This window comes from Pleurodeles waltl, chromosome 6, assembly GCF_031143425.1.
Source record: "Pleurodeles waltl isolate 20211129_DDA chromosome 6, aPleWal1.hap1.20221129, whole genome shotgun sequence".
NCBI classification, from domain to species: Eukaryota; Metazoa; Chordata; class Amphibia; order Caudata; family Salamandridae; genus Pleurodeles; species Pleurodeles waltl.
The window spans coordinates 329898494-330042672 of NC_090445.1; the positions used below are offsets into that span (position 1 = coordinate 329898494).

Consider the following 144179-nt stretch of genomic DNA (forward strand, 5'->3'; position numbering starts at 1 on the left):
CTACCAGGGACTCCACTACAACGACAAAAAGCCAAGATAGCGAGCATCCCTGCTGAGTGCCCGGTCTATCGGAAATGGAGGGGAGAGAGATCTGTTAACCCTGACCTGTGCCCATAAGTCTTTGTAAATGGTTTCTACCCAGCCAATGAAATGGGCCCCAGGTGCATTTTATAAAGGACCGCTAGCAAGAAGGGCCTGTGGACCGAGTCAAATGCTTGCTTCACATCAATTAAAAACAAAGCACTGTTCTCATGTAGTTCGCCACCCCACACCAGTGCCCTGTGAAGGCAGCAAAGGCTGTGTCTACTACTCCTACCAGGCATGAAGCCGTACTGATCTGGGTGGAACAACAAGTGGATAACAGTTGTCAGTCTTGTCGCTAATATTTTGGTAAGTATTTTCACTTCAACGTTACTGCTGTACTGATATGGGACGATACTAGGTGCACTCCTTGGGGGTTTTCAGGCTTGTGGATGACCGTTATGGTGGCCCCACTTAGATCAGAAAGGAGTCTGTGACCCGCCAGTGCTTTTTCAAATAAGGCCAGTAGATGTGTGGCAAGAACGGAGGACTACCTCTTTAAAAATTCTGGGGAGAAGCTATTAGGTCCCCATGTCTTGCCTGCAGCATTAAGGCAATAGCCTGTTGCACCTCCTCCACAGTGATAGGAAGGTCTACGTCAGCCCTCTCCTCCCCAGAGAGGGTTCTTACCAGGTTGTCCACCGCAATGGGGTCATCCCTGTCAGCAGGAGGTGCTCAGATTAAGCATCTAACGCACCAAAACGGAAGGCAAATGCTGCAGCAATATGCATCTTCCCTTCAGGCATGCAAATCTCTGACAATTCTGCAGCCCCTTCAGAGGCCCGTCAGCCAGTGGAGTAACTTCCCGGCCTTGTCTCCAGGTTCATATACCCTTCCTTAAGAAAGAAACCAACCCAAACGAGCCAAGTCCATGGGTGCCTTTTGGAAGGTCAATCTGGCCTGGTTCAGCTCTTCTCACATTGAGGGGCTAGAGAGGGTTAACCCTAAATGCTCAAGATGAACTCCGTCTTGTTCGAGAGCCGGCAAGGGTGCTTCACGTGCCCTGGTCCCACTTCTAATTCATGCCAGGGCTTCCCCCTAAACAGTGGCCTTGCAGGTTTCCCATAATGTGACTGGTAAAGGAACAGTACCGTTACTGTGGTCAAAGTCTGATCTGTGTTAAGTGTGATGGTTGATAGCCAGGTGCAGAATGCTCAGACCTCTTCGGGTTTCTCTTGTGAGTGCTCTAACCTGAAGATGAGCTTGCTGAGAGGAGCATCACTATGATCACAGGTTTAGTCTGGAAGATGGCCTGGAAAGGATACATGAAAGGACAACTGACCCAAAGTGCTCATGAAAATGCAGACAGAGAATACACATTCCCTGTATGCTTTATCTGTGTAAAATGTGGAGCTGCTGAACCACTTGTGGTTCTAATTCCATGTTCTCTTTGACCAAGAAAAAGAGTGCTCAGCAGAGTACCCAGAGGACACCTGTGCAACCAGAGCTCGTGTCTGCGAGACCACCAGCTTCCAAGAAGTGAGAGGACATCACCTGGAGTGTGACCTGGAAGGAAGAGCTGTCTCACTGCCCTGAAGCGCATAGAGGCAGACATGCCTGAGAAGAAGAGGGAGGGAGCAAGTCAACCCTGAATGAAGTGCTCACTGCCAGGGTGAGGAAGAAGCAGCTCACCCTGGAGGAGAGAGTCTATATGCAACAAAGAGACCCAGGAGAGAGTGACTAGTGAGCTCCTGAACGCTAATCATCTCTCATGCCTGCAGAGACCTGTGCAGTGTCCTGTAGTGTGCCTGAAGTGTGCCTGAAGTGGACTGCGCTGCTGTGACACAATGTGACCGATGCGGCCTGATGTTCGCCCAGAGCGAGCTGCACTGCTGTGATTCCACGCAGCAGAACCAAGACACTGCCAACAGCACTGCTGTGACCATGGACATTGTTCCTTAAAGTGGAACAGTTCTCTATGTAACCATGAAAAGTGGAGTTGGAGCAACCCTGTCTCTTGAGAGGTTTCTGACACCAGCCCTGTGAGCTCTGACCCTGCCCAACTCACCCCTTGCCCAGAAGACCTACAGACAGTCAGTGACTCCAGAGCCTGCTGACAGCCAGTGCCCAGGTAGTGGCTCTGCAGTCGATTCATGCAAGACTAGAACCAGAGTGCTGCCGCACTCGCAGTCAGCATATAGTTCGCCTGGAAGAGGGAGGAGAGACAGGGCATGTGATGCAAGCCCAGCCAGTGGAGGACCAAAAGACTCACATCGGTGAGAATGATACTGGGACTAAAAATCATAAACCTGAGCGCACACACTAAGGGGCATATTTAAGAGCCACCTTAGCACCACCATAACAACATTATTTTAACAATAAGGTGATGCTAAAGTGGCTTTTCTGTCACACCATATTTACAAAGTGGTGCGTTGCACCACTTTGTAACCCCTTGCGCCACATTATGCCTGCACCAGGCATAATGTATGCAAGGGGGGGCATTCTGGTGCTTGGAGACCCTCAAAAATGTTGCAGTGAAATTAAAAACTGTTGCCATAATGTTTTATGTTTGCTCAGAGCAGGCGTTAAAATGACCCTTCACTGGTAACCTACGGGCCTCCTTGCACTTTGCTGCACGTGCGTCAAAATCTTTGACGCTGTATTGTGGAACTTTGCTACATTAGCGTAATTTTTTTTTATGCTGGTGTAGCAAAGTGCCTCAATAGAGACACAAAAGTTGATGCTATTGTGCTAACAACCGCCATGGCGCACCGTATTATAAATGCGGCGCAACCATGGTGTTGTTAGGTGCCGGTAAGCGGGGGCACAAGAAAAGTGGCGCATCATAGCTGATGCACCACTTTTTCTTAAATATGGGCCAAAGTGTCAAAGGGGTAGCATTGCACTTGTGCCTGAATCCTGCAACACTATCCTTACACAAAGTTAAGAGAAAGGTTTTGGGAGAAAGGAGGCCTTAAATAGTGAGTGTAGTGGCCCTGCGCCAGTGGATTAGTGCCTGTATATTGTAGTGTGTAGTATCTCATATTCAAATATAATAAAGTACCTTGTTTTTTAAAAGGATAACCACTGTATTGGACAATCAGTTATTGCGCTGCTGATGCGACTCCACACTACCTCCTTGAGAAAGCTGTAATTGTGCGCAATCGCCACCACTGAGAGTCAAGTCCTGAAGGCATTGTGTGGAGAACCATAGCAGGATGGATCCCTGGATAGCAGAGGCAAATGACCCCAGCCTTGTCTGCTATGGCACAGTAGCCCATGCTTGCCCTATGACCCCGACCCACCGGTGTCTGACAGTCACCATTAATGTTATTTCTGTTGCCCTCTAGCTAATAATGCTTTATAGGGGGCCCCCCTCAATGTTCATTACACCACTGTTCACAGCACTTTACATAACACATCTGTCTATACAATAATTATTATCCAAGGTGAACTGGTACTCCATTGATATCAATCTCTTATGGGATGAGATGTTAATTTGACCGTACTGGGGATTGAACATCTGATCTGATGATCACATGGACATCTAAGCAGTACCTGCTACACCCACTGAGCTGTATTAATACATTCATATCGACTTCTTCACTAAGATCAGAAGATGTGGTAATGTGTGCACGTATTCCTACCAGAATGTAGATAGTGTTATAGTACTGACTAGGAGAAGGCATTGAAAATTAGATTAATATATAGTTACTATATCATTTTCACTTAAATCGTTTGTACCTTTTAAGGCAACACATGATGTGTTTTTACTGTTGCTTAACTACACAGTGTCTCCTAGTTAAAGCATTACTTAAGTATTTGACTGCTGCATCGTACGAGAGGCTGTTCCTTTCAATACTGAAAGTAGCAGACACCCCACAGTGTGAAAACAGAATACGCCCAACCCTGGACTCTAATCACAAGGTTGGAACATGGGTGGACTAAGCAAAATACAAGCAAAACATATTTCATTGAAAAATGCATATTATGGTACCAAACTGTGCACAACACACTTCTGTTTGTATGACTGAAAATGCCTTTTAAATACAAGGGCGGGGTGGGGGGGGCTTGCCTCAATCTTATACCCCTAAACTGCATTTAGCCTGCTTCGCTCTGTAAAGAACCTTCTTTATTTCGATCTGGTCATTTATAGGTGTTTTCTTCAACACTATATACAGAACACCACCACCCACTGGAAGCTTCAAAGCACCAGGAGCAAAGGCAGAGGTGGAGTCTATCCGGGATACATGATGGAGAGTCTGTAGTGGGGTGGGCAGGCCTTGGCTGACTTTGAAAAGCCATGTCACTGTGCATCCATACAATGTCATCATGGTGCAAGGACAGAGCTGGTGACTGTAATGAGATTGCAGGATAAAAGTTCGTATTGGTTGGCCTTGTGACCTCACACACACACACACACACACACACACACACACACACCCAAACAAATGCTCCCTCTCCATATAAAGTGTAACTGTAGCACAAAGATGGAGGTCGAGACTACGCACCGTCTATGAGATTACCGGGGGCAGGAAAATGGGCACTGAAAAGAAAAGCCCTCTTTACTGTCTCACAGGTTGCATCTTACAATGACTTTACACAGGGAAACAGCTCTTCTAATATTCCTCTCTAGAGTGCTTTCACCTTATTACAGAAAGTAAATCTCTTGAATCCTGGTTTTGATTAAATAATGTTTATAAAAGTAATACACATTAAAAATGCCACAGCACCAGCCATAAATGCAGATGCACAGAGTGTAATAGTATTTTATTGTAATAGTATTTATATAGCGCTTGCTACCCCTGACGAGGCGTCAAAGGGCTTTTCGGCGAATAGCACGCTACTTCGGAACCCGAAAGGAATTAGTGGTGGGTTAGTATAGGGAAATATGAGTACAGTTTTAGTATTATTATGAGTTAATATGCTGTTTATTACAATTGTTGCGGGAGGAGAGGAACGTAATTACCCATCGAAGCTTTGCAACTGGCCCTTCTGCAAACAATGATGGTAATAACATACATGCAATAAAGTCTACAGGGTTACAGGAGGAGGACACATCCATGAGTTTGGTATGTCTCTAACTCACATTCATAGAGTCATAATGTGAGCAGAAAAGAGCAGGAGTCTGACAGTATATGGAGTTAGGTGTATGTGTATGAATTAGATCTTATTAAACCAACAACAAACAATTTGCCCGGACACACAAAAAACATACACACTATTCACTATTGCCTGGTATGTGCACAACCGGACTGGAAACCAAAATCAGCCCTGGTAAAGATGTTCAAATCAGCCTCACACTGATGGAAGTTGTGACTGAAATGAAGCCATTGGGTCATGGCAGCCCATCCTGTTTTGAAACCATCCCCCTAGCATTAGCCCACTGAATGACTGCCATAGTGGCAGAACTGCCAGTCTGGCCCCAGTTATATGTGGCTGTACCAAAGTCATCTGTGGCCCTTTATCTGCTCCCTTCCAAAACCCATCTTTAGAGACACCACTGTCTGCAGATGTAAATGTCCGCAGGCCATGGTTCAAGGAATAAGGGTCTACTGTTTCTTTTCTTAGGTAACACTTTCTGTGCACTTACATGAGAAGTCGATAACCCACTAAGTTGTATGAATGGGACATAAGTCAGTTGTAATGAGTATGACCACAATAAATGGCCTTTGTCCAAAAACACACACCACCAGCCTGTTTCCGTTTACATTTGCTGGAAGAAGGGTGATTTGGGGAAATATTTACCCAATATTCATTGCAACATCGACCTATCAAATTATTTTCTCTTTGAAGGGATCACACGCCAGCACCCATAGCATCAGTACGCCAGTATTGTTTTTGCTAGTGTCCCTAAATTTAACTTTAAAACCTGTCACAATTGGCAATAGGTTCTGGATATCCTTTACATTAGTATGCTGCAGGATGGAGGTCATACTCATTAGTATCAATGCTACAGTGAAATGTTCTGCTGAAACTACCAAAACACGGGTATAGAAGAGAGATACAGAGGCAATTCAGCAGCTCTGGGTTATTCCTGGCTGGGAGAAAAAAATCATCTTTAAAGTGCAGTGGGCACAGATAATTTTCAATTAGAATAAGGCTACCTCATTACACGCTACAGTTTAAGAAGAGCTCCCTCCAGCGCTATTGCAGAGGCGTCTGTGCATTAGCCGCCTCATTACCTCCACGATGTCGCGACACTGTCTAGGAATATGACTGTCACCCTGAGGGCCGTCTCAGCAGATCAGTCAAAAGTGGAAGGCTTGAGTTATGTACACTGTTCTGCCTACTCCCAATAATAATTCAGCAATACATGACTCGTGCAAAGACAGAAGCATGTAATCAGAATACACTGTCCCTTGTAATTGTAAAATCACACTAGCTGCACATAAAATAAATAACCAAGAATCACAGTGCACAGCAAGATAAAACATGTTATATTTACTTAGTGTTTTAAAAAGAAAACCAAGAAGAAAATGTTACTGTGGAAGCAGTTGGAAGGACGACGTGGCGAGATACATTTCCACGTGGTAAACGATCAAGGCAATTCTAAACACCTGTGTGTTTACAGGTCCGTTCCTACGCCACTCTGGACGGCGCTCACCTATAGACCGTATAGCTGCATCACAGTACAGCAATCCTGACCACAGTGCAACTCCTTCTGTATATTGGTGCTTACCACAGGTAATGACTAAACCAGGAGCCTTCAACCTTTTCTGTAGTGAGAGCTACTTCAGAGAAAATCATCATGAGCTCCGAAAGGCTAAGCAGCTTGCGCAGTGTTACCAGACACCCCAACCCCAGATTCATTGACTTTAAGCCTAATGTCCATAGAGCCACATACTATGGTTTGAACAAAATACTTTGACTAGGGGCACTAAGACAGGGCTGCCATATGTGTCAGTGAGAGCATCGTCAGAGGGGATGTATGAACATGTGAGCGTATGAATGCCCCAGTTACCAACCGGTAATCTTCATTACTCCGCATCCTGGTCTTCCTTGGTAAAGTCCTTACACTTGAAAATACCTCTCCCCTCTGGCAGAACTAATTCCCTAGCTGAAGCTAAAAGTTCCTCCAAAATACCCCCCATTATCCAGGTTCCACCACAAAAGGGAGGAACTAATGATGTAACATCCTGTAATATACTACACAAATGAAACATGGAAAATACATACCAGAACTGGTAATAATAAACCACCATACCCAGGGTGTTTTTGGGGGTGTGGACAGGGGGGGGGTCTTTGGACTGCATCAAGGAAGACCAGGACTCTGAGTAATGTAGGTTACCAGTAAATGGCGGGGCATTGCCTCGTTGTCCATCTTCCTGGATGCAGTCCTTACCCTTGAGACAATACCCAAGCTACCCACTGATTATTTACAGGCATAATGTAAATAAAAAAAACACCACCCCAGAGTTGCAAAACAAACTGGATTTGTTATCTCAGGCACTTGATTTTAGGATCATACAACATTAGGAGAAGCATCTCCTACTGCCGAAAGAACATGATCCTCAAAAGAAGAAAAGTGCCCACCCAATGGCATACAATAATGGAAAAGAAAAGTGTGATGGGATTTCCAAGTAGCAGCAACACACACATCACTCATGGAGGGTCACCCAAACAGCTGCCTGAGAGGTAGAAACTCCTCTAGTTGAGCGACCTTGCACCTGCAGGGAGCAACAGACCCTATAGCCTGTTAAGCTCTCATGAGTGCAGACTTAATCCGCCTAGAACTCTTAGAAGTAGAGAGCCGCTACAAGAAAGGCCAAAAGTGACAAAAAGTGAGTCTATCCAGATAAACAGTCAAAGCCTTGCAAAGGTCAAGAGAATGCAAAGCCCCCTCTATAGCCGAAGAGGGGCTAGGAAAGAAAACCGGAAGCACAATGTCCTCTGAATAGTTCAACTGCAAAGGCACCTTAGGCAGGAAACTAGGGCCTGGTCGAAGCACCCCTTATCCAGAATAAAACGCATAAAAGGGGATACTGAAAGTAAAGCTCCATTTTACCCCACCTATCTACCTGCACACACAGCCACAGGAATACCACTTTCTCTATCAGACATTTCTCTGTCAGAATCAAGTGGCTCAAAGGGATGACAAGTCAAAGCATGGAGCACCAAAGGCAAATCTCAGAAAGGAACTGGAGAATGGCAAACCAGTCTCTTAAGGAAACTCCGAAGAGCAACTTCAGAGACATCATCACACCAGAAAGCATGAATAGCAGCCCACTGAGTCCAAAGGGTAGAAATTGCCAACCACAAAACGAAAACATCCTGTAAAAAATCCAAAATTCTCTTTGGAGCACAAGTTACTGAATCAAACGATCGACTCCACTTATCAAACATTCAAAAGACTTGCGAGTTGAGGGTTTACATTAAAATTGGATGGAATTAGCCACTGCCTCTGAACATCCCTGCACCAACAGTCACCCTTTCAGCTGCCAAACCCCCAGATTGAGCAGCTGCAGGGAGGCTGGCAATAGAATTGGCTGATTCAGGGGAGCAGGACAAAGAGGAAACACCCACGGACGACCCACAAACAACTGAAGGAGACGAGGGAACCATGGTCTCAGCAACCACCCAAGAAGCACCAGCCATCACCTTCTGTAAGAACCAGGGGATCATGGAATGGGAGGGAAACAATACAGAAGACCGCCTGGTCAGCGGATTAAAAGAGCATCCTTTGCCCATGCTTTCCGAGAGGTAACCAAGGAGCAGAAGTGGGGAAGCAGGGCATTGCTCTCTGTTGTGAAAAGATCTAGCCATGGGCTCCCGAACCTCCAAAATAACTCTCGAAACACCTGGGGAAAGAGGCACTGAGAAACTGAAGAACGAAACTTCTGACTGAGTTGGTCGGCAGGGTCATTCTCCTTCCCCAGGAGATAAACTGCTGTCAGATACAGAAGATTCTGCTCTGACCATAGCCCAATCTCTCAAGAAGGAGAAAGAGGGAGGGAATCATACCTCTTGACATAAGAACTTGTTACCTGGCTGTCCTTCTGGACACAGACTGACTTTTGATCAAAGGAAAGAAATGAAACAGGGCAGCCCATACTTCAGGTAACTTCTTCCAGTTGGAGTAATGAAGAGGCTCTCCCCTGTTTCAAACCCCCTGAGTGGTGAGATCCCCCGTGGCCACCCCCATCCCAAACCGCTGGCATTTGTTGAAATGACCATGGCGGACTGACTCACCTGATGGCCCCCTGTTGGGGTTTCTTGGGTTAAACAACCACTGCATATCCTGAACAATATGAGTGTTGGTGGGGCAGGGAGTGACAGGAACGTCTGCATCCAAATCCTGTGACACCAGATCCCAGTACCGTAGAATGTGATGAACAACTGGGTAAAAATGTAGGCAGTTCCAACGGACCAGAGCCAGCCACCTCCCCCTGACTCCTCAGCCACAATCTTCCTGGAGTGATTGAAAATGTCAAGAGAGCTGAAAGATCAATATCAGTTTGTATGCCTAAGCAGAAGCCATAAACACTGCTCCTAAAATCCATCCTAAACAGGGCTCCGATAAACTGGAGAGACAGGGAAGGCTGCAGGTGGAACTTGGCATAGTTGAGGAGAAAACCCTATTGAGCAATGGACAGAATCTCTTTGATGTCCTGGACAGCATTAGACAGAGAAGAAGAGGCAATTAACCAATTATCTCGGTAAGGAAATACTAGAGTACCTTGTGAATGAATGTAAAATATCCGTCAGTAATCAGATGTTTGGTGAAAATTCTGGGCGCCAATGCAAGGCCAAATGGGCGAGAGCAAAGCTGAAAATGCTGGTTGTCCACTGAAAACCTCAGGGATTGCTGTTGGAAAGAAACATTGTGATGGGTAAATATACGTCTAATATGTCCAAAGATGCCAGGAACTACCCCTTTGTCAACAGATGAAAGATACTTTGAAGTGTGACCATCTTGAATGTTCAGGGAATCAGGAATTGGATTAAATCCAATACTAGCCGAAAGTCTCCTGACACCTTCTGCACCAGGAAGGTAATGGAATAAAACCTGTGCCCCTGCTCTGACTGAGTGGCAGGAAGAATCACCTGGTTGTCTAGAAGCTGTTGAATGCCATTCAAAAGGGTCTGGTGGCGAATTGGATCCCTTGGAAGCAGAGTGTTCCTGAAAGACTGTCCTGGGGCTTCTGAAAACTTCAAACAATACCCCTCTGAAACTACTTGAATTGCCTAGGCATCTGAAACCTCTTGTTGCCATTGGATCCAGAACTCCAGAAGGTGAACCCCATTGGAGTCATGCCTTGAGGTTTGGTCATAGTGGAGGAGTGTTGGAACTGGGATTTTTCTAGACCCCTACCTCAAAAGAGCTGGAAAGAACCTTTTGCCGGAACTGAAGGGAAACATAAAGGGGGTCATTCTGACCTCGGCGGTAAAAGGCGCTTACCGCCGGTCAGAAGGCCGCCACAACACCGCCGCGGTCGCGGTAAACCGCCACGGTCATTCTGACCCTCAAGAGGCAAACCGCCAAAAACCCGACATCCACAAAAGTCCGCCACACCAACGGCCAGCGTTAAACTGGCGAAGACCAAACCTCCACCGTCACGCCAACAGAAATACGCCCATGCCATTATGACCCACGAATCCACGCGGCGGTCTTTCAACCGCGTTATTCCATTGGCGGTACACACCGCCGCGCTCAAAATACACATACAGCTCCAAAACACAGCCACATTGGACAATTTGAAATACACACACCTGAGACACATACACACAACACTCCCACACACCCAATTAACTATAAAACACACACCCACATCACCCACAGACCCCTATGACCACAAATCAGAGACAAAGCCCAGAGAGAGACAGCACAGAATAGAGAACACCATCACACAGAGGCACACTACACCATCACCCACACAACAACCACGCACAAAACACCACACACCACTACACTCACCACACTCATCACCGCAAACACCACCCCACACCTCATCCACACCACCCCATGGCACCCCAAAGACACCCCAGGTTCTCAGACGCAGAACTCAGGGTCATGGTGGAGGAAATAGTTCGGGTAGAGCCCCAGCTCTTCGGGACACAGGTGCAGCACACCACCATTGCCAGGAAGATGGAGCTATGGCAAAGAATAGTGGACAGGGTCAACGCTGTGGGACAGCATCCACGAAATCGGGATGACATCAGGAAGCGGTGGAACAACCTACAGGGGAAGGTGCGTTCCATGGTATCCAGGCACAACATCGCGGTGCAGCGGACTGGCGGCGGACCCCCACCTCAACCCCCAGAATTTACAACATGGGAGGAACAGGTCTTGAACATCCTGCATCCTGAGGGCCTCGCAGGAGTAGGCGGAGGAATGGACTCTGGTAAGTCTCATCTTCACTACTTCATCCCCCCCACCCCACCAGCATGCCAACTCATACCCCCACCCTCTCCCCCACCACCATCACACATCCTCATTGCTAATGTCTCACCATCACAACCCACCCATCCCAACACCAAACCCTGCATGCCACCACAAACCATCGACAGCCATCACCTAAGCATGCCCACTGCACATACCCATCTCCCCCACAAACCGCCGTCACAACAGCCCCCACAAAGGAATGCCAGCACTGGGGTACACGGGCACCCACCCATTGCACGCTATGGCACACACAGAAGCAATAACCATACTCTTATACCCCTGCAGGACCTGAACGCCACCACACCGCCCAGGAGGGTCCAGAAATGTCCATCCCACCCCCAGAAGAGGCCCCCAGTGATGACAGCAGCTCTGTCTCCCTGGACCCAGATGACCAGCCCGGCCCATCGGGGACCTCGGGACAGTCGGTTCCCCTCAGACAGCCACAGGCTACAGCAGACCTACCCCCCTCTGGGAACACCAGCACAGCACCCACCCAGCGGGCCTATGTCTCTGTCTCCAGGACACGTCAATCAGCGGTGTGTCCACCACTACAGGGCACCCAGGTTAACCCACCACCCCAACAACAACAGGGACCTGGGGGCAGTGGTAGTGGGCACACAGTCCAGGGAAACAGGGGAACTGGGAGGGCTGCTGTGCGACAGGGGGGGGACAGGCCCAGGGAACCCACTCTCCACGAGGCCCTCACCTCCATCATGGGGGCATACCACCACTCCCAGGAGACGATGGCGACGGTCCTGGCCAGGTTCCAGGAGATCCAGGTACTGCAGGAGGAACAGTTTATGGGGTTCAGGGAAGAACTGAGAAACATTAGTTCCGCAATGGGCACCATCGTTGTGGCTCTCAACCAGATTGTCACCACATTGCGGGACCATGTGGCACCACAAAGGGCCCCTGTCACTAGCATGGACCAGGAACAGGCTACCACCTCCGCCGGCGCTAGTGGACAGGAGGCCCCGACACAGGAACAACCGGCCACCAGAACCCCACCTCCTGCAGAAGAAGAACCACCCCGCAAGCGGGTCCTGAGATCTAGGAAGAAGACAGAGTAGGATGCCAAGACCCCCGCCAGGAAAGGATACCCCCTGATGTCATCCCACTGTCCCACATTGTCACCCTGTCCAACCTTAAACTGCCCCTGCTCCACCTTCCACAGGCATATGGACAATGCACCTGTGAGACTGAGAATCTGGACTCTGCCATGGACATTCCTCCACCATCACCCATCACAGATTTTCAACCATGTCCCAAAATTGAGCACTTTAATAAACACACTTATTGCACACAAATAATCTGGAGTCTGCCTGTATTTTTGAAAATATGTATTAGACATAAACGTGCCAAAATGACCAGTTACATTGTGATGACAACATACCACTGTCACACAGCTGTAGTCCATGGGCAAACAAAGCAGAGGTCACGCAGTGGGGCCCACATCTCTGAAATTGGAAGGGAAAGTCACAACTCTGTTAGCATACACTGGGTGAAAAGGACAGACAGTAGAGAGGCAGGAGACTGTAAGTAAATGTAAAATGCCGGTGTTGATTCTTACCTGTGTGTTATTGAAAATACTGCTGTATCACTGTGTCCCTGTTGTCTGTGTCGTCCTCTTCGTCTTCCTCCTCTTCACTCTCCGCAGGCTCCACAGCTGCTACAACACCACCATCTGGACTATCCTCCTGCAGAAAAGGCACCTGGCGTCGCAAAGCCAGGCTGTGAAGCATACAGCAGGCCACGATGATCTGGCACACCTTCTTTGGTGAGTACATTAGGGATCCACCTGTCATATGCAGGCACCTAAACCTGGCCTTCAGGAGGCCGAAGGTTCTTTCTATAATCCTCCTAGTTCGCCCATGGGCCTCATTGTAGCGTTCCTCTGCCCTTGTCCTGGGATTCCTCACTGGGGTCAGTAACCACGACAGGTTGGGGTAACCTGAGTCACCAATTAGCCACACACGGGGGGTGATTCTAACCCTGGCGGTCGGTGTTAAAGCGGCGGCCAACCCGCCAACAGGCTGGCGGTAAAAAAAATGGGATTCTGAGCCTGGCGGGAACCGCCAACACAGACAGCCACCTTAACACTCCGACCGCCACGGCGGTACAAACAAACAGCGCGGCGGTCACCGCCAACAGACAGGCGGCAGACAATGTACCGCCCACACTATTCCAACTCACCAATACGCCACCTTTTCCGGGGCGGGAGCACCGCCGATAAAAACACGGCGGAAACAGACTACGGACGGGAAAACGCTCACCACTACGCACTCCAGGAGGAAGGAGGACAGCATGGAACCCGAATTAAACATCCTACCTGCTCTCGTCTACCTTCTCAAATACCACGAGTACGAAGTCCGGCGCAGACGACAACGGTGAGTACTGCACCTACGACACACGGGAGGGGGAGGACGAAAGGTTACGGGCACACACATATGCGACCCCCCCCCCCCAACTATGTACTCACCAATGCAGAGCACCAAGTCACAGTGACACCACCCAAACACCCCTGAAAAATGCTAGGACATAATCAAATTTGGAATAAATATTTATGTACCAAAAAGCTCCAGAAAGTTATCGTACAACCATGAAAGATATTCACAACAAAACTAATGACATAGTATTGAGAAATAAGGGCAAAGCCCACACAGGAGACCTGAGTCCTTTGGAGAGAACACTGCAGGGGCATCAGATGTAAAAACTACAGGCACCTCAGGGGGAAGGGAAGGGGGGGGCACCACAGCCACATGAGTCCACGACGCCAGATCCACGAGGAGCCACCATGCCCACTGGACCATCCTGGGGAGTGCAAAGCCACAGTCTCTCAATGTCTCTACAGTGGGTGGGCTGCCCACTGGACCATCCTGGGGAGTGCAAAGCCACAGTCTCTCAATGTCTCTACAGTGGGTGGGCTGCCCACTGGACCATCCTGGGGAGTGCAAAGCCACAGTCCATCAGGTGGATGATAGTCTCCACTGGTCAAGGAGGAGGCATGGTGGGCACAGTGAACCATAAACGGTGCTTGAGACGGCGGTGCCCAGCGGAGCGGTGCTAGAGATGGCGGTGCCCAGCGGAGCGGTGCTTGAGAGGAAGTGCCCAGCGGAGCGGTGCTTGAGAGGAAGGGCCCAGCGGAGCGGTGCTTGAGATGAAGGGCCCAGCGGAGCGGTGCTTGAGATGAAGGGCCCAGCGGAGCGGTGCTTGAGATGGCGGTGCCCAGCGGAGCGGTGCTTGAGATGAAGGGCCCAGCGGAGCGGTGCTTGAGACGGCGGTGCCCAGCGTAGCGGTGCTTCAGAGGAAGGGCCCAGCGGAGCGGTGCTTGAGAAGAAGGGCCCAGCGGAGCGGTGCTTGAGAGGAAGGGCCCAGCGGAGCGGTGCTTGAGAGGAAGGGCCCAGCGGAGCGGTGCTTGAGATGAAGGGCCCAGCGGAGCGGTGCTTGAGACGGCGGTGCCCAGCGTAGCGGTGCTTGAGAGGAAGGGCCCAGCGGAGCGGTGCTTGAGATGGCGGGGCCCAGCGGAGCGGTGCTTGAGAGGAAGGGCCCAGCGGAGCGGTGCTTGAGATGAAGGGCCCAGCGGAGCGGTGCTTGAGACGGCGGGGCCCAGTGGAGCGTTGCTTGAGAGGAAGGGCCCAGCGGAGCGGTGCTTGAGAGGAAGGGCCCAGCGGAGCGGTGCTTGAGAGGAAGGGCCCAGCGGAGCGGTGCTTGAGATGAAGGGCCCAGCGGAGCGGTGCTTGAGACGGCGGTGCCCAGCGGAGCGGTGCTTGAGAGGAAGGGCCCAGCGGAGCGGTGCTTGAGATGAAGGGCCCAGCGGAGCGGTGCTTGAGATGAAGGGCCCAGCGGAGCGATGCTTGAGACGGCGGTGCCCAGCGTAGCGGTGCTTGAGAGGAAGGGCCCAGCGGAGCGGTGCTTGAGATGCGGAGCAGTGCTTGAGATGAAGGGCCAGTGGAGCGGTGCTTGAGACGGCGGGGCCCTGTTCAGCGGTGCTCTTCTCCACGGCGGGCCCTGTTCAGCGGTGCTCTTCTGCACCGCGGGCCCTGTTCAGCGGTGCCTATCTCCACGGCGGGCCCTGTTCAGCGGTGCTCTTCTGCACCACGGGACCTGTTCAGCGGTGCCTATCTCCACGGCGGGGCCCTGTTCAGCGGTGCTCTTCTTCACCGCGGGCCCTGTTCAGCGGTGCTCTACTCCACGGCGGGGCCCTGTTCAGCGGTGCTCTTCTGCACCGCGGGCCCTGTTCAGCGGTGCTCTACTCCACGGCGGGCCCTGTTCAGCGGTGCTCTTCTGCACCGCGGGCCCTGTTCAGCGGTGCCTATCTCCACGGCGGGCCCTGTTCAGCGGTGCTCTTCTGCACCGCGGGCCCTGTTCAGCGGTGCCTATCTCAACGGCGGGCCCTGTTCAGCGGTGCTCTTCTGCACCGCGGGCCCTGTTCAGCGGTGCCTATCTCCACGGCGGGCCATGTTCAGCGGTGCTCTTCTGCACCGCGGGCCCTGTTCAGCGGTGCCTATCTCCACGGCGGGGCCCTGTTCAGCGGTGCTCTTCTTCACTGCGGGCCCTGTTCAGCGGTGCTCTACTCCACGGCGGGGCCCTGTTCAGCGGTGCTCTTCTGCACTGCGGGCCCTGTTCAGCGGTGCTCTACTCCACAGCGGGCCCTGTTCAGCGGTGCTCTTCTGCACCGCGGGCCCTGTTCAGCGGTGCCTATCTCCACGGCGGGCCCTGTTCAGCGGTGCTCTTCTGCACCGCGGGCCCTGTTCAGCGGTGCTCATCCAGCAGGTCAAGGGAGCCAGACCTGGCCTGGACTCCCTGCTCAGTCGCCCTCGGACCGTGACGTTTCTGGACCCTTCGGGGACGGACTCCTGGCCTCCTTAGTGTCCTCCTTCCCAGCTGGGATGTGGCATGTGGGGTCCACCTTCTCCGCGCTCCTGCTGCCCTTCCGCTCCTTTGATGGGGCTCTCGGGCCCTTGCCTCCCCTAGATGGTGTGGGTGGTGAAGTGGCCGCACATTGCTCCTTGGGGGCAGCCCTGTCGGTCCTCGCACGGCGGCCCTTGTTTTTGCGGGTCCTCTTGCCGGGGGGGGGGCTGGACGTATCCTTGCTGCTGATCGATGTGTCACTGCTGGCAAAGGGTGGGCTCCAGAACCCAGGCACAACAGTGACACCCGAAGCTGGGCTGGTGGTGGCTGCGGTGCTCTTGGGACTCTTTAAAGATGGATGGGGGAGCTCATCGGGGGGAAAGAGGTTAAGGTTAGCCAGGAAAAGTTTTTTAGGGCCAAGGTAAAGGGTAGGAGAAGTGGAGATGGAAGTGGAGGTAGAGGAGGTGGTTGTAGGAGAGTCAGGTGTGCTGTCATTGGGTGAAGGTGCTGGTGCTGCAGGCTGTCGTGAGGTGGATGGCTGTTGGGTGGGTGTCTGCCTGCGTTTGTGTGTCTTGGAAGAGGGGGTGACAGACACAGTGGGAGAGGACACAGGGGACGTGTAAATGGCAGTGGGGGTGGTGACTGCACGAGTGTGGACTGTACTGGAGGGTGAGGTGGTGATGGAAGCACTGGCTGATGTTGGGGTGCATGCAGGTGTGAGTGTAGACGTCACAGGGAGGGAGGAGGGAGACGAGGAGGAGGGGGACACAGGGGTGGCAGTGGCTGTTGGCATGTCTGCATCTGGGTGTTGCTTGGGTGAGTGTTTGTGGGATCTGTGGTGCTTGAGTTCGGATGAGCTGCTCTTGGGTGTTGAGGTGTGTGCAGGCTGGTCTGATGGTGTGGATGGGATAGGCTGAGGAACAGGAGACAGAGAAAGGCTGGAGGCAGTAAGAAGAGGGAGGCTGGAAACAGGGACAATGGCTGCCGTCAGTGCTGAGGCCAGAGCAGTGAACGCTCGTTGATGGGCAGCCTGACCCGAATGAATGCCCTCCAGGTACGCATTGCTCTGTTGCACCTCCCTTTGCACACCCTGGATGGCATTCAAAAGGGTCGTCTGCCCAACAATGAGCGTCCTTACCAGGTCAATGAGCTCCGCACTGAGGGCAGCAGGGGCAACAGGGGCAGGGGCTGAGGTGCCTGGGGCGAAGGAGACGCGCGCCTTCCTGGGCGAACCGGCACGGAGCGAAGACTGAGGGGCTGCTGGGAGGGCGGGGCTGGTGCGCTGGGTGGCGGCTGTACCTGTAGAGGCGGGGGCACGGATGTTGCCGCCACCCCTAGGGAGCTCCCATCCGAGGACGTGTCGCTTTCGCTGCTCTCACCAGCGGTCCCCGTCGTGGTGCTTCCCTCGCCCTCCGGATCACTGGTGCCCTCGGTGTCTGTTCCTGGGCCCACCGGGGCCTTGTGTCCTGCAGCTCCCTCGTGCTCCGATGCCAAATCTCCTCCGCCTGATGATGCTAATGCACACATGCACAAGAAGATGAAGAGAAAGGGTGGGGGGAGAAAAAAGAAGACCAGGTTGAGTGCATGCAATGTCAACACCGTTGGCGGAGACGACAGACACAGGTGCCTAATGCACTAAGCCGCGCATTCGGGGTACACTACTCAGTACTACTGACTAAGACAACAGGCCAAGAGACGTCAAACGCGCACATGGGAGATGCTGGACCTTCAATGGCTGTACTTGTCACCCTACCGAGGTGGGGGCCGGGGGCACAGGGCCATGCCTAAGGGAGAGGACTACACTACAGAAAGTGCCCTGGCCTAATGTCACCCACAGCCCTCCTCCCCCACCCAGACGCCTCCACTGCGCAGAAAGATAGGAGAATGTGCTGATACTCACCACCTTGTGTCTGCTGTGATGTCTTAAAGCGCCCATCCAATTCAGGGTAGGCCACCGCCAGGATCCGGGACATCAGCGGGGTCATGGTGCGACTGGCACCCCTCCTAGGTTGGGAGGCCATCCCCAGCAGTGTTTCTGCGGTCTTCCTTGTTCCGCGGCGGATGTCCTCCCACCTCTTGCGGCAGTGGGTGCCCCGTCTGTTGTGGACCCCCAAGTTCCGGACTTCCTTGGCGATGGCACGCCAAATCTCGATCTTCTGATGGGCGCTGACCTATTTGACATGTCGGGTTGGAAAGGAGGAAATCATGAATGACCTGCATGTTAGATGTGATTGCCCCCCCCCCCCAACTTTGCCATATGGCACATGCTCTCATCTGTCGGGCGTTGCACTCCTCATTCGCCCCCCACCCCACCAACTTACATCCACCCCAATCCACACAGGCATAGCCCATTCCATGTGCACCCGGTGTACTCACTTGTTGGTCTGGAGGACCGTAGAGTAGCGCATAGTGGGGGAGGACCCCAGCCACGAGCTTCTCCAACTCTTCAGATGTGAAGGCAGGGGCCCTTTCCCCAGTCGCAGCAGCCATTGTATCTTCCAGACCGAGGTCACAGCAGCACTTGCAGTATAGGTCCTCTCCTGTGGATGATCAGGTCTCGAGTGATTAAGCAGATAGAAAATGGCGGTCACGCCCGCGGCGGTGCGTACCGTGGCGGTGCGTACCGCGACCGCCGGCGCACTTCGTCATTGGCTCCTGAAACCCATAGGCTTCAATGTTAACCAATGAGGCTTTGCGCCGCGGTCTTCGACCGCCTACCGCCACGGTGTGCCCCGGCAGCGCATTTACCTCACATCCCATTGTCCCACTTCACAGGTCAGGCAGCCGCCATTTCAAGGGCCTACATGGCTTAATTTTGACTGCGACACACAGGCCTAGGCCTTGCATTGCCACACATACACGCCTTTCAACCCATTGCCATTCTTTAACTGTGCAAGCTGTCTGTACGTACCTGTGGTTTGGCTGACTCTGTGCTCCATGTTGTCCTTCCTAGGCACCGTCCGATGGGACTTGCGATGAGAAGGAGGAATCCTCGCGTGTACCGACCGCTGGTGGACCTATCGACAATGGAAGAACGCCATATATTACTTCGATACAGACTTGACCGTGCCACTATCCATGAACTGTGTGCCCAGCTGGAGCCAGCCCTGATGTCCCCCATCCGCCAACCCACAGGGATTCCCCCTCTGGTGCAGGTTTTGTCAGTCCTCCATTTTTTGGCCAGTGGGTCATTCCAGACCACAGTGGCCATGTCATCTGGAATGTCTCGGCCTATGTTTTCTAAGATTTTGAGCAGAGTGTTGTCTGCCCTGATGAAACTCATGCGGAGCTACATCATTTTCCCAGAGGAGGGTGACTTGCCTACAGTGAAGGGTGATTTCTATGCCCTTGGACATATCCCCAACATCATTGGTGCCATTGATGGGACCCATGTGGCTTTGGTACCCCCAAAAGACGATGAGCAGGTGTACCGAAACAGAAAAAGTTATCATTCGATGAATGTCCAGGTGGTCTGTTTGGCTGACCAGTACATCTCCCATGTAAATGCCATGTTCCCAGGGTCAGTGCATGACGAGTATGTGATGCGAAATAGCAGCATCCCCTATGTGATGGAGCAGCTACAGAGACAACGTGTGTGGCTAATAGGTGACTCTGGTTACCCCAACCTGCCGTGGCTACTGACCCCAGTGAGGAATCCCCGGACAAGGGCAGAGGAACGGTACAATGAGGCCCATGGGCGTACTAGGAGGGTGATTGAGCGAACCTTTGGCCTCCTGAAGGCCAGGTTTAGGTGCCTGCATATGACAGGTGGATCCCTAATGTACTCACCAAAGAAGGTGTGCCATATCATCGTGGCGTGCTGTATGCTTCACAACCTGGCTTTGCGACGCCAGGTGCCTTTCCTGCAGGAGGATGGTCCAGATGGTGGTGTTGTAGAAGCCGTGGAGCCTGTGGAGAGTGAAGAGGAGGAAGACTCAGAGGACGACACAGACAATAGGGACAGAGTGATACAACAGTATTTCCAGTAACACCCAGGTAAGAATCACCCACGCCATTTCACAATTGCTTCTAGCCTCCTGCATCTGTACTTTCTGTAGTTCCCACCAGATCTTTTTGGGTAATTTTTGTTTTTCCCTTCCCTTCTCAGTGCTGTATGACTCAGTGCCTGACTTCTGCTTGGTTTGCCCATGAACTACAGCGTATTGACATTGGTATGTTGTCATCACTAATTGACAGAACAGATATTGAACAGTAATATGTAATACATTTGCTAATAATACAGCATGACTCCAAACTGATTTGTGTGCAATATGTGATTTATTTACAGGGCTAGATATTGGTACATGTGATTATAAGGGTGATGGGTGGGGGTGGAGTAATGTCCATGGCAGAGTCCAGTTCTCAGTCTCACAGGTGCATTGTCCTTTTGCCTGTGGAAGGATGGAGCAGAGGCAGTTCATGGTTGGACAGGGTGGCAATGTGGGACAGTGGGAAGAGTTCAGGGGGTATGTCCTGCTGGCGGGGGTCTTGACATCCTACTCTGTCTTTTTTTTGGATCTCAGGCTCCTCTTACGGGGTGTTGTTCTTCAGCAGGAGGTGGGGTTCTGGTGGCCTGCCGTGGTGTTGGGGCCTCCTGTCCACTAGCGCCGGCGGAGGTGGTAGGCTGTTCCTGGTCCGGGCTAGTGACAGGGGCCCTGTGTGGTGCCACATGGTCCCGCAACACGTCTTCTATCCTGTTGAGGGCCAGGACGATGGTCCCCATTGCGGTCCCGATGATTCTCAGCTCCTCCCTGAACCCCATGTAGCGTTCCTCCTGCTGTGCCTGGATCTCCGTGAACCTGGCCAGTACCGTCGCCATCGTCTCTTGGGAGTGGTGGTAGGCCCCCATGATGGTGGTGAGGGCCTCTTGGAGAGTGGGTTCCCTGGGCCTCTCCTCCCCCCCCTGTCGCACAGCAGCCCTCCGAGCTGCCCGGTTTCCCCCGGCCTCTGTCTCCTGGACGGTGTGCCCGCTCCCACTGCCCCCAGGTCCCTGTTGTTGTTGGGGTGTTGGGTTAGCCTGGGTGCCCTGTAGTGGCAGACACACCGCTGACTGACGTGTCCTAGAGACAGAGGCATGGGCCCGCTGGGTGGGAGCTGTGCTGGTGTTGGCAGAGGGGGTCGGGTCTGGTGTGGCCTGTGTCTGGGTGAGGGGAACCGACTGCCCAGAGGTCCCCGATGGTCCGGGCTGGTCATCAGGTTGAGTGTCGACAGAGCTGCTGTCCTCACTGTGGGCCTGTTCCGGGGGTGGGATGGACATTTCTGAACCCTCCTGGCTGGTGTTTTGGCGTTCGGGTCCTGCATGGGGTAAGAGAGTTTGGTTATTGTTTCTGTGTGTGCAATAGCGTGCTTGTTATGGGTGCCCTCGTCCCCCAGTGCAGGCATTCCCTTGAGGGAGGTGTTGTGAGGGTAGTTAGTGGGGGGGGGGGAGGTAAGTGCAGTGGTCATGCTTGGGTGATGGGTGTCCATGGATTGTGTTGGCATGCAGGAGTTGGTGTTGGGATGGGTGGGTTGTGCTGGTGAGACATTGTCAGGGAGGATGTGTGCTGGGGGTTTGGGGGTGAGGGTGGGGGTGTGGGTTGGCATGCTGGTGGGGTGGGGGGGATCTAGTAGTTGAGATTGGACTTACCAGAGTCCATTCCTCCGGCTACTCCTGCGAGGCCCTGAGGATGCAGGATGTTGAAGACCTCTTGCTCCCATGATGTAAATTCGGGAGGGGTGGGTGGGGGTCCGCCGCCAGTCTTCTGGACCGCGATGTTGTGCCTGGAGACCATCGATCGGACCTTCCCCCGTAGGTCGTTCCATTGTTTGCGGATGTCCTCCCTATTCCTGGGATGCTGTCCCACCACGTTGACCCTGTCCACGATCCGCTGCCATAGCTCCGCCTTCCTAGCTATACTGGTGTGCTGCACCTGTGAGCCGAAGAGCTGGGGTTCCACTCTTAGGATTTCCTCCACCATGACCCGGAGTTCTTGGTCCGAAAAGCGTGGGTGCCTTTGGGGTGCCATGGGGTGGTGTGGGTGAGGTGTGGGGTGGTGTATGTGATGATGAGTATGTTGGTGTGTGGTGCTTTGTGCTACTATGTGGTGTGTGTGATGGTGTAGTGTGCCTCAGTGTGTATTGCTATGGATTGTCTGCTGTGTCTCTCTCTCCTTCTCTCAGTAATTGTGGTCGTAGGGGTTTGTGGGTGATGTGGGGGTGTGTTTTATAGTTGATTGATTGTGTGGGAGTGGGTTGTGTATGTGTATCAGGTGTGTGTATTTGTAATTGTCCAATGTGCCTGTGTTTTGGTGCTGTGTGTGTATTTTGACCGCGGCGGTGTGTACCGCCAATGGAATACCGCGTTGGAAAGCCCGCCGCGTTGATTCGTGGGTCGTAATGGCATGGGCGTTTTTCTGTTGGCGTGACGGTGGAGGTTTGGTCATCTCCAGTTTATCGCTGCCCGCTGATGTGGCGGGCTGCAGTGGAGGTTGGATTTTTGGAGGTTTGGCCGTTGTGGGTCAGAATGACCGTGGCAGCTTTCCGCGGCCGTGTTATGGCGGTCTTCTGACCGGCGGTAAGCGCCCTTTACCGCCGAGGTCAGAATGACCCCCACGGTGTCTCCGTAGTTGTTCCATCACATAAGGGATGCTGCTATTTCGCATGATGTACGCATCATGCACTGACCCAGGGAACTTGGCATTTACATGGGAGATGTACTGGTCAGCCAAACAGACCACCTGGACATTCATGGAATGATAACTTTTTCTGTTCCTGTACACCTGTTCACTTTCACTGGGGTGTACCAAAGCCACATGTGTCCCATCAATGGCACCAATGATGTTGGGAATATGTCCAAGGGCATAGAAATCACCCTTCACTGTAGGCAAATTCCCCACCTCAGGGAAAACGATGTATCTCTGCATGTGTTTGAGCAGGGCAGACAACACTCTGGACAACACCTTGGAAAACATAGGCTGAGACATCCCTGATGAAATGGCCACTGTTGTTTGAAATGACCCACTTGCCAAAAAATGGAGTACTGACAGCACCTGCACTAGAGGGGGGATCCCTGTGGGTTGGCGGATGGGTGACATCAGGTCTGCCTCCAGCTGGGCACACAGTTCCTGTATAGTGGCTCGGTCAAGCCTGTATGTCAGAATGACATGTCAATCCTCCATTGTCGACAGGTCCACCAGCGGTCTGTACACGGGAACATTCCTCCATCTCCTCGCAAGTCCCAGCGGACGGTGCCTAGGAAGGACAACAGCGAGCACAGAGTCAATAAACCCACAGGTACATAACCACAGCTTGCACAGTACACGATTCTCTATGCATTGAATGGCTTGTATGAGTGTTGATGCAAGGCCTAGGCATGTGTGACGCAGTAGAAATTAAGCCATGTGGGCCCTTGAAATGGCGGCTGCCTGACCTGTGAAGTGCGACAATGGGATGTGAGGTCAATGCGCTGGCGTGGCACACCGTGGCGGTAGGCGGTCGAAGACCGCGGCGCAAAGCCGCATTGGTTAACATTGAACCCTATGCGTTTCAGGAGCCAATGACGAAGTGCGCCGGCGGTCGCGGGACGCACCGCCGCGGTACACACCGCCGCAGACGTGACCACCATTTTCAATCTGCTTAATCACTCGAGACCTGATCATCCACAGGAGAGGACCTATACTGCAAGTGCTGCTGTGACCTCGGTCTGGAAGATACAATGGCTGCTGTGACTGGGGAAAGGGCCCCTGCCTTCACTTCTGAAGAATTGGAGAAACTCGTGGATGGGGTCCTCCCCCAATATGCGCTACTCTACGGTCCTCCAGACCAACAGGTAAGTACACTGGGAGCATGCTTTGGGGGCAATGCCTGTGTTGAGTCGGGTGGATGAAAGATGGTGGGGAGGGGAGCGATTGAGGCATGCATCAAACGACAGATAAGAGCATGTGCCACATGGCAAGGGTGGGGATGGGGGGCCACTCACATCGAGCATGCAGAAAATTATAATAATGTTATTTCTCCCCCTGTACATGTCACATAGGTCAGCGCCCATCAGAAAATCGAAATTTGGCGTGCCATCGCCAAGGACGTCCGGACCCTGGGGGTCCACAACAGACGGGGCACCCACTGCCGCAAGAGTTGGGAGGACATCCGCCGCGGGAGCAGGAAGACTGCGGAGGCTCTGCTGGGGATGGCCTCCCAACGTAGGAGGGGTGCCACTCGTCAATTGACCCCCCTGATGTCTCGGATCCTGGCAGTGGCCTACCCAGATTTGGATGGGCGCGTGAGGACATCACAGCAGACACAAGGGGGTGAGTACCAGCACATTCTGCTATCTTAGCGCGCAGTGGAGGTGTCTGGGTGGGGGAGGAGGGCTGTGGGTATCCCTAGGCCAGGGCGATTTCTGTAGGCTAGGCCCCTCCGTAAGGCATGGCCCTGTGCCCCCGCCCCCCACCTCTGTAGGGTGCCAAGTACAGCTATCCATGGCCCTGTGTCACCTACGTGTGCAGTTGTCGTCCATAGGCTTGTAGGCCAAGTCCCAATGATTGAGTAGTGTACCCCAAGTGCGCGGCATAGTGCAGGGGGCTTCTGTGTCTGTCCTCTCCGCCAACTGTGTTGCCAATGCATGCACTCAACATGTCTTTATTCCCCCCCCCCCTTTTTTGCTGCTCTTCCTGTTCATGTGTGCATTAGCATCATCAGGCGGAGGAGAAGTGGCATCGGAGCACGAGGGAGCTGCATCTCACATGGCCCTGGAGGGCCATGCAACCGACTCGGAGTTCACCAGTGAGACGGAGGGCGAGGGGAGCTCCACAACGGGGACACGTGGAGACATCAGCGACACAGACACGTCCTCGGAAGGGAGCTCCCTTGTGGTGGCGGCAACATCCGTGCCCACCGCAACAACAGGTACAGCCGCCACCCAGCGCACCAGCTCCGCCCTCCAAGCAGCCCCTCAGCGTTCGCCTGTGCCCGCTCGCACACGAAGGCGGGCATCTCCTTCGCCCCAGGCACCTCAGGCCCTGCCTCAGTTACCCCTGCTGCCCTCAGTGAGGAGGTCATTGACCTCCTCAGGACGCTCATTGTTGGGCAGTCTACCCTTTTGAATGCCATCCAGGGGGTAGAAAGGGAGGTGCACCGGAGCAATGCATACCTGGAGGGCATTCATTTGGGTCAGGCTGCCCATCAGCGATCGTTCAACGCTCTGGCCTCAGCACTGACGGCAGCCATTGTCCCTGTCTCCTGCCTCCCTCCACCCAGTCCCACTCCCCTGTTCCTCTGCCTATCCCAGACACACCTACAGACCAGCCTGCACACACCTCAACACCCAAGGGCAGCTCATCCAGACATAAGCACCACACATCACACAAGCATTCACACAAGCAACAGCCACATGCAGAAATACCAACAGTCACTGCCTCCTCTGTGTCCCCCTCCTCCTCGTCTCCCTCCTCCCTCCCTGTGACGTCTCCACTCACACTTGCATGCACAACATCATCAGCCACTACGTCCATCACCAGCACACCCACCAGAACAATCCGCACACGTGCAGTCACCACCCCCACTGCCATTTACACGTCCCCTGTGTCCTCTCCCAGTGTGTCTGTCACCCCCTCTTCCAAACCACACAAACGCAGGCAGCCACCCACCCAACAGCCATCCACCTCACGACAGCCTCCGTCACAAGCACCTGCACCCAGACACCACACTTGACTCTCCTACATCCACATCCTCTTCCTCCACTCCCATACCCACTGCACCTACCCTTCCCACTGCTCCTAAAAAGTTTTTACTGTCAAAAATTAACCTCTTTCCATCACCTGACCCACCCCCTCCATCTTGTAAGAGTCCAATCAGCACCTCAGCCACCACAACCCATGGACCTACAAGGACCATAGTACACGGATATTGGAGTCCACCACCTTCAAGGGCAGCTACATCGGCCAGCAGTAAAGGGACAGCCAGCCCACCCCCTGGGAAGAAAACCAAGAAAGGCAAGGCCTGGTGCGAGAGGGCAGAGACGGCAGCCTCCAAAGGCACTACCCTGGCACCGTCAGGAAGTGGGGTGCCACCTGGCACATCTACAAAGGGAGGCAAGGGCCACAGAGAATCACGGAAGGATGGCAAGAGCAGCATGGCCGACAAGTCCGGCAGCAGGCGAGCTGCCCAGGAGGGCCCCACCAGCCCAATTCCGGGTGTGAAGGAGCACACCCACGGGCCCGGGACTCCAGCACAGGAGGGCCCCGCAAGCGAGAAGTCGGATGGCGAGTGAACTCCATATATTGGCCGGATATGGTGCCCTGGAGACACATGTCAAGAACCGCTGAACAGGGCCCTTCAAGACAGGCACCGCTGAACAGGGCCCTTCAAGACAAGCACCGCTGAACAGGGCACCGCCGTCTCAAGAACCGCTGAACAGAGCCCTTCAAGACAGGCACCGCTGAACAGGGCACCGCCGTGTCAAGAACCGCTGAACAGGGCCCTTCAAGACAGGCACCGCTGAACAGGGCCCTTCAAGACAGGCACCGCTGAACAGGGCCCTTCAAGACAAGCACCGCTGAACAGGGCACCGCCATCTCAAGAACCGCTGAACAGGGCCCTTCAAGACAGGCACCGCTGAATAGGGCCCTTCAAGACAAGCACCGCTGAACAGGGCCCTTCAAGACAGGCACCGCTGAACAGGGCCCTTCAAGACAACCACTGCTGAACAGGGCACCGCCATCTCAAGAACCGCTGAACAGGGCCCTTCAAGACAAGCACCGCCATCTCAAGAACCGCTGAACAGGGCCCTTCAAGACAGGCACCGCTGAACAGGGCACCGCCGTGTCAAGAACCGCTGAACAGGGCCCTTCAAGACAGGCACCGCTGAACAGGGCCCTTCAAGACAGGTACCGCTGAACAGGGCCCTTCAAGACAGGCACCGCTGAACAGGGCCCTTCAAGACAAGCACCGCTGAACAGGGCACCGCCGTCTCAAGAACCGCTGAACAGGGCCCTTCAAGACAGGCACCGCTGAACAGGGCCCTTCAAGACAAGCACCGCTGAACAGGGCCCTTCAAGACAAGCATCGCTGAACAGGGCACCGCCGTGTCAAGAACCGCTGAACAGGGCCCTTCAAGACAAGCACCGCTGAACAGGGCACCGCCGTCTCAAGAACCGCTGAACAGGGCCCTTCAAGACAGGCACCGCTGAACAGGGCCCTTCAAGACAGGCACCGCTGAACAGGGCACCGCCGTCTCAAGAACCGCTGAACAGGGCCCTTCAAGACAGGCACCGCTGAACAGGGCCCTTCAAGACAAGCACCGCTGAACAGGGCACCGCCGTCTTAAGAACCACTGAACAGGGCCCTTCAAGACAGGCACTGCTGAACAGGGCCCTTCAAGACAAGCACCGCTGAACAGGGCACCGCCGTCTCAAGAACCGCTGAACAGGGCCCTTCAAGACAAGCACCGCTGAACAGGGCACCGCCGTGTCAAGAACCGCTGAACAGGGCCCTTCAAGACAAGCACCGCTGAACAGGGCACCGCCGTCTCAAGAACCGCTGAACAGGGCCCTTCAAGACAGGCACCGCTGAACAGGGCCCTTCAAGACAAGCACCGCTGAACAGGGCCCTTCAAGACAAGCACCGCTGAACAGGGTACCACCGTCTCAAGAACCGCTGAACAGGGCCCTTAATCTCAAGCACCGCTCCGCTGGGCACCGCCGTCTCTGCACTGCTCCGCTGGGCCCTTCATCTCTGCACCGCTCTGCTGGGCCCTTCATCTCAAGCACCGCTCCGCTGGGCCCTTCATCTCAAGCACCGCTCTGCTGGGCCCTTCATCTTAAGCACCGCTCCGCTGGGCCCTTCATCTCAAGCACCGCTCCGCTGGGCCCTTCACCTCAAGCACCGCTCCGCTGGGCACCGCCGTCTCTGCACCGCTCCGCTGGGCCCTTCAACTCAAGCACCGCTCCGCTGGGCACCGCCGTCACAAGCACCGCTGGCCCATTGGCAGAAGGGGCAGGCCCGCATCTGTGTCGGGCAGGGCTGCACGAAGCACTCTGGGCACCATGCCTCCTCCAGAACCAGTGGAGTCTGTAATCCACTTGTGAGACTGTGACTTTGCACTCCCCAGGATGTAACAGTGGGCAAGCCACCCATTGTAGAGACTTGTGAGACTGTGGCTTTGCACTCCCCAGGATGGCACAGTGGGCAAGCCACCCACTGTAGAGACTTGTGAGACTGTGGCTTTGCACTCCCCAGGATGTAACAGTGGGCAAGCCACCCACTGTAGAGACTTGTAAGACTGTGGCTTTGCACTCCCCAGGATGGGACAGTGGGCAAGCCACCCACTGTAGAGACTTGTGAGACTGTGGCTTTGCACTCCCCAGGATGTAACAGTGGGCAAGCCACCCACTGTAGAGACTTGTGAGACTGTGGCTTTGCACTCCCCAGGATGGGACAGTGGGCATGGAAGCCCCTCGTGGATCTGGCGTTGTGGACTCATGTGGCTGAGGTGCCTCCCCTTCCCTTCCCCCTGAGGTGCCTGTAGTTTTTCTATCTGATGCCCCTGCAGTGTTCTCTCCAATGGATTCGGGTCTCCTGTGTGGGCTTTGCCCATGTGTTGAGGCCCATTGGCCCACGTACAATGACTGGAACCCAATTTGGACAGGACAATTTACATATGTGTATATAGTTATAGATTTTTTACTTAGCCTTACAATATATTTGAATTTCATGATCATTTTATTTTGTCTTTGCATTCTTCCGGGGCTCTGGGGGGTGTCACTCTGAGTTGTTGCTCTGCATTGATGTGTAGGTAGTTGTGGGTGAGGGTGGGTGTGTCGCGTATGTGTGTGCCCGTAATCTTTTCTCCTTCCCCCTCCCCTGTGTCGTAGGTGCAGTACTCACCGTTGTCTTCTGCGCCGGCGTTCGTGCTCCTGGTAGAGGAGCAGGTAGACAATAGCTGGTAGGATGTGTAGTTCTGGTTCCATGCTGTCCAGATTCCTCGTGGAGTGTGTAGAGGTGAGCGTTTTCCCGTTCGTAGTCTGTTTCCGCCGTGTTTTTATCGGCAGGGCTCCCGCCCCGGAAAAGGTGGCAGATTGGTGAGTTGTGATAGGGTGGGCGTTACATTATCTCCCGCCTATCTGTTGGCGGTGACCGCTGCGCTGTTTGTTTGTCCCGCCGTGGCGGTCGGAGTGTTAAAGTGGCGGTCTGTGTTGGCGGTTTCCACCAGGGTCAGAATTCCATTTTTTTGACCGCCTGCCTGTTGGCGGGTTGGCCGCCGCTTTAACACCGACCGCCAGGGTTGGAATGACCCCCAAAGTTTCTTACCTGTTGGTGTAGTTTTGCAGTTTGAAGAATTTTCTGGATTCACATTCTGTGCATCATTCCGCCATCTAGTGGTTGGGTCTGGAATTGTCTCCAAAAACATTTTTGTACTTTCTGTGTTTTTAGGTTGAGCATAGCAGCGCGCAAGCTTTTCCTATGTGTTGGTATGTATCTGGGCTTTTAACCATGCCCACTGCACGCCCATCACTATCACTCGTTCATGGGCTTGCAATTAGCCTGTTACATGGCTAATTGCACTTTTGCAGATACGTTTCACTGCCAGCAAACTACTTTTTCCTTTTGTGTGCTGCTTCACGCTGATGCCGTGGCTCACTTATGTGAAACTGTATTACTTTTCATTTTCAATTTATGTGGCAAGAAAAGTCCTGTTAGGAGTTTACAATGATAATAGCTCCAACTCGAGCAAATGCGAGTTCCATTGGATTGCAAATGCTTGTTGTGTTTTCTTGTTGGGCGTTAACGTACCTCCATTTGGTGTCACCTGTGATGTTGTTGCAATTCCTCCAGAAGTTCCCACCTTTGGTTGCCATCTTCAGATTTTTTTCCCTTCATCTTCATGGCGGAGGTGGGTGGGTCGCTTGTGAATGAAGAAACTACACCAACAGGTAAGAAACTTTAAGTTTTGTAGCATGAATCTTTTCTAATTCACATGCTGTGCATTGACTCTATAGTGGTTTGTTCTTGATGCGATGATTGAGTTGAAGATGAAAACTGATTACTAAACAGATGTTGTAAAACTTTTTGTCCTACTTGTGCTTCTTTGTTCATTTGTACATCTATGCAGTGGTGTCTAGTGAAAGTGAGAACTGATGGCCATGTTGCAGCCATACAAATGTCTTGTAAAGGCGTATTCGCTAAAAAGGCAATAGTTGGCTCTTTTTTCCTTGTTAAGTGAGCTCTTGGAGCTGATTGCAATGGTTCCCTGCATTCTTGTGACATAATTGAATTGCACATGCTATCCCTCTTGCAACTAAAATATTGGTTACAGGTTAGGAAAACTGTTTGCAAAGGAAACAAAGAGTTGTTTTGTTTTCCTAAAAGTCTTAATTTTTTCAATATAAAACATTACTGCCCGTCTTGCATCTAAAGTGTGCAATGATCTTTCTGCCTTATTCTTTAGATTTTGAAAGAAACTTGGATACTCTGGTTTATGTGGAATGGTGACATCACTTTAAGTAAGAACTGAGGATATGTTCTCAGCACAATCCTGTCTTTGAGTATTTGAAAATATGGTTCTAGTAAAGTGAGCGCATGCAATTCGCTTACCCTGCATAGGGAAGTTATAGCCACTAGAAAGGCAGTCTTTAGAGTGAGCATCTGAAGATCTGCTTTATGTAACTGTTCAAAAGGACTTGTCATTAACTGTGCAAGAACCACATTTAAGTTCCAAGCAGGATCTGGTAATTTCTTTGGTGGTGCAATTTCCTTTGCTCCTCCCAAAAACCTTTTCACTACTGGTGTTGTGAAAAAAAACTTCTCCCTCTGTGTCCTCTTGGGGAAGCCATTATAGCAGCTAAATGTACCTTGGAAGAAGCATAGTTTAAATTGCATTCAAGAAGATGTGTTAAATATTTTAACAATGTATCCTCATTTATATTATTTTAAAAGTCCTTGTTTATGACACCATAGTGTGTATCTCTCACATTTAGCAGTGTAGAATTTTCTAGTTGTAGGTTTCATTGCTTCTCTAAGGATAGTAATTGTTTTTTCTGCCAGCTTTAGATGTCCGAATTCTAAGTCATCAGGAGCCATACTGCCAGGTTCAAAGATTCTGGCTCTGGGTGTAGAACTATTTCATTTTTCATTGACAATAGGTCTTGCCTTTTTGGTAGTTTTATTATTTTCCCCTGTGCCAATTCAATCAGTTCTGGAAACCATGTTTATCTTGCTTAATGTGGTGCGATCAGACTTTTTTGTATTTTTATTGCATTTATTAGTAAATACAACCAAACAGAATTCTCACCGTAATGACAGTTGCAAGACATAATTGGCACAATATAATTGACAAGCCTCGTATCAATGTAGTACAAGCAGCTTTTAGACAAGGAACCCCCCCTCTGTTCCAAACAGTCTACCCCCACAAGGTGGGGACATTTGATCAGCAATTCAAACAATGGGGTGAAATGGCTCAGTCTTGTGCGATGCCGTCTATGGCAGCGAACGACTAAAGATTAAGAGCAAAAGAAAAGGAGGGGGAAATAGAGGGGAGAGAGGGAAAAGGGGGAGGCACACGCAGCAACCACATCTCCCTTACAGAGGGGAAGCAGCATCTCATCGCCCCAGGAGGGGGCTTCATCTGTTTCAAAGCAAGTGCTATGCGTTAGCAGCCCTGTACCACGTTACGGCCTGACATAAGGAAAGATGGCGGGGGGCCCATATGTCTCGTGGCCGGCAATTTACCGGCATCAATTCCCAATAAACCATTAATTGTTCCTGACAGTGCGCAGCATCACTTAGCCATTCTCTGCATCGGGTATCTGTTTCTTCCCCCAGCACATCGCCACCCTGCACTTAGCCAGCAGAAATAGCAACCCCACCAGTTTCCTGTAATAAGGGGTACCTCCTTGACATATATCAAGAGGGCAATCTTGGGGGAACGCGGTACTATGAGCCCAACCATTTCCCCAATCACCCCCAGCACCTCTGTCCAGTAGCCCTGCAGTGCCCCGCAGTTCCATGCTAGGTGCAGAAAGTCTGCCTCAGGGGCCAAGCATCTTTCGCATCTAGCATCCGATCGAACGTCCATTCTCCTAAGTTTACTCGGCGTATAGTACAGTCGATGCAAGAAGTTAAAATGGATGAGGCGCAATCTGTAATTAGGGGAGAGTTCTCACATTTGCGCGCAGCAATACTGTCACACCTTGTCCGAAAGGGTCTCACTCACGTCCACCTTCCAATGAGCTCTGGCCTTGGAACTGACAGGGGCTACAGTCGTCTGCATGCAAACATATAGGCCTGTGATGAGTCTGCGTGGAGACGGCACGCTTTACATGATGTGATCAGAATTAATATCATCTTGCTGATCTTGCATTTTCCGATCACACTATGTATCAGCAGTATTGGGTAGGGGGGAAGCATATGCAAATCTCCCTAACCAGTTTGTCGAAAATGCATTCCCAAGGGATTGGTGGTATGGCTGTCTGGAGGCAAAGCTTTGGCATTTTGCGTTCAAAGGTGTTGCAAATAGATCTACTTCTAGAATTCCCCATTCCTGAAAGATCCTCAGAAGAACTGACTGGTTGAGTTCCCATTCGTGACAGCATGAAGCTTCTCTGCTCAATCTGTCTGCCTCAAGATTGTTCTTCCCTGTTAGGTGTACTGCTACTAGGTCCATCTTTATTTGGATTGCCCATCTTCAAATTGCTTGTGCTAAGTTGGATAGCCGTAGGGATTGTGTTCACCCCTGTTTGTTGATATAGAACATGGTTGTTGTATAGTCTGTTTGGATCAATATTGTTCTTCCCCAAAGCTCTTTCTGAAATGCTAGGAACAGTTTTTAGTTCCAAAATGTTGATATGTTGAACTGCTTCCTGATCCTTTCACACTTGTCCATGTGTGCCCCCCATCCCATATGAACAGCATCTGTTGTGATGGTCACTGTAGGAGTTGCCTGTAGAAATGTTTTCCCTTCAGTTATATGTGCTCTGTTCCACCACGCTATCTCTTCCTCCACATTCTAAATGACAACCACTAGGTCTTCCCAACCCCCTGTTGCCTGTGACCATTGATTTTGCAACTATTCCTGCAATGGTCTCATGTGAAGTTTTGCATATGGGATCAAAGGGATACAGGAAGCTATAATTCCCACTTCCCCACTGTCCTCACTGTCAGAGCTTGCCCGTCTGGTAGTGTTGAATTTCGTTCAATAAGGTCTTGATTATCTTCTTGCTGGGGAACACTTTGCCTTGGATAGAGTTGATTCTTGCACCTAGAAACATCTTTTCTTGCTCTGTTTCTGCAGCTTACTTCCCATATTCAATGAGAATCCCAAGGTGACTAGTGTTTTCATCATTCGTTGTATGTGTTCCTTGCATTTTGTATAAGACTTTGCTCTTATTAGCCAGTTGTCCAGATAAGGGTAGACGTAAATGCCTTGTCTTCTCAGATGCGCTGCCACCACTGCAAGGCACTTTGTGAGGCTGATTTTATTCCAAAGACTAGATCTTTGAATCTGTATTGTTTTTGTCTACCACAAATCTGAGATATTACTTGTGTTTTGCATTCATTGCGATGTGCAAATAGGCGTCCTTTAAGTCTATTGTTGCCATAAGATCTCAGGTTTGTAGTTGTGGTATAACTTCTTGTAATGTTGTCGTTTTGAATTTTTGTGTTTTTATGAATTTGTTTATAAATCTCAGGCCGAGAATTGGTTGTAGAGATCTATCTACTTTTGGAATAAGAAAATACATTGAATTGTTTCCTTTGTTGCTTGCTAATCTTGAAACCTGCTCAATAACCTATTTCTCCAGCAGCTCCTCCACTTCCTTGAGTAGCCTGGCTGTTTTCTCCTTTAAAAGAGCTCGTCTTTGGTCTTTTTGGAAGTGTTTTTTTAACAGTTCCATGCAATATCCGTATTGGATTATGGTTATAATCCACTTGTCTGATGTGATCTTTCTCCACTCCAGAAGAAATTTTCTTTATTCTTCTTCCTACTGGTATTTTGTGCAGGGGGGGATGTTCTTTACTTTCCTTCCTCAGTGATGTCATCTGAGGGAGTGTTTGACCTGCCGGTAAGTCACTTATTTGAGAGTATTGCCCCTCCACTCTGTGGAAACCCTCTTCCCAAGTGTTCTGCCTCAAAAGGGCTACCTGTCCTGACTTTACTGCAAACTTTGTTGCCGTTTTGTGGATTGACTGCCTCATTGGAATGATTAGTGTGAAGTGCTTGATTGGAAGTTACTCCCTACTGTTGGAGCTCTACCTCTTCAAATGCTCCCTCTGAACGGGAGAGCTCCCATGGATCTCATTATTCTTTTTCAGTTGGTTTAGAGTCTCAAGAAAGGCATTTCCAAATAGTTGTTTACCATTGAATGGGGCATTCAGAATGATCGCTTGTACCTCTGGTTTGAACCACAATATTCTAAGCTACAAGTGGGTCATAGTGCACTAGCCATCCTCATCTGGCTGCTGGGTGTGTCTGCTGCATCCAGTGCAGACTTTAGGCAAGTGTTGGCAATATTTTTGCCCTCTTCTGTCAAGTGTGCTAGCCTGTTTCAGTATTGTTCCAGTATATGTTTCATTAACTCCGCCATCTCATCTCAGTTTTAGTATGCATAACGGTTTAGCAGAGCTTTAGAATTTGCAATGCGCTATTGATTCATGGCGATTCTTTCTAATTTCTGGCCCATGAAATCCAACTGTTTGCTCTCCTTACATGGAGAGGACCTGAGGTTGATGGGATGTTGGCCCTTTTCCTGGCTGTAGCTCCAATAATAGAATCAGCTGCCACCGAACCCTTTATATACGTAGGATCTTTAGATGAAGACATATTTCTTTTCTGCCCTCACAGTGATTGCTCTGCATGAAGCTCATTCTTTGAAGGCCTCCCTTCCATGGTCTAACATACTTGGTAGCATGGACAGATAATTGATTCCTGGAATGAATGGGTAAAAGTCTCTAATAAGGAACATGCCTATGGTTTCTCCTCTAATTGTACGCCATATTTATCAGCTGCTACATTTATCAACTGGTTGTACATGCTTAAGTCATCTGTTGGGGGTGATGGTTTGCGAGAGTAACTCTCCACTTCTTTCTTGGGTAATTCCATTTCAAAATCCTCGCAGTGGGCTTCTGAGTAGTCAGAACCCTCAGAACCTTGATGCATAATAGGAAGATGCTTCTCTTCCTCTTCATAATAGAGTTCCTCTTTTTCCTCTGGTTGTGACTCTGGTGTTAAAGGTGGCGTGAATTCTTTGACACTTAACTATCCCTGCTTCTCTGTCATCCAGGGTACTTTTAGTATTCTAAATTCCTTCAGACTTTCGTTGAATTCTTTGCGTTTCTGTAAAAGAACCGCCATTTCTGCCTCAAGCTCCCTCTTCTTTTTCACTAACTTGTTTGGTGTCGAGATTGTCAGCTGACATCCTTTTCAAATTCGAAGAGTGTTTTTCCAATGGATTGGTCATCAAGCTTCGCTGCTTCGGACGTGATCCTTCATGTTTAGGCATCAAGGCTTTTTTCCCCTTGTCCATTTTTCAATGACTCTGATTTTTCTGGGATTTCCCTCCCCCTGCAATCTCCCAATCATGGCTTACAAGGGGATTCCTATTTCGGGTTGCGACTGTGGTTTTCTTTGACACTGAGATTCCCTTTAAAGCTCTTGAGTCGGTTTACGCGACTTGGGCCTGTGTTTTGAGGTGGCTGGTTCTCTTACCTCATGTTTACACAAATCTCTGACCCTCTGTGGTTCTACATTGACGATTTCCATGTCGACCTCTGCTTCTTCTTCCTCTTCTCCTTCAGCAGCGTCTTCCTTCTCATCACTTTTCAGTCCCAAATCTCGAAGAGAAGGCGGTGTATGTTGACTTTGCATGGTGTTATGCGCCAGCCTCTGCCTCTCTCTTGCTATTAGTGCATTCTGTGCAAATGCAGAGCAGGCGTTGCAGTCCTCGATTTGATGGTCCACCAGCAAGCACAGATTACATACCGGTTGACTATCTTTTTGAGAGTACTTGTGGTGGCAATTCTTGCAAGATTGGAAAGCATGTTCTCAAGTAAGTAGTCCTGTGAGTCCCCTGCATGGGCATTCTCAAAAAATCTCGAAACAACGTCTCTGCCTTTTTCTTTGATCTTCCATGCAAGTGCCTGTTGATCCGCTGTATCTTCTTTCAAGTTTTCGGTGATGTTCTTTGGGGTTTTTGTGTTATTTTCATTGCAGTGCTGGAGAACCTTTGGCAAGCGTCCAGACCCAACAGCAGAGAAAAAGAATCTGAAGATGGTGACTAACGGAGGGAACATCCAGAGGAAGTGCTACAACATCGGAAGGAACACCCAATGGAGGTACATCAACGCCCAACAACAACAAAAAAACACACAAAGAAAGGACACAAATGTTTCTGAAGATAATTCCGGACCCAACCACTAGATGGCGGAATAATTCACAGCATGTGAAACCAGAAAAGATTCACACTGCAAAAGCCATCTAATAGGCAAAACTCCTGCCTTTAGGAAATGGATTGACTGCAGCCAGCAATTTCTTATTGTCCACTGACTTTGTAATCATCTCTTCTAACTGCTGTCCAAAGAGTTTGGAACCTTCAAAGGGCAGCTTCATCAGTATAGCCTTTTGAGTAGCGTCCGCCTTCCCTTCCATTTGCACATTCACAAATGCTAGCGGACAGCAATAACGGCTCCAGAAGTAGCTGCTGATGCACATAAATTGTCAAATGACAGGTCAGACAGAAAACAGACTTGGTGCTCTATGAGGGATAAAACAGCTGAACAATCCATCCCCTCAGTCATGTGATATCCAAAGCCTGAAAGTCTTAAAGAAGGGACTGAATGGTATATGTGGTGTAAGTGTTGACACGGATGTAGAAGTTAGCTGCTGCATAACAATGCTTCACTGCCCCATCTACTTCCTTATCTACTGAGTCTGGTGGGGAAGCGTCCTCTGACATCACATTACCCTCATTGGACACTGCACCCATCAGATTGTTCAACTTTACTACAGATGGTAACTCCTCTGCAAATGTGTCCACAGGATAATGACATGAAAGGATTCTAGGGAAAAAAAATTTGTCCACTTCCTTCAACTCCTGGGACGGGACCTGTCAGGCCCAGTCCGTGGTTCCACCTGCTGGTAATTGGCCCAAAAAATCATCTTCATTAGCTGATGTGCTAGTTGAAGGGAGGCCCAGGTCCTCTATCAGGTGTCGTAGAAGATCTGCCAGGTCAGACCCCTAAACATATCGACCCCTTTGGTGCTCATCCTCAGGATCCATTCCAGGCTGATCCAGATCTTACCTAGGGATTTTAGGCAGTGGTTGCCCCTCTGGGCTTTCGAAGCTGCCTCTACTGCAGTTTCAATCATGGCCTGTAAAGATTGCAAAGAGGGTTGAGATGAGGGCCCAGCTTCCTCTTCCAAAAGCACAACAACCAATAGCCAGTAGCAGCAAGAAAGGAATGCAAATTCAAAGCTACAACTTCTCTGAAAGCCAAAAACACAATGCAAGAAACAGACCAACTCTCTATTTTATGGTCGGTTTTGAAGGAAACCAAACCTTGTGAGAGCGTCCTGAGAAGTCAGGACGGGAAGAGCACGTAGTGGGCCAATGAACTGCACACTGCTTTGGGGAAGAGCTGACAAGCGCACAGCAGCAAATAAGCACCACCCACTGTGGCAGGATGACATGGGCTGAATTTAAGGACACTGCTGCCATGATGCGCTGCAAGCGCGCTGCTAACCATAAGCCCTGCCCACTATGGCAGAGTGAAAGAGGCTAAAAATAGAAATGCAAAGTTGCTGATAAGTGACAAAACCAATAATAACAGTATTTACTTTACCTGAATTCATGGAACACGCTGCAGCATAGGGAGGAATCCAGAAAGAAAAGAACAGGAGGTTATCTCATTAGTTCCTCCATTGGTGGTGGCTCCTGGGTAATGGAAGCCATCTTGGAAATGAATCCTGCCAGAGGGGAAGCATAAGGACTGCTTCCAGTGATGAGGAGGTAATGGGATATATGTGTATAGGTGGCAGAGAGCCTGTGTTGAATGTACTTGTGGCACAGGACATACCTTTGGCACTGTTACATGCATAACACTAACCATATAGCATTTATTTTAATGGGAAACATTTTAAATGCAGAAAAATGTTCTGTAAAAAGGTTCATAGTATGGAACACTTTTCTGCACTTTAAATTTCTCCCACTTAAAATAATTGCTGCATTTTTCAGTTATAAATATGGCACTATGTCTACCAGCCACTGGGAACAAGATGCCTGCTGCATGTAAATGCAACACTTTGAAATGGGAAACAATTAAACCGAAGAGTTAACTTTATGTTTATATGGATTCCATTAAGCTCATCATTTACATTTTCTCCCATTTTCAAATTTAACTGGGAGGAATATAAAGCGAAGAAACATGCTTCTTAAACATTAAGATGGAATTGGTTTAACTGAAAGTTGAGAAAAATATTAAGGCTTAATATTTTATAGAAATATCTAAATTTCACCCATTGGAAAAAAAATGACTGTATTCTTCAGTTATAAATATGTCATAGTGTCTACTAGCCACTGCAAGCAAGATGCCTGTTATTTGTAAATGCAACACTTTGAAATGGAAGAAAATTAAAATGAAGAATTAACTTAATCATCAAGGTAATTTTTAATTTTAATTTTCTCCCATTTGAAAGCATTCAGAATCAACATTTTGCTGTCACGCTCCAATACGGAGTTTACAAGGACTTTTATTAAAGAGATAAATACATCAGTGCTTCAGTTCTCCACATCTGTGCCCCAGCCTGGGTCATAAACCTGACTGAACACCAATCATTATCACGCCCTGCTATCTGCAGCCTGATGATAATAATGTAAAATAAAGCCAGCCTTCCCTTAACTTTAAAAGGAAAATGTTACCCTGTGCTTATTTAAGAAGAAACTCAACGCTGTGAGCTACTCTGAAGGTGTCTGCGAGCTACTGGTAGGAGACACCTGGACTAAACCCTTCATTTTCATACCCAGAGCCCTGTGCATAGATGTTCTACCGTGCAGAGCAGACATGTCAGCGTACGTGGAGCTACAAACACCCCCTGACCCCTGTTGCCTTAAGACGCGATGAGCAGATTCTGCATGAGTTCCCATGGTGCTGAAACCACTAGGTCCAGATAATGCACACGTGCATGGTCTAGAACCTGGTTTTGAGTCGTATTAGCTGTGCATTTTGGGCCCAATTCATGAAGCCGTTTGCACTCCTAGGTTGCACTTATGTGCTCAAATGGATTGTGTTACAGTGATAACATCATGTTTTGTATTAACACCTATATTGTTGTAACACAACATTTGAGTAAATCTGCTCACATGGTGGGAGGGTGTATTTACATTCTAAGTTTTAATTGCTCCTTTTGCCCCCGTTCTGGTGACACAGTGACAGATCCAGACAGGTCTATTCACATCAGTTGACCACCCCACCTCTACTGTTCAAAACGTGAACATACCATAATGTTTATTTGTAAAGTGCATGTTCACCCTTGGGTCTAGCAAACGTTACGAGAAAGCTGCCCAGATATACATCAGCTCAGCACTTAAGGGTAGGTGGTAGTAGTCAGATGTGCTTCTCTCAATAAACACAGCACCTGTTTTCTGTAGGAGCCCCCCTAACCTACTAACCAGAGGGCACGGTTCTGCAGCACCAACTGTTCTAGGAGTCAAAGCCAAAGAACCCCAATCATGCAGAGCTGTTCAGCAATATTCACAAGGTCTGATTTGCAAAGTTTTTTTCTGTGAGTAGGTGTGTTTAAGTCCAGACTTAGCTGTGATTTAGGAACTTCTTAGAGTAAGACATACTTGGTTGCAGAAGAAACTTTTAAGAATCAGAGGTGAGACCCAGATACTCATGGAAATATCTTTGTGACTCGCCGCAATGTCCACAGGTACAGGCAGACCTCAGGCGGTGTTGAAGAACAGCCGGGAGAGTTCTACATATAGAAAAGGAGAAGCCTTGCTAAAATGGAAGCATTGTTTTACTGAAAATATGTCCAAATATCAGAGTTACAAATCCATATCTTCTTCTTCAGAAGTTTCTGTCACAATCCAGTGTTAGAGGCAGTTGCTTAGATGGGTGGTCTTTTCGCAGTGTGCCAGAGAGACTGTTCGCTGGTGGACATGCTTTTTGCGCTAAGGCAAAACAGTGGTCCTCATGCGGAGCAGGATGAAGCTGAGCAGCAGGATACCATACACTCTGTTAGCATATTCACAGTTAGTACACATGGGGGGGCCACAATGTCACTCTGATCCTTCAACCAGTTACATTCTGGTGCTGGGACTCAATGGGAAGCATTGTGAGCAGGGTGGGGGCGATCCCAGCCAGGGCTGGATGAATATGGAAACTGCATTCTCTTCCTCCCCAGGAGAAGGAAGTTCCTCCAGGAAGGGCTTGGGTCTCATGATGGGAGAAGTGTGTATCTTTATACAGTAGCAATCTGGAAGCATCTGTAACACTGATACCTCTAGTGCACGTGTAGGGTGTGCAGCATGGAAGTGTGGTTGCAGATCCAATTTCTGTCCTGGTCAATCCAGCCCGTTCGAGTGCATCTTACCCCTTCACATCATACGTAATCAGTGTGGTGGCCAGACAGAGGTAGCTGGTCAGATGCCAGAGAGCCCCGTGTTGACGTTTCGAACTGGTCTTCTTCAAAGGTCGCTCCTTGGCAGCAATGCAGGATGGAGGGTTCTTTATCAGCTCGGAGGACCTACTCTGGTCCGTCGAATGAGCCTAAAAAAGATCCGAGACATGCATTGATGGGATGAATATTCCAAACACTGCTGGACCTCCAGCGATCAGGCACACATTTGAAAGAGAGCAATTTTCAGCAGCCTCTGGTGCAGCTGGCCACAGAGCTTGATGTTACTTAGGACAGTGAATGCAGCTGGGAACAGGATTAAGCAGAAACTTGGAGCAGGAGTTGGTTAGCGAGGCAGCTATGGGCTTTATGTTGGTAGAACAGCCTCTATGTAGGAAGGGGAGGAACACAGGCTGCATGTAGCGATGAGAGAATCAGGCCCTGTGTGTAACTGGGGGAACGCAGAATGTCTGTAGGAATAGCAGAAACAGGCAGGCTGTGGGGTGATGTTTATATGACTAGGATGTAAGAAAAACAGTAACAGGCTAGCTGTGAAGGTGCTTATAAGACTAGTTTGTAGAAATGCAGAAACAGGCTCGCTGTGGGGGGGTTTATAAGACTGGTTAGTAGGAACAGCTGACAGGCTTGTCGTAGGGGTATTTATAAGACTGTAGGAATAGCAGAAGCAGGCTCGCTGTGGCGGTGTTTATAAGACTGTTTGTTGGAATAGCAGAAACAGGCTCGCTGTTGAGGTGATATTCATATGACTGGTTTGTAGGAACAGCAGGAACAGGCTCTCTGTTGGGAGTTGGGGGTGTTCTGAGACAGGCACAACAGGACACGTGTGCAGTGCACCTAGGGCTGGGCTGCCTGGTGAAGCTGCTGTGTGCATTAGTGGGGGGGTCAGAAGGTCTTGGTGAAAGGCAGGAGGCTGTGTGTAGGACTAGAACAAACAGGCGGTGTTGTAGGTCTGAGAGGAGCAGAATGTGAACTGGGTAAACACAGCCTATTGCTAGGACTGGTGGTAAGAAGGCTGTTTGTGGGAGCTGGGGGGACATAAACTGTCCGGGGGAAACAGACTGCTCAGGGACTAAAGCAACAGAATGTGTAGCCGAATTGTGGACAGGCTATTTGTGATGCTGGAAGGCCGTGGTTTGTATAGGACTGGGGAGACAGGCTCCGGGTGAATGGAAAGACCTGGCTGTCTGTGGTCTATGTACGTGGTACTCACCCCTCCTTGTGGTGGCTTCAGCGGACTCCTGTTGACTCAGTTCTGCGCGATAGATCATGTAGGCATCGTAGGAGAACACCGCCACCAATGCAAACCCGAAGAGCTGTGGGAGAGAGATTCTGTGGGTCAGTGACAGGGGGATTGTAAAAGGGTATCATACCCAGCCTTAAACAGGAGCAATCAGCTCCGCTAATCACTCAGAGCACAGATAAAACCCAGCCTTCTGGGACCCCAAAGCTTTGCTCACTTGTCACGGGTCCAGTCAAGGGCAGGAACAGCCTTGACTGACTACCAGAAAGGTTTCACCTCATAGATACGCTCCTAGAATTCCCAGTGCAGTGCGGTAATCTGACTGGACTTCAGTGCGGGGAGCCTGACTGGCAGGCCATGGATAGACCACGGTTCTAATGTGAACTGTGAGACAAACCCAACGCTACCAAAGCCGAGGAACCAACAAGCACAGGCCCCTTCCTCGAGGGGGTATTCTTGGCACACATCTGGTAACCTGGCCTGAGCAGCAGGACAAAACGTAACCCCTTCACTGCGGGCGTCGGCCACTGCAGGTCACGACCAGTGGCCGACACCAGGGAGGGGGTTAATAAATCCTCGGGTGCGTCGCACCCGAGGATTTATTTTTATTTTTTTTATAACCCAGGGAGACACGGAAGCTTCCGTGTCTCCCCCCCCACCCCCCTGCCCCTTTGTGACGTAACAAAGTTGATTTCCCCATCGGAGCAGGAGATGGGGAAAACGGCCTTCCCCGCGTTCGGGAAGGACTCGTAAGAAAGGGGAGAGTCTCCCCTTTCTTACGAGGCCTTCCTGAAAGTGTTTCCTGGCCCCCGATCACAGCACATCGGAGGGAGGATCACTGTTCGAAAAGCCAGGTTTTGAGGCCCTTCCTGAAAAGAAGTAGGTTTTGGGTCTTGCGAAGGTGGGTTGGGAGGGCGTTCCAGGTTTTGGGTGCAAGGTAGGAGAAGGATCTGCCCCTGGTGGTGGTGTATTTGATGCGGGGGACAGAGGCGAGAGAGAGGTCAGCTGAGCGGAGGTTTCGTGTGGGGGTGTGGAAGGTGACTCTCGTTGAGGTAGGCAGGGCCTGTGTTGTGGAGTGATTTGTGTGCGAGGATGAGGATCTTGGGTGCAGGGCCTAGCGTGGTGGGCCACCATGAGGGGTTCCAGGTGTTTTTGTGTGGGCCAAAGAGGATTATTTTGGTTTTGCTTGAGTTGAGTTTCAGGTGGTTGGCTGTCATATATATATATCACTTTTGTCAATATGTGTGTGGTTTCCCTGGGGGCTGCGATCGGCCCCCAGGAAAACCAGACCCACATATAAAAGTGATATATAGATTTGCCGCCAGTTGTCTTGCAGTTGCAGCTTTCGTCTTCAAAGCAATGCACATACTTCAACTGACGCTTTTCAACTGTAGCTTTTAGGCAGCAATAAAAAAGTCAAGTAAGTATTGTGACTGTGTTTCTGCTACAAAATGGTCAGACTTGTCTAGTGGCAGATTTAGTGCCATAAAGAAGCGCAGAAGGTTTATATGCCTACCTACTGCAAAGAGCAAATCTGTATTTTATGTAAATAGCTGAGTACATTAGTAAAGTCAGCCATTACCTGCGCTATAATACCAATGAAATGTATGTGCGGGGTGGAGGGCGGCTATGGAGAGATGAAGGGCACTTTTGCTAGGTTGGTAATGAGGGAATCCGAGGAGGAGGGAGTGGGAACACCAATAATGATTGTTGGACTGGGCGCAGGAGGTGCTAAAGACTGTGACGAATGGTATGTGACAAGGTGTTTTTTGAGTGTCTTGAAAGAACGTGCAGATTGAGGGAAGAAGCGCAGGTAAGGTGGCCTCTACTGTTGCACGTATCTCACACACACCATCGATTTTGTGACTGTCTACGTAGGCTAGTGTTTTAAAGCAACAGTTTAGCCAATAGCAGAGATGGCATCTTGATGGATGACTGCTGCCGGCACTCGGGTTATAGAGGACAGCTCTGACATAGGATCAGAGACTGAGACATCAGATACTGAGACAGCATCTGAGGAATAGGACAATGGCGCAGACTCTGGGAGTGATTTTTCAGTTGGAGGAGTCCCATTCGATAACTCCTCTTCCAGTACATTATGAGGGAGGTGATGAGGACAGTCCTGCTGTCCCTTCGCAAGCTGTTTGTGCAACTGGGTAATAGTGGGTTAGCCCAACCCAGAGAGCAGGTGAAGGCGGTGGCAAGCAGAGAGAGAGAGATAGTGCTCTATTGGGAGCTCGCCAATTTAGTTCAGCCCCAAATTCCATCACCCAAATCGTATTGTGGAGACATCAAAATTATCTATGGCAAAACAAACTGGTTTTGTAAGGCAGGCACCTGTGTTTTTGGTCCTGGGTTCGGCGGCCATATAGAGAAACACACTAAACCCAAACATTTCTGGAAACTAGACATTCAGGGGAGTCCACAGAGGTGTGACTTCTGTGGATTCCCCAAAGTTTTCTTACCCAGAATACCCTGCAAAGCTGAAATGTTGAATAAAAACTATATTTTTCTCGCATTTCTGTCACACAAACTACAGGAATATGCTGGGATCCACAAAATTCCTACCACCCAGTGACTCCTCACCTGTCCTGATAAAAACACTACCCCACTTGAGTGCCTACACCTAGTGCCTGCGTCAGGAATGGATCACCCCAGGGTCAACAGCTGCCTCATGTAAGGACCAACATTGACCGTTGTGTGATCTATCCCTGTCGCGGACACCAGGCCTACCCACACAAGTGAGGTATCATTTTTATCGGGAGACTTGGGGGAACGCTGGGTGGAAGGAAATTTGTGGCTCCTCTCAGATTCCAGAACTTTCTGTCACCGAAATGCTATGAAAAAATGTGATGTGTCCACGTTGTGTTTTGGGGCATTTTCTGTCGCGGGCGCTAGGCCTACCCACACAAGTGAGGTATCATTTTTATCGGGAGACTTGGGGGAACGCTGGGTGGAAGGAAATTTGTGTCTCCTCTCAGATTCCAGAACTTTCTGTCACCAAAATGTGAGGAAAACGTGTTTTTTAGCCACATTTTGAGGTTTGCAAAGGATTCTGGGTAACAGAACCGGGTCAGAGCCCCACAAGTCACCCCATCTTGGATTCCCCTAGGTCTCTAGTTTTCAAAAATGCACAGGTTTGGTAGGCTTCCCTAGGTGCCGGCTGAGCTAGAGGCCAAAATCTACAGGTAGGCACTTTGCAAAAAACAGCTCTGTATTCTGTCAAAAAATGTGATGTGTCCACGTTGTGTTTTGGGGCATTTCCTGTCGCGGGCGCTCGGCCTACCCACACAAGTGAGGTATCATTTTTATCGGGAGACTTGGGGGAACGCTGGGTGGAAGGAAATTTGTGGCTCCTCTCAGATTCCAGAACTTTCTGTCACTGAAATGTGAGGAAAACATGTTTTTTTAGCCACGTTTTGAGGTTTGCAAAGGATTCTGGGTAACAGAACCTGGTCAGAGCCCCACAAGTCAACCCATCTTGGATTCCTCTACGTCTCTAGTTTTCAAAAATGCACAGGTTTGGTAGGTTTCCCTATGTGCCGGCTGAACTAGAGGCCAAAATCTACAGGTAGGCACTTTGCAAAAAACAGCTCTGTTTTCTGTCAAAAAATGGGATGTGTCCACGTTGTGTTTTGGGGCACCTCCTGTCGCGGGCGCTAGGCCTACCCACACAAGTGAGGTATCATTTTTATCGGGAGACTTGGGGGAACGCTGGATGGAAGGACATTTGTGGCTCCTCTCAGATTCCAGAACTTTCTGTCACTGAAATGTGAGGAAAACGTGTTTTTTAGCCACGTTTTGAGGTTTGCAAAGGATTCTGGGTAACAGAACCTGGTCAGAGCCCCACAAGTCACACCATCTTGGATTCCCCTAGGTCTCTAGTTTTAAAAAATTCACAGGTTTGGTAGGTTTCCCTATGTTCCGGCTGAGCTAGAGGCCAAAATCTACAGGTAGGCACTTTGAAAAAAACAGCTCTGTTTTCTGTCAAAAAATGGGATGTGTCCATGTAGTGTTTCGGGGCATTTCCTGTCGCAGGCGCTAGGCCTACCCACACAAGTGAGGTATCATTTTTATCGGGAGACTTGGGGGAACGCTGGGTGGAAGGAAATTTGTGGCTCCTCTCAGAGTTCAGAACTTTCTGTCACTGAAATGTGAGGAAAATGTGTTCTTTTAGCCACGTTTTGAGGTTTGCAAAGGATTCTGGGTAACAGAACCTGGTCAGAACCCCACAAGTCACCTCATTTTGGATTCCCCAGGTCTCTAGTTTTCAAAAATGCACAGGTGTGGTAGGTTTCCCTATGTGCCGGCTGAGCTAGAGGCCAAAATCTACAGGTAGGCACTTTGAAAAAAACAGCTCTGTTTTCTGTAAAAAAATGGGATGTGTCCACGTTGTATTTTGGGGCATTTCCAGTTGCGGGCGCTAGGCCTACCCACACAAGTGAGGTATCATTTTTATCAGGAGACTTGGGGGAACGCTGGGTGGAAGGAAATTTGTGGCTCCTCTCAGAGTTCAGAACTTTCTGTCACTGAAATGTGAGGAAAACGTGTTTTTTTAGCCACATTTTGAGGTTTGCAAAGGATTCTGGGTAACAGAACCTGGTCAGAGCCCCAAAAGTCACCCCATCTTGGATACCCCTAGGTCTCTAGTTTTCAAAAATGCACAGGGTTGGTAGGTTTCCCTAGGTGCCAGCAGAGCTAGAGGCCAAAATCCACAGCTAGGCACTTTGCAAAAAACAGCTCTGTTTTCTGTCAAAAAAATGGGATGTGTCCACGTTGTGTTTTGGGGTATTTCCTGTTGCAGACGATAGGCCTACCCACACAAGTGAGGTATCATTTTTATCGGGAGACTTGGGGGGACATAGAATAGCAAAACAAGTGTTATTGCCCCTTATCTTTCTCTTCATTTTTTCCTTCCAAATATAAGAGAGTGTGTAAAAAAGACGTCTATTTGAGAAATGCCCTGCAATTCACATGCTAGTATGGGCACCCCGGAATTCAGAGATGTGCAAATAACCACTGCTACTCAAAACCTTATCTTGAGCCCATTTTGGAAATGCAAAGGTTTTCTTGATACCTATTTTTCACTCTTCATATTTCAGCAAATGAATCGCTGTATACCCAGTATAGAATGAAAACCAACTGCAGGGTGCAGCTCATTTATTGGCTCTGGGTACCTAGGGTTCTTGATGAACCTACAAGCCCTTTATATACCCGCAACCAGAAGAGTCCAGCAGACAAAACGGTATATTGCTTTCAGAAATCTGACATCGCAGGAAAAAGTTACAGAGTAAAACATAAAGAAAAATGGCTGTTGTTTTCAGCTCAATTTCAATATTTTTTTATTTCAGCGGTTATTTTCTGTAGGAAAACCTTGTAGGATCTACACAAATGACCCCTTGCTGAATTCAGAATTGTGTCTAGTTTTCAGAAATGTTTAGCTGTCCGGGATCCAGCATTGGTTTCACACCCATTCCTGTCACTAACTGGAAGGAGGCTGAAAGCACCAAAAATAGTAAAAATGGGGTATGTCCCAGTAAAATGCCAAATTTGTGTTGAAAAATGTGTTTTTCTGATTCAAGTCTGCCCGTTCCTGAAAGATGGGAAGATTGTGATTTCAGCACCAGAAACCCTTTGTTGATGGCATTTTCAGGGAAAAAACCACAAGCCTTCTTCGGCAGCCCTTTTTTTCCATTTGTTTTGAAAAAACTAAATTTTCACTGTATTTTGGCTATTTTCTTGGTCTCCTCCGGGGAAACCACAAACTCTGGGTACCATTAGAATCCCTAGGATGTTGGAAAAAAAGGACGCAAATTTGGCGTGGATAGCTTATGTGGACAAAAAGTTATGAAGGCCTAAGCGCGAAATACCCCAAATAGCCAAAAAAGGGCTCAGCACTGGGGGGGGGGAAAGGCCCAGCAGCTAAGGCGTTAGGAGATCTGTGCGCAGGGGAGTGTGATGTAAGGCGCAACAAACAACAATACAGATAAAAAACTAAAAAGTGTAAAAGCCCAAAGTAAATTGAACTAAAAAGATGAAAATCTAAATGCAATGCCACAAATACGAAGAAATGGACAAAAGGAAGACAGGACAGGGAAAATACTCACTGATCGGATAATACAAACCTGTATAAAAGAAACCGTCAAAAGAGCGGGTTGTCAACAGTGTCTATAAGGGTGTGACAGTGCGCCAAGAACCCTCACTTGGGAGCACAAGGCCCTAAACTGGCTGGTGGGAGTGGAGTTTAGTCAGTTAGCTACCTTTACAATGGTGGGGAGATCCTCGCGGATATTAACACCTACCCCAAGCCCTCCCAGTAATACTTCAGTCAAGATTCAGTCTGGTGAGGAGGCCTTCCAGCCCCAGGCAACTTGCACTACAGGTACCAGGTTACCCAGCAGACGGGAGGCTCGGTCCTGGGACAAGACCTTGGAAATAGAGATTCATGTTTTGGTTTGGAACAGCTCTCTCAGCTTTTTAAACTAAGCAGTGAAACCCTTTTCTTCTGTTAAATTGGTTAAACTACTTAGACATTGGCAGATACCTGTGTACCAATCCCTGACTCCCGAAAGAGTGCCCCACACCAATTTTCTCAGTAGCATGATGTGCTTCCCCTTCTCATATAGGTGCCTTATATTATAGCATTGTAAATCTTTCCTAATCCTTATCAACAAAATCCAATACGGTGGGCAGATCATTTGGCTGGAAAGGTGTCTCCCAAAAAATCTTAGATCCACCTTTTGGTTGTCATGGGAACCCCTCTCAATGCAAAGAAACCCCTCCACTTTCAACCACAGAAATCCCTCTCATCTCCTGGGTTTCTCCAGAAAACCGATGAAGTTTGGCATGGCTCAGATGGCCACTTCAGGACATATGCATACAATAATTTAATTATTTTCATACCGAGAGGAGTAATTAACCATCATTTCACTTTGGCTGGATAAAGTATACCACCATATTTTTTTCTTTTTCATTAAATTCTATCTCTTGCCTAGTCTAGCGGCTGTGACCAGTCATGGGAAGAAGTGTTTGTGTGTCTTGTGGGGAAAATTATCTTATTGAACAGACACATAACTCAGTAGGTGGACAATGTTAAACCTACACTTATTGAGTTCACTTATCCTCAACAGTTATCAACACTTAATAGGCCACTGGGTTAGCCTAGTTACCTGTCCATTCTCTGTCTAACTGGGGCACTGTGGAAACTGGAGGTAATACTAATTTAAACAGCACACTTGGGACTGGGTTTGGTCCACAGGACTCAGACAAGCAGACACAGGGAAAGAAAGCAAAGATCCCAAGAGTATACTGGGGAAACTGGGAAATCATCTTAAAGATAGAATTGCTCACACTTATTCTGTTGTTCAATAAACAGCAGAAACCTTTGTCAAGGGAACCAAGCACCCCATGAACACATTACTGGGTTCAGGCCCATTTATGTTGTCATGTGTGCCATAGACTCATTTCCCAAAGTTAATATTTATCACACACCCACATACCTGCCCCCTGCCCCTATTATGAGCAAGACCATAAGTTGCAGCTGCTAAGTCACACTGTGATAGTGTGGGCCTGATTCACAAAGGGCCTCTGCACTTGTGGCGGAGGCCCCGCAGTCGTGGCATAGGGCCCGCACTTGTGACAGGAGTCTCACACTCGTGGCAGGACCTCTGTACTGCATTTTCCACTGCAGAGGTCTCGCCACGCGTGCGGGCCCACCGCCATGACTGCAAGGCCTCGGCCACGAGTAGTGAGAAGGCTCTTTGTGAATCAGGCCCTGTATGTTACACAATATCGGTTCCCATCATATGGTCACCCAGTGAAGCGATACATCATATGATGTGCACACAATGACCTGGAAACCCCTGTACAGATCTGTACTTTGCCATCCATAGCACCTAAGAGCCTCCACTGAGTAACGTGCCATCACCCGTCTACCAAAGCACTTCAGCAGCTTTTTTGGTGTAAATAACTTTTCTGGTGTACATAAATGCAACAGTATTGTTCAATACTTACAGCAGCTGCTACTGCCCCACCTTCACCGCCACTCCTCGCCGCTGCAGCAATGGATACCACCACCATGACGATCACCGCGCTAACGCACCGCAGGAAGTCCTGTAAAATGGAGAAAAAAAGAAGAGCAGCCATCAGAGGGAGGTGGGAGCATGGGGAGCCACGAGGCTACAGGGCAGCTTTAATTTCCCACCTCCTCCTACAGTTCAACTTGCTTATTGGGATAAAATACACCCTTCTCCCACCTGGTGCACACTTCTGCCACATGGTTCGAGGCTACTTGGAGGAGGACATCTGGGAATGGGGAGGGATGGTGGGAAGACAGAATGGAAGGGCGGAGAGGATGAGGGAAGTAGGTCTGCCAACTTACAAAAAAGTCACACTCTAATGAGGGGGTGGGTCCTTGGAGGGGCGGGATTTGATGCCAAAAACTTCTTGAGAGCAATTCTGCATCCCCCACAAACAACTTCCCTTCCGCCCCCCAAAAAAGTCCTGGCGTATTTTCAAAACACTTATTTGGCATAGGCTGCTCCAAGCCTCCATGACGAGCTGGAAACCCACGCAAAGCAGGTGTTTCACACCTGCTTTCCGTCCACACAGATGACTGTGTGAAGGGACAACATTATGTCACACACTGTGGTACCATGTGAGTTGGCGGGTCTGCGAATGTTGAAGGGGGGTTAGAGTTGAAAGATGGAGAGGCATGATAGAAGTATGGACGAGAGGAATAGCGGAAGGAAATAATAAAGTGAGGATGGTTGGTGGGAGAATGTAACATGAAAAGATAAAGAAGACGAGGGAGGAAGGCGTGAGGGAAGGTGGGTGGCGAGGGAGTGGGAGCACGGGTCATTGGAGGACATGATGGTTGAAAGGATACAAGGGTGACTGAAGTAACGGAGGGACGGTGAAAGGACGAGATGGAGGGAAAAGGGAGAATGGAGTAGAGAAAATAAAGGATGACAAAAGAAGATGAATGGGGCGGATTGAGATGATGGAGTAAAGAATGGTTGTAGAAATGGAGGGTCGGGTGATCGAGAAAAAGAGTTTGGAAAGACGGTGACTCTATAAGGCTGGAGAAGAGGAGCTAAAGACGGGTGACGGAGACAGAGGGTGGAGGGATGAAGGTGGGAACCTATGGAAGCACTGAGAAAGGATGGAGGAGATGGGACGTGGAAGAATGAAGGAGGGATATATGGAGGATGTGAGAAAGATTCTGTTACAGATCGAATGATAAAGATGGTGGAAGGATGAAGGAGGAGGGTGGAAAGATGGTGGCGAAAAAGGGTAGAAAGAATAGATGGTGGGAGGCTAGAGAGGGAGTAACGAAGGCTGGAGGAGTGAATGCTGGGGGAGGGATGGAGCGGCAGCCTAAAAGCATGAAAGGGTAGGATGGAGGAGAGGGGGCTTTAAGGGTAATGAGGGGTGGAAGGATGGAGGAGAGTGTTGTGTGGAGCAGCCCTTGCTGGGCCAGTTGGATGTACAAACACAAACTAGATGAGGACATGTTCATCCAAACTCCCTTTTATCAAACCGGTCCCCCCACTTGGTAAGGAGGAGCAGGTGAGGAACAGGCCTGCATGAAAGGAGTGTCCTAACAACACGTCCTCTTGGACATTACAGACAGGGTTAAACGAAGAAGGGAAGGGGAGTATGGAAGGGTGGACAAGAGGGAGTAAGGAATAATGATGTAGAGGGAGCAAAGGCAGAAGGAAGATATGGTGGGATGGCGGGTGAAGATGCCCATGTGGGAGGATCGCAGTGGTGTGGACCGGCAATATACACACCACACATGGCCAGTTGAAGCTCGGGAACCGCTCGTGGTACTTGGTAGCAAACAGGAAGTAGAACACCAAGGTAAAGATGAACTCCAGCAGGGGGGCCACAAGGTAAGAGGAGATGGAAGCGACAAAGCAGATGAAGATGATGAGGCACAGAACCTGTAGGGAACAAAAGGTGGTGACGGTGAGTACACTCAGGGTTGTCACATCCTAAAACCTGCACACAGCGCGTGACCGGGGTCAGAACAGAAAATCTTACCTTCCGCTGCATTCTGGGACCCAAGGGGTGCTGCCCTACAGGAAGACTGGGCGAAACCCCGACAGGTCAGTACCTCTGATGAGGGTCAGTCACGTGTTAAAAGCTGTTGTCATGAGAGAAACCTAGCCCTGGCAACCTTTTTGCTAGACCTGAGATATGACAGACTCGAGTCTAAAATGTAACTACATGAACAGCTCTGTTCCTGCCTTACTAGATTTTTTAGGGCACTGTCCTACTTAAACACAGGTGGATGTAATCAACAATCTGCCTGCTGCGGTATTACCATATATTAGAATCTTTCTTCCTGCATCCTTGTGTTTTCGTGAGATGTGCATCCCCTGAAACACCAGGAAAACAGTTCAACTCCATTTGGGAGATGTCCATTGCTCAGTTGAAGAACTAGGCCACTCTATCTGTTCTTTGACTATTTAATAAACACAATTTCTACCATACCTCGCGTACAGGTCACGTGTGTGGGTGCGGGACATGTGTTCTACTGTTAAGACATTTTGTGGCAGAGTCAATTCTCGGTGCTGGAATTTCACAGGTTCTGTACTAGTTCTCAACAAGGTCATGAATCTACGGAGGCCACGCCTTGAGAATCTGGAAATGTTAGTATTCAGCTGATTGGAGATGAACTTGTAGTGCATTTTTATAGTACACAGACCAGGCGGGTCTTCAGGGAGGTAACACTTCTAGTTTAGAACAGACTGCAGACACTGGTAAGACCGCAGAATACCCCAAAGAACCTTTGGGAGAATTGTGTCTCAAAAAATAAAAAATACCTGTATAAATGAAAAATCGAACGATTAGTTTAGTCGTGGCATAAACATCAATCACAGAATCTGTCTGTGGGATGCGCTGTAATGCAGTTAATGACAGATTGTCCATTCCTAAGGTCCGGATGGAAGCTAGAGCAGGAATGGCCCGTATTCTCTTTCTGGGTCCTCACCTGCTGCTCAGACCTGGAACGCGGGTTCAGGACCTTTAACAACCATTATAGCCCTTGGCAGAAAGCCGTAATGGTATTTATAGCCAGGTATCATACTAGGCCTATCAGGTGCTTTAAATGGGCAGGTACTGTCTGGCACTGAGTACGGCACTTTTTTATTTTGAGAGGGAGAGTACCTGCACTTGTCAGGAAAAAACGTAATACTTTTAATGATAGAGTACCGACACTTCTCGGAAGCAAGCAGGTACTCTGGCACAGGGTACCTGCACTGCTATTTTTCCAGTTCAAGCACTGGGCCTATCCCACAATAACAGAATGGAGCTAGAGCAATGATTACGAAATATAGTAAATAATGATGTACGTGTGGCGAAGTAAGGCTCTGAGGTTGCGGGATGAAGCCATCAGAGTGCTTTAAATAGGAAACTGGAAATTGGGTTATGTCTGGAACAGTGATGAGTAGCAGCCGATTGAAGGGTGAAATTGGAAGTCTTTCAGCATCAAAGATGAACTGAAACACGGAGCCATTAGTTTTAGGATCAAAGTGAGTGATATGTGAGACTTAGACGTAACACAACGCTGCCTTGCAAAACGCGTGTTTCGAATGTCAAAAACTAAGAGGCCGACATCGAGACAGAAAAGGTATTTGGTCTGCAAAAACGTGGAGCTCTTCGGTCATGTGATCTTGTAGAAGGGTATTTTACCTAAACACAGTTAAGTCATTAAAGCAGAACAAACGCCTAGGTACAAAGAATAATTTATATACTTTGGGTATATTTTGGGCATGTGTGAACATTACTCATTTTTTCTATAAAGAAAACTGAACCTTTAAAAAAAAAGATGCAAAGTTTGAATTAAAAGAAAGTAGACAACTACATGTTGAAAGGAGAAAATCTATGGTAGAAAGAATGTAGTTGCAAGATAGCGCATCCTTCATCGGTGTGCACAGTGACAAATGGCGCGTCTGTTGTCGCTCGTGTGCTATTCCTTCGCCATGTTTGGGCCGTGGAGAGGCTCACGCTGCTTTTACAAGTTCATTTCTCAGGACAGATCACACAATTTTCCTTTAATTGCCTCATGTGTGGCGTGTGAAGAGTACACCCTTTTCAACAAGTCTGCTGCTGGCACCCGTGAATGCCACGTCAGGTTAGAGAGTCAATGTGAGATCTGACTGCTTATCTAGGGAACAGATGAAAGTCAGCTTACACACACGAACAGTGTCTGTGGGCTGTAACGCGTGGCGCAAGGTCTGCACACGAATGAGGAGAAGCACTGAAGTCACTCCACTGAGGATTGTTTAATATGCAGGAAGTGGGTAAAGGGGCTGTGTGGCTGCGAAATGGTGATATCTGAAGTACGTGGTAAAAGTACCACAGAGTAGGCAGAGAATATAAGCAGGAGTGTGTCTGAGAAAGTTTCTTGGGTTTTAGAAGGCTGGCTGCACAGGTGGACCTCGGGAGGAGGATGCGTTTTCCCAGCACACTGTGGGCACGAGGTCAAGGCATGGTGCAGGTACCAAAGTAAGCTCTGGTTACGCCCACACGGATTTATAAAAGATTACGGTTTGATTTTCTTCCCGGAGGTCTGGATGGTAGCCAGAAAGATTATTTTGTTTTTTGTTCCGAATGATAAGGAGCAAGCTGATGCAGAGGTTCAGCCGGAAACCGGAAATGTCAGACTTCCGGCACTGCTTGCTGACTACATGTGAAATGTATCTTTTGCTCATGTTTCGATTTAGGAAAGTGTAGAATCTGCATGCACTGGAATCTTTCCTTTCAGGCTCTAGAAAAAGGAAGGAGGAAAGGTGCATGCATGTGTCTGTTCGTTTGACGAAAGATGAGAGCCATCGCAGCTTTACTAGTTCCTTGGCTCCAGGGAAGTAGTTTCAGTGGGAGTTTTAGAGTTGTTACATCCCCCAATATATGTATTCTGTGATAAATAGTTGGGTGCTGGTGCTTTCAGTCGGGTATTGTGAGATGCTAGTCGGATTTCAGCAAGAATTTTTTACATATCCACAGACAAAAACAAACACACTCAGGGGCAGTTTTATACTTTTTGACGCACACCTGCGTTAGCGCAGGTTTGTGTCAAAAAGCATAGCACCAGCTAGCGCCATTCCATGACGCCGGCCACGCACCATATTTATGGAATGGCGCTAAGGCCCTGTTAGCGTCCTTGGAAAGGACGCTAACAGGGCCAGAAGAATGACAGGAGGACCTGCGGCTTGTGTGCCAAATTATAACGCTACACTGTTTAGAGGCAAAAAAACTTGCCTCTAGGCAGTGTAGCGCCATTTTCTGGCGCACAAGCCCCATGGACATGGCTCCTGTCTTAGTAAAGACAGGAGCCTTGCCCACCACCCCAATGGCCATGCCCAGGGGATGAATGGGCATGGTCGTTGGGGCCAGCGCCGTGCAGGGTGCCCCAAGTCAGGGCCCCGAGCGGTGTTAGGCCAAAAAAATAAAAATACTCACCCGGATTTACCTTGGATGGGTCCCCCATCCGTAGGTGACCTCCTGGGGTGGGTAGGGGTGTCCCTGGGGACAGGGAATGGCACCCGTGGGCAATTTCCATGGTCTCTGACCATGGAAATCTGCCTACAGGTCCCCTTACGCCAGCTAAGACCCAGGCGTTAAATAATGGCGCTAAGCAAGCTTAGCACCATTATTTAAGGCCCCCATCCCTGTGCTGGATTTTAGGACGGGGGATAAATATGGCGCAAAGACCATATCCTTTTCTGGACGGGAACGCCTACCTTGCATCTCATTGACGCAAGATAGGTTTTCCCCTCCAGAAAATGACGTAAACTCCACAACTTTGGCGCTAGACGCGTCTAGCGCCAAAGTATAAATATGGAGTTAGGTTTGCGCTGAATTAGCGTAAAAAAAATTACGCTAATTCAGTGCAAACCAAGTATAAATATGGGCCTCACTCTGCTTTGAAAGTCTTCAAGAATGTTGGTTATTTTACAAAATGCTGTTTAGTCTCTCTTAGTACTCCTACAGATCCACGTTCTCCACTCATTCCACTGCCTCTTAGGCCCCGCTCATGCACTCTGCTTGTTGTATAATGTATTTAAACATTAGATTCTAGTCTGATTGTCGGAAAATCTGAAGCTCTTCCCAAAAAAAACAAAAATCTTACTGACTAAGCTACGGCACTACTTGGCTCTCGGGAAGAAAAAAGGATGAGCTGACCTTGACAGGAATCAAACTCAGTACTTTCTGGTCAACAAAAACTTTAATAGTGACTCCAAAGAATACTGAGATGTCTCACCAACCTTACTGAAGGAAATCAAACACACGAGAATCTGAGGGCTATCCACGACCCTCTGGTATTAGCTAATTACAACAAACATTCCAAATTCCCAATAAAAAAAGTCTGCCCCGCTAAAAAGGGTTTGTACTTTTAGATCACCAAGCTGAGATGTTTTGGCACAGTCTGAAAAATATAGCAACTCTGCAGAAAGGTGTTGCGCTGCCAGTGTAGGTGTAACAGCCCCGCTGTATTAAACATATAGCAGAGAAGCTGAGAGGTTCTGGTTGTAAAAGCATGGTGTCACTTCCGAGTGTGAGTGCTGTCCAACAAAAGCATGAGAGTCCTGCTGACAAGCACTGATACTGTCCCTTTAAAAGCATGGCAGCCCTGCAGAGAGGTGTTCGCGCCCTTGAAAATTATAGCAGCCCTACTGTGCAGCGTAACCTGTCTCACATTAAAGCGCAGCACTACTCAGGAGCAGTGGTCCCATCAATGAGAAGTATACAGGCCTCTTTAGAAATACTACTGCCAAAGGATGGGTCCACGTTGAATTTCTTATCAGTCTGTTGATGCCAAACAAACACTTCACCCTTAGTAGACCAGGCTCTTTTCCCATAAGCTTGAGCTCCCCTAGTAAATATTTGTAATTTCCCTAACTAGTAGAAGGTCTTAACTTCTTGCAGCCATAGTGTAGGCTCATAGTGGGCGTGGCTATTCAAAGAAGGATTAACAGCTGCCCAATGGGCACCACTGCGGTGGGAGTCATTCTGTGGGCCTACTGCGTGAAGGGCAAAGATGATTTGCCGCTGGATTGTCACCGCATGGTACCTTAGCAGTCACAGGATAAACACCATGGACTCATCCAGGGAGGCCCAGTGCTCAGGACTTCAACCGTGCTGTACAACCAGAGCTTATGGCCTGTCTCTCAGGATCGAGGGGTGCTCGGCAGGCTACTGATGGGAAACACAGGTAGTGTTCACGATGCCTTCTGAGAGCCCTTCCACAAGCCCCCAAAATGAGTACAGCTGCGCTCACTGTCAACACTCTTTAAATTCCTAACAAAATTTGTGCATTTTCAAACAATTCTGAGACGAGGGTGATTTCCCTTTCTACCAAACCACTCTTTTATGTTGCTGCGTTGAAGGGGGCCTTGCCACCAAAACATTGTATTCCTGGATATGAGTCTGCTGATAATTGGTTCAGTGTGAACCGGGGCATACAGCAGGGGGGACCCCCAACACTTCTTGGAGCCCTCGAACTTTCAGGTGGCCCCCATTCAGCTAAATGCCAATGAATATCTGTAAGACATGGGAGAATTTAGGTTCCTTATCCTGTTCTGCATGAGGGTGGGGGGGGGGGGGCACTATTTTGCGTTACGCAACTGGTGTGAACTACCACATTCCAGTTTGGCCTGGCTGTGCTATTCTGACATGTTATGGTATCTGTTCTGACTGCACAGTGCTGTTTCACAGCTCTCAAGAGAGAAATAACAAGAGCACATGCTATAAGCCACTCTTCATTCCTTACTGCGCATTTATGACACATAAGCAGAGGAATCTGTTTTTCAAGACAAAGAGAAATGAAGTAACCTCTGACGTGGTTGCTAAAGACATTGTACATGGCCCTGTTATGCCACCTTGTGGCCACTTCACAGATAACATTTTTTGGGTCTAGCCTGCGAGTGCATGCGCTAGCGCATGCGTGTCACTTGCAAGACTGTGGTGTTCAGTAAGGGGCTTGGAGCCCGCATGTGTAAAGTATTTGTAATACAGTGAAAACACTACAAAATGGACACCACATCAGTTAGAAAAATACGCAATATTTATCTAAATCAAACAAGACCAAAATGACAAAAATCCAACATACACAAGTTAAAATACGAATTTTCAAAAGAATAAGAGTCCTACTACATTGAAAACAATGGAAACGATGATTTTGCACAAAGTACCTGGTTAGAGTAAAAAACTAAAGCCGCATGCGTGAGCGCGCGTTGGAAAAGACAGCGATGCGTCGATTCCTTCCGGTTGGGTCGATGATGCGTTGTTTTTCTCCCTCGCAAGAGAGCTATGCGTTGATTTACAGATTGGTACCTCGGATTCGGACAGAGTTGGGTTGACTTTGATGCCCAGGGACGATGCGTGGAAAATCCAGTCACACTGTGTTAGAAAACTGTGCTATGTGGGGTTTGCGCCGTTATCAGCAGCCACATGTGGGTGTTGAGCGTCAATTCTCCAGCCACACTGCGTCGATCTTCAAACTGCGATGCAGGTGGAGCATCGGTTTTAGCCGCAAGGCTGGTGGTGCGTCGTTTATCAGCTGCGTTACAGATGGTGCGTTGAAAATTGCCACACACGGCGTTCTGTACATAGATTTTCAGCTCTTGTTCTGCCAACTTCACCTTTCCAAGGACTGGATAGGACACCACTTGGCAGGACAGGAGTCTCAGCAGAAAGTCCAGGTGTTAGCAGAGGAAGTCTTTAATGGCCCTGAGACTTCAAAACAGGAGGCAAGCTTAGTTCAAGCCCTTGGAGATTCTTCACAAGCAGGAATATACCACAAAGTCCAGTGTTTGTCCCCTTTCACGGGCAGAAGCAGCAACTGCAGGATAGCCCAACAAAGCATAGTCACAGGGAGGAGCAGCACTCCTCCTTAACTCTTCAGCACTTCTCCTTGGCAGAGGTTCCTCTTGATTCAAGAAGTGATCTATTTATCAGGGGTTTTGGGTCAAATATGTACATTCCTTTCTGCCTTTGAAGTAGGCATATTTCAAAGGTAAGTCTCTGTTGTTCACGAGATCCTGCCGTGCCCAGTCCAGGACCCTGACACACACCAGGGGGTTGGAGACTGCATTGTGAGAGGGCAAACGCAGCTCATTTAGGTGTAAGTGACCACTCCTCGCTCCACTGCAGCACAGATGGCTTATCGGGATATGCAGGCTACACCCCAGCTTCATTTGTCTCACTGTCTAGAGGGGATTCACAAACAGCCCAACTGTCAAACTGACCCAGACAGGCAAGAAAAAGCCTACTTTCTAAAAGTGGCATTTTCAAACTAACAATCTAAAACCCAACTTCACTAAAACATGTATTTTTTAAATTGTGAGTTAAGAGACCCCAAACTCCAAATGTCTGTATGCTCTCAAAGGGAATCTACATTTTAAAGTTCTTTAACGGCAGCCCCCATGTTATCCCATGAGAGAGATAGGCCTTGCAACAGTGAGGACTGAATTTAGCAGTATTTCACTGTTAGGACATGTAACACACATCAGTACATGTCCAATCTTTAACATACACTGCACCCTACCCATGGGGCTACCTAGGGATTACCTTAGGGGTGCCTTACATGTAGAAAAAGGGAAGGTTTAGGCCTGGCAAGTGGGTACACTTGCCAAGTCGAATTGGCAGTTTAAAACTGAACATACAGACACTGCAGTGGCAGGTCTGATCCATGTTTACAGGGTTACTAATGTGGGTGGCACAACCAGTGCTGCAGGCCCACTAGTAGCATTTGATTTACAGGCCCTGGGCACCTCTAGTGCACTTTACTAGCGGCTTACTAGTAAATCAAATATGCCAATCATGGATAAGCCAATTACACATACATTTTGCATAGGAGCACTTGCACTTTAGCACTGGTTAGCAGTGATAAAGTGCACAGAGTACCAAAAACAGCAAAAACAGAGTCCAGCACACATCAACAACCTGGGAAGCAGAGGCAAAACGTTAGGGGAGACCACGCCAAGGATGCAAAGTCTAACATTCACCGTTTGTTGGTTTCGGTGGTATTCTTCTTTACAGCCTCGTAATTTGTCAAGGCACGCCTGGCATCACTTCCGTTTCTCTGTGTGGAGCAGGGATCAAGCACTAATTGATACAACCTAATTAGTTCCCGTCCGCTGCTCCTGACGTGATTGAGGTACTATTTGTTGTTTTTAACTTTAAGTGCCCTGCAAACATAAGGTTTGTGACTGGTAAAAAGGTGCCCAGAAGGCAAAAAAACCACAAAGTTTTATTTTTTAATGCTATCTTTATCTTATTTTGCCAAATCGTCTTTTCTCAGTGTTTTATCATTTTTTCTTTTGTTTTTGTGCGTGGGCAATGATGTCAAAAGATAATTAACTTGTTCAAAATATGCGAGACCTATTGTATTGCAAATGCTTTTTTAACAATAGTATGGCTTTGTTAAAGCATTCCCCAGACACAATACATGATAAAATGTAAGACCACACTGTCACTACTGTTTCTAATTAGTTTTGAAGATAGCCTTAAATATATCAGAATTTTTACATCACCTTCAATCAGGCTTACATACACTTGTGGGCTGGAGTTAAATGTGGCACTCACCAGCCAAAAGACGGTATTGAACATGAATATGCAACTGGATTCGTGCGTATTACACAAATTAGGCCTGGGCAAAATTTAAATTAGTCTGGCGTAAATTGTGTAATTTTGGGGATACAACACTCAGGGGGTCATTCCGACCCTGGCGGTAAAACCCGCCAGGGCCGTGAATGACGGAAAGCACCGCCAACAGGCTGGCGGTGCTTTCCTGCCCATTCTGACCGCTGCGGTAAAGCCGCGGTCAGAAAAGGGGATCCGGCGGTTTCCCGACGGATTTCCCCTGGCTGGGCTGAACCTCCATGGCGGCGCTGCAAGCAGCGCCGCCATGGGGATTCCAACCCCCTTCCCGCCAGCCTGTTTCTGGCGGTTTTTACCGCCAGGAACAGGATGGCGTGAACGGGTATCGTGGGGCCCCTGGGGGCCCCTGCACTGCCCATGCCACTGGCATGGGCAGTGCAGGGGCCCCCTAACAGGGCCCCAGCATGATTTTCACTGTCTGCATAGCAGACAGTGAAAATCGCGACGGGTGCAAGTGCACCCGTCGCACCCCTGCAACACCGCCGGCTCCATTCGGAGCCGGCTTCTGTGTTGCAGGGCCTTTCCCGCTGGGCCGGCGGGTGCTCCCTTGGCGGGCGCCCGCCGGCCCAGCAGGAAAGTCAGAATGGCCTCTGCGGTCTTTTGACCGCGGAGCGGCCAAGTGGCGACTCCCGCTAGGCGGGCGGCGCCCGCCGCCCACCGGGGTCGGAATGACCCCCTTAATTTCCGAAATAACGTCATTAAGCCACGTTGCGTATTTACTTCTCCGTTCGTGGCAAAATGATAGTGCAGGAACAACAAAAACAGCAGTAGTAACCTTGTTTTTCACCCATTTTTTGTGGTGCGAAATGCATCCTCGCCTCAAAAATTAGTATGCTGATGCATTTTGCACTACTATATAACGCTAAATAAGTAATTACGCAAGATTTTTGCACAATTTCCCCAAAATGTACATAATGACGAAGAAAACAAATATGCACATTTCACGTAACCATAAAGTAAACAAAGTCTGCTGTGGGCAAGACCAAAAACCATAAAACTGACCGAGGGTGGAGCTAAAAACCTATAGTTGGGGACAAAAATGAAAATACATGACTGATTAAAAATGAACACCCAATAAGGACCGCAGAGGAGGATTAAACTCCCAATAACCTATAGGTGCTTGGACAAACGTCCTACAAGAATAGGCAACCACTGGTGGCTGGGGACATTTAAAAGCGGTGGGGCATAAAAGTTTGGTATGACTTTTATGAAGCGAGTGAAGTGCGAAAGCTAAATGGACACACATGGGGTCCAAGGTGAGCTCTCATCCCAAGAAAAAACTGAAAAAAGATTGAGGAATGGTGTGTTTGAAAGCCAATGAATTTAATGAGAAAGCAAGGTTTATAAAGCAGTGAGAACATATTGGCCCTCATTACAACCCTGGCAGTCAGTGATAAACTGGCAGTAATACCGCCAACAGGCTGGCGTTAACTACCGCCAAATTATGACCATGGCGGAAAGATCTCAGATACACAGCCACTTTACCACACCGACTACCGGTAGCTGCCTACAGCCAGGCGGAAGTTAATGTTTCTCCCTCCATATTTTGACCCCTGAAACCGCCACCTTTTCCAGGGTGGTACCAACAACAGCAAAAGCCTGGTGGAAACAGACCTCAGAAGGGAAAGGACTCACCTTTGGAGATACAGCGAACAACCACAACGCCATGGAGCCCGAGCTGCAAATCTACCCCATGATATTTTACGTCCTGCTCCACCACGAACACCAACGACGGCGAAGATGACCACAGTGATTACAGCCGCCTACCACACAGGGGAGGGGGGGAGGAAAAAGAGAGTGACACACACACGCACAACACACATCCTCACCCTCACCCCCAACACCATACACACAATCAGATGCAGTAAGAAAACATATTTACACCGTACCCCTCAGGAGTAAAGCAAGGACAACATGGATAGATGATAATGAGTGTAATAATATAAATACAGTAAAAATATGAACATTCAATCCAAAAGTATATACATATGTACAGTTCAAGGGACACTGCCCAGTCCTCAATGTGCATGGGCCACAGGGCCACATGACACAGTCCAAGGCCCCACCTGTCTCCTGCACCAACACGGAGAGAACACTGCAGGGGCATCAGTTGGAAAATAGGCAGGCACCTCGGGGGGACGGGGATCTGGGGGCACCTCAGCTGGCAGATGTAACAACACCACTGGTCTGGAGGGGGCATCGTGCCCTGTGCTTCAGATCCTGGGGAGGATGGGGTGAGTGGGAGTCATACCCACTGGTTCTGGAGGGGGCAACAATCCCTGGGCTTCTGATCCTGGGGAGTGCAAGGTCACAGTCTCTTAGCTGGGTGTCATACCCACAGGATTTGCAGAGGCCAGGCCGCACAACAGCCCATGGAGGCAGGTCTACAGACCATCTGTCGGCGGTGACGGCTGCTCAGTGGTGGTAGTGGTGCTGCTGCTGGTGGCAGTTGTGGGGGAAGTTCCTGCCCATCCCCTGCAGCCTCGAACGGCTGCCCACCTCTGGTGGTGGTGGTGCTGCTGCTGCTGGTGGCGGTTGTGGGGGGAAGCTCCTGCCCATCCCCTGCAGCCTCGGACGGCTGCCCACTGCTGGTGGTGGTGCTGGTGGCGGTTGTGGAGGGGAAGCTCCTGCCCATCCCGAGCAGCCTTGGGTGGCTGCACAACCATGGTTGGTGGTGGGGGCTCCGACTGAGTCCCAGCACCAGCCCCCTATCCTTCCTGCCTGCTGGTGCAGGCCCCTTGCCCTTCCTGGCAGCAGCTGGGGATTGCTCCTTGCTCTTCTTTGCAGCACTTGGGGCAGGCTCCTTGCCCTTCCTGGCAGCAGCTGGGGATGGCACCTTGCTCTTCTTTGCAGCACATGGGGCAGGCTCCTTGCCCTTCCTGGCAGCAGCTGGGGGTGGCACCTTGCTCTTCTTTGCAGCACTTGTGGCAGGCTCCTTGCCCTGCCGGGCTGCACTTGGGGATGGACCACTTCCTTGAGGCTGCCTGGTGCCCTGGATCCTTTACCACCATGAGTGGGAGTGGACACTACTGTGCCCGTGGACTAGGTGGCTGAGGTGCTTGCCTGGGGTTTTGCCACCATGGCCAGACGTGAAGGACGGGGGGAGGGGGAGGGGTAGGAAAGAGGTCAATGGCGGAGAGGAAAAGCTTCTTAGGGACACTGGGGGGGAAGAGGGAGAAGGTTTGAGAGTGGTGGAAGAGGGAGTGGTTGTAGGAGTTGTCTCTCTGCTGTGTTAGGTGCAGGTGCATGGGCTGGATGGTGTTGTGAGGTGGATGGCTGTTGGGTGTCGGAGTGCTTGCGTTTGTGTACCTTGGGGGGGGTGACAGACACAGTGGGAGAGGACACCTGGGACGTGTGCATGGCTGTTGTGGAGGTGTCTGCCAGTGAGGTGTGTGTTCTGCTAGGTGTGGTGGTGATGCTGGTAGTGGATGAGGATGTAGTGCATGAAGGTGTGAGTGTAGATGCAACTGGGAGGGAGGTGGAGGAGGAAAGGGACAAAGTGGAGGCAGTGGATGTTGGCATGTCTGCATCTAGATGGTGTTTGTGTGAGTGCCTGTGGGATGATGTGTGGTGCCTGTGTTTGCCAGTGCCACTCTTGTGTGTTGTCTTGTGTGCATGCTCGTCTGCCTGTGTGCTTGGGATAGGTTGGGGTTGAGGGAAATGGGATTGGGTAGAAGAAGCTGGAGGAGGGAGGGTGGAAACAGGGACAATGGCTGCCATCAGAGAGGAGGCCAGAGCCTGGATTGATCTTTGTTGTGCTGCCAAGCCAGTGTGAACGCCCTCCAGAAATGCATTAGTCTGTTGCACTTGGGCTGCCAGCCCCTGGATGGCATTCATAGTGGTTGACTGCCCAACAGAGATGGATCTCAGGAGGTCAACAGCCTCCTCACCCAGGGCAGCAGGGCTCAGTGGGGCAGGGCCTAAGGTGCCTGGGGCAAAGGAGATGCCCACCCTCCTGGGTGAGCGGGCACGGGCAACTCGATGAGGGGCTGCTGGGAGCCCAGTGCTGGAACGGGGTTGGCAGATGTACCTGTAGCTGGTGTGGCCACAGAAGTGTCTGCCACCACCAGGGAGCTTCCATCGGAGGAGGTATCTGTGTCCGAACTGTCCCCTCCTGTCCCCGCCGTGGTGCTCCCCTCGCCCTCTGTTCCACTGGTGCCCTCAGCATCGGTGGACTCTGCCTCCTGGGTCCTGCGGGATGCAGCTCCCTCCGTCACCGGTGCCTCTGCTCAGATGATGCTAATGCACATAAGGACAGGATGACAAAACAAAAAGGGGGGGGAGACAAAGGATACACCTGGTCAATGTCTGCATCAACACCACCGTTGGCATACATACCACCCTCACACATAGGGAACAGGTCTACGCACTATGCAATTCACTACCAGTACCAATGCTAGCCACCAGGGCATGGGGAGGGACACATACCACCAATTGCAGCATACCTGGGACCCACACAGCCCTGCCCAGTAGAGGATGCCTACAAGCTAGTTAGGAGGAACTTCACATCAGAACCCTGCCCAACATGGGACCTACTCTGTAATGTCAGGCCTGGCCTAGGGGCACCCACAAACACACATCCACCACCCGGATACCACCCTACCATGCGTAAGTTGTAATGATGGGGACTGTACTCAACCCCTTGTGGTTGCTGTGATGCCCTCAAGCGCCCATCCAGCTCAGGACATGCCATCGCCAGTATGCAGGCCATCAGGGGGGTCAGGGTTCGACAGGCACCCCTTCCTCATTGGGAGGCCATCCCTAGCTGGGCCTCCACCATCTTCCGAACCCAGCATCCCAGTTCCTCCCACCGTTTCCGACAGTGGGTGCTCTGCCTGGCGTAGACCCCCAGGGTCCGCACATCCTTCACAATGGGACGCCATATACCCTTCTTTTGATGGGCACTGACCTGCAGAAAAATACACACAGGGAAAGCTATTAGGCAGACCGTCCTGCCTGTTACACTTATGGCTCACCATACCCCTTCACATTGTCATTTGCACACACAGTGCCCAGCACACAAGCTGTACACCTCCCAGGGGACATCCACCAAACCCCCCCTACACGAGGCCTTCACACACACCACTCCAGTGCATTCATGCCCCATGCATTGTGCTCACAGTGTACTCACCTGTTGGTCTGGGGGCCCATACAGCAGTCCGTACTGGTGTAGGACCCCATCCACTAGTCGCTCCAACTCCTGCGAGGTGAAGGCAGGAGCCCTTTCCCCAGTCACACTCACCATGGTAGGTCCCAGACACAGGTCACAGCAACACATGCAGTGTAGGTCCTCTCCTGTTGAAGGTCAGGTAGCAAGTGAGAGAACAGATAGAAAATGGCGGTGACATCTGCGGCGGTGCATACCGTCACCACCGGCGTACATCACCATTGGCCACTGTACCCCATAGGGGCCAATATTATTCAAGAAGGAGTTGCACAGTGGTTCCCGACCGCCTCCCGCAACGGCGCACAACCTCACTTACCTCACTTCCACCTGCCCCTCCACACAGGACAGGAGGAAGTCATTTTGGGGTGGGGGGCAGGCACTGGATTATAACTGCGTCACAGTTCACAATTGGACATACAGGACAAATGCCACTTATAAATTTCAAATTAACATCATGCATTGCACTGTTGTGGCTAATATTTTCAGTTTGTGACCGGCTCTTCACTCTTTTGTCCCTTAGACTGCAACCGCTGTGGATGAATAGGAGGTGGAGAAATGCATATGCTACTCACCCAAGAAGGTCTGCTAGATCATTGTGGCATGCTGTATGTTGAACAACCTTGCCTTGAGACGCCGTGTGCCTTTTCTGCAGGAGAGGAGGCTGAAGATGGCCGTGTGGCAGCAGTGGACCCTTTGGACAGTGAGGATGAGGAGGCAGAGGATGAAGATGAGGACAACAGAACTGCAGTGATCAGACAATACTTCCAATGATGCACAGGTAGGACAGTGTTACTTCATCTTTCATTGAGATTTTCTTGTTTATCTTTGTCACTGGCATGCTGTTGTTCCCACTTCTATGCCCACTCACTGCACACTTTGGTAACTCATTTTGCAGATGTTGATGCCCCACTATCGCTCCTGGTGTGATCACTGCAGCCAACTACAGGTCTTTCCAATGTGAACAATTTCTGTACATTTGAAATGCAATGTTTGAACCTGGTTAAACAAATACATACTTAAATCATTTGACATACTCCATACTTGTATTTTTTCAAAGGGTGTTTATTTAAGTGCTAAGGAGTAGAGGGGCAAGTTCATTGGGCTGGGGTGATGATGGAGGAAAGTCTAGGGTAGAGTTCCAGTCTGTTTGTAGCACAGGTGCATTGTCCAAGGGGACATAGGAAGGGGAGCAATGGCAGTTCAAGATGGACAGGGTGACTGTGTGGGACACAAGGGTGACAATCAGAAGAGTCTCATTTTCTGGTGCGGGTCTTGGCAATAGTCTCTGGCTTCTGTCTGGATCGCAGGGAATGTTTGCAGGGTGGTTCTCCCTCTGCAGGGTGAGGGGTGCTGGTGGCCTGTTGGTCCTGTGACGGGGCCTCCTGTCCACTAGCGGTAGCGGAGGTGGAAGGCAGTTCAGATGTCTGACTAGAGGCAGGGCCTGATGTTGTGAGGCTGCCTCTCTCATAATGTTAGCCATGTCTGCCAGGACCCCTGCAATGGAGACCAGGGTGGTGGTGATGGCCTGCAAGTCCTCCCTGATCCCCTGGTTCTGTCCCTCCTGCAGCCGCCTGTTCTCCTGCACATTGGCCAGGATCTGGCCCAGTGTATCCTAGGAAGGTTGGTATGCTCCCAGGATCTCGGTGAGTGCCTCCTGGAGAGTCGGTTCCCTGGGCCTGTAAACTGTAAACTTCGTACTTGTATAGCGCACTAGGGGTCTCAAGGCGCTGTACGCATACCGCTGTGGAACCCCTCCTGGCTTTTCCCTGTGAGGTGCCCACTCCTGGGCAACCTCCAAGGTGAAGCCAGGCATCCCAGCACTGTTGGGGCCGTTGAGGAGATTAAGCAAGCCCAGAGTTACAGAGTGGGACCCATGAATTAGATTAGGCACCAATGCGAGAATGATCAGGTCTGAGGAAATTGAGCCCAAGACCCACCGAGGCAGGAATTGAACCCTGGTCCTGGGCCAGATTTCTGCATCAGGGTCTGCCGCTCTAACCATTGAGCCTCACTTCTCCACTGTCCTGCCCCTGGCGCATAGCAGTCCTCCCAGTTTCCCTGTTGTCCTGTGCCTCTGTCCCCTGAACCGTGTGCCCATTGCCACTGACCCCAGGTCCCTGATTGTCTTGTGGGCGAGGTGTGCCCTGGGGTCCCTGTAGTGGTGGACACACTGCTGATTGACGTGTCCTGGGGACAGAGGTATGGGTACGCTGGGTGGGTGCTGTGGTGGTGTTTTCTCAGGGGGAAGGCTCTGTGGTGTTGTGTGACTGTGGCTGGGTTACCGACTGTCCAGAAGTCCCTGATGGGACAGGTTTGTCATCCTGATCCAGGCGTCCAGAGTCACTGTCATCACTGTGGTCCTCTTCTGTGGGAGGACTGGATATTGCTGGCACCTCTTCTCCTGTAACATTGGCTGGGGTACCTGTGGGGATGTGAATGCATTGTTATTGTTTCTGTGTGTGACATATTGCGCATATGGTTGTATTCACCTTGGCAGCTTTCACTTTCACTTGTGTACGTTGGTTTATGGTGGGATAATTAGTTCTCTCTAGTGTGCATGCTTTAGTGATAGGTGTCCATGCAGGGCTGTGAGTGGTGTCCATACATTGGGATGAGTGAGATGTGATGGTGGGAGGTGTGGGAGGTGGTGAAGTGATGGGACTGAGGTTGAGGGTGGGGGTATGTGATGGCATGCAGGTAGGGGGGTGATAGTAGTATAGAGTTGGATGCATGATTGCCAAGACTTGTTCCTCCCATGTTGTTAGTTGTGGGGGAGGAGGTGTGGGTCTACCACCAGTCCTCTGTACAGCGAGTTGGTGTCTTGCTGCAATGGAATGTACCTTCCCCCGTGGGTCATTCCACCTCTTCCTGATGTCATCCCTGGTTCTTGGGTGCTGTCCCACGGCGTTGACCCTGTCCACGATCCTCCGCCATAGCTCCATCTTCCTAGCAATTGATATCTGCTGCACCTGTGCTCCAAATAGCTGGGGCTCTACCCGGAGGATTTCCTCCACAATGGCCCTTAGCTCCTCCTCTGAGAATCGGGGGTGTCTTTGTGGTGCTATGGGTGTTCTGTGAGTAGTGTGGGTGAGGGTGTGTAGGGTGATGTGTTGGGGTGTGTGATGTAAGGTGAGTGGGTGGTGTATAGGTGATGGTGGTGTGTGGGTCTGGTCATGTCTGTAGTCGTGATATCAGTCTGTTGGCAATGATTTGTATTGGAAAGGGATTGAGGGTACTGTGGGTGTGTGTTTTATAGTGATGTGGGCGTGTGGGTGTGGTGTGTGTATGGGTGTCAGGTGTGTGTTGTTTGAATTGTCGAATGTGGTGTTGTTTTGTATGTGTGTGTGTATTTTGAACGTGGCGGTGTGTACCCCCAATGGTTTACCGCTATTGAATGTCCGACGTGGTGATTTGTGGGTCATAATGTGGTGGGCGTAATACTGTTGGCATAACGGTGTGGGTTTGGATACCGCCAGTTTATCACTGACCTTTGGTGTGGCGGACTTGTGTCTGTGGATGAATAGTGACAGATTGGTGTATGGGTGTCATAAAATGGTGAGCGGATGTCTGCGGCAGCGGTAGGTTGGCGGAAGTTAAGGTGGCGGTAAGCGGGATTTTCCGCCAATGTCATAATGAGGGCCATAGTCTTGAAACACATTATAAACTGCCCCATATCCTACTGCATTAATATGTTCAACAGTTACTTTAATGTGCAAATTGTACAGTGAGACAACTTCAGGACCTTTAAAGTGTGTGCTTGCCCAGTGTCTTTCACTGCATGCAGCACCAACTTTGGAAGAAAATGCTCTAAGCAGGTATCAGGAAGCACCCACAGCTGCTAGCTACAATCAATCATACAGAAATATGTTCAGACAGGTCTTTAAGTGGGATGGAAAAGTGGGGGCTCTCTAAAAGGGAACATGTAAAATACATTTCTGTTATTCCTATAGTGTGGCACCCAGCCTGTATTTTGGTTTCTCTCTGCGATGTTAGTGCATCCGTGAATATAACACAACTGACACACACCTAAAACCTGTCAGTACTATTGGCATTGTCAATGGCTGTTAGCTGTTTAGGATAAATAAGTAACAACAATAATTAGTTATAAATAATTAACTTTGGAAATGTTTCAATTCTGAAATTATGAGTCTATGAATTAAATATTATTGACACCTATGGAAGGAGTATGGCCTTGAGATATGTGTCCTTTACGTTAGATATGTATTGCCTTTTTCTCTTCACATCTCATTCATCTGCATATTTTCAAAATCCTCTCTTTCCTCTTCAGCACCCTCTTTTCACTCTCGCCTGAATGCACTCCCTCTCATCTCCCTCATTTTACCACCCCAAACATACACGCACTTATTCACATTTAAGCATTTTATTTCATTTAGCTTTTGCCTTCCAAATATTTTGGCCTCTACGCACCCCTCCTTTCACACACATTTACACTGCATTTTCATCTGCAACTGGAATACTGGAATGACCATTTTTCTGTGTGCTCTGCAGAGAGACCAACCCACTTCCAGGCACTTTGCTTTGCCTTCAGCCTCAGTACCAGCGCTCTCAATCGAAGCCCCTCATAAACACCTGTCACAAGTCAAAGTATGCACTATGCAGGAGTAATACAATGCACAGAAACACAGCATGATGAAACAGCTAACTCTCTTAAGGAATGCAACATTAAGTAAAACATTAAATAAGAGGAACTAAATGGCTGATACACATTACACGCATTTTAACATCCATTGTTCGCATACCAGGCCATGTTTGTGGCATTAATGTTAAGGACATGAAGATAGGGCCAGCTTTAATGCCATACAGCTGATAAGTGACTTTACTGTAAGCACGTATTTCTCCCCTTGAGCTTGACTCAGATATTTGGATCCATTTTGCAAGGGAGCAAGAACCGTGCTCGTCGTTCGGAATAGTTTCACGAGGAACAAATACAGCAGCTCCACTTCTAAAGGAGCCAGTGATTTGCAGCCAGCACCTGGGGTGTCATATGGGGGAGGTTAGCGTGACAAGGGGTCTCAGTACAATAAAAATAGCACAAGATTAGCATTATAATGTGCCATTACCGAAGACAAGGCACTAAATCACACATACTTGCATCCACTCCTACTGCGTGACGAGTGGGAAAAGGGTGGGATCTATGCCTGTTAATGACAGATGGCTGCCTTCACACGGGGATGAAGATTTCGATGCACAAAATCATGACACTAAAAGCATCACTGGCCAATAGTGGATACTGCCATAGACCACAATGGAAATGAAGGGCTTTAAGGCAGTCAGCCCTTGTCGTGCGTCACAATGTAAAAGGATTTATTTATTGCCTGGGTTCCATCTCATGCTTAAAATTGCGGCAGCGTGGGTCAGACAGCCCAGACTTAAATGCATCGATGTGTTTAGAGATACGATCGTGTCTCTAAACAAATCAAACTATTATGTATTTTTTATGTGAATGTGTAGGCATTTAAAAGGGGTGTAGCCCCTCAGCCCTAGCAGAGAAACTGCCCCTGTAGGCAACCCTGATTTCCTGCCTCCATCTTGTGTGTTGTAGTCTGCTTCCACTGTCCTCACATCTCAAGGATACTGAGGGATGCGTCACAATGACTTTGGTGCTTCCCAAGCAGAGTGCTCGACTCTGCTGGAATGGAGGTACACCGAGAGTGCACCTTCACCCACAGGGGTAGTTCACTACTCTGGGCTCAAAAAATCCACTCGAACACTCCCATTGGTGAGACTTATTTGATCAGGTCGACTATTTTTAATACTTACTCCTCCCTTCTGGCCAATTCACACTTCACAGGTGTTCTGTTCAGTTGAAACTTGGAGGGGCAATAAAAGATGCCTTTAAATCTTGTTCTCATTTCACATTAGCTCTGCTCTGTGTTCACAGACAGAGGTGAAAAGTCAGTTTTCCTACAATTAATTTTCCTTCTGACTGCAGAGTTCCAGGACTTTGTAAGGTGAACTGTGTGACCTCCTAAAAGGATATAGGGTGTCAGGTTTTTCCTAACACCCAATATTTAAATGACCAAGTCAACTGTGCAAACATTTCAAAATATATTTCAGAAGTTGTGAAAGCTCTTTTTTATATTTCTGTGTGATGTAAAAATATTTTAATAGTATGAAAACAAATTAGAATACTTTACATGTTGATGTGCAAAGGATATGTTTTCTGAAACCCAATTTTCACAGATTGTTAATACACTATATAGTTTTATCAGTAAAGCTGCCAGTTAGTGGAGACGGTTTTGGACATTTCTTGGAAAGTTACTGTGTGTAGATAACAATATGTTACCACATCATTGTTTAGTAATATATTTATTGAAATTGAGCGCTTATACAAACTGAGAAACACTTCGGCCCTGATGGCAATGTTGTTCGTAAACTAAAAGAAGTCCTAGGTTATGTGGGCTAGACCTCATGGGTATGTGGGCTAGATTCTTGTGATGCATGCAGCAAACTTTAGTCTACTTTATCACACAAAAGAGTTTTTTTTGTACTGCAGAAATGCTGAGCTCACATATTTGATAGTGCAGTCATAAGTGAGAATTAAGAAAAAAGTGACTCTGTAAACCATTTCCCTAGGATCACACAATTTGAGACCCATTTACAGGTCAAGCACATTACAGTTAGGTCGAGTAGATTATTTAAGTTACTCGACCTGCAGTCTAGTAACATTTTTATGATTTTTCGAGACCTGCTATTGTCTCAGTAGCAGGTTATGGAGAGGCTGATGGTTGGCTGCAGCTGTTTCCTCGTGCAGGGATACATGGTACTTGCCCCGCCAAAGGAGGTGCCCTTTGCCCCACTTTAAAATAAAATGCAGTTTCCATACAGTTTGCTGTGGGTCATAACGCCCCAATGAGCGTTTTGTGTGTGTGGCTGTGCATACATGTAATATGCATGGAAAATGTGTGTAGCAAGAATGGTTTCCTCAGTGAGTATATATTGCATGCAGCAAAACTGGTGCTTCCCTGCAAAAGGCTTTAGGGCATTCTGGGGGTTATTACAACTTTGGAGGAGGTGTTAATCTGTCCCAAAAGTGGCGGTAAAGTGACGGATATACCACCAGCCGTATTATGAGTCCATTATATCCTATGGAACTCGTAATACGGCTGGTGGTATATCCGTCACATTTGGGACGGATTAACACCTCCTCCAAAGTTGTAATAACCCCCTCTGTCTTCTCTGTCTCCGGAGTAACCTACGGGTGTCCACACTGGGGACTCCATAGAGATGTCCCCCTTGTCTAACTTCTGAGCTGAAATCTATGATGGTCAAAACCAGTTTGGCAACCCTTTCAGCCCTGTCCTAGATCGGCTCAGGTATAAACCTATTCCAGCTCACGATTTACGAACTATGTGAGGGAAAATACACAAGCCAGAGGCCGTCTGTGACCTCTGCAGTTATGCTGATTTGCGGACATTTGTGAAAGAGGGAATGTCCTGCTCAACTCTGTTTCCATCATCTGAGCCATGTGTACAGTCAGTTTACGAAGGAGGCCTGGGGGTAGTGGGCTTTCATCGTTATTATTGGGTGTCCCAGCTGGTTCCCTTCAATGACTGTTTTTCAGTGATAAAAATGATGCTACTCAGAGACTGGAGATTGCCACGCTAAATGGTTTTAAGGGGCTGTACTGGCTTCAGGATTTGGCCATTCCCTACTTACTTCTTCCAGCCAGCAGAGTGACCCTGGGCTTTTGGAGTAATGCACTGAAATGGATAAAGTGGGAGTGCAAGCTTATACGTATGACCCCTCTTTGGCAGGGTAGGTAGTTCAATAACACAACCAAATTAGAGGGTTTTCAATCCTAGGATTTATTAGGAATCCCAAACCCAAAGAAATATGGACGTGAAGCTCCATAAAATAACTTGTAGAGTTAAAGGAGAAGCATACATTGCATCCCTGGTTAACCTCTATCTTCACTCTATTCTTCAGGTACAACAAGCGCTGTACCTGAGGCTGGCCTCGATTATTTGCCTGACTTCAAATCACTTAAGGCTAAGTTGGCCATCAAATCCCTTGGAAGGGATCTCCCTGATATAAGGATCTTCTGTAACTAATACCCCTGATCCACTCCAGACTCTCAGAGAGAAATGGAAAAGAGACTCAGGGCCAAGGGATGAGGCGGAGTGGACTGAAGCAAATAGGCACCTCGGGCCTTGGGGATCCCATCTCTCCTCCATCAGATACAAGGTAAATACTTTCAGAGAATGTACTACACTCAAGAAAGGGCATGGAGAATAGGTGGAAGTCAAGATTTGAATGGAGTTAGGTGTGAGGAGCCAGCAGATACCTCTTTACACATGACATAGGACTGTTATAGCTGAGAAATACTGAGCACGAATCCATGAATTCCTTGGGAGTTTGATAATGAGGTCAGTTGCCATCGACCTCAAATTGGTACTATTGGAAGAAGTGGGTGATTAGGGTGCCGCAAGGAGTATGAGGGTACTTGTTGGCTGTTGGAATCCTGGAATCCTCCTTCCCCTGTCAAAATTGGATATTGCTCATCATCAGAGGTTCAAAACTTCACCCCTTATTCTTGGGTGACTCTTCAGTATGGACTATTGTGCCAAGGCAGTGGAAGTGGTCTATAATCATAGAAGGTGCCCACAGAGGCATAGGAAGATCTGGGGTCGCTGGGGGAAACACTTAACTAGAGGCACATCATCATATGGACAAATAAAGATATCTTTTGTAGAAATGGTAAATGCTTATGTGGCATGTGTCTGGAGTCACTTGGCTGTACATGATAGTGTCTGCAATTGCAAATGTAAGGTTTCTAATGGGTAAAACATCAAAAAAAGACTTGACAAAAAGAATGCTGAAGAATGTGTCCAGCACTGGTCGGTTGGAATCATGGTTTTGATAGGTGATTCACCTTCCAATTGTCCTTATTTGGACTTTTGATTTGAAAGGCAATTTGCAGATTTGTTCAAAGACCTGTTCCTACCGATTAAGCCAGGCACAAGTCTAGAACATGGTGACCCTGAAGCCTTGCCCCCCTGGAATATTGGAGCTGTACTCCATTGGAGACAAAGAAGCAAACAGGTGCAGATTAAGGCCCAACTGACAAGAACAACTCAAATGGAAGTACCTGGTGGCTACTAGGTCTTCACAGTCCATCTGGCATAATATGAGATGTATCTTTGACTGTCTACACTACACTAGAGATAGTCAAGGGCAAGCAACAATAATTGAACTGTGGTATCTGATGGTGGACACGTACAACCCCTTAATCCACCCTGCTTTTATTGATTCCCATAACACCCATTCCACCTCTCGAGAGGGGTGCAAGGGAGGTTTCCTTCCACCACAGGTTCTTAGGGTTTGTATTGTTGGTGGAGGCAGGCCACCATGATTCTGGAACTCATTTTCCATCCAATGGTTCTGCAGATATTGTGGTTCAAAGGTGATGTAAGACTCTAAATCCTAAATGCCAGTTCCTCAAGTGGGCATTGGGGACCAAGTAGGTGTCCTGTCCTGAGTCTTTGGGACCAATTTCGCTTTTCCATCATTTTGTGCTTTGGGAATGCCAGTGCACTTTGGGTGGTGAATTTTAGGCTTTCAGGCTTTCTTTCAACAGTATTCAGCAACGGGACTCAAAGCCACTGAGCTGTCTCTTTGGCACGATGTAAAAATCTGAACCCTGTAACTAAGGAAATGGGCTTGTGGTAATAGTTTTCTTGGTAATGGGTTATCTTTTTCTCACATAGATCCGCCACTCCGTACAACCATGCATACTGAGAAGGCGGATATATTTTAAGACACTAAGGGGGTCATTCCAACCCTGGCGGTCATCGACCGCCAGGGTGGATGACCACGGAAGCACTGCCAACAGGCTGGCGGTGCTTCATTTGGGATTCCGACCGCGGCTGTAAAGCCGCGGTTACCCAGCCGGGTCGGCGGTTTCCCGCCGGATTTCCCCTGGCTGGGAGAATCCTCCATGGCGGTGCTGCAAGCAGCGCCGCCATGGGGATTCCGACCCCCTTCCCGCCAGCCTGTTTCTGGCGGTTTTTACCGCCAGGAACAGGATGGCGGGAACGGGTGTTGTGGGGCCCCTGGGGGCCCCTGCACTGCCCATGCCACTGGCATGGGCAGTGCAGGGGCCCCCTAACAGGGCCCCAGCATGATTTTCACTGTCTGCCTAGCAGACAGTGAAAATCGCGACGGGTGCAACTGCACCCGTCGCACCCCTGCAACACCGCCGGCTCCGTTCGGAGCCGGCTTCTGTGTCGCAGGGCCTTTCCCGCTGGGCCGGCGGACGCTCACTTGGCGGGCGCCCGCCAGCCCAGCGGGAAAGTCTGAATGGCCCCCGCGGTTTTCTGACCGCGGAGCGGTCATTTGACGGGGTAAGTTTGGCGGGCGGCAATCGCCGCCCGCCAAACTTGGAATGACCCCCTAAATGCATTTTCAGCACTCTCGCACCTTTAGCCACTGAGAAATGTTCGCCAGAGTAAAAGACTGAAGCATGAAACTAACTACAGATTGGTGACGAATAGCAACACCCAGCTCGTAGTCTTACAATGTCCATTGAACATCATGCTATTTGTGTTGTAGCGCCTAATTGCATGTGTTCCCATCTCTGACCCTGAAGGCATGAGGTCCTATTATTTTTGTTGCTATGTTGATTTATATCGTTCTATAGTTTGCTTATGTAAACAAAGATCAATAATCATAAATAGCATAGAATTCATGGGGCAAACAAATAAATATCATTGTGTAGGCACAAATGAACAGTAAAGGGTCTGCAGCTCCAGCATCTCTACCTGGCAGAAAACGGAAATGTTGTCACTTGGAAAATGTGCCAAAAATAACTATGACACCTATTCCCCGTTACTCCACAAGTATTACACATATCTCTTCAACTATCGACACATGACCCTACACACCGATCTCGCCTTCTTCCTTCCATATCCTACAACAGCCACCCCATCTACTGCATGCACTCCGACATGTATTTCAAACATCCTCCCCACTGATAGTCCACAATCCATTTCTGTTCCACACACCATCCTCATGTATTCCACACATTCACACACTCCTATCCCACGAGCCAATTCTTCTTTCTCACGTGCTCAAACATCTATTGCTCATGCCAATCTATCCTATTACACAAATCACTCTCTATTCCTCCACATCTGTCCACACACTTAGGTTACAGGTCATGACACTCTCATAGGATGTGCCACCACACATGCTTCATGTAACCTCCAAACAACTATACTACACAGGCTGACACAAACTCCACATCTACACATTTGTCCCACGCATCCACGCATCTATACCACCGGCTGTGTCCCATTTCACACGTTTCTTCATCTCCTCCTCCACATGTCAACATCTATCCCACAAGCCAATTTCTTCAATTCTATATGTTCCCCACACTGACCCCCACATCTATCGATATGTATTTACTATACCCTGTACACATACCATACGTCTTCGCACACACCTCTCCCACACATCTCGATGCACTATTGCACGCAGGCTTCTGTGAAATCTGCACTTTCAGAGCACAGTTCCAGACTCCCAGACCTATGGCACACGCTCTCCGTATTAATTTTGCACGCCTCCAGTTTTTCATACACCCCTAACCCTATCCTACATGCTCAATCACTGCTCCATGTAGCCCCTCACACCTGCCACATCTCAGATCCCTATTTGTGCACGCCTCCAGCCCCTGTGAGGCAGGAGGTCCTGCACTGAACAGCAGCCAGTGCCCTGGAATATTTAGCTTTTCATGTATTATCTGCTGACCGCTAATTGCACCCTCTGGAAAAAGAGCAGACATACATTATCCGAACTCTGATGTGCAGCCACAGGATTCCTTTTAAAGGCTGTGAAAGCTTTCTTGGCGGGGTGTCAACTGTCTAATTACTATGTTTCATGTTTGGGGTAGCAGATTTTAAAATTGTACCTCTGGTGACTGCTTCCCTGGAGCGTAAGGGTTTTTCCTAACAAGAAATCTATAGCTCTGCTGCAACAGATGTTCCTTTGCACGGCGGGTGAATGGAAAGCTATCTGAGATACACCTGAATCTCTGCCAGAGTGAGAGCACGGCAGGACCGACCTTTTTGGGGGGTTAGGAAAATGGTTTGAGTGGATCCCCTTAGATGCTCCTCGCATTCAAGGGTGAACGCAGCAAAAGGCGAGTTTGGAAGGGGGCAAAGTGTATAAAAGGTCCAAGTGCTCCACGGGGCGAGGGAGGATTGGACATCTGATAGGATTTCAATATTCACCCCACCCTCCTGGATATCAGGATGTTATTGGAAATTTAGAGTTTTACTGCACATTTATGTATGAGCAAACCTAAGTGGTTTGAAAAATAGGGTTTTAAATTGCAACACAATTGATAAATATGGTGAGGCAGAATTCCCAGCAGAACACAGTTGTGGCACGCAAGCTATCACGCATGTATGTCACAGAGGAGCTATCACTAAAGAGAATGCATAAACTATGGCATAAGTTTTAGACTGCAAACAGATCCTTAACATTATACAATTATTACAATAACGTTTAGATTTTTTGCCACTATGTAGTTATAATTAGGTCAGACTTTCCTTAGAAAGAGCCTTTTTTGTTTTTCTAATAACTTTGGTGCCCTTTGAAGAATCTTCACGAATCTTTCAAAAAAAAAAAGTTAATCAGCTCCTTCCCGGAAAGTTTCAGGTTGATTCATTACACCGGGGCCAAGAAAAAGGGAGTCCAAAATGGAATTTTCCCGATTCAATTTTCATAGCAAATTTTACACAATGGTACTGCCAAAATGGCTGAACGGAATTACACCAAATGTGGCAGAAAGGAAGATCTTTACTTAGAAAGCATGCTTTTTGTGGTTTAGTGCAAATTTGTTCAGTTGTTTTGGCGAAATTGAGGTTCAAAATGTATAGATTTATCGACAGTTGAGTTGAAATTCAAAAACTCAAGCCTTCTGATTGGCTGAGGCAACTTTTTTTTGGAGTGAGCACTCTGGTTGGCTGGCTGCAACATGAACAGAAATGTTGTAGAAGCCTTAACAAAACTCTGAAACCGTGTCCCCAGTCCTGAGAATGTTTTTAAAAAAAAACATATAAAGCTGCAGGGTAAGGGTGCCCTGATCCCATGTGCGCCCTGCCCATCCAGGCCCAAAATGTACAAATAAGTAAAGAATGGGGGTAGCAGCGATCCCGCAGGATTCCCATAGGACTCCTGAGGGACAAGTCCTGAAGGAATCCTGAGCCCCATGCCACACACGGCCGCAAGGCTGTGCACAGTGGAGGGAGGGGTCAACCGCAGAGTTCAGGGGGTTAGCACAAGCCCCCACCTCCACACCCTGCATATTCAGAGGCTCTGCACGGTGGGGGGGTTGGCTGCTCGTAGGGGGTTGGCAATAAGACCTTACCTTACATTAAATTATCCTAAGAAATTTATTGGGAAAAAACAATGGTTAAAGGGATATTATATTTAGGAATGGTAATAATTTCTTATAAATATAACACTACAAGACAATGCAATCCTGAAAACAATAAATTAATGCATTTGTTACTAAACACAACCTTTTCTGGTAGAAATGCTTAACCTCAATAGATTCAGTTCAGTTCCCCCACACCTACTTCACACGTCTTATACCTGTTTCACATTAGACACTCAAATTTAACCTACAATTATATCACACATTCTTCCACATCTCCCACAGACCTGATTCACACCCTCCCACACCTTTTCCAAATATCTATCACACATATACTGCACATTACCCACAACTGTTCAGTAACCCATCTACACCAGTGGTTCCCCACCTGTGGTCCGGGGACCCCTGGGGGTCCGTGACTGCTTAGAAAATTAAATAATATTAACAGATTAGGTCCCCAGCTTTCAGTAATGACTTAGTGGGGGGTCCCTGGATTCCAATAATGATTTAGTAGGGTCCCCGGTGTTACTGAAAATATGGGAAAAGGTGAAGGCCCACTTTTGCTAATGCATGAATTAGGAGGAAGATGTGCAGAGTCGTACATGATCAGAGAAGAATACAGGCCCAGAATGCTCATAGCATCCAAATAGAGAGCTCAGGACAGGAAGCATGGAGGCAAGACAAGGACAAGCAGAAACATTTATTCATAATGCAGCTGCAAGTAGAAGGCCATAGAAAACTTGAGTCATAACTTGATAACATACACACGGGGAGGGCGCACATTCCAATCCATGTTCACAAAAGAAGGACACACCATGGTGGTTTTAGAAAGGAAACACAATAAGCCTTGATGCTTGAAGGCCAGCAGCTATGCAAGGGAGGCCAGACAGACATAGTTCCAAGTCTGGAGTTAGTCAAAGGAGAAAAGTACTGATAGGCTTCAGAACGTGAGATAAGACATTGCGGTCTATTAACAAATGTGCTCATGACAGATGTGTAACCTTTGCTTTTCTGTAAATGCGTAATTAGATGCTTTCTCAAGGAGAAATGTGACTTTATGCTAACGTAGGTAGAGATACAATGTACCAAGCAGGTGCTTAAATCAAAATGCATGACAAGTGATAAGACTCATTCAAGGTGTCGTGAACATATAAAAAGGGCTGTTTGAACTGACAGAGTTGAGTGCGGTATCAGTCACAGAGCTGTGCTGCCCTCCCGGCCGTTATTCATAAATGCTCATATTATTTGCCAAACAGAGTCGTGTCGTTCTTTTATTCCTGACCCTGTAACATCTGGTGAGCCAGCCAGGAGCCATCTTCTCTTCCCCGGACCGCAACTGAAGGAGGCACTGCCTGCACTGCTTGAATAGAACACTGCGCACAACAAAAACAGGTGAGCTTACACCTGCCTATTCAAACAGGCAGTCGGGAATTCCTGATGTTGCTGTCCTAAAGGGTGGAGAGAGGTTGGGCTTCGTACCTTATTTTTAATTGCATGATTCTTTTTGGCAACTGTAATATAACAAAATGCATGCAGGATTTATGTGGGATTTAAATGCAATGTTATGTTGTTATGCTAAAAATGAACTGTGATTTCCTGGTCAGACCGGAAGACTAGTTATGGGGTTCAATGCAATGTTTTGATGGTATGGTATAAATGAATTGTGATTTCCCGGTTAGACCGGAAGACTAGCTAGTGCGACAAGCAGCAGTGCATTACCGAGGGGGCAGCCCCTGGAAGAGACATTCATTTAGGAATACCTACCAGGTATGCCGGTTAGATCCGGAGGATCAGAGTAGAAATAGTGAGGTGGACTGAGTAACAAGTGTGAAGTGTGACATGATAAAAGACGGTTGCAAACTTTGCCCTGAGTGAGTCAGATGCCCGGTTCACCAAATTCCCACATTTAGTAACATCTGGAAGGCGTCTTTGAGGGAGAGCGACCAAGGCTGAGATATCAGTGGGAGTCTGAGCACAGTCAGACCCTTGGTTGCAAACCTAAAAAGCGCAACAGGGACAAGTAGATGTATTTCATGAATAATGAGTAAAACACAGGACAAACATAGTACAGTGTTTTACAATCATAAGGGTCAGGTTATAGAGAAATGGCAGGTGTCCCCACCAGTTGTCACTCAGTCAGATATAAGTGAGGAGGAGAGGGTGCGAGATCTCTGCCATATTTTTGACATCCCAATAGACACCCTTAAAGCTTCCTGTAAGTGGGAAATAATTAGTGTAAATAAAAACACTGGGGGCCTGAATAAACAATCCCAAAGTAAGTAAAGGTTGATAATAAATCCCTATGAGTGAGGTTTATGATTCTCTGTGGCAGGAGACAGATACCATTGAGTTAAAATTAGTGTTTAAATGGGCTCACGGGCAACCCCCATGACCATGCAACACCCCGCAGTTTGAAATAATAACACAATCACCCCTTATATTGGAGGCTCTCCTTGATGCATTTCTCACAGATATTCATAATTTCACAACCTTAAACAATGAATGCCTCAACACATCCCCGAGCACCACAAGTAGTTATCTACATACATGACAACGTTATAACCTGCATTGCGTCAGGTACTAATCCACTCAGACCCCCCATACATTCCCCGCACCAGACATCACAATAGAAGAGGTGTTACACAGATTGGCAATAAGTATGGCTGATGTTCACCAATATGGTCTCACAACCATATATGTAAAGTCAGGTAATACCGAGTAGGACTGTCCCCACACAACACTGCTATAGGTCAGTAACAGTGGTAAAGCTAAATACACACTAAGACGGGAGACAAGAAGCTGAAAAGAGATACATAGTGCAGCGGTCATACTGCAAGAGGTACGCATAGGAAACACCCATCCTGTGGGGATCATGGACACCCCTCTGGACCATATGATAAAAGCGTTCCCTTCAGATAAAAAAAGAATACTGAAATATTGTAAGCAGTGGCATAAAGGTACAGAGTGTCACGCTCAACCATGGACAAAAGAAGGGACATTTGATAATGACATAGCTGAACACACATTGACTTATATTCGCTCAATGTATAAGAAAAAGAAAAGACAGAAGAGGGAAGCTATTCTATCACTATGGCGAGTATTCTGTCATGAAAAACCAAAGGTAAAGTCGACTTTGCCCGAAGAGGTAGTAACACAAACACAAACAGAATCTCCGGGAGAGTCACTAGGGGAGCCCCCACCTTAAGGTCTTTACTCTATCCTGCCAGCTGCAGGGTACCAAGATCCTGTTCGGGTGGAGCCTAAGGAGGAGAGGTTAGAGGCACAGGGAGCCGAGGCGACCCCCGCTCCCGTCCCATCAGCTCCTCGAGCTGACCCAGAACAGAGCGGGAGAGACAGGCTAGTAAGTGAGTTGCAACACACGGTGAGACAGGCAGAGCAATCTAGGAGCCTTGCCCCCCTCCAGGGACAATGGACTACAGGGCACGTTATTCTTAGGCTTGGAGGCACATCTGCAGACACACTGAGAGAGGCAGCAGAGGAATGGATAGAAGAGGAAGAAGAATGGGAGGGAGGTGTAGAGACGCCACAATACGAGGAGCCCTCGGATGGCTCACAGGTCGTAACAGGGGCAGAAGATGATGAGGACTGGGACAATGGATTTAATAGAAGTGCGCATGAACAAGGGGTTAACAGAAGGCTATACAATTTTCATCCACGCCCTACATGAGAACTAGTAATGACAGCCAGAGATGGCACAGATACAAAAAGATGGTCAATCCTAAAAACAAGGTCAGAATTGACACCTATAGAGATAATAGAGCAAGAGGAGGGTAGCTATTATTGTCACCCTTTCTCAGATGAATTGGCAAAGTAGACTAAAAGAGACAGAAGGAAGCCGTGGCCTTGACAAGGGCCTTTTCAACCCTTTGATTTAGCGACTGCCGAAGATTGCACACAGCAGGGGCAACCAAGGTTGGAATTACCCTTACATGCAAGTTTGCGAAAAGTATGCCATAGACAAACCAACTAAAGTGGCACGCAGTACTAGACCAGATCCAAGGTTAAGTCTCAGGTCAGGAAGCCCTGGACCAATAACTCAATTGCCCCTTATTTTTAAGGGAGGGGAAGTGCCAACATACGTACCATGGCCACAAATGAACAAAGAGAATTTAAAAAGAGCACTACCCCCGCTGTCTGAAGGTGCAGGAAAATAGATAGGATGTTTTGAAAAACACACTGCCGGGGTCACCCTTGCCTTAGGTGATGTCAAAAGCCTGCTCAGCTCATTAGTGGGAGATGAAGTAAACACAATGTTTGTTAGGGCATGGTTCCCTCAAGTAACATTGATAAATACACAGTTTGACGGGTCATCTTTTAACAATGTCCGCTAACATGTTTGGGATTCGCTCCGACTGACGTATCCAGATAGACCAGACATTGGAGCCCTTATGGCAGAAAGTATAAAGCCAACTGAGGATATTGCAGAATTCATTACTAGAATGAAAGAACGATGGGTGCAGGAGGTAGGATGTAACTGGGAAAACACAGGAGGAAATGCAATTTTGTTTTATAATGTATTAAAGCGAGTCCTTCCCACTGATATACAAGAAAATGTAGATGGAGTGGTGGGAATAGAGGCTAAATTATGGCCCGAAATACAGTCCCACATAATACATTATTTTAAGCGAAAACAAGAAAAAGACAAGGAGAGGGCAGAAAGGGCCGCAGCAAAGTTGGTGCAACAAAAACTTAAAAATCCGAGTACAGAAGGGGCACTTGTGACTGCACCATCAATGTCTGTCACAATGCCAGTCCAGGTACAGGCCCCAGGAGGACAACCAGCAAGTGATACAAGGAAGGGACAGGGGAGTTTTACAGGAGAGCAAGGGACAACACAAGGGAAAAGACAAGGAAGCTATAGGGCAGGACAACAATGTTATTATTGTGGTAAGATGGGCCATTTTGCAATAGCCAGGAAAAATGATGAGAGAGTGCTAGGTTGGAATACCCCGCAGGGGCAGATGAGACCTCAACAAATTCAATGGGTGCCCCACCAGCAAGCAATGCAGGGACCTCCGCAGGTCCCCCAAGCCCAGTGGGTTGCACCCCAGGGGCCAATGTCACAAGGCTGGCCCCAAGGTGTCAACAACACTACGGGAGGACAGGCACGGGTCCAGGTGGGAGGGGTAACCCTTCCATGCATCACCCCAAATGTTCGGGGGAACACCAACTCAAAACTATACCCAATGACAGAGCCCGCAGATGGCCACTGTGTGTCCAATACTATCAGTAACCCGCAGGTCAGATGAGGAACCCACTGTGACGGTAGCCATAGAAGGTCGCCCCTACAGGTTGTTAATCGACACTGGGGCCACCAAATCATGTATAAAGGAAGGAACACTACCACTTTCTTGCAACTCAATAGAAACACAAGGGTTTTCTGGGGCTGTGAGCAGGGTTCCATTCACCAAATCAGTAAACATGATTGTGGGAGATAAACAAATTGAAGGACCACTACTGTACTCCCCAGAGTCACCAGTTAATCTTCTGGGGAGCGATTTAAAGAGTAAACTGAACATGACCATCTCCTTCTTAGGATGGATCAATGGTATGTTACACACCAGGTGTCACACCACGCAGAATATTGTCCCTCATAGCTCATGAGGAGCTAGGACAACAGGTCAGAGCAGTTCCTGTCGATACAGAGGCTTTTTTGCGTGGTGTATATGCCTTGATAGCACACACACACACCAGCACTACAAGGGAAAACAGTGCAGTTACCAAAGGAACTGCTGTTCAGCCCTTTCGAGCCTGTGGATGCCATAAAAGAACCTGAAATGATATTGGAAATATCCGCCCTTGAAATAAGATCAACATATGCCGTGCTGCTGAAAACTGACAGAAGACAGGAGATGTGGGCATCAATAATATTCACAGATCCTGGGGTTAAATTAAGAGATATATCAGATGAAGAAATATTTGATGATTGCTCACTAATTGAGGCAGTTGTGTTTGAGATGGGCATTGCCATTAGAGTGCAGCTACAATACAGAACAGTGTCCAGACATGCACAAGACCAAACAATAATTGAGAGAGATTTGGCAAAAGTCCCAGAGGTGTTGTGGACAAAGGGTCCATATGATGTGGGACTGATCAAAGGCGCTGAGCCTGTGAAAATTACTTTGAAACCTGGAGAAATCCTGCCAGGATACGCCAGTACCCCTTGTCCAAGGGGGCAGAAGAGGGCATTCTCCCCGCAATAGAAGCATTACTTGAGCAGGGAGTAATATATGAGAGATCAACACCGTGCAACACTCCGATTTTCCCGATACGCAAGGCAAAGGGGGGTACTTGGAGAATGATTCAGGATTTTCACTCCCTTAACGATGTAGTGATACCAGAATTTCCAGTGGTACCTGACCCATCAGTCATACTAACAAACATACCCAAAAAGGCCACTTATTTCTCAGTGGTCGATCTCAAGAATGCGTTTTTCAGCATTCCACTGCATTCTGACAGCCAATATTTGACTGCATTCACATTTAGACAGACCCAATACTGCTATCAGCGTCTTCCTCAAGGCTTCTGTGAGTCCCCAAGCATTTTTAACAGAGCAGTGAAGAAGGATTTAGCAAACAGAAACTGCAAGAGTGCTTTGTTACAATACGTAGATGATATCATGGTTTGCAGTGCCACTGAAGACATATGTAGAGATTACACAATTGGTCTCCTCTGCATGCTTCCAGAAAAAGGTTACAAAAGTGGACAAAAATAAATTGCTGTACATGCAGACAGAGGTCCACTACTTGGGACAGATGATATCTAAAGATGGGAGGAGGGTGACACCGGACAGAGTAGAGAGTATTAGGAACATGTCTAAGCCCACAACCACAAAACAAATGCAGAAGTTTTTAGGACTCTGCAATTATGTGAGGCAGTGGGTATTTGACTACACCACTCTGACCGCACCACTTCTAACTGCTTTAAAAGAGTCCCACACAAACGCAAACAAAGTAGACTGGACCGATGAAAGGGAGACAGCCTTTCTGGAGCTAAAGAGAGCAACAACAAATGTCCCAGTGTTAGGTACACCTGATTATAATAAAACATTCTACCTCTTCTGTCATTGTAATGGAACGACGATGACAGCAGAACTAACTCAAAAGACATCTATGGGACACAAACCAATTGCCTATTACAGTGGGCTGCTAGATCCCGTCATGAAAGGGCATTATCCATGTGAGCAAGCTCTGGCTACAGCAGCTTTTGCAGTTCAAAAGAGCACCACTATAGTGATGGGATCACCTTTAACACTGTATGTAGAGCATGCAGTATTCGCTAACTTGAAAAAGAGCAAGAGCACCCTTACAACTCAGAGGGTATCTGGATATGAAGTAATACTGTCAATACCATCCTTGCAAGTGGTACGGTGTCACACAGTTAATCCAGCGACATTCTTTGCACATCTAGTTTCTGACGATGAACAAGTACATGACTGTGCCACTTACACCCCAGAGAAAGAGAGTGGGATAGGAGAAGACCCCAACCCTGGGAGCATGTTGCTTTTTGTGAATGGGTCCTCTTTCATAGATCAGCTGTTGTAAAAGACGAGCAGCAGGGATCCCCTGACACCTTACAGATAGTGAGTCAAATACCACTTCCATCCCATTTTTCAGCACAAGCTGCAGAATTAGTAGCTATTATTGAAGCCCTACAACACGCCGAAGGACTGGAGGTTAGCATTTATTCAGATTCAGCATACGTCACCACCACCGTGCATTCTAGCATTCACCGGTGGGAAAGGAGGGGATTTCTTACATCTGATGGATCCCCTGTAATGCATAAAGATCTATTGGCACAATTGATAAAGGCTTTAACTCTGCCATCTAAGGTAGCAGTTATAAAATGTGCAGCACACACCAATCAGCAAGACCTTGTCTCCAGGGGAAACGCCTTGGCAGACTGGGCAGCAAAAGAAGCAGCTAAAACATCTCCAAATTATAGTGAACAGGATGAACACAAGTTAGGGATGATGACAAGCAGGCAACAGAATGCTACTGAGTTACCATCCCCATACACAGAGACAGCACGATTACATTTACGTGAATTGCAAGAACAAGCACTACCTCATGAAAGGGAGCTGTGGGAGCAGCGAGGGTGTATACAGTCCATTGTCAGTGGTACCATGGTGCAACATTTGGATGTAGAGCTCTCTCTTTATGGATGGGAAATCAGAGTGACAATAGCACACAGCAGAAGTGTCAGGCTATATGGGATGAAAACATATCTAGATTAACTTGGGTAGGGGGCGTGGCTAAGATGGCGGCCGGAGCGGACGCTTGAACAAAGAGCTCTGCTCACGGCCCTCCGAAATCGGCATTCATCCTGTTCCCTGCGAGGCCCTACATCCAGACCTGTGGCGAGCGGGGGCCCCTTTTTGTGATAGGGGTGCCCCGGAGGCCGAAAAAAATAAGAGACGCCACTAAGTCCGCGACGCCTGCGGCCCGGGGGTGTGGCGCGGCCGGCGCCTGCGGCCGAGCGACCCGGACCACACGCATCGGAGGAAAGGTGAGCGGCATGATTGCTGCCGGGGGTGAGCCTCCGGAATCCCTGCCCAGGCGTGCCCCCAGCGCGGCGGTTAGTGGGAAGTAATCTCCCCGCCGCGGGCACCCGGGCTCGGGCCCCCGAGGCGTGATGCCAGGTGGGCCACGATACAATTTGGACGTGCTGGTCCGGAAGCAGTGGCTTGTCCCTGCGATCGTCTGAGTTCAGTCTACCGCGGCGTTCCACCTGGCGGGCCGAGCTGAAATTGAAGCCGAGCGGGGCCAGGCGGGCTGGAGTAGAGCCCGTGAAAAAGTGTGCAAGCGCCAACGGAGACAGCCCTGGCAACACCCAAAAAAAGGAACTATATTTGCCACTAGCGAGTACCAGGGACGACACGTGGAGGCGGTTGCCAATGGAAAACAACAAATAGTACAAGCGTACAGTGACAAAGGATCCAAGATTAAAAGCACTACTTTTGAAAATATGAAAGTTCTGCGTGGAAAACATATAAGCTGACAGATCTTCTTTAACTGCTCTCCCCTCAAAAAAGCACTGCGGTAAAACTTAAGAGGATAACCCGAAACTCCTCTTGCAATTGAATGTTGAACCAAGCACTGTGTAAATTCAGCACAAAGGCGAACTACTGGACAGGAGGCCCAAACGGACTTTATAAACCAGCCTCACCACTGAAGTCGTGTAAACCATCACCCCCACGGACATGAACGTCTAAATGGAGCACTTCAGGGCAATGGCTCCCTAGAACACCTGGGATATTGGTAAAAAGCTCTCCAATCCCCCTACCGGCGAAACAAGCTTACACTAAAATACCACAGCGGAATAAGAGTTTCCTCAGCAGTCTTACCACTTGGAATACACGGAACAATAATAAACAGGATCTTTGGAGCTTCCGGGGAAGGCTCAACCACAGAAGCACGCACGGGCTTCCTGGTCGCTAGCGCCTATGGAGTCACTCAGACGTGAGTAACTTTAATCTAGTAACGTGCTCGGCGACCTCTGGCAATCCCGACCAAAATCAGTTCCAGCGGGTAGATCAGCAGGGACTATCGTTATAGGACACAATGGTCAAACCAAAACAGCCCAAACCGGGGACCCACATGGATGGTGGTATCCCAGCCGCCGCGAGTAACTCTGACACGCAAATCACAACACTTCTTCAGGTGAGCGAAACGCTGCGTACACACTCCCTGCAATTTGATAAACTCTTACAAGCGATAATGGATACCAAGTCCTCACTTGAGGGTAAAATCGATGCTGCGGTCATGGAGGTCACACTACTCCGTGCAGACCATCGCAAGCTAACGGACAGGGTCGTTAACACAGAATTAGCACTAAAAACTGCCCAGCCGGAGGTCGCAAGTATGAAAACTAAAATTCAACAAATGGAAATGGAACTGACACAACTGCAGCGCAGGGCCGAGGACGCAGGGGGTCACTCCAGGCGCAATACCATCAGATTCCTGGACAGAGTCACCCAAAGCTGAGGAATTCTTAGAGGACTGGCTGAAAAATATAATGAAAATACAGGACATCACCAAAGCACCAGTGATAGAAAGAGCACACAGAATTCCTGGTAGACCCCCGCGACCGGGCGCTCCACCCCGACCTCTGATAGCACGGTTCATAAATTATAGAGACATAGATCTAGTCCTATAATACTTCAGAACTTCAGGCACAGTCAGTTTAGAAAACAGTAACGTAACAGCCTATTCAGACTATACAATGGAAGTACAACGTAAAAGAGCATTGTATGTCAAAATTGAACAACTATTGGGCAAACACAAAATTACTTACTCACTCATGTTCCCAGCTCGCATCCGAATAATAATTGATGAAAAGACTCTTATGTTCCCTACTCCGGAGGATGCATGGACATGGATACATGCCAAGGGCCTGGTTGACTCATCCAAAGATGACACAGCAAAGGAAGAATGGATTACCCCCAGCTCCCGGAGAAAGAAAAAGAAAAGCACAACGGCACGTCCAACAAAGTCACAGATGGCGGCCGACCAGGCGCAAGTTTTAAAAGAAACTAGCACATTCGCACGATCGCTATCGGACACTAAAAGTGAAGCAGACCTCAATGACAGCGGCTCCTTACGTAGTGGATCCAGTTCCTCCCTCTCCCAATTGCTGGGTGGCCCGACCTTGCTCCACGTCTGGCAGATGAAATAATGTGAGAACTCACTGACGTTGTCTTGAGTGAGCTCGCCCACCCTGTAATAACCGGGGGCAAGCCACCCCCTCCCCACCCTCTTCCCCCCCCAGTCCGGCGCTGACTCTGCAAGATGCGGAAATACCAGTGTTGGATAACAAAATTTCATTTGGGGCTGCGCAGGGAAAAAAGCATCATGGAGGTGGGCCACCAAGGTGCCCGACCTCCACTAACCCACGTCCCCCACCACCTGAACGGTACCCGAATGGAACAGAACTGCACAGATACTAGTTTAGGCACCGGTTGTGCCACACTGTTTAAAGTTGGGCCTTGCCCAATATATCCTTTTTACTATCCAATGTTGATTCTCTTACTCTTCTTTTCTAATGGCGGGGTCTATCCCACTTTCCTATGGTCACTATTATTCTACACAAAAGATCGGGATGCGGGGGAGGGGAATATGGGGGCACGCGCTGGAGGGGGCCTGAGTGGCAGTGGGGAGATCGGAGCTATAGCTCTTCGGGTGGGATTGATGGGAAGAGATAAGTCTACACAATATAATGCACAAGTAACCCATATATAACATACTAACTTGGAATGTGAAAGGTATGGCAGGTATGTCTAAACAAAATAGGATATATGCACACTTAAAACGCCATCACATGCACATACACATAGCCATACTGCAAGAAACACATGTCACACCGGAAGATATCAAACAGATGGAGAGGAGATGGGTGGGACTAATATATGGTTCTGGGACATCGACTTTTGCAAGAGAAGTACTGATTTGGATAGCCCCAGAGGTCCCATATACAGTGAAGCGCAGCACAACGGACAAAGGAGGCAGGTTTATACAACTAGAAGGCTCGCTGGACGGCGAACCGCTAGTGATTAATGGGTTATATGCCCCAAATGTTAAACAGGGTGAATTCCTACAAAACACTAACTCACACCTATCAAATGTCCTAACTTCACCTAGTATTTGGGGAGGGGACATGAATTGTGTCCCACAAGTAGATATGGAAAGGTCACACGCCCCATTAGTAGCCGCCCCAGTAAGGAAAAATTCACAGATACTACAATCATGGATAACAGACCGCCGTCTGATAGACGTATATAGACATCTACATCCTCAAGAAAGAGAATACTCATATCACTCCCCTGTACATCTACTACACACCCGTATAGATTTAATACTCAGCTCGCAAGATCTGATGCACATAATTACAGGTGCAGAATACACTGCAAAGGTAATCTCAGATCACTGTCCACTTATAGCTCACATTAAATGGGGCAGGCCACGCGCTTGCATTCCAACTTGGTGTCTCCAACCAAGCTTGCTGCAAGATCCCCCGTTCAGAAAAGAAATAGCTACGCACATCACCTCTTATTTTACCCTAAACAATGGGACAACGAGCTCTAGAGCAAATTAATGGGATACACATAAGGTGGTAATAAGGGGAACATGTTTATAAATGACAGTGGGAGTACGGCAAACACTGACGCAAGAGCTCCGCAAGTGGGAACAGGATGTTCGCACTGCAGAGTGCAAACAAGCAGAGGGCACAGTAGCTGACGCGGAGCTCGCTAGACTGCGAGCACAGTGGAATGAGGCGGATCAGCACCTTAGGCAATACGATTACCGCCATTACCTGGCCCGCACACATGCAGAAGGGGACAGATCAGGGAGAATTCTGGCATGGCTGCTAAAGAACGAACAACGGAACTCCCCTATAGGGGCCATCCGCCTCGACACAGGGATAATAATAAACACCCAAGAGGAAATAAATAGCGCCTTCTGAGAGTATTACAGAAAATTATACAAGGCTCAAACCTCCCCCCCCCTCAGCAGAACAGTTAAACAAGTTCTTCAGAGGGATACAATTAAGTCGCCTAACTGCCACACAGGTGGGGGACCTGGAGAAACCAATAGATCTCGCAGAGATACAACAGGCTTTGCAACAATTAGCATATGGCAAAGCACCAGGTAGCGATGGCATTCCCATAGAGTATTATAGCACATTCTCGGCACAAACGTTAGCCCCATATCTAGAAATGCTGACGCCTTAAAGCAAGGTCAATTACCAGACACCTTACGTGAAGCGCTGATAGCGGTATTGCCTAAACCAGGTCGTGATCCACTGGATGTTCGCTCATACAGGCCACTGTCGTTGTTGAACACAGATTGTAAATTGCTCGGTAAAATCTTAGCAAATTGCCTGCTCCCTTGGCTGCCGGACCTGGTCCAACAAGACCAGTCCGGTTTCATACCTGGCCGCAATACTTTCATTAATATACGGAATCTTCTACGTCTGATGGCAAATACCCCAGAGGGCGAATACAAACATGTAGCAGTATCACTAAATATTGAAAAAGTGTTTGATACGCTAGGATGGCCCTTCCTGATAGAAACTCTTAACCGAATGGGATTCGGAAAGACATATATCAGCTGGGTTAGGGTCTTCCAACAGCAAGAGTCAAGAAAGGCAACACTATATCTTAGAAGTTCAGTATTGAAAGAGGCACCAGACAGGGCTTCCCATTATCCCCACTACTATTCGCTCTTGCCATTGAACCATTAGCTGCCCGGCTACGTACATTAGCTCGGGAATGAGGCATTTTGGATGGACGCACACATCGTATAGTGTCACTGTACGCGGATGATGCATTAATATTCCTACGAAACCACACAGAATCCCTACCTGACTTATTGGGCCTGCTGGACCAATTTGGTACGGTGTCTGGATTAAAAGTGAACTGGTCAAAATCCTGCCTATTTCCCCTACGTCCCATACCGGAATCACACCGTTTAACCTCCAATCCGGGGGACCTGAAATGGTGTCACACCACTTTTAAATATTTAGGAATAAATGTGTATCACGACCCCCAGGACCTCAAAGACGGCAACCTGGGACAAGTGATTAGATCCGTTAGGGGCTCTTTACCTTTCTGGTGTTCGCTTCCACTTTCTCCCATGGGAAGAGTGGCCATAGCAAAGATGATTGTATTACCGCATCTACTGTACTTCTTTATGGCGCTACCACTGGTACCTCCCACATCCTTTTTCAAACCACTTAATAGCATACTAACAGACTTAGTATGGAGCAACGGTCGCTGGTGCGTGGCGCTACCGAAAATACATCAACCACTTACACTAGGAGGACTTGGGGCACCACGATTTGAACTATATTATGAATCCGCCCAGTTGCAATGGGTGTTTAAATGGCTAGGAAATCCCATGAGCGAAGAAACACAGACGGTACATACGGACTTAGGTCATACTAACATACTATATTATCTGATGGACCGCATTGTCTCATGGCATATACAAAACATTTTAATTAAACACAGCCTATTGGGTCTTGGGCTGATTTGCACTAGCTGGGGACAAGAAACCACAGTATTCCCCTAAGATCCCACTACTGGCCATTCCAAAAATCAAAAAGATAGCAGCAAAGTTAGGCCTGATTACATGGCCCGAGAAGGGCATACAAACAGTGGGTGATATCTACGGCGAAGGGCACCTCCTAACATATGAGGCATTGGCCAGCGCTCATAACTTGGGACAAGGGAGCGTTTGGTGCAGTACGACACTTAGTACGCTCAATCTGGAACTGTGGAAATAATGAACCTAAAGCGGTTCCTATACTACACGATCTATTAGATCGCGTAGTCGCCCCAATAAATGTATTGAGAATATATAGAATCCTGACAACACATACTGAACACGGACAGGAACAAGCAAAACATAGATGGGATCAGGTACTCCCAGAACCGCTCTCGCAGCACGCATGGAACCAGGCTATGACAATGATCTATGAAGTGTCACGTAACCCCCGATTCCACTACACGCAGTTCAATTATGTACACCAAACATATTTATCACCACATCGACTGGCATGCATGTTTCCCCAAACGCCACAGAGGTGCCCCAGATGCGGAGTCACAGAAGCCACCTTTTTCCACATGACATGGGAATGCCCTCCAATTCTGCATACATGGAATGATATAATAACGTTGTTAACTGAGTGGATGGATACTCCATTGTCCCCCAAGCCGGAGCTATGCTTGCTAGGAATCGGTGTTAGATCCAAAAGACGAAAGCAGACACATAGATGCATAGCATTAGCACTAGTGCTGTATAGGCGTCTGATAGCTATGCATTGGAAAGCGCCGAGCACCTGTCAGTAGCAAGTCGAGCTGTTACGCTGGGCAAAAGCAGAAGCACAAACACTGCAATCACTCCAGGAAAAAGGGGTCCAGGTTAAGGGGGGAGAAACCTGGAACTCCTTTGTGACAACCTTGGAAAGCAAAGATGATAAACGACCCCCCTGAGCAAATGGAACTGACAAGGCAACATCAGACAACTCACAGAACATACTTACAACGTTGGCACAGTTAGTTATCCCAGAAAACTCAGTAAAGATGCAATTCAGTAAGGAACAATTGAATCAATAGAAACAGCAGGGACATGAGATACGGGGCACAATGAGATACAGACGCTCTAGAACAAATAAATCAAATCAAAGGAGGGAAAGTATATAAGCGTGCTGATTGCCGAGGGCCGCCTCCTGTTTTCCTTTCATAGTGGCCCCACCCTGCCTGCACCTCTATCCCTCCTGCGTCCTCCCCTTGAACATGTGTGATCGCCGAGCCGCCCTAGATTGCCCCGTGCCAAAACTACTATGGGAGCATATGTTGCACTGCTCCAGTTATTGTTATGGGCTCTGTTGACGGGTGATGCGGGTGGCTCCCTTCCTCCTCCCCTTCCTCCCCCTCCCCCCGCTGCGTACAACTTCCTCGATCTCGATCTCACATCCCCTTTCCTTTCTCTCTATCTTTAGTCCTCTCTCAATTATCTTTTATGTTATGCTTCTTTATTGTATTTCCCGTGTACACAATGTCTCCAAATAATTTTAGCTAAATGTATAAATGGCAATTACACTGCTATGAACGCAAAGACATATGAGTAACTGGCACTGGGACATGAAAATAACTGTATAATCATGCAATTTGGGAATACAATTGTATTTTTTCACTGTTGAAATAATAATAAAAAACAAATTTAAAAAATATATATTAACTTGGGTAAAAATGCCATCCACTCTTCGAGCAGGTAGAACACCAATTGTTTTCTTTTTATGTTTCAGAGTGAATGAAACAGTCCCGGTAGGGAGAAACATCAATTGCATCACCACATGCAATGGGGCACCTCCAGTCTGATGGACTACTATTGGCAATGCAGAGAATGGCTGTACTCGCGACTTCCTTCCGGATGGAGAGGTCTTTGTTCCTTAGTTACTGTGCACACCCCCTCCCTGGTGATTCCAGGGGTGGACATCTCAAAGTTACATGACCACCCCATGAGCCGTCCAACCACCTTGCTACACCATCGGAAGAAGAGATAAGCAGATTATATGGGTACTGCAACCTGGGAAGACGTTCCACAAGGGCCAAGGTTGTTCAATGATGCCCAATTGTTCTTCGGAAGCATCTTCCCATTTGTCCAAGCAAAGGCAACTGCCCGCTGGCTGCAAATAACCAGATGGGAACTGATGAAGACCATTAACACGACTGAAGATGGGTTCAATGCAGTCAAGGAAGAATGCGGGTTGTGAGGATGATGCTCATGCAACATAGGTATGTGCTAGACTTGATGATGGCCATGGAGGGTAAGGTTTGTGCCAAAATCAGAACTGCCTGTTGCACATACGTGCCAGCTAATGATGCAGACACCGGAACAATAACAGAGGCCATACAGACTCTACATAACCTACGGAAGAAGATGGCAGACGAGGGGGGTGCCCCCGACGAATGGTTTTCACAGTGGTTTATATGGATGACATTCTGGTTGTCAGGACTGGTTAAGGGGTTATTCCCGATACTTGTGGTGATCTTATTGATGTTTTGTATCTTTCAAATAGTGGTGGGATTCTGCAAGAAAGTTAGCCAGAAGTTGAGTGGGATGTTCACTATTAGGGTAGCTAGAAAAGTGCAGGAGGACGAGCATCATGGCATCCAAATAGAGAGCTCAGGACAGGAAGCATGGAGGCAAGACAAGCAGAAACATTTATTCATAATGCAAGTAGAAGGCCATAGAAAGCTCGAGTCATAACTTCACAAAGGAAGGACACACCACGGTGGTTTTAGAAAGGGAACACAATAAGCCTTGATGTTTGAAGGCCAGCAGCTGTGCAAGGGAGGCCAGACAGACATAGTTCCAAGTCTGGCGTTAATCAAAGGAGAAAGTACTGATAGGCTTCAGAATGTGAGATAAAAGACATTGCGGTTTATTAACAAATGTGCTTGTGACAGATGTGTAACCTTCGCTTTTCTGTAAATGCTTAATTAGATGCTTTCTCAAGGAGAAATGTGACTTTATGCTAACGTAGGTAGATACACAATGTACCAAGCAGGCGCTTAAATCAAAATGCATGACAAGTGATAAGACGCATTCAAGGTGTCGTGAACATATAAAAAGGGCTGTTTGAACTGACAGAGTTGAGTGCGGTATCAGTCACAGAGCTGTGATGCCCTCCAGGCCGTTATTCATGAATGCTCATATTATTTGCCAAACAGAGTTGTGTTGTTCTTTTATTCCTAACCCTGTAACACCGGTTTCCAGTAATGATAAAATGGTGCATACACAGAAGTCAAAAGGTTGGGAACCACTGTTCTACACCTTTCCCCAAAGGGGTCTTAAGGCATGGGCATAAAGGGGTCTGGCCAGCGCACCCACTTTTCAAGGATCACCCTCGTTAAACTTGACTTACTTTTTTCACCCAGGGCCAGGCTGATTCTGTTTAGATTCAGCAAGTTCTTTAGCATTTTAGACTTTATAGTCCCTGTTTAACTGCACAGGCCTTTGCCTTTATGCAGCATATGCCACTCACTGTGCAATAGAAATTGGCATTTGTGCTCCCTTTGCGACTGCATGGACCTTGTAGAGCTTCTGTCAGATCGGTGTGATTCCCGCCAAGTGGTACCTGACTCCCAACAGCAGTCCGATGCAGCTCAGGCAGTGCACCGAACGGTGCTGACAGTTTAGCTACACCATATTGTGGGTAGAAGGCTTGGTCAGATCAATAGTCCTTGTTTTTCTGGTACAGTCCAGGTGGAGATTCCTTGCGGCAGGTAGGGTCTGAAGGCAGCCCACATGTCAAAGTACAGGACTCAGCAGCATTATTTGTTCCTTCCATGAATGCACTGTCCATCCGGTGTCACTGCTGGGTTGGTGTGATCATAGTCTAGTGCCACCCGACTCAGAGTTCCTGTTCCTCATAGAGCTGAAACAGGAGTGTAGTCAACATAAAAAATCACAGGCCTAAAAGTGAGGCACCAGTCCACATGCAGCTATCTTTTTCTTGCATCTAATCATTTGGCTTCTCTGTTGCTGGCCAGGAGAGACTATTTGTCCTAGGACTAGGCCAAGGTGGAGGCTAGCCAGGGAAGAGGGTTTCTAGTGATCCAACCATAGTTGCCAGGGGCCTGAATTAGCTAAAAATTTATAATAAAATCAGAGTTGTTTTGTGAAGGTAGCACAAATTATGTTTGGCCAGTGGAGCACAAAATCCTTAAAATGTCCCTGCCTTTCCCATACCAGTTAACTCACCCTCATTTTGAGGATGTCACTTTCTTTTCATCTATTTTCACCATTCTCAAAAGTAGCACGTCTTCCTGCCCTTAAGCAGGAACGGCATCTTTTCAAGCCTGCATCATCCCATCACCCAAATAGCTTAATATCCCTTAATCTTAATGGGATCACCAATTGAAATACAGGACTGCACCCCTATTCCTACTCACATGCACAGTCACATGCACATCCTGAGCTTTTGAACATATCCCCACCGGTCTGCCATGTATATTTCACACCTCTCTGGAAATCGTATATATTTTAGATTTCGTACTGAGTGAGGTGGTAACGTTAGTTCGCACTAAACGCAGTTGTGGGAGGGAGAAGGGACAGGGTGGCAACTGGTCGGATGGGGGCGATTAAAAAATAAATAAATGTTTTTTAAAACGTACCTGTTTCGCCGCGCCACCTCCGAACCGCTCCTCATCTGGAGGGACAGGCTGAGGCTCCCAGCCTGCCCTGCGTCCAATCCTACCGCTGCTTTCATGCTGCTGGCAAAACCAGCTGTAGGACTGGATGAAGCGCCATGGATGGGTGCTCCAAGGCAGAGTGGGAGTCGCTGCTTGCTCTCTCCAATTCGGCACAGCGTTGCTGGTTTGGACAGAGCCTACTGCGCATGCACGTTTGGGGGAGTGCTGTCACGCCTGTGGACCCGCCCCCTTTGCAGTAAAAGCATAATAAAAACAGTTTATTATGTTTTACTATAAAAGTTTTGCAGCAGCGGCTGCGGGGTCGGGGGGGCGAGGTGAAGGGTTTGGGGGGGCGCTCCTCCACCATAGCGGAGGAGCCGCCCCTGATTAAACGTATCCTTTGCATGCATACATACGAACCTCCACTTATAGAAAATAATGCTGAGTCTGTGTCCTAAACTAAGCTCTCTCTTTATTAACCGGTTCTGTGCCTTGGACGAGATGATCTCGTCCAAGGCTACAGTTCCCCTGTGCCTTGGACGAGATCATCTCGTCCATGGCACAGGGGAACTTGGGGGAGCGCTAGCGCGCCCCCCCCCCCCTGCACCCCCTCCCCCCCAAACCAGGGATGGAAGGGGAAGACCTTCCCCTTCCACCCCCAACCCCCCCAACCACGTCAGCGCGCGAGCGCGCGCTGATTAGTCACAGGGGCCTACCCCATCGCGCTGGAAGCAGAGCTTCCAGCGCGATTGAAAGAGAAATGCTAAGCATTTCACTTTCAATCACGTGGGGGAGGCCCGGAGGGGCTTCAAAGGGAATGAAATGTATTTCCTTCCCTTTGAAGTCCCTCCGAGGGTTTCAAAAGCCGGATTGCTTGCAAACCCACTAGACACCAGGGATTTTTTTTGTTGTTGTTGTTATTGACAAAAGGGAGCGACCCCTTGGGCAAGGGTCGCTCCCAGGGGGGGCATATTTTCGGGAAGGCCTTTTCTGCCCCCCCGGGGGCAGATCAGCCTATTATTAATTTTTTTTTTTTTTTTTACGTTTTTTTTTTTTTTTAGGTGGGGAGCGACCCCTTAGGCAAGGGTCGCTCTCCTTGGGGGAAAATTATATTTAGGCCATTTCTGCCCCCAAGGGGGGCAGATTGGCCTATTTTGATGAGGCCAATCTGCCCCCAAGGGGGGTAGAAACCACTAGACACCAGGGAGTTTTTTCTTTGCGTGAATTTCACGCAAGGGGAGCGACCCCTTAGGCAAGGGTCGCTCCCTGGGGGGTGGGGGGGGCAATTTATTTTAGGCCATTTCTGCCCCCCCTGGGGGCAGATTGGCCGATTTTAGGTCAATCTGCCCCCAAGGGGGCAGAAACCACTAGGCACCTGGGATTTGTTTTTTGGCGCCAATGTCACGCAGGGGGAGCGTCCCCGTAGGCAAGGGTCGCTCCGGGGGGGGGGGGGGCGGTTGGGGGGGCAAATTTATTTTAGGCCATTTCTGCCCCCAGGGGGGGCAGAACCCTCTAGGCACCAGGGCATAAAATAAATTGTGTTTTTTTTGTTGTTTTTTTTGTTTTTTTAGAGATGGGGAGCGACCCATCAGGCAAGGGTCGCTCCCCTGGGGGGCAAATTGTATTTAGGCCATTTCTGCCCACCTTGGGGGCAGATTGGCCGATTTTAGGTCAATCTGCCCCCAAGGGGGCAGAAACCACTAGGCACCTGGGATTTGTTTTTTGTCGCCAATGTCACGCGGGGGGAGCGACCCCGTAGGCAAAGGTCGCTCCCGGTGTGGGCGCTAGGCCTACCCACACAAGTGAGGTATCATTTTTATCGGGAGACTTGGGGGAACGCTAGGTGGAAGGAAATTTGTGGCTCCTCTCAGATTCCCGAACTTTCTGCCACAGAAATGTGAGGAACATGTGTTTTTTTAGCCAAATGTTGAGGTTTGCAAAGGATTCTGGGTAACAGAACCTGGTCCGAGCCCCGCAAGTCACCCCTCCTTGGATTCCCCTAGGTCTCTAGTTTTCAGAAATGCACAGGTTTGGTAGGTTTCCCTAGGTGCCGGCTGAGCTAGAGGCCAAAATCTACAGGTAGGCACTTCGCAAAAAACACCTCTGTTTTCTTCCAAAAAATTGGATGTGTCCACGTTGCGCTTTGGGGCGTTTCCTGTTGCAGGCGCTAGGCCTACCCACACAAGTGAGGTATCATTTTTATCGGGAGACTTGGGGGAACATAGATTAGCAAAACAAGTGTTATTGCCCCTTGTCTTTCTCTACATTTTTTCCTTCCAAATATAGGAGAGTGTGTAAAAAAGACATTTGAGAAATGCCCTGTAATTCACATGCTAGTATGGTCACCCCGGAATTCAGAGATGTGCAAATAACCACTGCTCCTCAACACCTTATCTTGTGCCCTTTTTGGAAATACAAAGGTTTTCTTGATAGCAATTTTTTACTCTTTATATTTCAGCAAATGAATTGCTGTATACCCGGTATAGAATGAAAACGCACTGCAGGGTGCAGCTCATTTATTCGCTCTGGGTTCCTTGGGTTCTTGATGAACCTACAAGCCCTATATATCCCCGCAACCAGAGGAGTCCAGCAGACGTAACGGTATATTGCTTTCGATAATCTGACATTGCAGGGAAAAGTTACAGAGTAAAACGTAGAGAAACATTTATGTTTTTTTACCTCAATTTCAGTATTTTTCTTTTTCAGTTGTTATTTTCTGTAGGAAACCCTTGTAAGATCTACACAAATGACCCCTTGCTGAATTCAGAATTTTGTCTACTTTTCAGAAATGTTTAGGTTTCTGGGATCCAGCATTGGTTTCATGCCCATTTCCGTCACTGACTGGAAGGAGGCTAAAAGCACAAAAAATTGCAAAAATGGGGTATGTCCCAGTAAAATGCCAAAATTGTGTTGAAAAATTGGGTTTTCTGATTCAAGTTTGCCTGTTCCTGAAAGCTGTGAAGCTGCTGAGTTTAGCACCGCAAACCCTTTGTTGATGCCATTTTCAGGGGAAAAACCACAAGCCTTCTTCTGCAGCCACTTTTTCCAATTTTTTGGAAAAAAACGAAATATTCCCTGTATTTTGGCCAATTTCTTGGCCTCCTTCAGGGGAACCCACAAAGTCTGGGTACCTCTAGAATCCCTAGGATATTGGAAAAAAAGGACGCAAATTTGGCTTGGTTAGCTTATGTGGACAAAAAGTTATGAGGGCCTAAGCGCGAACTGCCCCAAATAGGCAAAAAAAGGCCTGGCACAGGAGGGGGAAAAGGCCTGGCAGCAAAGGGGTTAAATGCTTCAACGCGTCAGGGTTGTTCTTTGGCAATCGCTCACGAGATCGCCTACTGACCTAAAATACCGACTCCAAACAAACACGCGACTTTTGTATCTAAGAACATTTTAGCACATCACGTGATTTGCCAGCGTGTCAGGATAGTGGACCGTGCGCGCAAGTTTACTCCCAGGCACAACTTACAAAACACGGCTTCAGATTTTCTTACATATTTTAAACAAACTCCCTTTCGCTTGCGCGTGCAGCTCATTGAGCCGCGCGCGTGCCGGTCGTTGGGCAGCGCTTTGTGCAGTGCACGTGCCGCCCTTCGGGAGAACACCCACACAGAGGGGTTTTATAGCCGTGCTTGGAGGGTGTCCAGCTTGTACACGGCGCCACCTAGCGGGGATTCTTAGCAAAGCGCGTTGATAACCTCTAGCAGGGACGACGTTCTCTCGCGGAATGATGGTTATAAAAGGAGAATAATGCCATGTCCACCTCAGGAGGACTAATCATACATTCAAGTGTTACACACAGAGAATGTACCAATGGGTGAGATGTTGCTATGAATGGTTGGAGGGGAGTGTCCCTACAGAAGAATGTATGTGTCCCTGTGTAATGTAACTGGTGCTCATATATAGCGCTCCAGTGTCTTCGGGTCGAGTTTGTGCTATGTAAAAATGCACAAAAAAAGAAATGTCAAGGGAGGGGTGTTGTTCAACTATGTTCAACAATGCTGGTACAGGATTTTAGGACCAGGGTGTTATGTCGCTGTTAGTGTTGTGGGGAGGATGCTCTAGGAGAATGTTTATGTGGCGGATTTTCTCATAGGATAACGTTCAGTTAGAATAAGTTATCTTATTGGAGTTGTAGGGACAGAAGGAATATTTCGAGGTGGGTGTGTTTCAAAGGGGAGTCCATACTATGGGGAACTTTGTTTTATAGGGCATGGTGTTCTTACAGGAGGTTACTTTTCGTAGAATGTTAGGGGAAGTGTTCTACAAGGGCGGGGGGAGCATTTCCCGTAGGAAGAATAGTCGGTTGTGGGGCGGGCAGTGTCATGTGGCGGTAAATTTGTATACGACATTTTTGAGGAAAGAAGCAGCAGAACATGAAATGTTAACTTCGTTGGCTACAATTTCGGAAAACTTTCCCTAAAAAGAAAAGTTTACATGCACGGAGAAGGGCTCATTAGAAGGGGTGTTAGCGTGATATTGGTGTGCTATTGGGGTGGAGTCGCTTTACCAGCTCTGCCGCTAGAATCGTCCCCTTCCGACTCTTCAGGAAGTCCTGGGCCAGGCTGAAGCCCCCGGGAGGGCCCTGGCCGTCAGCCTCAACACCCCGCCCCTCGTACATCTCCCCGACTGGAATCCGGCTCGGGTTGGGGGGCTGCGAAACGGGAGGTCTGCGGGGCACCGGTCCAGCAGCCGAGAGAAATGAATGGTCCCAGGACAGGCGGCGCAGTCAGGGAAGAAAACGCAGAGTTCACAGGAAGAGGAACTGGGAAAGGGGTGGGAGCGAGGAGAGAAAGGCGGGGGAGGGGAAAAGAGAAGAGGAGAGAAAGAGCAGAAGAGGAGGGGGCACCGAAAGTGAAATGCGGGGGTAAAGGCGAATAAGAGCGGGGTTGAGGGTAGAGTGAGTGAGTGTAGGAGTATAACGAATGAGACCGGAAGAAGATGCTAGTGGAGAGGAAAGTGGAAAAGTCATGAGAAAAAAGAGAGAGTCGCGAACACACGAGTAAAAAGAAGAGATGGGCGGAGTGCGCAGGGATAAATAAGAGCGAGAGGAAAGGGGGAGCAGAAGCAGGGGATGGGGCAGGCTGGAGATAGGAAAGTCTGAGGAAAGTGAGGAGTTTGGAGAAAAAATTGGGCGACGCCTACGTGGTGTGTAATTGTAATTGGGGTATCATGATACTTAGATAGTAGTTGTTCATTGAAACATAACTCGGTGATACTCTTTTCTCGATATCAGAAGGTTGAAAGACTCGGTGATCCGAGTCTCGATCTGTGATGAAACCAAATGCCTGGCCGGGGCCAGCTTTAGGGTGGTGCGAGCGGTGCTGCAGCACCGGGTGCTGACCTCAGGGGGGCGCTGTGTTTAGCAAGTATTTACGAAACTTGCGATTTGAAAGCACCTGCTGAAAAGTTCATTGTACGTCCAGCCTTCAGGAAACAATTAAAATGTCACAATACCTATTGCGAATAATGTTCCTGATAGAGAGAGAGATGGGAGTTTTGTCTAGTGGCAGCTTTGACTCACATTAAGTAGCTAGATGATTAATATGCCTATGCAAAGAACAGGTCTGTTTTCTATGTGGACAGCTGAGTGGATTAGTAAAGCCAGCCCTTACTAGCGCTTTCAAACAAGTGAATGAATGTAAGGGGCTATGGAGAGATGAGTGGCACATTTGTTGGGTAGTGAATCAGAGGAGGTGGTCATGGGGAGATAGTCGGGCACCAAAAAAAATGTGGCATTGGAACATCAGTCTCCTGAAAGGAAGATTGGGAAAGAAACACTTCGAACACTTATTCCCCCAGAATCACAGGAGGAATGATGAGCCTACGCCGAGACTCGAACTTTGTTCACCACTTCCAAACAAGGCAGCTCTGGTTGCAACTTCACATCCTGTCCCATGATAGCAAAGCGACCACCAGCCATACCCGTATGCACGACAGACCGAACATGAGCCGACTAACACCACTGAAACTACATGATATCACTGACTGAGGACATCAAACCCATGCAGTTGAGGCTGATTCCCCCCACCTCCTGTCACCATGTGACACATGAGACGCCACCTCATTTCTCTGAGCCCCAAGAGACCCCAAACTCACAACACTAAGAGATCACAGACTAATGACATCACCCCGAGACGGCAGTGACGTCACCCGAATGAGACCAACAAAGACACTTGCACCAGAACACCGAGCCCCTGTGAATGAGAGATGCCCCCGCTCCCCGCCATCGAAGTCCGTCCACTAAATAGAGCCTACTGTAAGAGGAATGGTATTTGGGGTTATTGTGGCTGCTGGTAGGGGAGAGGGGATGTCGGGGCCCCTGGGTATCACTCAGCGCCTGCTGAACCTTGTATGGTTCACGAAGGGGAGTGGAACTAGCGACAGAGAGGGATTGTCCCAGAGCCTGGCACGGCGAGCTCTCTCTCATACACGGGGAACAAGGAGGCATTATTCAGCAGTACTGCCTGGAGAGACAATCCCACAATTCACAGCCAGGACCCCAGAGAACCCCGTGGGAGGGTGCGCCGCGCAGCCACATGTGTAATAAAAAGAAAATTCTGCAGCAACATGTGAACGCTGGGGAGGGCCACCGGCAGTGGTGGAAGAGAGGGGACCCCGGGGAGATGGAGGAGGCGGCTTTGCAGGGATGGCTGGCAGGGGGGTAGCCATATGCACATCCGAACCACTTATGGCCTGCCCAACCCGTTTGACATCCCCACCCCAGGGACGGCGGAACATCTGCTCTGCATCTGCTCCGTGGTTAGGAATTGGCCACAGCACATCATGGTCTGGACTCTCAGCAGGCATATCAATGTCCAGGCAACATACCGGGGGGAGGCGGCGCGCCCCTTCCCTCCTGTGTGCATCACTCACGTGAAGGTGCAGGAAGGCATAGTGCTGTCAAGGCAGCTCCACACCCCCCCCAGTTCTGTTGTAAGGTTTATAACTGTAGACCCTGGCTACAACCCCGATTTTACGTTAGGGTGCAGGGGTCCCTATCCTGGGGAGCTGTAGCCAGCAGTGCATGGTCACTCGTTTTATACCCTTAACTGTCGCACCAGGTCTCTCAGGCCTTCCAAGGGCCAGACCATCTGCTCCTTACAGCTCAAACCGCATCACTTCATCATGTGCCTTCCTCCCACAGCCCCTCTCACAATATCTGCCATCTTACGCCCCTGCGCATCCTACACAAACACGCATTGCACCAACGCAGTCAACACAAACCCCATCCACATCCCACTTGTCACCATTCATAGGAATCACACCAAACTCCCAAAACACCAAAAACAAAATAATGCCCTCTCTGCAGTCAGGCATGCAGCAGGCATGTCTGACCTCATCACACGGAAGAGCCTTCATGATGACATAATGACAGAGATCTGGCTCACCCCATCCACCTGTCATATCCTTGATGTCTTGGTGTCACCTCCGTTATAAGTAACAAAAGACCATCACATTCCACCTCATCTATTCCTCACAGAAACAACCTGGTATTCATCTCTGCAACATTCAAACTAATCGCAACAGGATCCACCAGCTTCAAAAACAGAGTCTTCGTTGGAGACTTCATTCTCCATGGTGATGCATCAACTAGAGCCATGAAGGACGCCTTCGTCAATGTCCAAACAGTGCTGACATCACGCAGCTCATCATGCTCCCTACCCACGCCATGGTGAACATCTGCACCTCATATGCACCACTTTGCCTGATGTCACCTATCAAACACCCCAACACATGGACTGCTAACACCTCAATTTCCTTTGAGCTGCACCACACCTACTGAAAATGATCAGTAAATTCTTCAGAAATGTGCCAGTGAATACACTTCATGTCAACCGTACTGGCAGCAACATTTGACCCCAGCACATATTTTGAGGATCTATGGACAGACTTCAATCTCCATTCAAACCACAAATCATGAAAACCAAACTCTTCATGCCATGGTACAGATAAAAAGCTCACTGCGTTAGGTGACAAGAAAATAAGTGAAGGACATAGGTACAAGAAGATCAGGGCACATTGAAAAGTCTCTGTGCCTCCCATGACTGGTTAATTTCATAGGCCTAGGTCGCCTACTACAAGACCATCATCATTGAAGTCTCCAACAAAAGCAAGACACTCTGTGTGACAATTTAGCATTGTGTTAACTCCACGCCTGATCTTCCAATAATCCAACTAAGGAGGTGTCCACTACAGTCAATCAGTGCTTCAAAGGCAGTCTACCCAATGACCAGCAACACATTAATAACACAGGACTGGACATCACCACAATCACCAGCTGCATCAAAATCGGATGGAGTACTTTATTCATTCTCTCCACTGACGAGGTAGCTGTACTCCTCCATCCCTGAAAGACAGATTATAAAGACTGTTTAAAAAGCAGATTATGTCATTTATAAGAAGGCCATGACACCTCTACTGAACATCATGAAATCATTACTAAGCCATGGCAGTGTCCCAGACAATCAGTCATACCCTGCCCCCTGAAAACACAGAACCTGGACTCAGATGTCTGTGCTAAATACTGCCTGATCGACAAAATACCATTTGTGGTGAACATGATTGAAAGGTCATTGACATCCTATATCACAAGGAGGTCAAAAACAACATCCTCCTGCATAACTACTAGTCTGGATTCAGACTACAGTATTTCTAAGAAGACAGCCACCATCTCTGAGGAGACAGCCACCATCTCTGACATTAGCAACCCTTATCTTGTTGTCTTGCTTGACCTCTGCGTAGCCTTCCATACCAATAAGAAGATGCAGAGAAGTAAACTATTAAACTGTCCAGAAAAAAAGAAAGGACATTAAAGACAAATTAAGTTATATCTTCAAGTAATTGCAGCTGCTCCTAGTTCCATTGCTTCTGTTTTGTGTTGGTTAATAAAAGTTTGTAGTGCCGAAGGTTCCTCAAACGAGTAAGATTTGTCCTTGAATGTCATTTTGAAAAGGCATGGGTGAAGAAGACCACATCTAATATTCAAGGATTTGAGTTGTGGACGTAAGTTCAAAAACTGTTTGCGACGTGCAGCTGAAGCAGGAGAGAAGTCTTGTATGAAAAACACTTTATGACCTGACCATAGCAAAGAGCCCATCTTTTTGGCTTCCGAGAGTATTTGCATAAAGTCAGTAAATTGGAGAAAGAGAATAATAATGCCTCTAGGGTGTGCACGAGGACCAGTTGAAGTATGTGGACCTAAACGATGTGCCCGATGGATAGAGAGGGGAGAGGTAGAAGGCAAGTGAAGAATTGAAGGTATTTCTGTTTGAAGGAATGCAATCATGTTAGAGCCTTCCGAACCTTCTGGAATCCCAGAAAGGCGAAGATTATTTCTCCTATTTCTATTTTCTAAGTTTGCAGTAAGCCTTTTAAGTTGAGCTATGTCCTTGGAGATCTGAGGATTGACAGTGTTACAATCTTCAAGGTTACTGACTCTCTTTTCCAGAGTACAAATTTGTTGTTTGTGTTGGGACCATTGCTCCTCAATACGTTGCAAAGAGGCATTAGTGTCCATCATAAAGGGCTTTAATGCATGCAATTCCTCCATGACATCATCTAGAGTAAGATGTGTAGGTAATTTTGAGGGAGAATCAAGGTATTTTTTTGGGCGCTTGACGGAGGAGGTATTAGATGGTTTTTTCGCAAGTGCGCCAGCAGCATGAGATGAAGAGGCGCTATCCTTTAAAAAGACTGTAGCACTATCCATTGTTAAAGCTGATGGTAGAGAAGATTTAGTTATATGTGTGCGCACCACTTGAAGGGGTTTATTAGACTTGGAGGAAGAGGATGAGTGGCTGCTCTGAGAATTATGTGGTCTCCCCATAAAAGCCAGCAGCAATTTGGTAATAGGAAGCCAGTAATGTGGAGATGATGATGAAATTATATTACGATGAGAAGCTGCTGCAAGAAGTTTCCAACAACAGAGCAAAATATAATAAAAAATATATAAATACAAAATCCTAAATTATTCTCTCAGAACAGGCATGACAGAATACCACAAGAGCAAAGCACTTTACTGAACATAGTCAAACAATTGGTGACTAGTTTTAAGGGAACCTTCTGAAAAGGAAATATCCCCTCCCTCAAAGGAAAGTATTTACCATGTTATGAAGAGCAATTTTCAAAGAGCTCCTTGACAACAAGAGCTGCCAGTGAATACGGAAAGTTGAAAACCTCAGCTAAATGTGTTTGAAGAGAGAGGTCAAAAGTTCAGCTGACTGTCAGAAGGTAATAACTATTCCATTGCAGAGAAAATTAGATTTGTAGAATGACATCCAGACAAGCAGTTAAAAGTCAAATAGAAACATCTCTGTGAAGGTTTGTGCAGAGGCTTATGGAGTGAAATGCAAATGACGCAGATAAATAGTTACCTCAGACCCTCACATGAAGTCTCTGAAATGACTTCAAAACTCGATGTCTCTATAAGATAAAGGCATATTTATGCAGTGGCAGAGCTCCAGTGCTAAAAAATGCTGAAGAAATGAATCATTTTGAAGTGAAAACATCTCCACCTTCCAGGAAGTGCTGAAGCCCCAATGAGCTCTAAAGAGCAGCGGCCATCTTGCGTGACCTCCAGCCACGCCCCCCCACTTAATCCTTTCTGATACTAGGAATGCCCCAGTTTGTCACAAGGCAGACTTCAAATCCAAATAAAGAAATAAATATATCTTTGGGGTATATTTAGTTCCTTAAACAGACCTAGACACATACATCCCTAAAAACAAAAAGAACTGGGAGTATGTCATCAAAGGCAGGGCAAGAAACGATGAACCATGCGTTGATGTCTTGGACTTTACATTCTCGAGGTGAGGGTAAAAGGGGTGTTGTAGGGAAATGTACATTGGTTCCTAGGGGGCTGTGTAATTTGCTGTGCAATAACTGATACTGCTGAGACAGACATGGGTGCTTTCTGTTGTGTGCGACTGTGCCTGTCTGCATACGCCACAATGCAATGAGTGGCGATGCTGTGGAATGTGCTGTGCATTAGTCGTCTGTCAGTGATATTAGAGGCTGCAGAGAAAAGATGGTAACTCATGTTAGCGCCATCTTTCTTTGTCCATATGTAACCGGAGGAAAGAAGCTTAACTTGAACTACATCCTGGACATCAGTTTGTTACAGAGCCACCAGTGCGCGAGGGAACATGTCCAACTAGAGAGGTTTGTGCCAGTGAGAGGGACATTTTGCTCGAGTTTCTGTGCATTCTTGCAGGCCATTTAGAACTTAAGGTATTAGTTTCCGGTGCGTGAGTTACAAGAGCTTTGCCAGCTGCAGCATTATTTTAGGAGGTCACGAGGAGACTTGTGCAGGTGATGTAAAACTGCGTTTTGTCAGTGTGAATGGATGTGGCATAATGGCCAGAGCTGCAGACTTTAGAATTGGTTTGCCAGATTTGAGTCCGGCGGCTCACCATCTTGTGATTCTGGATAAATCAACAATGCCTATCAAAACCAAGCATTTGCAGTGCAATGTGTCTCTTGTTTGCTCGAGTTAGACCTATTAGCAAAGTAAATTCCCATCTGGACTTTTCTTCGCATATAAATTGAAAATTAAAAGTAAAACAGTTGACATAAGCACGCCGATTCAAAGTGCCACAGCCACCATCAGCATGAGCACAAAGGAGAGACACAAAAGGGAAAAGAAGTTCGCTCGCAGTCAAAGGTATCGGCAAACACACAATTATTCACGTAACAGGGTTGATGGCCAAGGCCGTCACAAAACTTCCCCAAGGAGAGACAAATGTAAAGCATTTACCAATGATAACAAAGCAAGCCCATGAATGAGTGATAGTGATGGGCATGCAGTGGGCATGGTTAAAAGCCCACAGATAGATTACAACACATCAGAGCGCTTGCACGCTCGACTTAATGAAGGTGTGTCCTTGATTAATGCAACTGGTGCTCATACAAAGCTCTCCAATATCTTCGGGTCGAGTCCATGCTTTATGAAAGTGTAAAAAAAATGCATGAGTGGTCATGTGCATTGTGGGCGTGTGAGGTAGTAAAATGAGCATGTGCAGTGGTAAGATGGAAATGTGAGTGGTGGATGACTCCACAGTTGATGCTTGCTAGGAGAAGGACTGCTAGTGTTCGCGATTCCTGCTGTTATTCATGCTAAAATAAATCTTATCTAATTCTCTGCTTCCTTTCTCTGCACGTTGCAACAACTCATGATGAGTAGTAAACTGTGGTGGTGATGCAAAGACCCACACAGCCCATTCTTAAAGGGTTGTATGATGGAACCATGCATGCGGCAACCACGCATGTCTGAACAACGCAGTCGGAACAACAACCGCATTGTTTACATGCATGCATTTACCACGCAGGCCTTTACATTGATTTTTTGTTGTAAAGGCATGCCTAGTAAACGCAGCTGTGGAAACAGCGTGTGTGGTTGTCGCATGCCACCCCCACCCTAAAAACAAAAGTACCCCGACCACCCATCCTTAAAAACGACTCCGATACCCCAACCCACCCTGAGCCCCAAAACCGACCCCCACCCTAAAAATAAAACAACCCAACCTCTAAAAACAAAATTACCCCGAACCCCTGCCCCTAAAAACAGAAGTACCCCTACTCCCCACCTTTAAAAAACTACCCCAATACCCTCCACCCACCCTGAGCCCTAAAAACGACCCCCACCCCATAAACAAAACTACCCAACCCCTAAAAACAAAATTATCCCCCCAACCCTGTCCCTAAAAACCCAATCCCCCGCCTGCCCTGAATACAAAATTACCCCAACCCCCACCCGTAAAAACCCAACCCCCACCTGCCCTAAATACATAATTACCCTAATTGCCCCACCCCTAAAATCCTGCCCCCACCCTAAATACAAAATTACCCCAACCCCCCACCCCGCCCCCTAAAAACCCGACCCCCCACCTGCCTTTAATACAAAATTACCTCAACCCTGCTGCTAAACACCCGATCCCCCACCTGCCTTGAAAACAAAATTACCCCAACCCCTACCCCACCCCTAAAAACCCACCCGACCCTAAATACAAAGTTACACCAACCCCCCTCACCCCTACCCCTAATAGCCCACCCCAACCCACCCTAATTAGAAAATTACCCCAACCCCCACCGTCACTTCTAAAATCCCGACCCCCCCACCCATCCTAAATACAAAATTACCCCAACCCCCACCCCTAAAAAACCCGCCCACCCATCCACCCTAAAAATATAATTACCCTGACCCCTCCAAATACAAAATTACCCTGACCCCCACCACGCCCCTAAAAACCCGACCCTCCATCCGCCCTAAATACAAAATTACCCCGATCTCCGCACCTAAAAACCCCACCACCCACCCCCTAAAAACAAAATTACTCTGACCCCCTCGCCCTAAACACCATAGTACCAGCCCCCCTACCCCTTAAAAAAATTAAATAACCTAACCGCCTCAACCCCTTCACCCCCTGCCCCACCCCGAAAAACTACACCCAACTGTTTCCCATCACCACTTACCTGACCGCGTCCTCTCCCGATGGATCTGCCTTTTTCTTCGCCTCAACCACGCATGTGCGTTGTTCAGCACATGCGTGGTTAAGGCAGAGAAAAAGGCCTACGTTGTTCAGACAAGCGCGTGGTTCCGGACACGTTGTTCCGGATCTTTCCCTTCTTGAAGTAAGCAGAATCTGAAGGACGTTCTTCAGACAAAACACAACACTTCTGGGACATCTAGAAGTCTAACATTGGTTTAATGCAAAAATTACAATATGCAGGCAAAACAGTGCACCACAACTGATGTTTCAATGGACCAGATCTTCCATACTCAAAGCAGCAGAGGCTACATAATGTGAAAATCTATACATTCGGAACACACTGTTTGTGCATTTTATTTTCTCAAAAGAATTGAATGGAAATGAGAGCAGATGATGGATACGTTTTCTTAAAGAATGAGCAGATGGCAGAATCTTCTTCTGAGAAAGAATATGAAAAGACTGGATACAGCAGAAACAAAAAAGCACTGACTCCACTACTTTCTTCAGTTTACACTTTGTGGTATTAATCCTCAAAACCAGGCTCTGCTAACTACACTGTGCGGACAGAACACGTGCAGTTGTACAACACAGCAGACATACTAGAATTAAAGTGCGTTTTAGGTTAATATAAAAACAACATTGCAATTCAGACAAAATGTAAATGCACATCTTAGGCCATGTATGAGCAATTGGCATAGTTGAACCCTTAGGGATCTGATCAACAGATAATTCTTAACAAGCAGTGGCAAACCCAATAGGTCTCACATTATCAAATGCTATAAAGTATTTTAAGGTATTTTTATGAGGTTGTGTATTTTTTTTAAATTTACTATTAAGGTGATTGACTTTTAAGATCAAGCCTGCAAGTGCATGCACTAGCACATGCGTCTTGCATGGGAGACGCTTTTCCGGTTGCTCACCATTTGTTGGTTTAGGTGGCACTATTCTTTACAGCCTCGTAATTCGTCAAGGCACGCCTGCCATTATTTGAGTTCCTCTGTGTGGAGCAGAGATCAAGCACTAATTGATTCAACATAATTAGTGTCCCTGACATGATCAATGTACTATTTTGTGTGCCCAGCAAACAGAAGGCTTGTGCCTGGCAAAAACATGCCCAGCAGGACAAACAAAATTGCCAAGTTTTATTTTTTAAAGCAACCTTTATTTTATTTTGTTAAGTCGTGTTCTCTCAGTTTCCACTCACGTTTTATTTTGTTTTTGCTCGTGGACGCTGTTGTGAAAAGATGGCAATTGTTCGAAATATGCGAGACACTTTGCATTGCAAAATCTTGTTTTAATTAGGCATGGAATGACTGAGTATGTATACGTGCAGTACTACATGCTAGAATGATTGTTTTACTGTATGAGCGCTTTATGTGCACTGTAAAGGTAATGAAATGCATATTTTTAATATAAAGACACTCACTGCAAAAAGCAAACTTTAGAAAAATGCTCTTTATGCATTTTTATTTACAGTCAAAAAATTATAGAAAGCATCAAATGTTTAAATGTAAATGAAAATAAACGTCTTGCATTCTTGTAACTTTGTTGTTTATTTAGTGAAGTGTATACATTATTGGTTGAAATGTACAGTCCCATTTGTGCACAATGTTTTACAACATCTGCTGTGGTCCTACGGGGACAACTGGCACACGAGTAGAAAGTACCGTCCGGCGAGGGAGGCGGGACGTAGCGCATGGTCTAGACTAGAGTAAAATGGAAGGAGGGGTGCTTTGGCTTGGTGGAAGGGGGAGGGGAGGTGAGGGGGAGAACCATGCGAATGAAACACAGTACGGAGTGCAGGGGACGGGCGGTATCGGGGGCTGCGGGGAGAATAATCTCTTACATAATGGTTATATAAGCACATTTGTCAAGGAAACGGATTCAGTCTGATACTTCAGAAGCAAGATAGTCCATTCCCATGTCCTATACAAATTACATTTACAAGTATAGACCGCCCTCTGCTGACTCCAGACAAAGCGTCAATCTGAAAGAACAAAGGGATGATCTGAAGTGAGCGCGGCTTTGTGAAACCCGCAAAGGGTGCCTGGAGGGGCTGAATGTCAAGTGCCTGCTGAATGGTGATTGGCGCCTTTGCAGTTGTCTGGAGCTCCAGGCTCCGTGGCACAGCAGCGGAAATACCTACTCACTGTGAAAAGAGCACATTGCAGCCGCGGGGAAATCGTTTACAAGAGCCTTATCTGTACAAGGCACCAGGAAGCAGAGGTGTTCGCCGGCGCTAATGGTAATCTGGAAACGCCCCCCTGGCAGTGGTGTGAGAAAAGTTTACAAATAATGACGCATGGGAGCGCTTCAAAACATACCCTAAGCTTTCAAAGTACATTCTGTATGCGAAAAGCTCCCAATAAGTTTGAACGGGTTGTACCTTTCAGTTGTCAGTCGAAGAACACATAATGCCACAGTTTGTGTAGCCGTGATTTTTCAGAGATTGGAAAAAGTATCACTTTCTTCTAAGCTTGTAGCCACAGCCCTGATTATAATGTGCTGGTTGCCCTCTGGTATTAAAGCACTGCAGGGAACTTTACGCACACAACGCCTCGACAGGGGTGCTAAGCGCTACAGTTCTGCACTTTCAGTTTCAGTACATTGAAATGCTTCCCTTAAAAAGATCATAGTCCTGTATATTACAAATAGGTATAGTTCAGTAGACAAAGTGTATCCTTAACGGACACTCGCTGTAACAATGACACAGGTCGGACACAGGTAGTAAGTATAAGTAGTGCCACATATTACTACGATAGTAGATGGTAGTAAAAACAGCTGCTGGCTGTAAACTTTTGAATTATACTAAATGGAACTAAAGTGCTGGAGGGGTGGGAGTAGACGCTGTTAAGCACGTAATAGTAAATAGATGAGTGATTACTAAGGGGAAGGTTTTTATAACAAAACGTAAAGCCCACGACGTGGAAGGTGCAGAGTAACACGGGTGGCGGCGGCTTGTGCAACAATGAACGGAAGAGACACAGCGCGGGGCGAGGGAGACTGAACTGCCCCAACAGAGCACCGAGGGGAGCAAGAAACATCATCCGGTGTGAGGTGTGTAGGCTGACCACCTGGCATTAAGGCAAATTCTGGACAGGACTGTAAAAAATTCAGGACAAAGGGTCAAAATTCAGGACAAAAATTCAGGACAAAGGGTCAAAATTCAGGACAAAAATTCAAGAACAAACGTCAGTTTTACAGACACACGCAAGAGAGGCCATGCCTCACTATGTTGTCAGTGCATTTATTTACTCTTTTTTAACATAGCACTATTTATTCACTGTGGTCCTTTTGTGATTGCCTCCTGGTATGCTACATTCAGGTGTCACATTACTCCCTTGTTCAGTAGTAAATTAATGCCCTTCAGTACTGTGGCAAGGCCATCACCCCTACCCAAATCTACCCGATCTACCCGATCTTTCCTGAAGAGAAAGTAACAGGAACATTTTGATTATGTTTCTGAACATTTTAAAACCCCTGGCAAACAGTTTGGGAAACATTAAGGTAATGAACCTTATGCTAGTTTAAACAAATTGAACAAAAACATCTGTCTTACCCCAACCGCCCATGGACTTTCAACCTAATTTTATTTTAAAGAGGCAGGGCAGATGGTGTGGGCGACAGTCTCAAACCAAATGTCAGGATGTGATGTACCCATAACTTGTCTGTAGTCTCACTGCACTAGAGTGTATGTCTGGGACTCTACATTTATCTCAGAAATGGGAGCCCGGACTACCAATCAAAGATAATAAAAGAGGAGGATGAAATCGAGAGCAAATGGGAGATCCACGGCAAGTAATTCAAAGGGTTGTTGCTAAAAACTGGATAAATAAAGAAGATGAGAACAAGGTGGGACAATTCCTAAAATCAGACAAGATGGGTCCACCAAGACTATTCAAAGGTAGCTGGGGAGTTGTCTCTGCACACAGGAGCAAAACAGAAGGGGCGCTGTCAAGTGGTTGAACAAGCAACACCCATCCACCTTGGGAAGCTCTTCTGGTGCAATGGTCCGCTGTTAGTGCTTTTAAAAGGTGAGCAGGGGCCAGACCCCTTGCAAGGTTGTGCAAGGCAATTTCCCGCTTTGTCCATGTCTTTATATGGTTTTGAAATTGAGCAAAAGCCAAACTAGAGATCTGGGTTATCCCTAAGTGTCAAGTACACATAGAATCTTCAAAATGTTTGGGATGTAAATTGCACAAACAAAAATTTACAAATTTTAAAATTTAATTAGTGTTTCTTTAACATATGGCACTGTTGTTGCCTTTATATACAATTAGATCTCAGATTGAACTGGAAACCAGTTACCTTTTGATACCTAATGATTAATATCTACCATTCTTAGACTGATTTCCAGGATGAAAATCTCAGCAGAGCGAACAGTCCCTCCAAGCCTAGTTTGCTTTATGGTCTTCTCTTCTGCTTTCTGTAGAGGCCATGTGGCACTAGCGAAGATGGTGTGCTACCCCAATGATAGTATTATTTTGCAAACCTTCCCCTGCTCGTCCTTCATTCCTTCTTCAGACAGGCACACATCTGATTTGGTCACTCTACACTACGCCACTGCACTCCTTGCAACGTGAGTCTACTCTGCAATCTATGCCACTGCACCACTCTACACTACTCCTCCCTCTGCTACTCCATTGTATGCCACTCAACTCCACTGCACTCTATGCCACTCTACTCTGTCCCACGCCACTCCATGCCACTGCACTCTAAACCACTGCCAGTACGCTAACGCACTATAAACAACTGTACTGTACCCCACTGCACTGTACTTTGCACCACTGGACTCTACGCCACTGCTCCTATGCCACTCTACTCCACTCCACACAATTATGCCACTAACTTTAAGCCATGCCGAACAGCAGCTACCCTGGTGTATAACATGGCTAATGGCTAAAACACATTAGCAAAGCCAATAACTCTTTTGTAGATGAGACCTATTGGCTTTGCCAATGTTTGTTAGTACTATGAGGTACCGAGGTACCTGAAAGAACTGTGAAAAATACAATTACATCATAATAAAGGCTGCTACAAAATGCGCAAACACATTTTGGTTAAATAAAAAAAAAGTGCTTCTCAAATACAGATTTGAATATTATACAGTTTATACCTAGTACTAAAAATTCTTATAACACTCCATTAAAACCACACACTCCACAGCTCACCTTGGAACACCATTACAATACCTATCTAAAAGAAATATCTTTGCCACCAGAAAACTTCAAGTGACTCCTTTTAGTAAAGTCAATGCATATTTTCAAGCCCCTTTGTACTGCAAATTTACCAGTTGGGCACATTTGCATATCTTTAGGGAAGGAGACTCCCTGTCAAGAAGGTCTGATTCTTATCTGTCTGCCCCTCCCTCCCTCAGAGCACAGGAGACTCCCTGCCTTTGAAACCTGCTGGGGAAACTCGTCTGCCCGTAATTTCGCCCTGCCTCTGTTGCCCTTTAGGTGAAAGGCTAAAATTACGGACAAATGCCGTCCGTTAAGGCTTTCATCACGGACAACGGACGGCAGGGTGAAATTACGGACAGTCCGTGAAATTTACGGACGGGTGGTCACCCTAGAGGTGTGCTGTGCAGAAGAGACGCCCCACAGAATGTAGACGGGTGCCAAGAGGCAGCTGGCTGAGTAATAAGACAACCAAGCAAAAAACACATCATAGTGATGGGATGGAAGGAGGAAGGCAGGCATGGAGCACTGGCACTCAAACGGGGCAGGAGGAAGAGCAGTACAGCATGGGTAAGTAACGCACCTCATGGGAAACAAGCATTTGCAATGCAACGGGTCTCACATTTGTCGACTTAGAGCTATTATCGGTGTAAACTCCTAACCGGACTTTTCCTGACACACATATTGAAAATAAAAAGTGATAGTTTCACATAAGCGAGCCGATTCAAAGCGCCACGGCCTCCATAAGTATGATCGCAAAGGAGACACACAAAAGGAAAAATAAGTGTGCTCGCCGTTGAACATATCGACAAACATGCTATTAGACATGTAAGAGGGTCGGTGTTCAAGGCGTTAACCAAACTGCCCCCAGGAGGGACAAACATAAAGCATTTACCAATGATAACAAAGGATTTTTGAAGGGCAAGTGAGTGATAGTGATGGACGTGAGGTGGGCGTGGTTAAAACCCCAAATAGATAACACATCAGAAAAGCAGCACTTGTGCACTGCTATGCTCAACCTAAAAAGTGTGCATGAAAGGGGTAGTTGCGAACAATAACACAGAGGAATCAGAAACACGTGACTGCGGCTGCGTGGGTTGACAAAACTAAAGCAACTAAAACACAAAGGTGAGAACTAGGAAAAGAATGCAGCACGAGTGGATGATGGAAAGAAGGTATTTGAAGTTGGAGGGAAGCAGAGGAAGAAACAAACAACACAGGAGAGCAAAATGGAGGGCATGAGTGAAACGGGAAGAAGCACACAAGGGAGCATAATAGGAAGAGCGTGAACGACAGGCACCAGGCTGGGGGAGAGAGTTACAGGAGGACGACAGCTTAAAAACATACACACTCTCATGGAGTGCTCAACAACAAAGAAAAAAAGTAGTTCTTGGAAAGCAGGCAGTGGTAGCAGTGCTGTCGACCAATCAAAGCAATGGTAAAGAAAACACAAATTTGACAAGCTGGGACACCAATAAGAAGCAGCCAAAAGAGAATAACAAGGAAAGCCATCCAATGGGACCCAGATGCCCCCAGTTGTCCATAGCCCCAACACCAGCCCAACGAAAAACCAACAAATACAGACTAGGATTTAGAGTGGAAGAGTTTATTACGGAATTGAAAATAGAACTCCAAAAACACTGGGCATATTAAAAAAATGTAATAAGTCAATATAATTTTTTTTGAAATTCATAACAAACAAAACAAATCAGAGCAAAGGATACACAAATAAATCTGATGAATCAGACAGAATTTCAGTCAGGCAATAAATCATACTGAACAATACATGGATTGTTACCGCCCACAACACCAGGAACTTCCCGCCTTCCTGAACTCCATTGGACCACACAGGTGCAACTGTACCTCACCTGTATCCATGGGCTGGTGGTCCCCAACACCTTACCATCCCTTGTCCTCACTGTCAGGGTTCTGTCGCCCCAAACACCAAGCTGCCATGGGGCTGCAACCGGATGGCAAGGAGCAGAAGCCCAATTTGGGTTGCTTGGGGTGAATTTAGTATTTCAGATCCCTCCATGTGGTCGACCAGGGGCCAAGAGGTCCTTTGCCCTCCCCACCCCTAAACAAACTCTGTGCAAAAGACCAAATATCTGCAATAAAATGGTCTGTCTCAGCATCCGAAAGATGCACCCCATCTTTGTGGAACATGTCCTCACCCCTTAACAGTCTGTGTGGGATATTCCATAGGTGCCCTGGTCCAGGGCACAGCCTAGCCAGTTCCAAGTTCAAACGTTGCACCGACACATTCATTGTCCTAGACCTTAAGCCATTTCCACAGTAGTGGTGCAGTACCATGTGAGACCATGAAATGGCTGCAACCTTTTGCCATTTTGACCAGCTGCTGTAGCTGTGCGACACGCTGGCCACCGATCCCACACCACCGGAAGGACACATCACATAGGGGCGCCGGCTTGGGTTTATGGAGCAGTTGCTACCTGCAGGCCACCCGCCGGACAAAGGAGTGACCAAGAACCCATACTACATGAGACGGCACACTCCTGAAACGAAAAAGACACCAGCGTGAGCACTCTATCCACACATGAAACTCAGTCGTCGCAAATCAGAATGAATGTAATGTTTGTAAGGCATTGATGACCACTGGCCTATTGTTTTCACCTCATCAGGGGACATGCCCGCACCTGCTGCTACTGTGGCTGCCCCTATTTGAAATGAATGGGAAGAATAACCAGCCAGGACTATTCCAGCTGCCTTTGGGGCCGTGGACAGAACTTCTGAAAACAGGTTACGGAACAAGCAATCCCCACTCGCATGAAGGAACAATTCCGGGGGACCAGTAGCTGGCTGTACTGTTAAGCAAGTCCCTAAGTGGTCCACAGGGCTTAGGGGGGAACCCAGCACAGCCCTAAGTTTGTTTGCTGCTCCTTTCCCTTCTTGATAAATTTTGGACCTTCTTAACCAAATCATTAACCAATCAGGTCTCAACCGGATGTCCACTCACTGCAGTCCCCCTGTAAAATCTCTCTTAGTCGATCCTACTAACACACCCATGCGAAAGGCACCATAAAAAGCTACAGTAAACGCTGCTGTGAATAGCGTCACCTGGAATGGGGAAGCACAGACCCTATGAAGGTTGGACACAAGGAGACTTAGGATGTGGGCCATAAGGGGGCATCTGCTATGCTTCTTTTTGCCCTCAAGTCGTGCTCAGCCATCCACTGCTCTCTTAATAATGAAGGAATTGATTTGGCCCTCCTTGCCGCATAAGTTTGCGAAAAATCGGATGGCCGCAAGATGATCCCTCACTCAAGATACTGGCTTGCCCTGGTCTTTAAGGTTACCCAAAAACAGGCAAATGGCCTCAGTCGCGAACATGTCTGAGACTTGGTGAGTGCGCCTGGATGATCTATATTTTGTAAATTACTTCCCATAAGACCCCTGCGTGCGCCTCACTCGTGATGCTGCCTCTAAGTCTGGAAGGGCGGGACTCCAATCCTCCACAGATATGCTGGGAACTCTGTCAACTTCTCTGCTGCCCGAGGGTGGAACTCCCAGAACTCCTGCATCATGGAACGAGGTAAGGCATCAGCAGCATTATTATGAACACCAGGAACATGCCTGGCACGAAATGTAATGTGAAGCTTTAAACACAACAGGACCACATTTTTCACCAATCTCAATGCAAACCTACAAGAGGCTCCATGCCTGTTAATGGCTTCAACTTCTGCCATATTGTCAGATCAGAAGATTACAGATTTGTCCTTGAACACTATCACCCATACAGTTACTGCAATCACATGCAGAATAATTCTATGAAAACAACATTCCTTGTGATGCTGCTGTAACGCCAAGCCGTCGGCCAGTCCCTTCTGCACCATTCAGAGCCCAATATAGCTCCAAACCCTTTACAAGCATCAGTAAAAAGACCTAAATTAGGGCTCAAAATAGGTCAAGAAAGCCAAATGACCGCCCCCATAAAATGTTTCAGGAAGGAGGACCACATTTGTAGGTCCTCCTTAACTTCAGAAGAGAGCTGGCTATGATGATGCTTTTCTTTAAGGCCTGTCATTGCCCTAGCTCTGGACGGAGACAATGGGTGAGCCATGGGGATAATCCGTAGTGCACAGTTTAGCTGACTCACCAGGCCCCGAAGCTGATGCAAAGTGACTGTCTTATGCGCTAACGCTGTGTCAATTGATTGCTTAAATGCCAATATATTATCTGAAGGGAGGTGGCACTCACCAGCAACTGTATCTATTTTGATGCCAAGGAATGCCAGGCAAGTTGAAGGGCCTACAGTTTTCTCTGGGGCTATGGGAACCTCCAATACCTCAAACATGTCAGTCAATACCCTCAAGGCCCACAAACACCGCCCTAAATCCGGGGGCCCAATGCTAAGAAATCGTCAAGGTGGTAGTGTACTTCCTTATAGCCTGTGCTCATAATGAATAGCTACTGTAACATAGAGCTAAGCTGGTCAAAGTACGTGCAGGACACACTACACCCCATTGGTATGCATTTATCATAGTAATAGGAGTCCGCAAATTAGAAGTCCAACAGGTGGTAATCATCAGGGTACACTGGGAGTAACTGAAAGGCAGATTCTATGTCTGTCTTCTCTAGGAGGGCCCCCCGGACAAGATTAAGCAGCCTCACAAGTGCCAAGGTGTGAGGATTGGTAACCATGACCACTAGGCTACGGGGAAACAAATCTAATTCCCCTACCACAGGGCACCAGAGGGGAAGATGAGTGGTGGAGCGGTGCAGGGGAAACAGCCACTGTGGTCAAGGCGACACGGGCGCCCAAAAGAGAGCAGCACGGTGCGACACATGTGCCCCAGCAGAGAACTGCGCAGTGGTGACACAGGAGCCCAAAGGAGAGGCTGCTCAGGGTGATAAGGGCAACTAGCACTGCACCGGGCACTCGAATCTGAGCAGCCACTGGGTGACACATGCACCCGATTCTTCTTCCGACGATAATCTCCACCCGCTGATGCCACCTGCTCCCCAAAAAGGCTGAAGCCCATGCTATGGGGCATCTAAATAACCCTTTCTGAGTGCGGCGGTGGGCGGAAGTGACGCGACTCTTGTCCGACTTCCTTCCGCCCCTAACCTCATGAGGTGAGAGGGTGGAAGCAGGGTGTCGGGCAGAATGCCAGAATGGCACCCAGGCCACGCAGGCCCTGGGTCCTAGGCACCGCACCACCCCAATTGGTGTGGTGATCTGTCATAGTAAGCAATGGGCAGGCTCCAAGCCCCTCTATATTGGTAGTAAGACATAGTATGCCTCACAGTAGACTGCACATGTATTGCCCTGCGTCTCAACCTAAAAATGAAGCTGTCTCACACGTATAATGAGGAATGGCCCTTTCATCTACAGCAGTCATTTTAAGTGGTTACTTAAAGATCTATGCAAGAGGAAAATGAAACAAACCTTTTGAATCCTCATCATGGGTCTCCTGGGGTGATTTCTCTTAAGAAATCTGGAGAACATAAGTTACATGTTGACTTTTAATGATGTCCCCTTCTCCCAAAGATTAATGAGCTCTAACAGGTGTTATAAAACTATCAACATTAGATCCAGCTAGTGCCAATCATCAGGTCATGTTCCAAAAGGTTTCCAAACATCTCACTATATTTATAAATCTAAAAGCACTTATTCACCATTGTAGAATGCCTTTTGGATTAGCTGGTACAGCCTCAGTTTTCCAGTGTAATATGAAGAACAATTTGAATAGCATTTCTGGAGCTATTGCATTCAAATGTGACATTTTGTTTTTTTGGCAGGAATTCTGATGAACACGATGAGAAGGTGAAGAAGGTATTGAGAGCCTTGTCAGGGAAGAGTTTGACAGGAAAGCTATCTAAATGCAAGTTCAGACACAAGTGGACATTCCTGGGCATATAATCAGCATGGAGGCTTTCAGAGTCAAACCTATATATGTAGAAGGAATTCTAAATGCCTCCTCAGCAAAGATAAGGAGAAAGTAGCCTGTTTCTAAAATGTTATGCCGCCAAAATAGAACCATTTATGTTTTTTGGGGAAAATGCATTTGCTTTTCTGAGAAGCTCAAGGACACTTTTAGAGGTTTGAAAAAAGAAATCTCAGTTTCCCTATGTCTTAAAAAGTTTGTGTTGTAAAGAAGACGAAACAAATGTTCTTCAAGTGTGAGTCTTTATTATCCTTCTCCACTGCTCCATCTTCAAACAGCCCCTCTCCTCACAGCTCAAAATTCTATCCGGGGCTCCTGTTCACATTCTATTCCTTTTGGAACATACTAAGTCCTATGAGTTGGAGGGGAGGTGGAGTATACCATTGAGCCATCTAAATACTTATGCTAAGACAGGAATAAAAATACAGTGACTAACAGTAAATTAGCTAGTTGATAAATAAATAAAATTACAACAGTTTGTTCCCAAAAAATTATGCATTAAGGAAGTGGATGCGAGTGATTGTCATTTTTGGGGCTGTTCTTATACTGCACGACAGACAGAAGGACCGCATTGTGTCATGTTTATTTCACTCTTTGAAAACCTCTGATAGATTTTTTTAGTCACAGAACATGAGTTATTCACATGTTCTTGGACATCAGAAAGCTACAAAAGGCTAATATGGGGAACAAGATATATAATTTGCAGAGACAATAAAACTTTTGTGAATCTTTTCACACCAAGTAGTGGAAGTGGAAGCTGTGACAGTACATCCGGAAGAACTTGCTGCCAGATTTCAACCTTTTGAATATATTATAGAATATGTTATAGTGAATAATAATGTGCATGTTAGTGTTATGTTGGTGGGAAAGGTGGGGAACACATGTGTGGTGAGGAAGAGTGAGATGGTGTATTCTCTGTTTAAATATGTTTCTGACACAATAACACCTGGTGAATGGTCTGAGAGTGCAAGACGACAATGCTTTGATGGGTATTTGTAAGTATTTGAATGGTGGGTGGAAGGAAGCCCTGTGTCTGTTGATTTGAAATCATTCATCAAAATTTAAAATGAGCTTACATGTGAAGGTCATTAAGTAAGGTGATACAATTGTGCCACCTGAAAGCTTGGGACATAGGATTTTCTTGATTGCCATTGGGAGGTATTTAAGAATGTCAGTAGGTAAGAGATATATAAGATCAAAATATTGGTGGCCACAAATTGATGAATTAGTAGACTGTTGAGTCATGGGGTGTACAATTTGCAAGAGTAAAGAAAAAACTGTGAAGGCCTGCATTTTTTAACCTGTGACTATTGATATACCACGTTGATCATGAAGGATGTTTCAAATTGATGCCATTGGGCCATTTTGAATCTTACAATGTCATTTCACCTTTGGTAAATCACTGTTGATGAAAAAATCTTGTTTCTCAATGACGCGTTCTGCATTTAAGGGCTTCATAAAATAGTAACCTTAGACAATGGTTCTCAATTTGTCAGCAAGTTATTTCAATATTTTCTTGAGAAGTTTGGTATCAAATATATGAGAGCAACCTTTTCCATCCTGAAACAAACAAGCAAGTGGAAATATTCAATTGAATCTTCAAGGAATCAGTACAGGTTTGAACTGGAAGACTGACATACATTCATGGCACTTTGTTGACTTACACAGTAAAATAGTATAACAGTTAAGTCCCCTTTTGAGTTGGGAGGGGGGCGTGTCCAAGGGTCAAAGCCTATTCCTTGTTGATTAAGGAAAAAGGTTGTGAAATAATAGTATGGTGTTTCAGCATTTAATAGTGAGTCCAAGTATCCAATAATAAAATGAAGTTTTACAACTGTGGAAGGAGGAGTAAGACAAGAATGGAACCCATTAATGTGGGCCAGCATATTAAAAGTAAACAGTTTAAAGATCAGTTATAATTGAAGATGGTAAAGTGTAAAATGTGACTTGTGTTTCTGCTTATAAAGGCGGTGGTGTATAGGATGACCATGATTTTTCAGTCTTTACTGAGACACCGCATGTGCTGCAGCTTTCAAAGATCTTTTTTTAAGGAAAAACAAACCTACAAAGGGCTTTGGCCACGCATTACTTACCATTGGTTAACCTCATTGTCACTTTTTTTTTGCTTTTCATTGATGAGCTTGTGTCGGCTTTCACATTTTCTCAGTGTGTTTTATTCTTCCCTGGAGCATGGACAAAGTATTGAACGATTTCTTCATTAGTGTTCTTCAGCACTGTTTGCGCTCGATTTGCGGTCCTTTTTGTTTGTTTTTCTTGATTATTTTATTTTTCTTTTGCTTTCAAGACAACATCACTATGGGTTGTTTAGAACTTTGGAGCACTACCTTTACCTCCCTTTACCTCTACCCACCCAAACTCTAAAATCAGCCTCGTCTCCCATTTTCCTCTACCCACCTGGAACCCTAAAAATCACCCTTACCTCCTTTTACCTCTATCTACAGGAACCCTAACTATCATCCTTACCCCCTTTACCTCTACCCACTCCAACCTCTAAAATCACCCTTACCTCCCTATACCTCTACCCACCCTGAACCCTAAAATCACCCTTACTCTATTTTCCTCAACCTTCCTCTAAACATAAAATCCCTCTTCCCGGCCTTTAACCTTACCCATCCCTAAATGCTAGAATCACTTTTACTTACATTTACCTCTACCCATCCATGAACCCTAAAATCACTGTTACCTCCCTTTACCTCTATCCATCCCGAACCCTAAAGTCATCCAAGCATCCCTTTACCTCTACCTTTCCCTGAATAATAAAATCCCTCTTACCTACCTTGGCCCATCTCTGACCTCTAAATTCCCCCTTAGCGCCCCTTACCTCTACACACTTGAAACCCTAAAAATCCCCCTTGCCTCCCTTTTCCCCTAGCCACCCAAACCCTAAAATCATTCTTACCTCCCTTTACCTCTACCCAACCCTAAACAATAAAATCACAATTACTTCCGTTTACCAATAATCATACCTGAACCCTAAAACCACCTTATTCCCTTTTACATCAACGCAACAAACCCTAAAATCACCCCTTGCCCCTTTACCACTACCCATCCCTGAACCTCAAAATCTCCCTTACCTACCTCGACTCATGCCTGAATTCACACTTACTTCCCTTTAGCTCTATCCACCCCTAAATACTAAATTCATCCTTGTCTCCCTTTATCTCTACCCACCCTTGAACACAAATATCACTCTCACCTCCCTTTTCCTTTACCCACTCCTGAACCCTAACTCACCCTTATCTCCCTTTACCTCTACTCATCCTTGAAACCTACAATCATCCTTAACTCACTTTACCTCTATCTACCCTGAACTGCAAAATCACCCTTACCACCTTTACCGCTACCCATCACTGAAACCCAAAATCACGATTACCCCCTTTTCCTTTTACCTCTACCCAACCCTGAAATCACACTTACTTCTTTTTACCTCTACCCAGCCTTGAAACTCTAAGGTCACCTTTATTTTCCTTTACCTCTACCCATCTCTGAATTCTAAAATTACTCTTACCTCTCTTTAGCTGTTCCCACCCCTGAACCCTAAAATCACCATGAACTAGTATTGCCTCTATCCATCCGTAAACCCTAAAAGTACCCTTAGTTTCATTTATAGCTACCCTCCCCTGAACCCTAAAATTAGTCTGACCTCCCATTACCTCTCCATATCCCTAAATCTGAAAATCACTTTTTTTAAATACCATGGAAAAGTGTGGTATTTACAAAAAAACGTACCTGCAAAGTACAAATGTTTCCCTGAATAGTACGTACCTGTCAAGGTCCTGCTTGGTAAAGGCTGTGTCATAAAGGCTGTTTCCCCTCAGGCAGAACACATCCCCTCCACGTCCTTAAACACTCACCCACCTTCACCCTAACACCCCTAAATGTTTTGAGAGCTCTAACAGTTGTTTTATGCCCTTTGGTATGTTTGGCGGGCATCATTGCAGTTTGTCCCCGGCTAACTTCCCCCCCACACCCTGTACTTTAGGTCTTGCGTGACCCATTGCTTACAATCAATTGGCTTCATTATCACTCTCATTTCTTTGCTTCCATTTTGTCAGTGAATACCAGCTTTACTTCCTTATTTTAATGTGTTTATCCCTACCCTGGAGGATGGCCCAAGTAGTTTCCTTGCCCAGTGTCCTTCCACTGCTTACTGCTTTCTAAGGTACTATTTTCCCTTTTATTAGTACTGTTTCCCCTTCCCTTCTCCCTTCCCTTCTCGCATTGTTACTTGCCCCATCCCCTCCAACCTCCTTCCTGCGTTGTTGCCTGCCTTACCCAAGTCAAAAAGGAAGATCTTCCTGGAGACATTCTGAAGTCATCTGATGACTTCAGCTGGGCTATTCCTGCAATTAACTGGTGAAGTCATCCCAAACCATCCTGAAGTATGTGTATAGACCGAAAAATTTAAATGAGATGACTCTAGAATAATCACAAAAACTACTCTAGAATGGTGTTCTGATGACTTCCACTGGCAGGGAGTAATGACCTTCTACAACTCCACGAATACTAATTGACAACTTCAGGATGAGTGTGAATTACTCCAGGATGGTCTCTAGACAATTTACTGATTCTTGTGGATTACTCTAGGATGCTTCTACAACAGTTTCAGGATGACTGTGAATGGTTTCCTGATGATCCCATTACCACTTCAGGATGGCTGTTGATTACTCTGTAATGACCACACTACAATTTCAGGATGACTGTGGGTTATTCCTCGATGATCCTATTACTGCTTCAGGATGGCTGTTGATTATTTTGGAATGATCCCATGACAATTTCAGGATGAGTGTGGATTACTCTAGGATGATTTAAAGACTACTCAGGAATGAGCATGGATTACTCAGGATTGTTTTAGGACAACTTCAGAATGAGTGTGGATTACTAAACCATGACTACATGTGGACTTTCAGATGATTGTGCAATACCCTTGGCTGATTTTCTGCCAACTGCAGGCCAACTGTGCATAGCTCCTAGATGATTTAATAAATTATTTAGAATGGCTGTGGTTCACTGTTAAATCCTTAAGGGTTGGATTACACCTTGACAATTCCATGTTACAAGCACATTAGCCAACTGCCAATATTTCATTGCAAAGTCTCACTAGTAGTTTAGGAATATGGATTTGTTGATAATGAAATATTTAGATGACCACTTCCTCAAGCTTCCTTCCAATTGAAAAAAGGTAACTTGGATGTAACATGCCTTCTTTACACAATACCATGAATTATTTGCAACGCCATGAGTTCCAAAGAACTAAGTGCCAGAATTACAAAACTGTCACTGAACGCAGCACAGCACCCAAATTTACTGTGTTGCATGATGGGAGAGAACATGAAAGTACCGTTTCTCCCCCTCTCCCTTGCACCAGTGGACCATCAGGCAGCTGGGCACCATGCACACACCTCTGCATCATAGTGCAAAGGTGTCTACCATAGTCTAGCTTAGGCTAGACTTAGCCTAGGCAAACTTAAAAACTTTTTCCCACTTAGGACAGGTATCGTACCAAATACCAATTTGCTTCAGTTTTTAAATCCAGAAAAGGAGTTTGCATTAGTTCTGCGTTATAAAACATAAGCAAACTAAACACAAAACTTCCATCAATCTAGTCCCAATAATCAGATCATTATTCTTCTGCTTTGGAAAGATTACTTTTTAATCTCTACCAAGAGGGGGGCACTGGTATGAAATAATTCTGAGAATCATGCTTTTTGCCTAGATTGGTGCTGTAAAAATACCACATATACAACAGTAATTGCCTGCAACAAAGTTAAACTTTCCATTCAGAAAAGCTTAACTTGTGGTGCTTCACTTCCCATGCTCCGGACTCCCTGGGGCTTGCCTTACTTTGAGGTACAGCACATTATTAGTTGTTTTACATAGTGACTAGTGGCAAAAGACTGAACAAAACAATGGTTCAAGTAAAAAGGATTAACAGGGGTATGTCATCATGTCATTTTATTGATCTAAAGCACATCATTAGCCCCATGGGGGCCAGGATACTGAACAAGAGAACAAAAGAAAGCCCATGGCACTGTATGAGAACAAAAAGAAAAGCCAGAAGGCTACAAAAGAGAACAAATAGATTCAACGAAAACCAGCAACTTCGTTGTTTGTTTCTAGATGTGGAGTTTTCTTTAGTCCTCTTCTTGCATTGCAGATCTTTATAGTCAGCTTCCTTCTCATAGTTCTGTTGTCCAGTGATGGCCAGCCGTTTACCCTGCACACAGACTTCATAAACTCTGAAAAATTAAATTAACATACATTAGTATCATATTAAAACCACTATTTTAGTTTTTTCATAGGGCTGGGTTGCCTTTAAAATGTTCCAATCTAATATCTCATGTTGTGTGCCTGATGAGATATGGTTTTGGTTGCAAAGGTTCATAAGTTTAACATTAATAGCACTTGGTCAAAAAGGCAGAGGTGAGAGCAAGGCATTGATAAAGAGGATGTAGAAGGTAAAGAAAGAAAATGCTCCTTTATGAACTTATGAGTGAAGCAGCATGTTGTGGACTTAGGAAATCGGTTTGTGTTTCAGGAAGAGGTAAGAAGAGTTCCATCTACATCAAAGGCCCTTAAACCTTTTTTGGATTGAGCCCCTAAAAGTAAAAGTTGAAGTTTAGTTCCCTCCGCAACTTCATACATGACTTGGGGAAGCATGAGTGGCAGGGACCAGAGTGGGAGGTTACTTTTCTGGAGCTCAAAATGTGGGAAATATAAAAAAATAAATATGAGCAACAGAAAACAGATAATGAACACAAACCACCACTCCACAAACTGTGGTGTTTAGCTCCTCCACCTATTGGACCTATTGGTCCCTAATGCACCAGCTACACTAATGATAGTTCCTGCCCCAAGCAATAGGCAGTCTTATCTGCCTCGCCATTTGACCAGTTCTGAAATAGTCTGCCTTTTCGGGGGGATGGGAACAACAACAAAAGTAATTCTTGTGATTTCATATAACTACACAACATCAAATTATGCAAATTACACCCTCCCATAATTAGGACAGCCTGAAAAAGTACTAATTAAACAAAGTCACACATCGTGGCCATCTTCATTTACAAGGTATTTGTGCCCCACTGGAATATACCCATAAACCCATGGGGCTGCACACACCCCAGTTTGAAAACCTCAGATCTACAAGCTTGCTGTTTCATCACATTATACATTATTTTCCCCAAAAACACAAGGGCATATTGGACCTGGATGTTGCACACAAGTGGGTGTTTAAAAATCCCCAAGCTTTTAAAATGCTGGCGTATTTGAAAGAATGATTGATTTAAGTACAGATGTAGGTGTTGAAACAAACCTATGTGTCCTCTGCAAACAAAGTAATCAATATCAGATTTCATTTACATAACCATCTTAAAACGCAGCTATGTCGAGCCTGAACTCTACTTCAATATTCATATTTGGAAAACAGTCTATGAAACTTCCATTCTGACCAGAAATCCAAATAGGAGCTTACAACCAAGTGCTAGGAAGAATGTGTCTGGTCTAATTAATGGAACAGTTGATCAGGTCTAAATACAATCTGTGAGCACAGTGTTTTTAGCAGTACAGTCTGCCAGTGCACATTCATCCACTTTGACCCCCCCCCCACACACACCTAGACCTACATATTTGGAAATTAAATCCCAGCACATGGCCTTGCACCAGATTTTCATGTCATTTGTAGCACAAACCCAGGACAAACAGTTACAAAATTACACCTCCCAGCTGTTAGTTAAGCGTGATGGAGCCCTTGTGCAATAATTTAATACAGGACCACATATGCAAACATTGGAGGTATAATGTATTTTCATAATCCTATATTGACTGAAAGTTAATTTGAACATTTATAATATCTTACCAAATAATGCATCAACCTTCTCCTCATCTAGGGCAGCTTCTCCAGCACGAGCTTTAGTTATACCTTTTGCAGATGCAAGTTCTTTCGGTGAAAAAAGGATTTCACTGACACCATTCAGAAGGAAACCTGCACTATCCCGAGCTGCCTTGGCTTCCTCCAAGACTTTGTGCAATTCTCTGTTTGGCACAAGAACATTTCTGAACTGTGAAGGATCATTTGAATCCTTCACTAACTGCTGCATGTCAGTCTGCAAATAACACAAACTATTAAATAGTTGCCATCATGTTAAGTTACATACTTAAATATATTTAGAAGTGGTGGGTTTTGTATGTTGATTTGGTATCAGTACATGTCTAACCATATTTAGGAATTGCTGGGTTAGCTCCATTGAAATAAAAGCAGCCATACTAAAACACATTGCATGCAGAAAGATTTGAAAGTTTCCCCATGCAGGAAATCTACAAAATGTATCCTGTATAAACTTTAAATGTTCAGGAATGTTTAGAAAATACAACACAAATGGTATGCCAATAGAGTGGGAAAGAAAACAAGTACCTTTTGTACAGTGAATGTCCGACTGCATATTTTTGAGGTTCCTATATATGGTGAGTTCCTTGAGCTTGTCAAAGCAGACAGTGCAGCTTACAAATGCTGTACAGCCAACTCACTGTTGCAAGTGCCCTGTAACTGTGCTATAATAAAACAACAAGAGCTCCTTGCATCTTTTCTCTGCAATCTCTTCCTCTTGGAGCTCACGCAATACCCTTTTAAGTCTTCCAGCACTTCCTCGGCTGCCACAGTCCATTAACAACTGCTTTTCCTCCTGTGCCCTTTGAAGTAACACCTGTTTTAGACCCTCCGTTGTGCCAGAATAGCTTGCAATTAAGTGTTCAAAAATATTTTGAATCATAAGACACTGTTTTTTCACTGAAAAAAAAAGAAAATGATAATTTCAAAACTGTGACAAGACCACAGTGAGGAATTGAAATATCTTCCCTTGATTACCCGAAATATGTACATAAACATGTATTGATATCAAAGGACACAAACTTACTATCAATCCATAACACAGTACGTTTTTCTTAATGGGCAGTACACATTTTAATTTTTGAACTTGAACTTCCTGAATAAAGGCACCTAACTAAAATAGTTATTTATCCACAAATGGTATGTGTTAAACAAACGTTTTAAATTATTTTACTTACCAGATGATTGGAAAAGAACCACAGCCTTGAAGTCTCTCTCTTCAGTGATTAGCCGACCACTTTCATCAATATTTTCAACCAGCCATTTACATAGAACTTCACCAGGATTGTCCAAAAGCAGAAATTATCCATCTTTTCTAACACAAACTGAACGATCGCAAGCGAAAAATAGGACGTTGAATGAAGCCATGATTATATCTTGCTAGATACAAAAATCATGAATTAGTTTGCGACTGGTTAAAGATTTAGGGGTAGTGATGCTATTAATTGTGTTTGACCAATGACTGTTTCACCACTGCGCATATTAGTTGCTCAATGTTCACCAGTAGCACATTACATGTTGTATTCAGTTTAGCTGCCTATTGGCTTTAACATGGCATTAGCCATTACATTCTGTATTCAGTTCAGCTGCCTATTGGCTTTGACATGGCATTAGACATTACATTTGATATTTAGGTTAGTAGGCAGATTGCTTTAGATTTGTGTGGGGCAGATTGTTTTTTATTGGTGGGGGCAGTTTGGAGTAGGCCAGATTGTTTTATATTTGATTGGGGCTGATTGTTTGTGATTGGAATGGGACAGATGGGGCAGACTGAGTTGGGCTGGGTTGGGAGGACTGAACTATGGTGGATTGGAGTGATTTGGGTGAGTGGGTTGGTTTGGAGTGGGGTGGACTGGGTTGGTCTGGCATCAACTGGATTGAGTGGGGTGGATTGTTGTTGGGTGAGGTGGGGTGGATTGGTATGGATTGGAGTCAGGCAGATTGGAATGTACTGCACAATTATGTGTTAAAGAATACTTTCAGAAATTACACATCAGAAAAAAATAGTCTTTTTCCAGTAGGCTTTGTAGAAAGTGCAGAGGACCTAAACAGTAGTTATGTCGAGATCTTTCAGAGCAGGTTTGATGTTGTTCTGAATATATACATTAAGGCTTATGGTGGCTACTTTTGTAGTCTCTGCAGTCTGACAATGAGTGCTTCGCAGAGGCCTAAGTAAATGGGTCTAGAGTAGTCCAGACTGATCATAACAAGGAATTTGGCCCACCCGGTAGCCAGTTTGGAGTAAAGGGAGTATTTTGCGGAGCAGGAAATAATGAAGTCTGAATCCTTTAACCACTGTGTTGACCTGTGGAATAAACAACATCTCTGATTCAAAGAGTATTCCCAAGTTTCAAGCTTGGCAGTGACTATGTTTGACCCTTCTATTAGGTGTACAGCTGTCATTATACATAAGAGTGTGTCCCAGTTTTGAATCATACTGTTAGGTTTAGTTAGTGCTGTAGCGGTTTTGGAAGGAGTGATGCACACCATGTTCAGAGGCTAGTAAGGAACACGAGCATTCAAAGATGATACATTGGTCTATGGTAAAGGGGAAGCAAATCATAAAAAATGTATATGCTGCATAAGCTGGAGAATTATGCCCAGGGTGACGTGGAATGCTTGGGGCACACGGTGTGTGGTACATATATTAAACAAAAGAAAATTATTGTTGAAGCTCGCCCAGACCACAAAATAGTGAACAGTTGGTTCCCTTCCTCTGCCTTCCCTATTACTACTCAGAGCGTGTGGGGAATCTTGCTGAAAATGTTATTTGAAAAAGGTGTAGTGTGTGTGGAGTAGTGGCTGTGACCAGGGCTTTAAGCAAATAAATGAAGAGATTATTGAAAGCTGCATGTTTACACCCTTTGAACATAGCAGCAGGTTTTAGTGATATCCAATGCTAGTGGCTATTGTATTGGAGGTTGGCTGTCGCAGGTGTTCCGGAGGTGAGGTATTTTCTTGTGTTCCTGTGGCAGTGAGTTGTTAGTGGGCAATTTCATGTGGTAGTTTATATGCGTTATCACTTTCGAAGCCTAAATAAGCCTTTTAGAGCGATATACGTGCTCTCCTATTGCAGAAAATGCTCATATTTGAATCTGGATTGAAATCAATGAAAACAGCGTTTAAAGGCCGCCGGGAGTGTTTTAAACATCATTTGGCGTACTTTAGCATACAAGCGAGCAAGTGATATTTATGTTGAAAATTAATGGTTAATGAGCTAGGAAATGCTTCAGAACAGTAGAAAATGTGTGGTTATCAACTTTTCCATCATTATCGTACTTCATAGTTGTTTATATGCATTATCACTTTCTCATCTCAAATAAGCCTTTTACAGCGATATGCTCTCCTATTGCAGAAAATGCTCATATTTGAATCTGGATTGAAGTAAATGAAAACAGCGTTTAAAGGCCGCCGGGAGTGTTTTAAACATCATTTGCCGTACTTTAGCATACACGCGAGCAAGTGATATTTATGTTGAAAATTAATGGTTAATGAGCTAGGAAATGCTTCAGAACAGTAGAAAATGTGCGGTTATCAACTTTTCCATCATTATCGTACTTCATAGTTGTTTATATGCATTATCACTTTCTCAGCTCAAATAAGTTTTTTACAGCGATAGTTGTGCTCTCCTATTGCAGAAAATGCTCATATTTGAATCTGGATTGAAGTCAATAAAAAACAGCGCGTTTAAAGGCCGCGGGGAGTGTTTTAAACATAATTTGGCATACATTAGCATACAAGCGAGCAAGTGATACTTATGTTGAAAATTATTGGTTAATGAGCTAGGAAATGCTTCAGAACAGTAGAAAATGTGCGGTTATCAACTTTTCCATCATTATCGTACTTCATAGTTGTTTATATGCATTATCACTTTCTCAGCTCAAATAAGCCTTTTACAGCGATATGCTCTCCTATTGCAGAAAATGCTCATATTTGAATCTGGATTGAAGTCAATGAAAACAGCGTTTAAAGGCCGCCGGGAGTGTTTTAAACATCATTTGCCGTACTTTAGCATACACGCGAGCAAGTGATATTTATGTTGAAAATTAATGGTTAATGAGCTAGGAAATGCTTCAGAACAGTAGAAAATGTGCGGTTATCAACTTTTCCATCATTATCGTACTTCATAGTTGTTTATATGCATTATCACTTTCTCAGCTCAAATAAGCCTTTTACATCGATAATTGTGCTCTCCTATTGCAGAAAATGCTCATATTTGAATCTGGATTGAAGTCAATGAAAACAACGTTTAAAGGCCGCCAGGAGTGTTTTAAACATCATTTGCCGTACTTTAGCATACACGCGAGCAAGTGATATTTATGTTGAAAATTAATGGTTAATGAGCTAGGAAATGCTTCAGAACAGTAGAAAATGTGCGGTTATCAACTTTTCCATCATTATCGTACTTCATAGTTGTTTATATGCATTATCACTTTCTCAGCTCAAATAAGCCTTTTACAGCGATAGTCGTGCTCTCCTATTGCAGAAAATGCTCATATTTGAATCTGTATTGAAGTCAATGAAAACAGCGCGTTTAAATGCCGCGGGGAGTGTTTTAAACATCATTTGGCATCTCTGGTTAACCTGGGGTCAATTAGCCCCGGCCACTGCCAGGCGGCAATCCCCCGACCCAAAGCTCATTAGCTAGTCCTGCATGCTCTTACCTTACAGATTGAAGCAGTTTTCCTCCTCGTAGGTAGGTAGAAAATATTAAAAACAGAGCGAGGCCAACCCATTGTGCACCTCAAATCAACGTTGCACCCTCACAGTTCTCTCTTGGCGCCGCAGTATGATGATGTCACTTCCGGCGCTGCCGAATGTGGTAGAGTTTTTTTTCAAGTTCACCTGCGATTTCATTCCTGGTACCTGCATAGAGGTGAGCAATGTTCCCTAAAGGCGCGCTGACACCTTTCCTTCCCCCATCGCTTCAGAACAGTAGAAAATGTGCTGTTATCGAATGTTCCACCATTCCTATACTTTGTGGTACTTTATATGCGTTATCACTTTCTAAGCCTTTTAGAGCGATCTACGTGCTCCCCTAAGGCAGATAATGCTCATATTTGAATCTGGACTGAAGTCAATGAAAACAGCGTTTAAAGGCCGCCGGGAGTGTTTTAAACATCATTTGCTGTACTTTAGCATACACGCGAGCAAGTGATATTTATGTTGAAAATGAATGGTTAATGAGCTAGGAAATGCTTCAGAACAGTAGAAAATGTGCGGTTATCAACTTTTCCATCATTATCGTACTTCATAGTTGTTTATATGCATTATCACTTTCTCAGCTCAAATAAGCCTTTTACAGCGATAGTTGTGCTCTCCTATTGCAGAAAATGCTCATATTTGAACCTGGATTGAAGTCAATGAAAACAGCGCGTTTAAAGGCCGCGGGGGGTGTTTTAAACATAATTTGGCGTACTTTAGCATATAAGCGAGCAAGTGATATTTATGTTGAAAATTAATGGTTAATGAGCTAGGAAATGCTTCAGAACAGTAGAAAATGTGCGGTTATCAACTTTTCCATCATTATTGTACTTCATAGTTGTTTATATGCATTATCACTTTCTCAGCTCAAATAAGCCTTTTACAGCGATAGTTGTGCTCTCCTATTGCAGAAAATGCTCATATTTGAATCTGGATTGAAGTCAATGAAAACAGCGCGTTTAAAGGCCGCGGGGAGTGTTTTAAACATCATTTGGCGTACTTTAGCATACAAGCGAGCAAATGATATTTATGTTGAAAATTAATGGTTAATGAGCTAGGAAATGCTTCAGAACAGTAGAAAATGTGCTGTCATCGAATGTTCCCCCATTCCTATACTTTGTGGTAGTTTATATGCTTTATCACTTTCTGAGTTTAAATAAGCCTTTTAGAGCGATATACGTGCTCCCCTAAGGCAGATAATGCTCATATTTGAATCTGGATGGATGAGTGAAAGGTAGTGTTGATGGATTGATGAAAGGGTGGATGGATGAATGAGTGAGTGACTGAAAAGATGGATGTGTGAAAGGATGAATGAATGATAGGTGCGTGGATGGATAGGTTTGATAGCAACGTATTGAGATGAATGGATAGACTGGAAATGTATGGGTGGACGGACAGAATGGTGAAAGACTGAATGACGGATGAAATAATGAATGAATGACAGAATGAAATGGTGGTTATCAGTAGGCGAATGGAAGGAGGAAAGGGTGAATGGATACAATTAAAACAGGAGCGCTCTTTTGGGAAGGGACGCCAGATCTATCTCCCTGCCCAGGCTGCTGTGTCCCAGCTTAGCCAGCAGCAGAGGACAAGGTGGACATTTTGTTCTCCTGTACTTGGACTTCCCTCCTTATGAGTCCAAGCAGACCAGGCTTGGGGGGGTCTCAAAGTGCACACACCTCTACAAACAGTGGTAAATTGCAAGAAGTAGCACCGCAGTGGTTCCGATTCTAGGGCCGCCTACAACCTCACTGGTACCCTCAAGCTGCTTCAGTAACCCTACTTGGGATTTCCTCCTCATGGTTCCTGGTGTCTAGGAATCTCCAGGAATAAAAAGGTAACAAGCATTTGCAATGCAATTGGTCTCGCATCTGCTTGAGTTAGAGCTATTGGCGTTGTAAATTAATAACTGGACATTTCTTGCCACATAAATTAGTCAACCCTGCCTCATAATTTGTCCTTTTCCTGCCACATAATTCCAGTGGCCCTGAATATATCTAAAGTATTTCAATATGCCTTCTTCCTCTATCTGCAGCAAAAAATGAAAATGTTGCCATTTTGCATCCTAATTTAAATCTGCCATGCTAATTCCAATAGAATACCACTTTCACCACCCCACCATCAAAGTTGCTGGCTGGCTAACACAATTCCATCCCCCCTCCACCCCCCCAAAAAAAGAACCAAAACACCCACTGTGCACTGGATATTTTGAATCAAGCAATGGCACACATTCAAATCATAAATTTGCTTGTGTCACTCAGGCTGCTGCAATATCCGTAACACCTCTTATTTGTGTGTGTGCTTGTTAAGCTCCAAACATATGCAGTAATGCTTTTTTTAAATGTGTTTCTCTCCTCTTTAACGCACACAGGCTAATTTGTCATGTAGCTGACCCGTACCAGTCTCGCCTGTTTTTCATTGACATTTAAGACTTGGGCAAAGTGGGCTCTGGCCCGGGGTCCCAGCCTTTCAGGGGAACCCCTGCTGAACTTGCATAAGTCTTAAAGGGCTTGTTTTAAATACAGTTTTCCTTTAATCTAATTTTAGGTGGGTAATGTATGAGTCCATTATGGACTTGTTGTACTATTCTGTATTTCCCTCAAATCTCCCAATACAAATGGTACCTCACTTGTGTGGGTAGGCCTGGTGCCCATGACAGGAAATGGCCTGTAATGCAACATGAAAAATGTTTCCACGCAAAACTGACCTGTTTTTTTCAAAGTGGGTAGCTGTGGTTTTTTGGCCTAACCTAGGCTTGCTTCTAAGGAAACCTAGCAAATCTATACATTTTTTAAAACTAGACACCCAGGAGACTCTATGATGTGGAGACGTGTGTGGCTCTCACCAGGTTGTTTTATCAAGAATCCCTGGTGAACCTCAAACTCAAAACACATTTCTCTTAAATTTCTGTGATGGAAAGTTCTGGAATCTGAGGGGAACCACAAATTTCGTAGCACTCAGAGTTCCCCTTGGTCTCCCGATAAAAATGATACCTTACTTGTGTGGGTGACCAAGCTCCTGCGACAGGGAAGGGCCAAAATATGTATAGTTTGAGTGGGAACCCCAAAGAGTGTCCAAAAGGGCAGTATTTTAAAAATATGTTTTTAGGCTGGCTCTGCTTTGGGCACCCACACAAGTGAGGTATCATTTTTATTGGGAGACTGATGGGAACGATTGGTGATCAGAAATGTGTGGTTTATTTCAGTTTCGGAAAGAATATGGCACAGAAATTCAGGGGAAATGTGTGATTTTAGTCACATTGTGAGGATTACAGGGCATTGTGGTTAAGAAAATGGTATGGAATAGATGCAAAGCACACCACCACGGACTCCCCCAGATGTCTAGTTTTCAGAATTGTCTAGGTCTGGTAGGTTTTTAGGGGCTGCACTCCTACAGCGATCCCCAAGCAGGGATCCATTAGGGAAGAGTACCTTTGGAAATTATCCTTTTCCAATGATACCTCTCCTGTCTTCCTGTGTGCTTGAAGGCTGAAATAGCCCCAAGAGCACCTAGGCAGGGAAAGTGAAATGAGCCGATCAACTCATTTCACTTTACTTTTCGGTGAAATGCTGTCAGCATGCTTTGCGCGCTGCTCGTCATTTCACTGAAAACCAAAAACAGCCTCAAGAGCTGGGAAAGCTCTTTCCCAGCTCTGAGACTCTTTTTACAAAAAAACAAATCCTTCTGTTGTAAACAGCAAAGGGATTTAGCGCTTGTGTGATGAGGACAGAATGGTTCTGTCCTCCATGCACAAACGCAGGTGCGCGTGACGGAACCATTCCGCAATGCGCACCGAAGAGGTTAAAACCTCAATATAGCAATAAGCTACAGAAATGTGACCAGCCAACCTTTGGGGCTGCTTTCAGGCTGCTGGCCTAAAGCTTCCTGTCTCCTGGCAACGTGCTCTGGGAAGCAATGTCTGTAGCCAGACAGGAGTCGCAGCACACCCCACCTGGGTGATACTGCGGTGGCCTCTTCAAAGTAGGAGGGGTGCTGCTAGGACTAGGCACCCTGCCGCATCTCATCTTCAATATTTAAAGTGTATTTGAACCTGTACTTTACATTATGTACATATGTTAAACATAATAATATTTTTTCAAGACCATTAGAAGAAGCCAAAATGATGCCAGTGAATAAAGGAGGAAAACTTGGAAAAGGAAAGAAATGGGGGCCATACAAAAAATGGTTATATGAGGTAAGCGCACATTATGAAAGATCACACCAACTCTGTTCCGAGCACACTTCAATCTACAAAACTGATCTACTCACAAAGGCCAGTAACCCTAGAAGACACTCTCAGCTATGACAGTTTTACACTGAAGACCACTTTCTGATGAACATTTGCCTTCGGTTCCCTCCATTTGCATGAAGCCAAATCAATACCACCGCACTCAAACTCACAGAGACACTATTTGTTCATCCTCATGTCCCATGCAAATAGCTCTGCAAATGTGATGCACGCACACAAGAGACACTATATAATTCATGCTAGGATACAAGAATTGCTCTATAAGTGGAGCTTTAAAAAGTCATCAAAAGTCCTGTGCTGCATGTTACTAGTGCAGAACTGCATTGATTGGCCACTTATTTGCATGATTCCAGAAAGAACATTTAATTGAAAAAACAGATGACATTATACAGTATACAGCACTGAAGAAAGTAAAAGGAGAACCCTTGAGGACTTCAAGCGGAGAAGATTGCGTTATCCCACAAGGTACAGTGAAAAATTATAAACTCCTTATGATATTGCTTACATTCAGAATTTGATGCATGAATGTATATGGTTTGAAAGCTTGCCACCCATGAAAATGAAGGTCCTCATCAACCCGCATGCAGTTTTTGTCACCAAAAATGTAATTTTCTTTTATTATAGTTCTTCATACATCACCTTCTTCAGAGCACAGTACAGCAGTACCAAATTATACTCCACCAGTAGAAAACATAGATGAAGATCCACTTGACACGGTTTGGGATAAGCTTTGCACAAGCTTAGAAGATGAAATGTATGATGCTCAACACAAAGATGATGTAAGTAATGACTCGGATTCTGCTTTTGAGCAACTTATGGATCAAGTTGGATATACCATTCAAAATGAGTATGAAGAAATTAATTTTTTTTCTGATCAAACTAATTCCACAGGAGAATCATCACCTATTTTTGAAGGCTCCAACAAATGCTTAGGAGTGGTCATACTATTGCTTTGTTGCTTCATTATTCGTTTTTCGCTTGAGCGATGAGGCAGCTGGTTATATGCTGAAAGTCATATATTTGCTCTTACCAACTGATAACAGAATGGTCAGAACTATGTATCACTTTCAGAGATATATAAAAAAAAAGTGTTAAGGCCCCTACTATTACTTACTACTGTGCCACTTGCTATACACATGTTGCTAGAAACACTCAAACTTGTCCTAACCAACATTGTGTGAAAGATGTGAGTCAAAGTGACTCTGGTGGTCATTACAACTCTGGCGGACGGTGTTAAAGCTGCGGTAGTACTGCAAACAGGCCGGCGGACAAAAAAAGGGAATTACGACCCTGGTGGAAACCGCCAACTAAGACAGCCACTTTAACACACCGGCCGCCACGGCGGTACAGACAAACAGCGCGGCGGTCACCGCCAACAGACAGGCGGAAGACAATGTACCGCCCACACTTTCACAACACACCAATCCGCCACCTTTTCCGGGGCGGATTCACCATGGATAAAAACACGGCGGAAACAGCTTTTGCTATGGGAAAACGCTCACCTCAACACATCCCACGAGGAACGAGGACACCATGGATCCGGAGCTACAAATACTCCCTGCCCTTGCATTCCTGCTCATCTACGACCAACAGCGACGTAGGCGCAGAACATACCGGTGAGTACAGCACCTACGACACGGGGGCGGGGGGAGGCAAAAGTTACGGGGACACCCACCAAACACCCCCACCCTCGCATATTACAACATACACACCAATGCATTCACAAAAATGACAGTAACAACCCACAATCCCCCCGTAAGAATGCAAAGACAAAGCGAATAGCGGTCAAACTTTGTATTGTTCCAATATACTACTCATTAAAAAATATACGGATATATATATCACGAAATCTGTCAAAAATAAATGTACAATACAAGAAGTAGTGCAGATATGTACACAACAATGTCCGTGCACCAACAGTCCAAAAATGCATGGGCGACGCCCACAATAGATACCTGACCAAAATCCAAGAGAACACATCAGATAGAAACACTACAGGCACCTCAGGGGGAAGGGAAGAGGGAGCACCTCAGCCAGATGAATGCGAAGCCAGATCCACGGACGGGGCTCCATGCCCATTGATGTATCCTGGGGAGTGCAAAGCCACAGTCTCTCAAGTCACTTCAGTGGGTGGGTTGCCCACTGTGCCATCCTGGGGAGTGCAAAGCCACAGTCTCTCAAGTCTCACAAGTGGGTGGCTTGCCCACTGTTACATCCTGGGGAGTGCTAAGCCACAGTCTCTCAAGTCTAACAAGTGGGTGGCTTGCCCACTGTTACATCCTGGGGAGTGCAAAGCCACAGTCTCTCAAGTCACTTCAGTAGGTGGGTTGCCCACTGTGCCATCCTGGGGAGTGCAAAGCCACAGTCTCTCAAGTCTCTACAGTGGGTGGCTTGCCCACTGTTACATCCTGGGGAGTGCAAAGCCACAGTCTCTCAAGTCTCTACAGTGGGTGGCTTGCCCACTGTGCCATCCTGGGGAGTGCAAAGACACATCTTCGGAAGTAGATGCAGTTCTCTACTGGTACTGGGTGGGACTGGTGCCCAGACTGGATGAGTCTCCCCGTGAAAGTACATGTCCTGTCACAGTCCCAGCTGCACATGGGAGAACGATGCCTGATGTGCCGGACTATTCATACCCACACGGTCTTTGCCCTGTTCAGCGGTGCTTTGCCATGGCAGTCTTTGCCCTGTTCAGCAGTCTTCACCATGGCGGTCTTTGTCCTGTTCAGCGGTCTTCACCATGGCGGTCTTGGCCTTGTACAGCGGTGCTTTGCCATGGCAGTCTTTGCCCTGTTCAGCGGTCTTAACCATGGCGGTCTTTGCCCTGTTCAGCGGTGCTTTGCCATGGCAGTCTTTGCCCTGTTCAGCGGTCTTCACCATGGCGGTCTTTACCCTGTTCAGCGGTGCTTTGCCATGGCAGTCTTTGCCCTGTTCAGCGGTCTTCACCATGGCGGTCTTTGCCCTGTTCAGCGGTCTTCACCATGGCGGTCTTGGCCTTGTTCAGCGGTGCTTTGCCATGGCAGTCTATGCCCTGTTCAGCGGTCTTCGCCATGGCGGTCTTTGCCCTGTTCAGCGGTCTTCACCATGGCGGTCTTGGCCTTGTACAGCGGTGCTTTGCCATGGCAGTCTTTGCCCTGTTCAGCGGTCTTCACTATGGCGGTCTTTGCCCTGTTCAGCGGTGCTTTGCCATGGCAGTCTATGCCCTGTTCAGCGGTCTTCACCATGGCGGTCTTTGCCCTGTTCAGCGGTCTTCACCATGGCGGTCTTGGCCTTGTACAGCGGTGCTTTGCCATGGCAGTCTTTGCCCTGTTCAGCGGTCTTCACCATGGAGGTCTTGGCCTTGTTCAGCGGTGCTTTGCCATGGCAGTCTATGCCCTGTTCAGCGGTCTTCACCATGGCGGTCTTTGCCCTGTTCAGCGGTCTTCACCATGGCGGTCTTGACCTTGTTCAGCGGTGCTTTGCCATGGCTGGCTATGGACTGTTCAGCGGTGCTTTGCTATGGCAGTCTTTGCCCTGTTCAGCGGTCTTCACCATGGCGGTCTTTGACCTGTTCAGCGGTCTTCACCATGGCGGTCTTGGCCTTGTACAGCAGTGCTTTGCCATGGCAGTCTTTGCCCTGTTCAGCGGTCTTCACCATGGCGGTCTTGGCCTTGTTCAGCGGTGCTTTGCCATGGCAGTTCTGGTACGGATATTGGTGTGTGGCATGACGATCTCCACACTGGACATTGGTGTGTGGCATGACGAACTCCACACTGGACATTGGTGTGTGGCATGACGATCTCCTCACTGGACATTGTTGTGTGGCATGAAGAACTCCACACTGGACATTGGTGTGTGGCATGACGATCTCCACACTGGACATTGGTGTGTGGCATGACGATCTCCACACTGGACATTGGTGTGTGGCATGACGAACTCCACACTGGACATTGGTGTGTGGCATGACGATCTCCACACTGGACATTGGTGTGTGGCATGAAGAACGTTGGTGTGTGGCATGACGAACTCCACACTGGACATTGGTGTGTGGCATGATGAACTCCACACTGGACGTTGGTGTGTGGCATGACGAACTCCAACTGGACGTTGGTGTGTGGCTTGACGTTCCATCATTGCCCAGCGGGGCTGTGGGATTCTGGACCCTCATGGGCTGTGACTCCGGCGGTGGCGGTGGTCTCCTGACCAGTAACGATACTTGGGCCCTCCTGGGCTATGAATCTGGCGGTGGTCTCCTGACCAGTTACGATACTTGAGCCCTCCTGGGCTGTGACTCCGGCGGTGGCGGTAGTCTCCTGACCAGTAACAATACTTGGGCCCTCCTGGGCTGTGACTCCGGCGGTGGTGGTGGTCTCCTGACCAGTAACAATACTTGGGCCCTCCTGGGCTATGACTCTGGCGGTGGTCTCCTGACCAGTTACGATACTTGAGCCCTCCTGGGCTGTGACTCCAGCGGTGGCGGTGGTCTACTGACCAGTTACGATACTTGAGCCCTCCTGGGCTGTGACTCCGGCGGTGGCGGTGGTCTCCTGACCAGTAACAATATTTGGGCCCTCCTGGGCTATGACTCTGGCGGTGGTCTCCTGACCAGTTACGATACTTGAGCCCTCCTGGGCTGTGACTCCGGCGGTGGTCTCCTGACCAGTAACGATACTTGGGTCCTCCTGG

General features: G+C 47.3%; 1 protein-coding gene across 1 annotated transcript; it reads right to left on the reverse strand.

Annotated features, from left to right (window-relative positions):
• Positions 1-38952: 38952 nt before the first annotated feature.
• Positions 38953-102834, reverse strand: CMTM5 (CKLF like MARVEL transmembrane domain containing 5). The gene is made up of 5 exons (XM_069238184.1): positions 102590-102834; positions 51900-52052; positions 50119-50217; positions 42076-42178; positions 38953-40996 (listed from the first exon to the last, which is right to left on the reverse strand). Exons 1-5 carry the CDS (start codon positions 102698-102700, stop codon positions 40974-40976), a joined length of 489 nt encoding a protein of 162 aa, XP_069094285.1. The 5' UTR covers positions 102701-102834; the 3' UTR covers positions 38953-40973.
• Between the last annotated feature and the right edge of the window lie 41345 nt (positions 102835-144179).

What these genes read in the sequence shown, in the direction of transcription:
- CMTM5 (XM_069238184.1), bottom strand. Translation starts at nt 102,700, where the DNA reads ATGTACGAGGGGCGGGGTGTTGAGGCTGACGGCCAGGGCCCTCCCGGG. An exon ending in GCTTCAACTGGCCATGTGTG is followed by an intron (nt 50,218 to 51,899) that starts GTGTGTATATTG and finishes TCCATTTTACAG; the next exon opens with GACTTCCTGCGGTGCGTTAG. An exon ending in GTGGGGCAGTAGCAGCTGCT is followed by an intron (nt 42,179 to 50,118) that starts GTAAGTATTGAA and finishes TCTCTCCCACAG; the next exon opens with CTCTTCGGGTTTGCATTGGT.